Source organism: Crotalus tigris, unplaced genomic scaffold (assembly GCF_016545835.1).
Source record: "Crotalus tigris isolate CLP2741 ecotype Arizona unplaced genomic scaffold, ASM1654583v1 scf7180000019004.2909048, whole genome shotgun sequence".
Taxonomy (NCBI): Eukaryota; Metazoa; Chordata; class Lepidosauria; order Squamata; family Viperidae; genus Crotalus; species Crotalus tigris.
The window spans coordinates 2,469,279-2,608,837 of NW_024097319.1; the positions used below are offsets into that span (position 1 = coordinate 2,469,279).

The 139,559-nt window shown below is 43.3% G+C and overlaps 2 protein-coding genes across 3 annotated transcripts; both read right to left on the reverse strand.

Annotated features, from left to right (window-relative positions):
- Positions 1-57,610: 57,610 nt before the first annotated feature.
- On the reverse strand, positions 57,611-100,682 carry SLC17A9 (solute carrier family 17 member 9). The gene is made up of 14 exons (XM_039358118.1): positions 100,320-100,682; positions 99,104-99,265; positions 84,330-84,527; positions 81,965-82,104; positions 80,837-80,936; positions 78,716-78,846; positions 74,682-74,781; positions 73,617-73,713; positions 69,731-69,818; positions 68,978-69,012; positions 67,926-68,041; positions 65,684-65,739; positions 61,974-62,003; positions 57,611-60,092 (listed from the first exon to the last, which is right to left on the reverse strand). The coding sequence occupies exons 2-14, from the start codon at positions 99,256-99,258 to the stop codon at positions 59,929-59,931; spliced, it is 1,410 nt and encodes a 469-aa protein (XP_039214052.1). The 5' UTR covers positions 99,259-99,265; positions 100,320-100,682; the 3' UTR covers positions 57,611-59,928.
- Positions 100,683-106,980: 6,298 nt separating this feature from the next.
- Positions 106,981-121,479, reverse strand: GID8 (GID complex subunit 8 homolog). 2 transcript variants are annotated; one of them, XM_039358120.1, is made up of 5 exons: positions 121,343-121,479; positions 114,106-114,235; positions 112,130-112,326; positions 111,148-111,345; positions 106,981-109,957 (listed from the first exon to the last, which is right to left on the reverse strand). In XM_039358120.1, the coding sequence occupies exons 2-5, from the start codon at positions 114,221-114,223 to the stop codon at positions 109,784-109,786; spliced, it is 687 nt and encodes a 228-aa protein (XP_039214054.1). In that variant the 5' UTR covers positions 114,224-114,235; positions 121,343-121,479; the 3' UTR covers positions 106,981-109,783. The 2 variants fall into 2 exon arrangements, with proteins under 2 accessions (XP_039214054.1, XP_039214053.1); XM_039358119.1 differs by lacking the exon at positions 121,343-121,479 and adding an exon at positions 121,218-121,321.
- Positions 121,480-139,559: the final 18,080 nt, after the last annotated feature.

Here is a 139,559-nt window from a genome sequence, read left to right on the forward strand (position 1 = left end):
GGCTCTGTCCTAAATCTCTCACAATGTCGGTTTGCTATATGTATCAATTCTGTAAACAGGGATCCTTTTTAGAGGAGTGATGGTACTAAACTGAGTATATTCTGAATAATAACAGATATATTATGGCTAATCCAGCAAATTGAAATACTTTAAAATCCTATTGACTTCAGCAGGCTAATATTAAAAAAACCCTACAATTGGGTTGTGGTTTTTTTTAGCTAAAAGCAATGAAAGTTTATCAAGCTATGGAATCTTCTTTCTAATTAATCCAACCCCTTAGAATGAGATGTGTAAGGGTTTAATTTGGTCCTAGAATGAGATATTAAAGGGTATAATTGCACCCACATAAAATTAGTAATAGGTTGTGCAGATTTTGGGGATGTTTTATTGGGAGAAAATGTGGTTTGGCTTACAGAAAGAATTCAGAGTCTGCAGTTGATATTTTAATGTCTAGTGGTACTATAAAAAGAGTTTTAATTTCACTAGGATTCAGCATTGCAGCCTTATTCAATTCCATGGAGATTATGTATGTTTAACCCTGGGAGGTCTAAATCAGTTTATGTATATACTATATTATTGCCTTCAAGCTGAAATCCCTTATATATAGAAAGAGACGCTATAGATAATGTACATTTTAGATATCTACAAAGTAATTAGATATAGGATATTAGCTAAAGTGTTTTGTGGCTATGCAGGGGAATATTTAAATAAAGGATAATTGCATTGTTTCAGGTGGGGTGATCTGGAATAGATGTGTATATAATATCTACATTTTACCTATCTATCTATTACCTTTATTATTTTTTCAAATAACTCAAAGTGGCAGATATATCCAACATAACTTCCTCCTCTTATTTTCCTACTTTCTCCTATTTTTCTTGTGTTGTTTTTTTAAAACATAATGTAAAAGAAGTGAGATGTGGGGTTGTTTTTTTTCTTTTTTTAGCTCAGTAAGTTGATCAGGTTCGGCTCCTTCCTTAGAAATCAAAATTCACATGGAAACATGGATTTTAAATTCGCAAAAGGTGCAGGTTATAAGATATTGGAGAAGATGATCCGTAAATCTTGCACAAGTTGAAAGCTTTTCGCTAAAAGGTGTGTCCCTTAAGGTATTCAGAAAAGATTTGTACTTGTGAACCTGCATTTTTTATTTTTGTTTAAAAGTCTGTTGTTATTTGTGCTGCCTCCGCATCTATCATTTTGTAGTTTAGGATGCTTGTCTGCCAGGTAAAATGGTCACCCAGAGCCCAGTCCTGGGCACCTGCTGAGTTTGGTGGCTTTTAATTGTAGATAAAAGCCATCCAACTCTTATCTGTTAGCTTATCCTGTTCACCAAATGGGGCCAGCTCATGAAATTGTAGCTGGAAGCTGAAATCCAGCTGGTGTCCCTCTGCTTGAAATCATTGGTCCTAAGGATGTTTGGGAACCCTGTTTATTGATTTAAATGGGGTGTATCAGGGAGGCCTGAAATTCTGATAATTCTACAAAATAAACCAGGATTTGGCTGACTTGATTGGTGCAATGGATGCCTAGACATGGGGGGAAAAAACCCTCCTTTTAATTCATTCTGGTTAAATTCCAGTATTTTTCCTCTTGGTAAGTTTTTTTTTTTTCAAATGAATGTATGGCTTGTTGTTCTTCAGGTAGCAGTTGGATGGGGTGAGGAGGTGCTGGTGCTTCCAATGAAGAGATAATCAAGATAGACTTGTATCAAAGTAGAAGCTTGCCATTCATCGTTAGAGTAAAACGCAAATTAGTCCAGTGAATGCCTGCAGGCTTGATCTGTCCAAGCTATTTATTTTACAGATGAGAGGGAGTATAACTGTTTAAGGTTATTAAACTGATTTGCAGGACTGTCGCCAGGATTAAGACTAATGTGAGAAGGATTCAGACCTGCTTGTCTTTAGTGTTTTATTTTAATTTGTGTCCTTTCCCCCTTTTTTTCTCTTGTATGTTTGCAAACAGAAATATGTAATTAACTTTTATCAAGAAAAAGACATATCAAGTTAGCTGCTTCTCATTTTTCATTCAAATCTCTTAATTTTAATTTTTAAAAGCTGCATTACATTTACATTTTATACAGACAGGTGTTTATTTAAAGATACTTTTTATACAGACAGGTCTTTCCTCCCTCCAAAAATCCCACTGAAACAAAATAAACACCTGTTTGTATTTTTTTTTTGAAAGGAGAACCTAACAAAATAAAAAGCTAACAGTATTTGTCAGTATGCAGACTGATAGGGTGCAGGCAAAACATTTAGAGTATATTTTAACAATGGCATCACTTAGAAATCTATCATGAGATTCTGATAAACTTCTTTTTCTGCCTTAAAGTCTTCGCATTTAGCCGGAATTATTTCAAAGTGGAATCTTTTTAATTATTCAGCACCCACTAGTGAAAAAGCTGCTGAGTTAATTTCTTCTTAAGAGAAACAAGCTTTTTTTTTAATTGCAGACTTCTACTAATAACTGTTGAATTTATAACTACTCTCTCCTTAGATCAGAAGGACTGCATTGTTCTACAATTGACAGTTTATGAAAAATCTCCTGTAGTATTAAAGGAAGTCAGAGTCTCTGCCTATACTGAGGTAAAGTGAAGGAGTTTACCGCTACCTTGTTGAATTTATAAATGTTGATTAAATCGAATTGGGGAGGTGAGGCTTTCGGGTGAGCTAAATGCAGCCAGATTCTGAGCTAAATTTATTTATTTATGAGTCAAATGGTGGAATCCAGTGAAGGTTTGCTTGAAAGCATATCTTACTAGCTTAAATGGAGTGCGTTTGCAATACATATACAGGTAGGTTTGTAGCATATCTCTGCTTAGAGTTATGTGTAGAGCAGTGCACAGTACTTTCTGAAGCTGGAGCAAAGAGTCTAACTTTAATTTGTTACCAATAAAGGAGAATATTTGTAGCGCAGGGTTGAAATGAAGAGTACTTGATATTCTCTGAGGTAACATCGCTAGGCCTGATGATGTTACCTAGTTTAGATAACCAAACGTCTGCCAGAAAACAACTAAGGTCAGAGAGCACCAAGGACCTTTCATTGGACTTGTTAAAAAATACAAATATAGTTCAACCAAATATGGAGACTATGAAAGAGTTGTGTTAGAAGAAAGAGTGAGAGAGAGAGAGACAGTAATTACTACTGCCCATTCTCGCTGATCTGTTTTCCTCAGCCTTCATCCAAGCTACAGAAACAAAAGAACATTCAGCTGCAAGAAAGCAATGGATGCTTGCAAATGAAAATTTTCAGATTAGGGAAAGAGAATTAAGCTGTATCTCCTTTTTCTGCTGAAAAAACAAGCGCCCAGACTGAGGAACGTATGTTTGCTGAGATGGTATATTTTTCTACCCTGAGACTAAAACCTCACCTTATTTGTTGAGCGAATTTTTGAATGGAATTTTTGGATGGCTAAGTTTTCAGGATGCCTGTCTGTTTTGCCCAAGTGAAGATTCGAAGTGGCTTTGGAATTAAACTTGTTGCGTGTAAAGGGAATATGTCGCATGCCTTTTAATTAAAATATTAATAGGAGTAATTGATAAAATGTGATCCCAAATCTGTTTGAAGATTAACATTTACCTGTAAATAAATAAACTCCAAATCTGTTTGAAGATTAACATTTACCTGTAAATGAATAAACTCCAAATATTATTTGGGCATGCCCTAAAAGTATACATACATTTATTTAATTCTTGGGCAGTCATCAGAAAACTCTGGTAATTAGCTTTTGTGTGGACGCAAGGTCTTTTTTTATTGGCACCAGGCTAGAAAGCAAGAGATCGTGCGTTCAAGTCCCATCTTAGCCATGAAAGCCGGCTAAGTCACTTTAAGCCAGTCACTCTTTCAGCCCGACCCACCTAATAGGGTTGTTGTTGAGGGGAAATTAGTAGGAAGAAAATGTGTTGGATATGGACAGCCATTTATCCGAAATGGTATAGTTTTCTGCCTGAGCAGGTGGTTGGACTAGGTGACCTCCAAGATCCCTTCCAACTTTAATACTATTATTATTATTATTATTATGTTTGCCACCTTGAGCTATTTGTACTAATAATAAAAATGGAATTGGAACGTTAAGAGTGAGGTCAAGTGGCTGTATTCGCTTTCTTTTTAGTTTTCATTTAAACAAGAATTGTGAACAAAAATGGATTAAATAAGCAGATGGGTTGTTGTTGTTTTTTAAAAAAAGAAGGATAATATGGAATGGAATGGACTTCATTTCCACTTGAACATCTAATAGCATAAGCAGGCATATGTGTGTCTGTGTGTGAGTGTCGGCATGGCTAAATAGGTTTAAGGTTTTACTAATGTATTTTTGAAAGAAACTGAGGATCCAGAAAGCAAAATCCAGCTGCTCTCCAAGACACAGAATGAATGTTGTTGTTGTTTTCATCTTGGTTGCTGTAAGTTTTTGATATTATTCTTAGGAGAAAATATGGTTTTAGAAAATGAGTCTGAATTCACAATTATTCACTGCACTTGACAGAGAGAAGGCAAAAATTACTTTCTCGGACTGAGCACACAATTCCCGAATATCCTGTTTACATATAAACAGACATTACAAATATATCAATTGTGTTGTTATAGGTATTCCTAATTATACTCTCTAGTCATTCTCCTGTGTGAAGTGAAGAGGGTTTTTTTTTTCTTCAATTATAGAGGATTTCTAAGCTGATTTCAACATTTGAAAGAAAAAGGACAGCAGAGCAGTTTGAAATATGAATGATCGATCGCTTTATGCATAAATTCTGTGCCCTTGTATGATAATCTAGCCAGATATATTTCTGTAATGCAATACCTATGTTTGACAGAATATATGTCTGGGTGTGGGTTAAATTTAGTCATTAATCGGGAGCACAGAGTAATGTGCTTCCAATCTGCAGAAAAATTTCACCTAGTTTCTATCATTATTCGTGATATTCTTTCACATCAAGAATATTGCCACGTTTTGCAATGCTGTACTAATTCGGATCACTGTTTCATTATTCATGTTTATTTCCATGTGCACTTAAACCTTGGTATTGGGAGAAGAGAGAGTGAAATGTGACTGCAGGATCCCCATTCTGAAGTGAATGCTTTTGACCTACAACCTGATTCATATTCATTTCAGCGGAACACATTTCCCATTAAGCATATTTAACAGAGCAGATTTTGGTATTTAGAAATGAAATGCAGGAAATGTAATTGAAAGACAGTAACAGGTGGTCTTTTTGAAATTGCAATAGGAACGTTTAGGTACTGTTTTATTAATTTGGTGTTCTTAATTTTTTTTTAAAAAAAAGCAAGAATGATGGATACTATTATTCAGGGGAAAAAAATCCATCCAGTTGTAATTTTCCTATCTCTGTCCTGACAGCCAGCAGCTTAAAGGCAAATGAAGGAAATGCCTGCAATTACCTGCAATTAGCAACTCCATGAGTGGTTTTTAAAAATAAATAAGCAAGTGGCAGAGATGGCGTTGAGGGAGAGAGATTTGCCTTTTTCTTTCTGCTAAGATATTCAGGGAGGGAGAACTGAGAAGAGATACATTCACACCCTGGGCTTCAAAAGAGCAAATTTGGATATAATCCATGGGAAGATAGATCAGATCCAGTGAAATGAAATGCTGAAGGAGAAAATGACCCAGGAAGGATGGGGAATACTATAAAATAGCAGAGTTGGAAGGAACCTTCAAGGTCTTCTAGTCCAGCCCCCTGTTTAAGCAGGAAACCCTATACCATTTCAGATAAATCATTGCCCAGTCTCTTCTTTAAAATGTCCAATGTTGAAGCACCCACAACTTCTGGAGGCAAGCTGTTCCACAGATCAATTGTTTTTACTGTCAGGAAATTTCTCCTTAGTTCTAGGTTGCTTCTCTCCTAGATTAGTTTCCATCCGTTGCTGCTTCTCCTGTCTTCGGGTGCTTTGGAGAATGGCTTGACCCCCTCTTCTTTGTGGCAACCCCTGAGATATTGGAAGACTGCTGTCATATCACCCCTCGTCCTTCTCTTCATTATTTTATTTATTTATTTATTTATGAGACTTATATACCGCTTTAAGTGCAAGCACTCTCTAAGCAGTGTACACCAGTAAGCAATGTATATATACATTTACATTGCCCCCAACAATCTGGGTCCTCATTTTATCTACCCCGGAAGGATGGAAGGCTGAGTCAACCTTGAGCCGGTGAGATTTGAACCGCTGACCTGCTGAACACAGTCAGCTAAAGTGGCCTGCAGTACTGCACTCTAACTGCTGCGCCACCTCGGCTCTTAAACTAAATTAAACTAAATTAATTAAAACTAGACATACCCAATTCCTGCAACCGTTCTTCATATGTTTTAGCCTCCAGTCCTCTGATCATCTTTGTTGCTCTTCTCTGCGTTCTTTGTGCATGAAAAACGAGGGAGTGAAGGTGCAATCACAAACAGTTCCTACAAGAAGATATATTGCACTGATCTATGGGGCAGCTGGGCTACAGTCAGAGCTCCCTGAAGAGAGAAACAGCTTCATAGGAAATGGAAAACAAAAAGAGACATTCAATATACAGGTAGTCTCTAGAACAGTGTTTTTCAACTTTGACAACTTTAAGATATTGGACTTCCAGCTCCCAGAATTCCCCAGGTTTTTAAGAAAAGCCTGGACAGTCACTTTCCAGAAATGGTATAGGTTCTCCTGCTTGAGCAGGAGGCTGGACTAGAAGACCTCCAAGGTCCCTTCTAGCTCTATTCTATTCTATTTTATTCTCTATTATTCTACTCTACTCTACTCTACTCTACTCTACTCTACTCTACTCTACTCTACTCTACTCTACTCTACTCTATTCTATTCTATTCTATTCTATTTCATTCCATTCTAGAGAAACACTGTTCCAAAAAGTGTAGCCACAGTCAGAAAGTCTCCTCAGATGGAGTGGAGGCTTGTCAGAGATAAATAACAAAAACAATCCCTCAAAGGTTTTTTGGCGGCTTACGTTAGGAACAACAACAACAAAATGCCAAAGAGGTCCATTGTGAGGAGAGAGTGGTAGAAGTGGTCATTGTTGAGGGTGAGAAGGCAGAATCTCTTAATTCTTTGGCACGCATCTTCTCTCAGAAGGGTAGTGGGACCCTAGCTCATCACTGTAACCCCACTAAGGAATACCCATGTAGTGAAAGCAGAGCCTCCTTTTGCTATTAGATTATTGTTACCTAATATTTTGTTGTTGTTTGGTCACTAAGTCATGTCTGATTCTTCACAACCCCATGGATTATAGCACGCCAACCCCCCCCATCGTACATGGTCTCCCACAATTTACCAAATTCATGTTCTTTGCACTTTCTCCTCCTCTGCCCCCCCCCTTCTCCTTTTGCCTTCCATCTTCCCCAACATCAGGGTCTTCTCCAAGGAGTCCTCTCTTTTCATTTGGTGGCCAAAGTATTTGAGCTTCAGCTTCAGTCTCTGTCCTTCCAAAGAACAATCAGGGCTGTTTTCTTTTAGGTTTGACTGATTCGATCTTCTTGTGGTCCAAGGGACACTCAAGCGTCTTCTCCAGCAGGCACAGTTCGAAAACATCCGTTCTTTGGTATTCAGCCTTCCTTATGGTCCAATTCTCGCAGCCATGCATTACTACTGGTGTTAGACACAAAAATAGTCACAAATTGACATCCACTCTGAGTTACAAATAGAAAAGAAGTTTATTAGACTTCACAACAAAGTCTAAAAAAAATAACGGTTTGCAAAGCGTGGTGGATTCAGGAAGGCAGTGCAATGTAGCCAAGCACTGAACCACACCCCAAATTCCAAAATCACATATTATTATACATCCTATCGCGACGCCCCATTCCCTCCCCCATGGCCCCATTGGCTTAGGCTTTGGAGGTTACAATCTATCAGAAGCGCCTAAACAGAATACATTATACTAATAAGATCCCTCCCCTACTATCCTATATCAATTCTAGAGGAGAGATGTCTCCCATCTTCTACACCTGTTAGATCCAGTAGGGGTACCAGGTACCAAAAGGTACTTAAAAACAATTCCTAGATGGTGACTCACACTGGGCCCCATGGTAACTCCTGTTCTCCCCCCTTCCTCCACCTGAGGCTTGTATGTTCCCTATATACTCAAAGCATCTACTCAGGCAATTGATTATACAATGAGAATTATAAAATATGATTACATGATAATATTAAAAGCATATATATTTATTTATTTTTAAATTTCCCCCACACTGAGAAAACCATAGCTCTGACTCTACGGATCTTTGTAAGCAAAGTTATGTCGCTGTTTTTTAATATCCTGTCTAGATTTGTTATAGCTTTCCTCCCAAGGAGCAAGCGTCTTTTAATTTCATGGCTGCAGTAGCTGAATGCAGTGATTTTGAAACCCAGGAAAATAAAATCTGTCACGGCTTCCATTTCTTCTCCTTCTATTTGCCAGGAAATGATGGAACTGGGTGCCACAATCTTAGTTCTTTTAATGTTGAGTCTGTCATAGCACCTGCCTATAAAATAGTCTCCTTATTCCCACAGCATTTAGTTCGTCTGAACCTTGCTGATCTTTAAGACGGCTTTGAAGATCTGACAACTTCAAGACCTGTGGGCTTCAACTCCCAGAATTCCCCAGTCAGCCATGCTGAGGAATTCTGGGAATTGAAGTCCACAGGTATTAAAGATGCCAAGATAGGACACCCCTGTTTCAAAACATCACTGAGAAAGAGCAGATGAAGTTTCAGCTTGAGATTTCTCTGGGGAAAGTGCAGTTCATCCTTCAATTTTGCGATCTGGGAAAACAAGCTTCAACCCTTTCTCTATATTAATAAATCCATTCATAAATTGAGGTGGGAATTTTATTCAGCCAGTTTCCAAGATTCTCTACCGTAACTCCTTACTTGTTCTCATTTAATGCAATTAACCTTTGTGTGACTCTTGCGTCTTGATCAGGCTTAGCTGTTAAGAGGTTTGAGGGTAGCTTGATTCTGAAAGTCAGGAATGTATTTTATATTGGGTGAACATAGTCTATAGGAATTGGCTGTCTACCCAAAATGACATTCTCTTCCAAATATCCTTGGCCAAAAAATTAATTTGGAAAGGTTTCTGAGCAATTGTTTTATGTTTTGTGGTCTATTGCAACATTTGGGGAAGTATGAAATAAATAAACATGCATACACACAAGCCCCAATCTGCACATGATTGATTGATTGATCGATTGGTTGATCGATTCCACCCCTCAAATTGAGGTTGATTCTTCGCTTTGAAGGTACTTTGTAGAAGGTGTCCATCTTTTCCCCCAAAGCACCTGAAGGCAGGATCAGATGCAATGGATGGAAACTAATCAAGGAGCGATCCAGCTTAGAAATAAGGAGAAATTTCCTGACAGTGAGAACAATTAATTAGTGGAACAGCTAGCCTCCAGAAGTTGTGGGTAAGATTGGACAGACATTTGTCTGAAATGGTATACTTTCCTGCCTGAGCAGAGGGTTGGACTAAAAGACTCTGTTATTCTGTATTCTGACTCTTTGCGACCACATGGCTAGATTTTCTAACCTGTCTTTCAGGTCTTCCAATGGTGCTCCCATCACCGTTGTAACTGCTGGCCATGGTCTTGGTCCTTCCTTCCACCCTTTCTAGCATCAGAGAGCTGGGTTTTTGTATAATGTGTCCAGATTAAGTTGAGGCTAAGTTGAGCCTGATCATTTATGCCTCGAGTGAGAACTTTGGATTAATTTGTTGGATGATCCACTTCCTTGTCTTTTTGGCTATCTACAGTATCTTTAGAAGTCTTCTCTGACACCAAAATTCAAAAGTATCACTACTCTTCCTACTCTGTAAAATATTTGTATGAAATATTGGCAACCTATTGCATTTTCACCAGTGGGTGGCAGGTTCAACCTTTTTATATTTTGAAACTAAGAAAGCAGGTTTTTTTTAATCATGGAGGAATGGTTCGTGGAACATGGCAGAGCTTGCAGAAATGGCTAAATTGACTTGTTTGATTAAGGAGGGAATAACAATTACTTTTATAAAAGACAGAATAACAGAGTTGGGAGGGACCTTGGAGATCTTCTAGTCCAGCCCCCTACTCAAGCAGAAGACCCTATACAATTTGAGACAAATGCCTGTCCAATCTCTTCTTAAAGCCCTCCAATGTTGGAGCACCCACAACTTATGAAAGCAAGCTGTTCCACTGATTAATTGTTCTCACTGTCAGGAAATTTCTCCTTAGTTCTAGATTGTTTCTCTCCTTGATTAGTTTCCATCTCTTGCTTCTTGTCCTGCCTTCAGGTGCTTTGGAGAATAGCTTGACTCTCTCTTCTTTGGAAACTCTTTATGGACTTTTTGCTGAAAATGGATAAAAATGACTTGGCGACTAACTAAAAAGTCATGTATATGAGAAGGGAATTAGGTTATGTAATCTAAGAGGGTGAAAATAGGGTTTAATTATATTTATAACTGGTAATTGGAAATCACTTTAAGTATTTCTTCTTTTTTTCTTCTTGTTCCTTGTTCACCTTTTCTTCTCTTTTTCTATGTTTTCTATTTTTCTTCTCGCATTCTTTCGCCTTTACTGTTTCTTTTTTATTTTTCTGTGGCTTCCATCTTTGTAAAACCTCATTCTCCCAATAAAAATTACACACAAACACATATATAAACACACAAAGAACAGTACATTTTTAAAAAGAGAAGACAAATACTGGAAATCGTATCATTTATGTTAGTGGCAGCCCCAGCGGGAGGAGGGTTCCCCCCCCCAAGCATATTACAGAGCAGAAAAGTTCCTAAATCCAGGTTAATGCCAAGAAGACTCTACTAGAGTAATTTTGATCATACAAATTTTATTTATGATACATCTTTCATTTTTTAATCTCCTTTGTTGAGGGGGCAGGATGGAAAATGAAGGATTTATTCTGCTTTCAATTCTGCGGCTGGTTATTACTTTCTCCTCCTTTTTTTTAAGGATCATAGCATAAAAATATCTCAGGAATATATAAATCAAATATGAATTCGGCCAATATAATCTCATAGACGCAGTCTTGGCTCAGTGTTGGCACATGCAAGCAGAACAATCGTGTTTAACCATTACCCGTTATTATTTTTTAATGTAAATGTGAGAGAAGGGCCGTTCATGGGAAGGTGGTCAAAAAAGTCAAGATGGCAGCTACGACTACAGAACGTTTACATGCAGGGGTAGAGCTTCAGTTGCATGGTTATGGCTGCCATCTTCTCTTTTTCTCTCTTTTTTTCAAAATATTTTATTTTTTGTTAACTTATAATATAAAATACAAAAATACAAAAGCAAGCAGTGGGCAACAAGGGGGAGCGGAAGGGAAAGAGAAGTGTGGAAGGGGGGGAAGAAAAAAGGCATTGACTTCCAACTCTGTTGCAGTAGAATAAGGCATTAACATCGAACCTCAATTTTTTACTTTTCTATAATATTATAAACTCACCAGTTCTATAATAGCAAATCAATCTAATAAGTAAAACCCAAAATCAAAGGGGTTTTTTTTCCACCTCAAGCACAAAGCCCAGAAGCAGTTTCCAAGTAGAAACAAAAGTACTTAACATACGTCCAGAACAGCTATTTTCATTTCCATCCACAATGGGTAAAATTCTTAGAAAGAATGATTGTGAATTAAGTTCTGGGGTTGTTGTTTTTTTCTCTTAGGTACAGATAGACCTTGACTTACACCAGTTTATTTAGTGACCAAAGTTACAACGGTCCGAAAAAAAAATGACTGGTGACCGTTTTTCATACTTGCAGCATCCCCATTTTGGAAATTCAGATGCTTGGCAACTGACTCATACAGAATGACAGTGTTGGAAGGGACCTTGGTGGTCTTCTAGTCCAACCCCCTATACCAGGGGTAGGCAACTTTGGCTCTTTTATGACTCGTGGACTTCAACTCCCAGAATTCCTGAGCCAGCCATGCTGAGGGGAAAAGGAGAGGTTTCCAAGCTGAGCCATGCTTGCTCAGGAATTCTGGGTGTTGAAGTCCACGAGTCATAAAAGAGCCAAGGTTGCCTACCCCTGACCTATACCATTTCAGACAAATGGTTGTCCAATTGTTTCTTAAAAACGTCCAGTGCCGGGTCATGTGGTCCCTTTTTCTGACCTTCTGACAAGCAAAGTGAATGGGGAAGCCAGATTCACTTAGCAATCAAATGACTAATTTAACAACTGCAGTGATTCACTTAACAACTGGCAAGAAAGGTCATAAAATGGGGCAAAACTCAAATAACAAGTTAGCAACAGAAACTTTGGGCTCAGCTGTGGTCGTAAGTTGAGAACTATCTGTATTCATACACATTCAGTGGTAAGTTTTAGTAAGTTTAAGATCTTACCCATTCACTTTCTATCTTTCAGCTACTTAAAGGTGGTTTGCTAATGTTTTATAAAGACGTAACCAAAAAAACCACATCACCTGCATATATCACGGTTCTCCCACATGCAAGTAAAATCAGTTATTAAGTGCCAAGAATTCTCTAACATTCTTATTATTCTATTCGTAAATCTCTGTAGAGCAGTGGTTCTCAACGTTTGTGTGACGGCGACCCCCGTCACACAAACGTTCTGCGCATGCGCGGCGCCGCGCGCATGGGGGCAGGGCCACGCATGCGCGGCGGCGCCCCCTGAGGGGGGAAAATGGCGGATCGCCGCCTTTGGCGACCCCCGAAAAATGGTCAATCGACCCCAAATGGGGTCGCGACCCATAGGTTGAGAACCGCTGCTGTAGAGGTTTTTCCTCTGTTTACATGATATTTTCAATACTCTTCTGCATTTGACTTTAGTGATTCTATCCACCCAAACAAATTGACTCCTGAGAACAAATTAAATTTTTTTTAAAAAAACCCAAAAGCATGCAAGCCACTGGGAAATTCTATAGTTGTTGAGTTGTTCCAAAAGTGATTATTTGGAAAATAAATAAGAGCGGTTCTGTGGTTTTTTTTTGTTTTTGTTTTTGTTTTTTGTTTTTTGATGCTGGCAATCCTTTTTGCCCGAAGTACATGAAAGAAAATGTGGCTGAAAAAAAAAAATGCATCATCCTTTAGTGTGGAGGGTTTTTTTTTTTTTTATCCTCCAAGCCCACTTTTGTCTAAAATAATGAGGCCATAGTCAATTGCTTCCCCCAGAGTGTCATGATTTAGTGTGACGTACAGTCAGGCACGGCAGCTTTGTTCCTCCTGCCCACATTATTTTAATGAGGTACTGGTAAATCAGGTTTTCCTTAGCTGCAAACTGTTAACATGCAAAGCAGAATGAGAAATGTTAGCTGATGGCCACAAGGCAGATGACAGGTTAGATTTTGATCGCCACCATTATCTGGCATAACCACATTTGCCACATCCGGAGATGCTCCTTTCCCTTCCCTACAAGTGACAACAAAATTGTAAAAATCCGAGAAAGCATATTTTAAACTTCCGGGCTGGGTGGGTGAGGAGGTGGGGAGTGCAATTTCCATGGTTAATGTATTCACAAAGGAAGGAAGGGAGAATAATACTTAACCAGGATCCAGGCACAGTCACCGAAAAAGGGCATACTTGGGCAATATTACTGGGGGCAAATGACCTGGCCTCCTTTTGACATCGTATCAAAAATGACAGTGGGGCAGACATATCCCCAAAGAGAAGGTAATCATGATAATGGGGTTCTGGAAATCTCGAGACGTGAACTTTTGCAAAGCTTACAGAACAGTGTCCCACTTGTTAAGAATAACCAGCTAAGGAAAAAGAGGTTTGTGCATTTTCCTTCCAACAATTGACTACCAATCATTCCACGGTGAGCATAAAGATGTAAATGATTGTGGGAAGTTTTATATCAATATATATTGTATTCGTTATGTTGTCCCCCCTTAAACATTAACAGAATCCACAGTTGACTGAGAATCGGCATCTCCGCTAGATAATTGACAATCAAGCTGAAACTAAGTTAATCAGGTAAAAATAGCAAATGGGGGGAAATCTTTTACTCAAACTTCTTAAACCCGCTGAGGAAAGTCAGCTCCCCAGAGAAGGAAATATTAAAAGGGCAGAAAAATATATTTTCTCAAAAGGATTTTAAAAGCAGAAACCAACCCTGCCCTTAAGTCTCTCTGTCCTGAGTAGAAGCCAGCCCTGTACAAATGCAGATATAAACCATCAGAAAGACCCCAGCTAGGAGATCAAGAAGACAAAGACATCTAAAATCTGCATACCCCACCCAAACTCTAGGTCATTAGCCCCATCACCAGGGAAGCAGGATATAACCCTTGGGACATAATAGGACTAACCCATCACCATCAAGAATACCAGAAAGGCACACGCAGACTCAAGTCAGAATATGTGACACAGGAAATACAAAGCCTAAAACAGGAACAGGAAACTACTCCAAACAAAAGGCTTCAGTGGATATAAAAACCTACTTCCCACATGTGCTCAGCCCTTGATTTCTCTCCTTCCTGCCAGAACCATCTTTCGGTCTGGCTCTTCAATAAACTGCAACCTTCTTTCTAAAGCAGTTGCCATGTTGTTTATTTATCCCCAGCTTGGATGAACCAGGATGAAGACTTTTCTTTCAACACCGCAAATAAGTGTCCAGACTTAATCCACATAGCAAAGGAGAACGTCTGTAAACACAAATAGAGTTAATTAAAACTCTCTCAGCGGAATTGCATGCTCACCAGAATAAGCATTGTAGATACACTCCCCCACATCCCTCAAGTGTCACCTAGAGCCAGCAAGTACACACACACACACACACACACACACACACACACACACCTCAAGACCCACCCCAAGGACAAGTTCCCCTATAAAACAGCCCTTTTGTACCTCATATTCTCTGTAGCTACCCCCACAGGCAAAACTTCTTGGCTTTTGGGAATAAATAAATCTCCTTTCCTCATAGCTGTCTGGATTTCATTTTGATGTGTTACTGCGCAACCCCAGCTTGAGTTGGAACCCCAAATTATTTTTCTGACATGATGTTTGGAAGTTGGTCCCTGGATGAAAATCAAATTAACCAAAGCACTTTCTGTTCAGATCAATAAAGTGCTGTGGTTTATCTTATAGTTTATTTCAGAACCCTGATTATAACCAAGAATGCTTCAATCCAGTGCTGGATGGCAGTCTTTCCTGCTTTCAAATTAGCAGGATTAATTTGATATCCACATGATTTTTTTCCTCCGAATTGGGGTTCCAACATGGGAAATAATTGTGGCATCCTTGGTGCTCTGATCTTGGTTACTTTCTCGCAGAGGAGGAAGGTGTGTTGGATATATTTACTACATTGAGTCGTTCATAAAAATAATAAAGGCAGGCTGCAAAAAAATAAATAACTAAAGAAATAAGTGATGTTTTTGAGTGAGGAGGCAGTAATATGGCTTCTGATGGAAAAACGCCCTAAAGGCACCCAAACAAGCCGAGATCAATAAATCCAGATGTTCTGCCTCTTCTGCAAGGGTAGGGAGCATTTTTTAAAGCCTATCCCATTTAGGATCCAATTTGGGTCGATCACTGGGGTTTAGGTTAAGTCTTCTGAGCTTTCGGACCTGTGCTGGAGCACATCCTCAGGGAACTTCTCTCTACCAGAATGTAGATCTCATTTACTTTGTCCTCTGTCTAGTTCAGGGATAGGCAACCTCGGCTCTTTTATGACTCATGGACTCAGGAATTCTGGGAGTTGAAGTCCATGAGTCATAAAAAAGCCAAGGTTGCCTACCCATGGTCTAGTTGGACATTCAAAGACTAGTGCTTTGGTGGTGTTAGTTTCCCCATGAAGTTTTCAAGCTCCCTTTAAAATCCAGTGGATTGAAAGTTATAATGAAAGTGATGCAAACCCAAAGGAGCTTTTCAAAAGGCAACTGGAGGGGGCGGGGCTTTGAGTGGGTGTTTCTTTTCAAAAGCACCTTTGGGACAACCATGACCTGGATGATTGGGAATCTCCACAGAAGTGATGCAGTGAAGATTTCAGGAAGGAAAAGGTCTTATCTCCATAGAAAGCCAGTCCCGTTTCCTGACCTTCAAAATTGTCAGAGCGTGCACAGTCTTGTGGTGCGAGGCGGCACTTAGAGCCCTCTCTGTGGGCACACCTGCCACCGCTGCTGCCAGCTCGCGCAGGTCCATTAAGCCACTGCTAGCACCCAGAGTGGCAGCCCCACCCAGCACAAAGGAGGCGAAGCAGCTGGCTAGCAAGCTCGATTAGAGGTGGTAGAGCACGCCCCCATGTGCTCGCTGGCCTCTGTGTGCGGAGTCTGATGGTGTCAGGCAGCAGCCGTCCCTGCCTTGCCTTGCCCCACAGCAATGGCACCCCCGCCCTACCCCCTGCCTCACCCCGCAGGACGAGCCCATCGCCCCACCCACCAGAGACTCCCTGGATCTCCCCCAATCCTGTCCAGCTGGCACAAATGTCCCCCCAAGCAACATCAAGGTGGCCATGCCCCCCATCCATGCCCATTCAGTCTGCCGTGACCACCGTAGCCACGCCCATCCAGTGGGCCCCCCCCCCTGAGGGCACCACAGTGCTGATGCGGCCCTGGCACTTTGCAATAAATAAGTGGGTTTTGGGTTGCGGTTTGGGCACTCGGTCACTAAAAGGTTCGCCATCACTGGTATAGAGTCTCCTGCTTGAGCAGGGGGTTGGGCTAGAAGACCTCCAAAGTCCCTTCCAACTCTGTCATTCTGTTAGGTAACATCAGTGGCATTCTCTTTTCACTAATATTTTTTTCTATTGGTGTGTTGGTATAACAATGTCCCCAGCTGGCACATCCCATGCCATCCATGCCCTTAGCTTAGAAAATAGAAAGCTAACACATACATCAGTTGTCCTCAACTTATGACTGTCACAGAGTGTAGGAGATGACCAGGCTGAGCCTAAGGGAGGGGTCAAACATGTCATTAGTCATGAGTTCCTGCGCCACCACTGGAGATCTAAGTCCAGCCCACCTTGAATTCTTTTCTATTCTTAACTCTCGCTAATTTCCCTTGACTGTTAGTAGTTCAGATTTTTGTAGAGAGCTTAAGCTTGCAATAAACCTTTATACTCATCTGAACTGCCTGGATCTTCTGATTTCCCTTGTGTTTGATACAGAGCCTGCCCATCATGATCGTAAGTCATGTCAATTTTTAAATGGGTTGATTGACTGACCCAATGTTACCACTTTTTTGGTGGTGGTTGTTAAACATAAAGCAGCCACCAAGGTTGTTAAACAAAGGCTGCAGCCATTAAGTGAACCAGTGTTCATTAACATTGAAGAAGGGTGTGCTAGAAAGAGGGGGGGGGAGGAAAGTTATTAGGAGGAGAAGGTGCAAAAACCTTGCAGATATTTTTAGCTTGAAACTCTACAGCTCATGTCTTGCATTTCCAGAGTCTAAAATGTCTGGAGAAAATAATCTAAACATTATTTTTAGAAATTCTGTTACAATTCTTGCCATCTCCGCCTCAATCCCTTTCTCAAAGATTGGAAAGAGGTAAACTATGGGAGGGTATGTTTTTGTACCAGAAGCTCTGTTACTCTGAAAATGCTCTTTCGTGATCCAGTGTGGCAGTACGACAAATAATACAGTGCCGAAAGAATAGTTTGAGCCAGCCAGGAGAGCAGAAATCTGCAACACTGAACATCAAGTGGGAGGCCAAAGAGATACAACATTGCTCGCAGCGTTAACTGGTGCATTATGTTAACATTTTTGCTGCTTCCTTTCCTTTCCCCAAGGAGCATCTTGGCTGAAAATAGACTTCTACCTCGCATGGCCCAAAAGATAATAAAAATGAGATTCGGGGCAAATCATGCTTGTTCTGTAAATGGAAAGATAGTCAAGAAGGGCCAGTTTTGTACTAGTGTAGTTGTCTTTTCATGGTGTTGTCTTACACCTCAGTGTAGTAACTGTGAGAGGGATCTTGGAGTCCTAGTGGACAATCATTTAAATATGAGCCAGCCGTGTGCTGCAGCTGCCAAAAAAGCCAGCACAGTGCTGGGCTGAATTAACAGAGGGATAGAATCAAGATCACGTGAAGTGTTAATACCACTTTACAATGCCTTGGTAAGGCCACACTTGGAATACGGCATCCAGTTTTGGTCACCGCGATGTAAAAAAGATGTTGAGACTCTAGAAAGAGTACAGAGAAGAGCAAGAAAGATGATTAGGGGACTGGAGGCTAAAACATATGCAGAGAAGGACGATGGGGGACATGATAGCAGTATTCCAATATCTCGGGCTGCCACAAAGAAGAGGGAGTCAGAGGCGGCACGCAGAGCCCTCTCTGTGGGCACGCACGCCGTCGCCCCAGTCCTAAGCCTTCAGCTGGGTTTTATAAAACATTTTCATTTTAGGCCTCTGCCGCCGTATGCAAACCCCCCCCCCCCCCAGGTTCAATCAATCTGTCAATTTCAACTTCTCACGGGGGGGAAAAAAAAGATCTTGTAAAGTTGGAATTGACTGATTGAACTTTGTAGTCCCACCCAGTCTGCAGTTACCACCGCAGCCACGCCCACCCAATGGACCACACCCCCCCCAAATTGGCCACACCCACCCGGCACCCGACGATGCATAACTGGGTTTTGGGTTGCAGTTTGGGCACTCGGTCTCTAAAAGGTTCACCATCACTGCCCTATACCATTCTGGATGAATGATTGTCCATTATCTTCTTAAAAACCTCCAGTATTGGAACATCAATAACTTCTGGAGGTTAGTTGTTCCACTGATTAATTGTTTTCACTGTCCTGGAATTTCTCCTTAGTTCTAGGTTGGCTTTCTCCTTGATTAGTTACCATCCATTGCTGCTTGTTCTGCTTTCAGGTGCTTTGAGGAATAGGTTGACCCCCCACTTCTTTGTGGCAGCACCTCATATATTGGAATACTGCTATCATATCACTACTAGTTCTTCTTTCCATTAGACTGGACATACCCAATTCCTGCAACTGTTTTTCATATGCTTTAGCTTCCAGTCCCCTAACAATCTTTGTTGCTCTTCTCTGCACTCTTTCTAGAGCCTCTACATCTTTTTTATATCATGTCAACCAAAACTGGATGCAATATTCTAAGTGTGTTATGTTGAAAGATGTAATAGAATAGCCCAAATGTGCATGTCGGATCAGTGTTTAGCAAAACTAGAACATGTGAGGCTGTGTATGGGACTGCCCCAAAAAAGAGACAATGGTACTTAGGGAAGAAAAGGAACAAAAAAAAAAGAGAGAGAGAGATAAGATGAATGGCATTTATCATGTCACCCAGACTCGCAGTTTGCTAATTAAAGATGTTAGAACACGGAAGCGGCTAAGGATCACTAGCTTTTAATGAGGGTGGTGTAGATGATTTAGCTCTAATTTTCTGCTTAATAAGGCTGGTTTAAAAAGTAATTTTGTTGGGCTGTGATTCTCCTAAACCTGTTCATTACCAACGTTGGGGTTTCACTTCGGCACTTCAGGAAATGTTGTGTTTAATTAATATTGTGTCGGCGAGTGGACCCGCTGACAGATGAGGGGCAAAACTGATGAAGAATTTTCAAGGACATCGGCTTCATTAAGCGGCTTCATTACAGCCCTGAATAAGTAGCTAAATATGTCTTTGGGAGGGATAATGTGTCCCTTTTCAAGTCAAAGAGGGTTGTATTGTTGTTGATAAAGAAAACTGAGAGCCAGTTGGGTCTAGTGCTTAAGGCTCCAAGCTAGAAAGTAGGAGGCAGTGAGTTCAAGTCCCACCTAAATCATGAAAGTTGGCTGGGTGACTTTGGGCCAATCAGTTGGAGACAGTGAGTTCTAGTCCCACCTTAGGCATAAAAGCTGGATGGGTGACTTTGGCCCAATCACCAAGAGACAGTGAGTTCTAGTCCCACCTTAGCCATGAAGGGCTGGGTGACTTTGGGCCAATCATCAGGAGATAGTGAGTTCTAGTCCCGCCTTAGCCATGAAAGCCAGCTGGGTGACTTTGAGCCAATCACTAGGAGACAAAGAGATCTAGTTTCGCCTTAGGCATGGGTAGGCAACCATGGCCCTTTTATGACTCGTGGACTTCAACACCCAGAAATCCTGAGCCAGCATGGGGGAACTATGGCCCCCCTCATGGTTGTGGACTTCAACTCCCAGAATTCCTGAGCCAGCATAGCTCAGCTTGGAAACCTATCCCTTTTCCCTCAGCATCGCTGGCTCAGGAATTCTGGGAGTTGAAGTCCACGAATCCTAAAAAAGCCAAGGTTGCCTACCCCTGGCCTTAGGCATTAGAGCCAGCTGGGTGACCTCTCAGCCTAACCCACTTCACAAAGTTGTTGTGGGGAAAATAGGAGGAAGAAAATGTGTTGGACACATTCACCACACTGAGATATTTATAAAAATAAAAAAGGCAGCATAGAAATAAATAAATAAAATAATTTACTAAACTAATAATTAATGCAAGTAAAACATATATATATATATGAGCCCTTCAGGTGTCTCTCTCCCCATCCCTTCTCTTGAGCAGGCCATTTTGCAGGATCGCATAGCCCGTGTTGACGGTTGTCCCGCTCAACTTTGGAGGACTTGGGCAAAGGCCAGAAATGATGCAAAGGGAGTGGCACCATTAACCGGGTCAAGAATGGGCGGTGTGTGCCTGTTTGTGCACGTACATACTTACTTCTTGGATTTTGGAAAGAACCTGAACATCTCTTCTCAATCAAACAAAAACATTTTTAATTAGGGTTGTTGCATTTATTTCCTGAATTTTAGACCTTTGTTTTTTAAAAAAGCTACTTTTGTTATGTTTCCTGAATTTGGGGGAAGTTTAGAGTCTTCTGTGGCTTAAACTAGTTTTATTTTTAATTTCCTGAATTTTGGAGATAACTAGGACCTCCTTTTTTTCAAACTAGCTTAAATCTATATTAAGAACTTTATTAGGCGTTTTATCTATCTATCTATCTATCTATCTATCTATCTATCTATCTATCTATCTATCTATCTATCTATCTATCTATCTATCTATCCACCCATCCATCTATCCATCCATCTACTGTATCTATCTATCTATCTATCTATCTATCTATCTATCTATCTATCTATCTATCTATCTATCTATCTATCTATCTATCTATCCACCCATCCATCCATCTATCCATCCATCTACTGTATCTATCTATCTATCTATCTATCTATCTATCTATCTATCTATCTATCTATCTATCTATCTATCTATCTATCTATCTATCTACTGTATCTATCTATCTATCTATCTATCTATCTATCTATCTATCTATCTATCTATCTATCTATCTATCTATCTATCTATCTCTGCCTATCTGCCTATTACATATTAAAATGCTTCTAACCAGAATGTCAATGCAGGTGATCAAATATCAGAATAAATCTAAAAGACTTTAAACTAAATTATTTAGCACATAGAATAATTAGGGTTGAAAAGGACCTTGGAGGTCTTCTAGTCAAGCAGGAGACCCTATATCATTCTGGACAAATGGTTGTCCAATCTATTCTTAACACTTCCAGAGATGGAACACCCACAACCTCTGACGGCAAGCTATTTCAGTGATTGTTATTCTTACTATCAGGAAATTTCTCCTAAGTTCTAGGTTGGATTTCTCTTTAATGATCTTCCACCTGCTTGTCCTGCCCTCAGATTCTTTGGAGAATAAGTCAATTCCGTCTTCTCTGTCACAGCCACTCAAGTACTGGAAGACTCTTATCATGTCACTCCTAACAGCAATAGCATTTAGACTTATATTAAGGTGACCAACTTTTTTACAATAAAAGGAGGACACAAATAAATAGAAGAAAAAAATATTGTAAAAGCTGGCTTGGCCCATGGAAGGTCAACCACCCGCCGCACCCCTGCCTGCAGCTGCCCCGCCAGCCCCGATGCCCTGCCGTGTTGAGCGGGCCCCATGGCTCCCAAAGCATCAGCCACGATGGCTCCGGCCCCGGGGGCAGCCCACTGTCAACACACCCCGCCTGCAGCCGCCCCGCCAGCACCACTGCCCACCCTGCACAGCCCCGTGTAGAGAGGGCCCCACGGCTCCCACAGCAAGGGGGGCAGCCGGTCGCTGCCGCCCCTCACACCCCCACTCACAGCACCCCCGCTGCCCCTGCCTCTTGCACCCGCAGCCATTATTGTCCTAGCAGAGCCGAAAATCAAGAGAAACTTACCGCTCCAGTCTCCTCCAGGTATCTTCGGAACTAACTAGGAGATGGTATAGTTGGGTAGCAGGGAGGGGTGCTAAGTTCCTGCCAATTTGCCTTCGCTGCAGACAACTTACATGTGCAAAGTTTGCCGGCCGGGTGTTTTGGTGTGCTCAGCAGCAATTCCTATTGGCTTTCGAAAGCCAATAGCGGGAGTAGCACAGCTCATGCAAAAGTTGAAAAAAAACCATCAAAAAAAGGTGCCAGAACGCCGTTCTGAGCGTTCTATGAGGAAAAAAAAAAAGCCCTGCAGATTAGTCTTGAAATATCAGAAAGGAGGACATGTAGGAGGACACTTTTCGAGGGAGGACAGAACTCACAAAAGGAGGACTGTCCTCCTTAAAGGAGGACGGTTGGTCACCTTACTTATATACCGCTGCACAGTGCTTTATAGCCCCCTCTAATTGATTTACAGAGTCAGCCTATTGCCCCCAACAATCTGGGTCCTCATTTTACTGACCTTGGAAGGATGGAAGGCTGAGTCAACCTAATCCTTCTCTTTCACTACTTGGCTGCTAACAATGCACAGTATTATAATATAGGAGGGGGCTAAACATTCCCCTATGCTCTTTTGCTTCTGATGGGGGATTTTAGAGATCACTCCTCTTTTAAAGCACCTTTTCACCATCGCTGTCCTTTCCCATTCCTCCCACAAGGCAGGGATAGAATTCTCACCAGAGGTGTCAACTGTCTGCAGACACATTTAAAATTAAGCCAACGGAAGGATGAGAAGGCAGTTGTGAATTGGCCACATATTATGACTATGCCATATTTCATAATTAAATCTTCTTATCTGGAGCCTTTGAATGTGTCTTCCTAACTTCTTATGAACTTGGCAATGCCTCATCTTACTTTGTAAAAGAAAGGAAGGAAGGAAGGGAGGGAGGGAGGGAGGGAGGGAGGGAGGAGGGAAGAGAGAGAGAAAGAGAGAGAGAGAGAGAGATAGAGAGAGAGAGAGAGAGAAAAGAAAGAAAGAAAGAAAAGAAAGAAAGAAAGAAAAAAAGAAAGAAAGAGAAAGAAAGAGGGAGGAGGAAAGGAAAGGGAAGGAAGGAAGGGAAGAAGGAAGGAAGGAAGGAAGGAAGGAAGGAAGGAAGGAAGGGAGGGAGAGGAGAGAAAGAGAGAGAGAAAGAAAGAAAGAAAGAAAGAAAGAAAGAAAGAAAGAAAGAAAGAAAGAAAGAAAGAGAGGGAGGGAGGGAGGAAGGGAAGGAAGGAAGGAAGGAAGGAAGGAAGGAAGGAAGGAGGGAGGGAAGGAAGGAAGGAAGGAAGGAAGGAAAGGAAGGAAGGAAGGGCTGCCATCTAATCATTTCTCGTTTAGAAAATGCATTCCACAGTATTATTTTGATGGTTCTCAATATCAAGAACATTCCTTTGGAAGAAACTCAAGTCAAAACATCAATCAAGGGTCTAAACCTTATTCATATTCTCAGAATTCTTAGAATAACAGAGTTGGAAGGGATCTTGTAGGTCATCTAGTCCAACCTCCTGCCCAAGCAGGAATCTCTACACCAGTGTTTCTCAACCTTGACAATTTTAAGGCATGTGGACTTCAACTCCCAGAATTCCACAGCCAGCATTGCTGGCTGTGGAATTCTGGGAGTTGAAGTCCACATGCCTTAAAATTGTCAAGGTTGAGAAACACTGCTCTACACCATTTCTGACAGGTGGCAGTCCAGTCTCTTCTTGAAAGCATCCAGTAATGAAGCTTCAACAATATCTGAAGCAGTGTGTTCCATTGGTTGATTGCTCTCGCTGTCAGATTCCCCGATCTGTTATCCTATAAATGTCCACATTTAGCTGGAAAAATCTTTGAGCTGTTTACCCATACATCTAGAATGCCCCAGGTTGAGTTCCTTCATTTTATTTATTTATATAATCAAATTCCTATACCACCCATCACACTTGCGTGACTCTGAGCGGTTTAACAAAGAAAATCTAAAAGCGAATAGCTGAATGAGATTATTTAGAGTGAAGAGAAAAATCCATTATTTTCTTTAGTGGTGGATCCTATTTTTTTCTGATTTTGGGGGTGTCCCCGAGCAGACAAATATTACACATGCATTTGCATCCCATGAAAATCAAGGAAAAAGCTACTGGAGATTTACCCCCCTCCCCTTGAAAAAGTTCCAGTATGGAGTTTCTCAGGAGCAAATATTGTATATTATTAAAAATCATATTTTATGTTACCCACTGGACATAAATATAATCAGAAAGCTATATCCATAAACAGAGGGTTATTCATAATCCCTTACATGGCATTTCAATTATCAGTTGATGATGATGCGACATTATGGATGGGGTTGTGATTAAATTTTCTTATGTAATGACCCTAAGTAAATCTTTGCTATTATCATTTTGTAGAGATTTAATATAGATCACTGGCCTGTTGTTTGCAGTGAAGGGGGCCCTGTTTAATCCAAAACCACTCATTAAATTAGGCCCAGCAAAAAAAAGAAAAGAAAAAACCAACCTCTGATTGCACAGCCTGGCCTTGAGCGATGAACTTAACATATTAAATCTGTACTCCAGATGGATGTAAACATCTGTTTTCATTATGGTTATTGGTGTTAATCTCAAAACCTGACCTGCTTCTATTAAACATTATGTATATTAAATTTGGTACCAAAAGAGAGGGCTAAGGTGAGGGGGAAACGAAAAATAACATCAGGAGATGAGGATTTTAGAACAGAGGTCCCAAACCTTTGGGGCACCAGGGACCGGTTTATTTTATTTATTTATTTATTTTATTAATAAAATTTATATGCCACCCAATCCCTAGGGACTCAGGGCAGCGTACAAAATTAAAACAATAAATATAACGATAAAACAATAAAATAAGTGCATTCATACAGCGTGTCCAGTCATATCCCGCCCTCCCCCCCGGGGACATCAACCCCAGGCCTGCCGGAACAGGAGAGTTTTAATGGCTTTCTTAAAGTCCGGCAAGGTGGGAGTAGTTCGAATCTCGGGGGGAAGTTGATTCCACCAGGTCGGAGCCACCACAGAAAAGGCCCTTCCCCGAGGGCCCGCCAGCCGACATTGTCTGGCCGACGGGACCTGAAGGAGGCCCAATCTGTGGGACCTCACCGGTCTCTGGGAACTATGCGGCAGTATGCGGTCCTGTAAGTAACCTGGTCCCTATGCCATGAAGGGCTTTAAAGGTGATAACCAACACCTTGAATTGCGTCCGGAGACCCACAGGAAGCCAGTGCAGCTCACGGAGGATAGGTGACACGTGGGTGTACCTTGGTGCACCCACAATCGCTCTCGCGGCTGCATTCTGAACCAACTGCAGCCTCCGAACGCTCTTCAAGGGTAGCCCCATGTAGAGCGCATTACAGTAATCCAGTCTTGAGGTGACAAGGGCATGAGTGACCGTGAGTAGAGCCTCCCGGTCCAAATAAGGCCGCAACTGGTGCACCGGGCGAACCTGGGAGAGGCTTTTCCACGGACCATAGGGTGTGTGGTTTTGTGTGCTGCTTGCATCCCATGGATGGGCTTCGCTTGGCTTTAGTAAAGGTATATCTTTCACTAAAAATGGAGTTGAGGGTCCTTCTTTCCTAAAGAACCAAGTCGGGGCAGGTGTGACACAGTCTGTTGCTGGGATAATGCCCATTTTACAGACAGGAATGTCCAATTGACCAACAGCGCTTGTGCCCAGATGTACCTCCCTATTACATGGAACTTACACAGGCTTTTAAGAGAAGTGGGAGAGAAATACTCGGGTGAGTAATTAAGATGGCAGTCCCTGCAAGAGAGGCAGTTCCATGCATTATAGAGTGGAGCTAATTAACATCTGAGTGCCATCAGGCTGTTTAAAAACTTTTCAGTGCCCACATCAGCACAACAGGCCACCGCACAGCTGGAGCTGTATGTGCTTTGGTGGGAACAGTGTGACAGCACATTCTTATTTGCAGCAGGCAACTGCAGCCATCAAAAAAATCAGCATCTACCGTTTCTGATGCACAAACAAGTTGAGAGAGTTGGGAAAACAAAGGCGAAGATATGTGACAGCCTCTACATAAGAGCTGGTCCCATCGTTTCAGTGGATTGACGTTCCCTGTAGTAGTCTATTTGGAAAGCAAATAAATTTTTAACAACGCATAAATCACTCTGATTGCAATTACATTTGATCCCCTGGAAAGGAGCAAAGAATTGTGCAGGGAGTCCTCGACTTACGAACACAGTTGAGCCCAAAATCTTCATTGCTAAACAAGATCATTCTTAAGTGACTTTGCATCCTCCCTTGCCACAGTCGTACGATCTTTCTTGCCACAGTTGTTAAGTGAATCACTGCTGTAAGAGGGCTGTTAAGGGCATCCGGCTTCCCTGTTGGCTTTGCTTGTCGGAAGGCCGCAAAAGGGATCACGTGACATCCGGGACACTGCAACAGTCATAAGTACATGCCTGTCGCCAAGCGTCTGACTGTTGGTCACGTGACTGTGGGGATGCTGCAATGGTCGTAGGTGTCAAAAACCATCATATGTCACTTTTTTCAGTGCTATTATAACTGTGAACGGTCACTAAATATGACTATAAGTCAAAGACTTCCTATAAAGCTATGTGTCCAGCCTTGAATCAGCAAGGGATTTACAGAGTGAGAAAAACATAAATTATGCTATGCTTTGGGGCCTATCCAGGAGAGAAGGTCATCTAGCAGGACCCAGGAGGAGAAACCTTTCTGTCATGGTGCCCACCCTGTTGAATATTATCCTTTCGAGATTAGATTGGGTCAATCGTTGCTGGTCTTCCACAATGCTTTAATGATGTGATGAACCACCAGGCAAGGGATCTGGGGGTGTACGGGTAACCCTCAACATACAACCCTTGTTTATAACAGGGCTGATGTTGAACACATTTGTGCAACTACTAAACCAAATAGGTGTAAGTACACATGGGAAAATGTTTACTAACAAAACACAATTATTCATATCAACTTCAATTACACAAGTAAGAAGAAATCAATAGACATTACATTCTTCATTAGGTGCTTAACCTTTCAAATAAGAACTAAAGGACCCATCCACATTTTCCCACTCTTAGCTTAGCAAGCTGCCTGCATAGCCTGGAAGTTAGCCTTGCAAAGGGTAGAGTTTGCCTGAGCATGCCAAGCCAGTCTTTGGATGGTCCTCCCTGGTCTGCCAGGACAAGCCATCTGAACAGAAGGAGCTAGATCAGTGATGGCGAACCTTTTAGAGACCGGGTGCCCAAAAACTGGCCCCGCCCCCGCTCCATCCCCCTGCCCCGCCCCACCTGCCCACAGGGCCACTCACCGCCTCCAGGGCCCGCCGCAGATTGCCCAGGCAGCCCAGCAGTGCCATGGCGGCCACGCCCTCTCCCCGTGCCCTGCAGCATCAGCTGTGCACGATGGGGTGTGAGAGCAGAGTCTTGTCTACACTGCCTGGCTGCCATGTCCTTGGCTGTGCTGCTCCGTGTGGGCCACGCTCAGGGGCAACTCTCCTTCAGGGGGGCTGCTGGAGAGGAGGGGGTCGCAAGGGGAGGCAAGGCTGGGGCAACAGCATGTGTGCCCACAGAGAGGGCTCCGAGTGCCACCTCTGGCACCCATGCCATAGGTTTGCCACCACTGAGCTAGATAATGTTTCTCCACAGTTCTTTAACTCCAGGAGTGGATGTCCAACCTGGGCAGACTCTTAATCCACCTTCATAAATAAATACCTCCCCAAAGTTAACAGTTCTCATGGACAGCTGGATACTAGGAGCCTTACAAAGGTTTTTCTCAGCTCCACCAATATTCAGATTCCTGCATGAGTCTACATAGAGCTCTTAGCACATTCAAAGCACATAGAACCTCCAACACTGGAAGTTTTTAAGAAGAGACTGGACAGCCATTTATCCGAAATGGTGTAGGGTTTCCTGCCCGAGCAGGGGGTTGGACTAGATGACCTCCAAGGTCCCTTCCAACTTTACTATTATTATTATTATTATTATTATTATTATTATTATTATTATTATTATTATGAGAAAGAGCCAGTTTCATCTAGTGGCTAAGGTACCAGCCTAGAAAGTGGGAGACTGAGTTCTAGTTCTATCTTAGCCAAGCAAGATGGCTAGGTGACCTTGGATCAATCACCAGGAGACTATGAGTTCTAGTCCCTCCTTAGGCATGAAAGCCGCTGGATGACTTTGGGCCAACCAAGAGGAGACAATGAGTTCTAGTCCCCACCTTAGGCATGAACGCTGGCTGGGTGACTTTGAATCAGTCCCTCTCTCTCAGCCCAACCCACCTCACAAGGTTGTTGTTATGAGGAAAATAGGAGGAGGAAGGAGCATTAGTTATTTACACCCCTTTGAGTTACTTATAAAGGCGGGATTTTAAAAAATAAGGAAGTATGTCTCATCTTCAACATGGAGCAGTTCTACGCAGTGGTTAGAATGCAGTGTTGCAAGCTAACTCTGACCTCAGCCAGGAGTTCATCCTGACCGGCTCAAGATTGACTCAGCCTTCCATCTCACTAAGGTTGGTAAAATGAGAACCCAGATTGTTGGGGGCAATACGCAAATAATGCTTCTACATTGTAAAACTACCCAGAGACTGTTGTAAAGCACTATGGAGTAGTATGTAAGTCTAAGTGCTATTGCTGTTGCTATTTGGATTCAGATAATCTCCTTCGTGTTTTTGACAAGCCAAACTCTAAGCACTGTCTTCTTAAAGTCAATATATTAGCCAGGAACAAATGCTTATCAAATTGCTGGCTGTTCCTCAGTACTGATAGCCCAAGAGATTCTTGCACAAGAATGTTTTGACCGACAGGAAGCCATGTTTGTTGTGCCTGAAAAGGCAGGGACTGAATTGATCTTTGCCTGGAAAAGCGACAAAGAGGAAGCTGTCAATTATAAGTGTCCATCCAAAGATGCTGTCATTACTGTCCTGGCGGCAAAATGGATTGGAAAAGGTTTTAATTGGATGTTAAACACTTATGTGGCTCCAGAGTTTACAAACTTGAAGCTGTCAGGTGTAAATCAAATTCATCTGGCTGATGTATCTCCCTTGGCTGTGACATTTGGAGAGTTAGCATCCCCAGCCAGTGGATGAGATGGTACCGTCAAGCCGATGGCCCGTCCGTCCTTCCAACGAAGCAGCTTGGCTTTCCACTAATGTCTTTCATTATTGTGATGGATAGGGTCTCCCGTATCGTGCTTTGCAGTGGCTGATGCTCTTGGAAACTGCTGTAAATTACCCTGCCTTCCAGATGTTGTCTACAATCACATTTGCAACACAGCTGAGAACCCTCAGCTGGGGGGGGGGGGAATATCAACCTAGACATGCCGCGGACCGGTACTGGTCCACAGATTGGGGGTTGGGTACGCCTGTTTTATTGGGTTGTCCTATATATAAAATGAGAACAAATCCGATGTGCTAGTAGCACTGATGATGTTATCTAGATTAGTAATGAAATATCTGCAAAAAAACCATCAAATTCAGAAAGCACCAAGGACCCCACAGTTCAACCCTGAGCTACAAATACAGGTAGTCCTCAACTTACGACTGCAATTGAGCCCAAAGTTTCTGTTGTTAAGTGAGACATTTGTTCATTTTGCCCCATTTTACGACCTTTCTTGCCTCAGTTGTTAAGTGAATCTCTTCAGTTGATAAGTTAGTAACCCAGTGGTTAAGTCAATCTGGCTTCCCCGTTGACTTTATTTGTCAAAAGGTCACAAAAGGGGAATCACATGACCTTGGGACACTGCAACGGTCATAAATATGAACCACTTTGCCAAGCATCTGAATTCTGATCCCATGATCCCGGGGGTGCTGGAAAGGTTGTAACTACAAAAGACAATCGTACGTTTTTAGTGCCGTTGTAACTTTGAACGGTCACTAAACGAACTGTTATAAATCGAGGACTACCTGTATTCTCTTCCTAACGATAACCCTGCTATTCAAACCTTGCTCCTTGCTTCGTACCTCCCACAAGAAAGAGTATTTGAGATCATATGGTTTTGGCCGCCATCTTTTTTTTTAATCAAAGTTTTGTTAAGTTTTATAGGTTTGGGGAAGGGATGGGAGTTGAGGTTTGGGGTGGGACTCAGGATTGGGAGAGGGATGGGAACAGCAGTGCGGTTGCCCCCCATTAACATCTTCAAGCTTTAGCAAACAGACTGTTGTCTGGGTACAAAATGAAATTCAATGGTGAAAAAAGTAAGATTTTACATTTAGGCAAGAAAAACCAAATGTACGGGTATAGTATAGGGGGTACCTTGCTCAATAGTAGTAACTGTGAGAGGGATCTCGGAGTCCTAGTGGACAGTCGCTTAAATATGAGCCAGCCGTGTGCTGCAGCTGCCAAAAAAGCCAACACAGTGCTGGGCTGCATTAACAGAGGGATAGAATCAAGATCACGTGAAGTGTTAATACCACTCTTCAATGCCTTGGTAAGGCCACACTTGGAATACTGCATCCAGTTTTGGTCACCACTATGTAAAAAAGATGTTGAGACTCTAGAAAGAGTACAGAGAAGAGCAACAAAGATGATTAGGGGACTGGAGGCTAAAACATATAAGGAACGGCTGCTGGAATTGGGTATGTCTAGTTTAATGAAGAGAAGGATGAGGGGGGACATGATAGCAGTGTTCCAATATCTCAGGAGCTGCCACAAAGAAGAGGGAGTCAAGCTATTTTCCAAAGCGCCTGAAGGCAGGACAAGAAGCAACGGGTGGAAACTAACCAAAGAGAGAAGCAACCTAGAACTAAGGAGAAACTTCCTGACAGTTAGAACAATTAACCAGTGGAACAACCTACCTCCAGAAGCGGTGAATGCTCCAACACTTTTTAAGTTTTTAAGAAGACTGGACAGCCATTTGTCCGAAATGTATAGGGTTTCCTGCCTGAGCATGGGGTTGGACTAGATGACCTCCAAGGTCCCTTCCAACTTTATCGTTATTGTTATTGTTATTACATACGTTCAGTAGCACTAATTAATATAATAGTAGATAACTACAATGAATATAAGAAACGATAATCATAAACAATATCAGTTAGTCAATATTTATCATTCATCTTACTAGTGTATGTGCACGATAACATATTACATTCATTTCTCACTAGTTCATTTTTCTAACCATTGGTAAAAATTATCCCATGTTTTGAAATAAACTGAATATTCTTTCTCTTTAATCTCTAAAGTTAATCCATTTCTGCACATTCTAAAATTTTCTTAATTAGGATCTCTTCAGTTGGTAAATTTTCATTTTTCCAGTGCTGGGCAAATGCTATTCTGGCTGCTGTCATTATATGCAATATTAAATACTCAATCTCCTTCTAATACTTAGCTCCTAGTATTCCTAACAAACAAAGTTCTGGTTTAAATTCTATCTGTATTTTAGTTTTGGCCGCCATCTTGACCTCTTTGACTTGTGCAGAAATCCCTGATTCTGGCTGTGGACAAGATGCTTTTCAGCCTCCTAAATGACTGTTCTCTTTTTTTTCCAGAGGCTTGTAAGAATGTGTCTAGCTATACAGATATACTGATTCTATAAATCCCCCGTTATTGTCTTTTACTGGCGATAATAAATGTCCGTATTAATTAACTTAACGGTTTTAACCGCAGTAATGACTTCGTATTAAACAACTGCACGTTCCGGGTTCCCTGTAAAACCTCTAACAATAAAAATTGGGCTGCGGTATTCTTTCTTTCTTTCTTTCTTTTTAACTTCCATCCCCACAGAAGCAAAGCAAAGTGTCGGCTGGAAATTTCCAACAGGCTTTGATCAAACAATTAATTGGACTTCAACAAGAATGCGTGTCATTTCAAAAAGTGAAAAAGCAAGAGTTCTGTTTCCAGAAATTTCCATCCATTTTGCCGAAGAGCTGTGCAAATTTCTCTTGCTGTTCCGAGTTGTTTAAGCCAAAAATATTTCAACCTCAGGCTGAAGCTTTTTGTTTTTTGTTTTTGCAAAACAAAATGAAGAGCAATGACGGGACAAATGTTTATTTATTTTATTTTATTTTATTTATGAGACTTATATACCGCTTTAAGTGCAAGCACTCTCTAAGCGGTGTACACCAGTAAGCAATGTATATATATATTTACATTGCCCCCAACAATCTGGGTCCTATACAAAACTATTGTTTTTATGGTAGATAACTACTAAATTGTGCTATAACGTAACAGTTGGTTTGGGTTTTTGTCTAAAATTTGGGGTGTGATAGGAGCATTCACAAGGGATGTCAAAAAGGCAAGATGGTGGCCATGACCGCACAACAAAAGCCCCACCCCTTTTTGCATGTGGCCATGTGTAAAAAAGAGGCGGGGTATTGATTTCCTGGTGGCGGCTGCCATTTTGATGTTTTTGACCCTCTCTCTCCCCTGCAGATATTTCTAGTTCATGGATTTTCTCACCTACTATGTGATTGGAATCTTCTTTTGAGAACTTGCCCAAATCTGTTTTGATTTCTTCTCAGAGATGGATGTTCTGTTGAGTGATAACTGGAAAATGTGGAATTCTCTCATTATCTAGCATGGTTGGGGGGGAAAGGTGTGATTAATAATGCTTATATCCTTTTTTATCAGAACAGAATTTAGTTAGGGGACCTGTTAGACCTCCATGAAGCAATGCAACCCACCAAATTTGATAGAAAGGGATGCCAACGTTTCTAAATGACAGACTTTTGACCGTAGCAGAGTATGATGGTTTTCATATTAGAGTAGCTCCATTTTCTCCTAACAATGGAAGCTCCCAAGTTGAGGTTGGGCCAATCATGCTCTCAAGGGGTTGGGAGGATAAGATGAACCAATAATCTTTGAAACCCAGATGGCTGTTGGAGAAATGGTAGAATAGAGCCTGGGTGATTCTGGGCCAATCACCAGGAGACTGTGAATTCTAGTTCCGGCTCAGGCATGAAAGATGGCTGGGTGTTTTGGGGCCCATCACCAGGAGATTGTGAGTTCTAGTTCCATTTTAAGCATGAAAGCTTGCTGGGTGACCTTGAGCCAATCACCAGGAGAATGTGAGTTCTAGTGTTGCCATAGCTATGAAAGATGGCTGGGTGACTTTGGGCCAATCTCCATGAGAATGTGAGTTCCAGTTCCACCTTAAACATGAAAACTGGCTGGGTGACTTTAGACCAATCACCAGGAGACTGTGAGTTTTACTCCCGCCTTAGGCACAAAAGTCATTCTCTCTCAGTTCAACCCACCTCACAGGATGGTTGCTGTGGGGGAAATAGAAACAGTGAGGAGTATTAGGTATATTTGCTACCTTGAGTTATTTATAAAAATAATAAAGATGGGAAATAAGTAGTTACTTCAGATCAGATCACATGTATATTCCCAGTAACACTTTGATCCTGTAATTTGCTTTTTTAACCCCATCTTTCCTGTGCTAATCTATCTCATGCTCTGCTACACTAAGAGACATAGTAATCTGTAATCTGATCTGATGGATCAGATGCTGTCAAACAGAAAGGATCCGGTGATGTTGTACCAAACAAAGGATTTGGAAAGAAAGACTATAAGGAACATTACTGCATGAAGATAATTTTGTTTTATACCTAAAGTCCAGAAAGGACACAGGAGAGATTCTCTGCTCTAAATCAAGACCCCCACCCCACCCCAAACTGAGATGTGGAACAAGAACCTGATCAATTTATTCATCTGCTTTAGAAACAGAACGGAAAAACAAGTTAATTTTGCTAAGTATTCTGACTCCTTCCAAGGATGCTTTATTTTCAAATAACTGCAAGCCAGGTACTTTATGTAAATTTTTTTTTTAAAGGCGCATCTGCCTGAGTTATCACTAGGCACTTTTGGGATTGATAATTGTTTAATCTGGGGGTAACGCTCAGCTTGTGTAAATCAAGGAGCTGCAACTCAGCAAGCTTAGAAGTCTGGAGGTAAACCAACACTTTGGCAGAGGAGACAAGAGACCTGGCCCCTTCCAGGGTTTTTTTTTCATTGTCCTTTTCTAGATCTCTTCTAGATAGATGATCTCTCCTGACACCCTGCAAACACTGCAGAATTTTCTTCCCTGAAAATCTTCATTAGGTTTTCTAAACCCTCAGAATTACTAAACCCTCAGATCTTCCAGGCCTTCCAAAAAAATCTTCCCTAGATTTTCTAGACCCCTGGTGCCCTGCAAACACCCCAGAACTGTCATCTTTGATCATCCTTGCTAGATTTCCTAGACACCCAGAATTTCTAGACCCTCAGATTTCCTACATTAACCCCAGAAAAACTTCCCTGGATTTTCTAGACCCCTGGTGCCCTGTAGACAATTTTCTTCCCTGGAAAAAAAATCTTCTTTAGATTTTCTAGACCCCCAGAATTTATAAACCTTCAACTGTTCTAGATACCCCCCCCCCAGGGAATCATCTAGGATTTCTAGAACCCTGGTGCCCTGGAGACAGTCCAGAACGTTCTTCTCTGAAAATCTTGCCTAGATTTTCTAAAAAAAAACCCCCCCCCATGATTTCTAGATCTTCATTCTCTAGATACCCCTGGAAAAATTCTCTAGATTTTCTGGACAACCCCGAATTTCTAGCTCTCCAGTTTTTCTAGACCCCCTCCAGTAAAGCCTTCCCTAGATTTTTCTAGATCGGCGGTGCCTTGCAAACATCATACCATTTCTTCCCTTTAAAAAATCCTTTTTCTAGATCCCCAGAATTTCTAAACTGTGGGCAGCAGGAGTCTAGAAAAATGAGAGAAGGCTTTCTAGACACCACCACCCCTATCCAGAAAGCCTTCCCTAGATTTTTCTAAATTCCTGCTACTCAGTAGACACCCCAGAATTTTCTTCCCTTGATTGCCCCCCCCCAGCCCACACCCCCCACACCGCTCACTTGCCAGACAGCTGGTTGCTAAGCCCTGTTTCCTAGGACCGGCTTGTCCTTCCCGAATTTTCGCCTGCCCTCATCCAACCTCATCAATATTTATCAGCCCTTCCCGAGCAAGATCAGAGTCTTCTTTTCAAGGCTCAAAGTGCAGTTTTCCCAACTGAAAGGATTATATCTTTCGAAGCTCCTGCCCACTGGAAACGGGGTCCACGGCAGGCAGTATTGATCAACGCTGGCTGGAACCGAAGAATGCTCAGTGACAGATGGGCATCGCCTTGAAAACTTCGGGCGTATGCAAATCTCCATACAAAAGAGCCCGGGATGTTTTTAATTTTGCACTCTTGCCTCGGGATATGTTTTGAAAAACCCCGTTTACCCAAAGTCCTTGGCTTTTTATCAGTCAAACGCCTTAAGCGCTCTGCCAGCATGGACATCTGGCCTCATACAGAGGTGGGAGGGAAGGAAATCCTTATTTGCTAAAATATTTAGTGATGTGACATAGGTTTTTGCTGGGGGAACGATATTGCCAATGGCATATGTTGCAGCCTCAGCAACGGCGAGACCGGCTTTCAAATACTGGCCATAGTTTAGGACCAGAATTACAGGTAGTCCTCGACTTACAACAGTTCATTTAGTGACCATTTCAAGTTACAACGATACTGAATAAAGGGACTTAAATGATCGCCTTTTTTTACACGTACAATCGTTGCAGCGTCCCCATGATCATGTGATCAAAATTCAGACGCTTGACAACTGACTCACATTTGTGACAGTTGCAGTGTCCTGGGGATCTTGTGATCCCTTTTTTGCGACCTTCTGATAAACAAAGTCAACAGGGAACTTAACAACCGTATTACTAACTTAACAGCCACCAGTGATTCACTTAACAATTGGCGCAAGAAAGGTCATAAAATGGGGCAAAGTTCACTTAACTGCCATCTCGCTTAGCAGCGGAAATGTTGGGCTCAACTGTGGTCGTAAGTCAAGGACTACCTGTATCATAAGCTCACTAATGATGATCTATCTATCTTCATTTTCTTTTAAAACAGGTCTTTAAACTTTTCGTTTTTAAAAAACAAAAAAGGATGTGTGGATTGATTGGACTAAAGCAGGGGTCTTCAACCTTGGCCCTTTTATGACTTGTGGACTTCAACTCCCAGAATTCCTCAGCCAGGCACGCTGGCTGAGGAATTCTGGGAGTTGAAGTCCACAAGTCATAAAAGGGCCAAGGTTGAAGACCTCTGGACTAAAGCCGTAACAAAATTTGCTTCCTTGTTATGATGTGGAGACCCAACGGTGGTGGTTAACAAACCATGGTTTGTCTTAGTGTAGTGTGCAGCTGAGATTTCTTCAATTAATTGTGCTTGAGGATAAAATAATTGTCCTAGCCTGCTTCTTCCAAGTTCAACTTTTGCTTCCATAGGGTGTCACAGAGAAGACTGTGGGTTTGCACAGTTCTGATCTTTGCAGAAGAGACTGGTCTAGAAGATCTCCAAGGTCCCTTTCAGCTATTCTGATTCAGGCTCAGACACATCAGAGCTAGTCTAAGGCACCGATTTGCTGGTTGATCCTTAGAAGATGAAGCGATCCATATAAGCACAAACAAACTTTAATTTACTTTTCTGTATATAGCCCTTTCCCTTTCAAGGTAGTCCTTGACTTACAACTGGTCACCTAGCAAACTTCAAAATTACGACAGATTCTCCCAAAATACAGCTAGTCCTTAACTTACAACCATTCATTTAATAACCATTCCAAGTCAGAATGGCACTGAACAATGGATGGAAACTAATCAAGGAGAGATCCAGTCTAGAAATAAGGAGAAATTTCCTGACAGTGAGAACAATTAACAAGTGGAACGGCTTCCCACCATCACTGAAGGTTTTTAAGAAGAGATAACCATTCATCCGAAATGATATAAGACCTCCTGCTTGAGTATGGGTTGGACTAGACGACCTCCAAGGTCCCTTCCAACTCTGTTTTTTTTTCCATTATTCTGAAAAAAGTGACTTAAACTAACAACAACAGCAAAACATTTACGACCCCACCCACATGATCAAAATTTGAACCCTTGGTATTTGGATCATTTTTATGATGGTTGCAGAAAATTATTTGCTTGAATTATTGAGTCATCATATTTCTTTTATTAAAAAAAGAATGATTTATTTATTTATTTATTTATTTATGAGACTTATATACCGCTTTAAGTGCAAGCACTCTCTAAGCGGTGTACACCAGTAAGCAATGTATATATATATATTTACATTGCCCCCAACAATCTGGGTCCTCATTTTACCTACCCCGGAAGGATGGAAGGCTGAGTCAACCTTTATCTATCTGTATTCTGCCTTTATTATTTTTACAAGCAACTTAAGGCAGCAAATACACCTAACACACTTCCTTCCTCCTATTTTCCCCACCACAATACCCTGTGAGGTGGGATGGGCTGAGAGAGAGAGGGTTTGGCTCAAAATAGAATAGAGCTGGAAGGGATCTTGGAGGTCTTCTAGTCTAGCCCCCTGCTCAAGCAGGAGAACCTATACCAGGGGTGGCGAACCTATGGCACAGGTGCCCGAGGTGGCACTCGGAGCCCTCTCTGTGGGCACACGTGCCGTTGCCCCAGTCTTGCCTCCCCCTGTGACCCCCTCCTCTCCAGCAGCCCCCCTGAAGGAGAGTCGCCCTCGAAAGTGGCCCACATGGAGCAGCGCAGCCAAGGACCTGGTACCCAGGCAGCGTAGACAAGATTCTGCCCTCACACCCCATCATGCAGTTGATGCTGCAGGGCGCAGGCAGAAGGTGTGGCCGCCATGGCGCTGCTGGGCTGTCTGGGCGATCTGCGGTGGGCCCTGGAGGCGGTGGGTGGTCCTGTGGGCAGGGGGCATGGGGGATGGGGGCAGAGCGGGGCCGGGGCAGGGGTGGAGCGGGGGTGGGGGCGGTTTTGGGGCACTCGGTCTCTAAAAGGTTCACCATCATGGACCTATACCGTCTCAGACAAGTGACTGTCTAGCCTCTTCTTACAAACCTCCAGTGATGGAGCGGCCACGATTTCTGGAGGCAAGCTGTTCCACTGCTTGATTGTTCTCACTGTCAGGGAGTTTCTCCTTAATTCCAGGTTGCTTCTCTCTTTGGTCAGTTTCCAATCATTGTTTCTCATCCTGCCCTCTGGTGCTTTGGTGAATAACAGGACCCCCTCTTCTTTGTGGCAGCCCCTCAGATACTGGAACACTGCTATCATGTCTCCCCTATTTCTTCTTTTCTTTAGACTAGCCAAACCGAAGTTCTGCAGCCGTTCTTCATATATTTTGGTCTCCAGGCCTTGGATCATCTTATTTGCTCTTCTCTGAATTTTTTCCAAACTCTCAATAGCTTTTTTGTGATATGATGACCAGAATTGGCTGCAGTATTCCAGGTGTGGACTTACTAGGGTTTAATAAAGCAGTACTAATACTTCGCGTGATCTTGATTCTATGCCTCTGTTTATACAACCCAGGATTGTATTGGCTTTTTTGGCTGCTGCGGCACACGGCTGGCTCATAGTCAAGTGATTGTCCACTACGATTCCAAGGTCCCTCTCACAGTTGCTGTTTTTGAGCCAGGTGTCGAGCAGTCTGTACTTGCACCCAGCCAGCTTTCATGCCTAAGGCAGAACTAGAACTCACTTTTTCCTGGTGGTATCGGGTCTCCTGCTTGAACGGGCTTGGATAGAAGACCCTTCAGACTCTGTTATTCTATGTTCTATGAATTGTTATTGTTGTGTAGTTGCGAAGTTGTGTCTGACCCATCGCGACCCCATGGATAATGTTCCTCCAGGCCTTCCTGTTCTCTACCATCTTCTGGAGTCCATTGAAGCTCACGCCTTCCTGCTTCAGTGACTTCATCCAGCCACCTCATTTTCTGTCGTCCCCTTCTTCTATTGCCCTCCATCTTTCCCAGCATCAGGCTCTTCTCCAGTGAGTCCTTCCTTCTCATTAGGTGGCCAATATCCTTGAGTTTCAACTTCAGGATCTGGCCTTCTAAAGAGCAGTCAGGGCTGATCTCCTCTAGGACTGACCGGTTTGATCGCCTTGCAGTCCAGGGGACTCTATGAATACCTTATTATTATTTATTAAATTTATAGGCCGCTCATCTTGCAGTTCCCGAGTATTCCACAGACGGCAACAATTTTGGTGAGTTCTAATCTATTTACCTGTTTGAATGATTAATATGTTAGTATTTGTTATGTTTTGTTCATAACAACAGATCCTACTGGCGTCTGACCTTGCTCATTCTGTCTGTTATGAAATTCGAGGTAGGGATGGGCTGTTCTCCACTTGGCAGTTTGTTACGGGCTAGAATGTGCCATCAAACGTTTTCCCTTTATGCTTCCAAAAGTTTGAAAAAAAAATGTGGTAGGTCGCTTTGTTTTGAAGCTCAACATTAAAAGTTGTTTGAAGACAAATGTTTTCCTAAGTTTTCGCTGACATTCAATTTTAATGGCTTTTTGAAAACAAAGTAAGTGTTAACTGTGCGTTGTTTTATAGTTTCCTGATGTCTGACAGGTGTTTTTGCCCATGTGGGAAACAGATGCTAATAACATTTCCCCTAATAGCTCATAAATAATAATTATTTAGCATTTTCCTTTTATATTGCTCTGTCAATAGCCAATTTACTTTTCAGAAGCTGCTACATTTTGCTGTCAATCATTTCATGCCGGAGGCTCTTTTTGGTGATTATAAGCCCCTTGGAGAGGGAAAACTCCAAATTAGTTTTAAATAAAAAATAAGCGTATTCACGCTGTTGAACATCTAAAGGTAAAAGTTTTTTAAAAAAAACTCAATCTGGATACATAAATATCACTAGTAGCATATTAATACTTTATAAAAATATAGTGACCAGCTGTCTTCTGGAAAAACAAAACAGACAAACAAAAATGACATGAAATTGATGGGGGAAGGTTAAAAAAAATCAACAAATTTAGAAAAAGGGAAAGGAAGGGAAGGAAAGGAAAGAAAAGGAAAAGGAAAAGGAAAAGGAAAGAGAAGGAAAGGGAAGGAAAGAAGAAAGGAAAGCGAAGGGAAGGGAAGGAAAATTATGATTATATTGGGTGATTTAATCTCAGCTGCTTAATTCCCCTTGAAATACATAGATCAAAACAGTTCCACATGTAAGGGAACTGAGGACAGTATCTTTGTGGGCCATGCTTCAAAGACTCATATCCATCTGCCTACCAGTTCATCTTTCCAAGGCAGTGACCACTCAGTCTGACTGCACACCCACCCGACCACCTAGGTATCTGTCACTTGGCCACCCTGTCTGTCAGGAGCAAGCAATCAGAGCCACTTGTGAATAGCAAAAGTCAGTAACTTTATTGTCTACCACCAATATTATGAGAATCTCACCAGATGCTTGCCTTCTCCTGGGAAAGATCAAATAAGGCTTCGTGGATCTTGGAGGAAATCAAGAGTATGCCGCTTGCGGCTGCACAAGGACTCTAAGCTAGACCCTCACTTGACTCCTCCTTCCAGCCTGGCTGACAATTTCCAAATACAGTCAGACAGTTTTTTAGCTTTTGCACTACAGAGACAAATAAGCTCTATAAGGATCTGCAGAACATCTCATATACTGGATCTGCACAACTGGCAACAATGCTCAAACTGATCGCGGGAAGAATAGGGTCCACAACAGTAGCAGTTTTACACTACAGATAGTCCTTGACTTTCAGCGCCATTGTAACTTTGAATGTTGAAGTGTGACTCAGCCTTGCATCCGTCCGAGGTCAGTAAAATGAGGACCCAGATTGTTGGGGGCAATAGGCTGACTCTGTAACCTGCTTAGAGAGGGCTGTAAAGCATTATGAAGCAGTATATAAGTCTATCAATTCACCCATGATATCCTTTTGCCCCCTGTGGTTGGCACTCAGGTACAGAATTCATATTGAATGGGTTAGCCCGGAATTAAGAAGGGGCCATCTTGGAGAAAGTGGAGAGAACCCAGGAAACAATAATACAGAGACGTGCATGTGTGCTACTTGCCCGGTGGAGCAGAAAGAGATTAATAAATAAATGTTGATGGGATTGTGCAATTGTGTACCTGGCCAAGTAGCGGCGCCTCAGGTGGTCTGTCCACTTAATGTCCCATATAAGGCAAAGAGATACAATGAGAATTTTTAACCATGCTATTTCCTTGTTTTCTTGCTTTGAACTGTATAAAAGTAATTAAATATCACCGCTTGAGGTCTCGTCTCCTTTGAGGCTGGGACCCTTTTGCTAGAGTACTTCCATAAAAGAAGCTAAAAGCCATTTCTTGTGTCAGGTGGACTTATTGGCTTCGACAACAAGCTAAGACCCATTTTGGGGGGGGAACAACAATACCAGCACAGGAAAGTCCTATCCTCCCCCCCCCAAGCCAAATTCAAACTTGTGCTACTCCAGCTTTTTTCTTTTCTTTTCTTTTTTCCTTTTGCAATAAATATTACTCCATGCATCCAAACGACTCTTTTATAGGAGGAAACACCTACCGCTGCCCAGTTAAAAATGCCAAGGAAATATAATGTAAAATACTGCCTGTCGGCTTAAATGACTTAATATTATTAGCATGAATTGCGGGGCTCTGATTCATTTGCCTCCCTCCCACAGCTTCTTCAGGCAAATTTGAACTTTAAATGAAATGCTTTTTCCCCTTTCGTTTCCCTAGAAAAGGAAAGTGCAGGCGGATACTTTTTTTTTTTTTTTTGTCAAACCAGGCTCAAACGTGCATGGTGAAAAGAATGCCATGGGCCACACTGCCAAAGGTTAGTAGAAAAGAGATCTGATTTAACATGTATGCTTCATTTACAGTATAATAATAATAATAAGAAGGAGGAGGAGGAGGAGGAGGAGGAGGAGGAGGAGGAGGAGGAGGAGGAGGAGGAGAAGAAGAAGAAGAAGAAGAAGAAGAAGAAGAAGAAGAAGAAGAAGAAGAAGAAGAAGAAGAAGAAGAAGAAGAAGAAGAAGAAGAAGAAGAAGAAGAAGAAGAAGAAGAAGAAGAAGAAGAAGAAGAAGAAGAAGAAGAAGAAGAAGAAGAAGAAGAAGAACCAATAGTCATAGGCTCTAGGCTCCTTGGGTGCAATCCCAAAACAACTGGAGCACCACTTGAACACCATTGGCATTGACAAATTCGCTATTAGTCAATTGCAAAAGGCAGCCTTACTAGGAACTGCTTCCATCCTGCGACGATATCTGTAATACCATCAAACATCCACATCTGCCTATCCCAGGTCCTGGGTAAGGACTCGATGGGTGAACGGAATGCCAAATCCAGTCTGAACATCTGGCTGACTGTGCGATGATCCATAATAATAATAGTTGGAAGGGACCTTGGAGGTCATCTAGTCCAACCCCCTGCTCAGGCAGGAAACCCTATACCATTTCAGACAAAAGGCTATCCAGTCTCTTCTTAAAAACTTCCAGGGTTGGGGCATTCACCGCTTCTGGAGGCAGGTTGTTCCCCTGGTTAATTGTTCTCACTGTCAGGAAGTTTCTCCTTAGTTCTAGGTTGCTTCTCTCCTTGATTAGTTTCCATTCGTTGCTTCTTGTCCTGCCTTCCGGCGCTTTGGAGAATAGCTTGACTCCCTCTTCTTCGGGGCAGTCATGCTATCATGTCCCCCTTCGTCCTTCTCTTTCATTAAAGTAGACATACTCAATTCCAGGCGCAGGTGTTTCATCACGGTTTGTTAAAACCCTTCCCTCGTCTGCCATTGAGGCCGGCCACAAAGCTGTCTCCCCCTCTCTTATAGTGGAGGGAGAGAAGCATTTGGAGATTAAGGAAGTTCTCGTGGTACTGCAGAGGGAGGTTACAATATTTGGTGTTATGGAAGGGAGGGGATGGGTAGGTTTGGTACCCTAACCCAGGGGTTCCCCAACCCCCGTCCTTGGACCAGTATCAGGCCACAGCATGCCACCAACCGGTCCGCACAAACAAGGAAAATCCCATCCACAGGATGCAGACAGCACACAAAACCATGCCCCTTTTGGTCCTTGGAAAAACTTATCTCCATGTAACCGGTCCCTGGTGCCCAAAAGGTTGGGGACCTCTGCCCTAACCTAGAGTGGGTGATCCAGTGGAGAAAAGGGCATTTTAATCCATGCTCTTTCTTTCTGCGAAAACTTTAGAACTGGCCTTGCTTTTTCTGTGCCTGTGAAGAATTATCAGTAAAGTAATGTAATAGTAGTAAGGTTGGAAGGCACCTTGGAGGTCATCTAGTCCAACCCGCTGCTCAGGCAGGAAACCCTACACCATTTCAGACAAATGGCTGCCCAGTCTCTTCTTAAAAACTTCCAGTGTTGGAGCATTCACCGCTTCTGGAGGCAGGTTGTTCCACTGGTTAATTGTTCTCACTGTCAGGAAGTTTCTCCTTAGTTCTCCGTTGCTTCTCTCCTTGATTAGTTTCCACCCGTTGCTTCTTGTCCTGCCTTCAGGGGCTTTGGAAAATAGCTTGACTCCCTCTTCTTTGGGGCAGCCCCTGAGATATTGGAATACTGCTATCCTGTCCCCCCTTGTCCTTCTCTTCATTAAACTCTTGGTAAAAATAATGTCCCAGGAGTTTCTGTTGCTGCAAATGCTAATGGGGCGGTTGACAGGTTAGTAGGAACAGGATCTGATTTAACATGAGGTATGCTTCATTTACAGGATACAGACTAACAGAGCTGGAAGGGACCTTGGAGGTCTTCTAGTCCAATCCCCTGCTCAAGCAGGAGAATGTCAACTCTACAACGAACCTGGCTGAAGCCATCTTGCTCGTTCTAGGTTGCCACAAGAAAGTGAGGGGGTGCAGAGTACTTTTGCTAGTCTAAACAATTCTGGCTCACGTGGGAACCAAGGTCAATCGATCAGTTAGCTTAGAGCAGGCGTGTCAAACTCGCAACGTCACATGACGTCGCACGACGTATCGCAACTTTTTCCCCATTGCCGGCAACGGGGTGGGCACAGTTTTGACATGATGCATCCAGCCAACGGGCCAGCAGTTTGACATGCCTGGCTTAGAGGGTTGGGCCTTTTGTTAGAAAGCCTGCCAAATTATTCTATTGGGGAATGGAGCCAATTGCATAGCATTGGGATAGGAAGTTTGACTTTGTCATAGTATAACTCTTGGGTGTGAATTTCAGACTTGGTTTCACTTTTGACCATGCCGACATTTTGTAACCAATAAACATGTTCTTTGAGGAAATCGCTAGCCTCGGAGTTCTGATTTTGTTGGTCTTATCATCGGAACCATGATAGAGAACTTATACCATTTCAGAGAAGTGGCTGTGCAGTTCTCTTCTTAAAACCTCCAGTGATGGAGCACCCACAACTTCTGGAGGCAGGCCCTTCCACTGGTTAATTGTCCTCACTGTCAGGAAATGTCTCCCTTTTTCCAGGTTGGATGGCTTTCTAATAACCTTCCCTCTGTTACTTCTAGTCCTGCCTTCAGCTGCTGGTCAGAAGCTCATAAACCGTGATCACAAGAGCGTGGGACACTGCAACCGTCATAAAGGTTAGTTAGTTGCCAAGCGTTTCAATTTTCCTTACATGCCGATGGGGATGCTATAATGGTCATAAGTGTGAAAAACGATCATAAGTCACTTTTTCAGTGCCGTTGAAACTTGGAACAAGTGGTCTTGATGCAAGGACTACCAAGAACCTTTTAGAGACCAAGTGCCCCAAAACTGGCCCCGCTCCCACTCCACCCTCTGCTCTGCCCCCACACTATCCCCCACCCCACCTGCCTGCAGGGCCACTCACCACCACCAGGGCCCACCACAGATCGCCCAGGCAGCCCAGCAGTGCCATGGCGGCCACGCCTCTGCCCACGCCCCGCAGCATCAACTGTGCATGATGGGGCGTGAGGGCAGAGTCTTGTCTACACTGCCTGGCTGCCATGTCCTTGGCTGCGCTGCTCTGCGTGGGCCACTCTCAGGGGCGAGTCCTCCAGGGGAGGAGGGTCGTGGGGGGAGGCGAGGCTGGGGCAACAGCATGTGTGCCCACAGAGAGGACTCTGAGTGCCGCCTCTGGCACGCGTGCCATAGGTTCGCCACCACTGACCTTTACAATAATTGCCTTGTGAAACTGCATGTTGATACCTAAGAGGGGAGCTTGTGTTGTGATATCACGATACATATCTCACCATTCTCATGACATTGTGGTTTGCTGTGCATGCCTGGGTCTTCAGTCTGGCTTTCAGTGAGTTTTGCCATAGCCTTTCTCAACCTTGGCAACTTTCAAATGTGGGCATGTCAACTTCCTGAATTCCCCAGCCAATCTTGAGAGTTGAAATCCACACATCTTCATTTTGCTAAGGTTATATCACCAGTATGGCCAGGAATGCTGGAAACTGCAGTTCAGTAAGAGCTAGTTTAGTCTACTGGTTAAGGCATCAGGCTAGAAACCAGGAGACTGTGAGTTCTAATCACCACGATGTAAAAAAGATGTTGAGACTCTAGAAAGAGTACAGAGAAGAGCAACAAAGATGATTAGGGGACTGGAGGCTAAAACATATAAGGAAAGGTTGCTGGAATTGGGTATGTCTAGTTTAACGAAGAGAAGGTCAAGGGGGGACATGATAGCAGTATTCCAGTATCTCAGGGGCTGCCCCAAAGAACAGGGAGTCAAGCTATTTTCCAAAACACCTGAAGCCAGGACAAGAAGCAACGGGTGGAAACTAATCAAGGAGAGAAGCAACCTGGGAACTAAGGAGAAACTTCCTGACAGTGAGAACAATTAATCAGTGGAACAACCTGCCCCCAGAAGCGGTGAATGATCCAACAGTGGAAGTTTTTAAGAAGAGACTGGACAGCCATTTGCCTGAAATGGTATAGGGTTTTCTGCCTGAGCAGGGGGTTGGACTAGATGACCTCCAAGGTCCCTTCCAACTTTACTACTATTACTATTACTAATCTCACCTTAGACTTGTAGGCCAGCTGTGTGATTTTGAGCCAATCACTAGGAGACTGTGAGTTCTAGTTCCAACTTAGACATGAAAATCATCTAGGTGAGTTTGGGCCACTCACTTTCTCACAGCCCAACCCACCTCACAGGGTTGTTGTTGTGAGGAAAATAGGAGAAGGAAGGAATATTGGTGGTTCACTGCACTGAGTTACTTATAAAGTAATAAAGGCAGGATAAATCTCTCATCACAAATAAACAAGAAAAGGCAGGGCAGAATACATGAACCTTGATATATTTGGTTCCTTTGACTTTAGGCTAAGCCTGATGTGTGGACCTGCTCATTATGGTTTGTAAACCATATCTCAAAGGTACTTTTTTCAAGAAGCTTTGAAGAAGCTTCTTGGATGAGAAGTGAAACATCTTCAAGAAAAAATAAAGTCCAGTTGCCTTTTGAAAAATCTCCTTTGGGACAACCGTGACCTGGATGACTGAGAATCTCCAGAGACATTTGTAAACCATAATTTATGGCTTGGCATTACACCTAAACCCCAGCCACTATGGCTCAGCCAACAAACTCCAATTAAAATAAACCCCACCCTAGTACAAAACTGAACAAGCATCTTTTGCAACCTCCTGTCTCCAGGTTTGCATGATCATAGCTGGTGGCTTTGTTCTTCTTTTATGGACCACCACCTTTCCTCCACCCTTCCTCTTATTTTGGCTTTTGTTCCCGAAAGTTAGATCCCTCTTTTGTAGTCTAAAAGGCCAAAGGGCCAAAGTTTGCCTTTTAATTAAAATGCATATTCTGTAATTAAAGGCCCCATAACACATGAAGGGCATTCATTGAAATACGATGGGTGACATAGTCATTACCCCACTGTTAATTACTAATTAATGAAGCTATTTCAATTAATAGCCTCCCCACTGTCACTCTTGCTTTGACAGGGCTGCGCGCTGCGAACTACGGCAAAATCAGAGACCCTCATAATTCTGGCACCTCACCAAAAGGCCTCCACTAAATATTCATGTCAGAGGACTTTAACACTTTTCAATTAAACATAATCAAGGAAAAAAATCTCTGTCAAAAGTGTATATCAAACGTGTGTCAGCGGCTTTCTTCTCCCTCTCTCACCAACCCCGTCCACCTTCCCCTCTTCTACTTTTTCCAGACTTTTCAAAAATTACTAGATTTGGGCGGGGGTAAGTAAAAGAAATTTGATGCATCTCTCTTCTCCATTTTGGGCACTGCCGGTAACATCAAATACATGGTTTGGTCACGTTATGCCAGAGTTGGGGGGAAAGAGAGATAAAACTATGTAGAGCGGAATTCATATGCTTATCTTCTTTGACCTATTATGTTGGACCACATCTTCCATCCTCCACAGCTGCAGCAGACTTGGAAGCCAGACTGGAGAAGAGCTGGTTCTAGTCTGCCCGTACCACTTATTTATTTATTTATTTATTTATTTATTTATTTATTTATTTATTTATTAAAATTTATAGACCACCCCACTCCCGCAGGACTCCGGGCGGCTAACAATAAAAACACAATGTAACTTAACAAGACAAACAATACAGTAACATTCATCCAGGGGTCAGATTTTATAAACCCCAGGCCTGCCGGAAAAGCCAAGTCTTAAGCAGCTTGCGGAAAACCAACAGGGTGGGAGTGGTCCTAATCTCCGGGGGGAGCTGGTTCCAAGATGTGGGCGCCATCACAGAGAAAGCCCTCCCCCGTGGCCCTGCCAAATGGCACTGCTTGGCCGACGGGACCTAAAGGAGGCCCAGCCTCTGGGATCTAACCGGACGAAGGGAACTATAAGGTAGTAGGCGGTCTCGCAAATAGCCTGGCCCTGAGCCATATAGAGCTTTAAAGGTAATAACCAACACCTTGAATTGGATCCGGAGACCAATAGGCAACCAATGCAGCTCGCGGAGGATAGGTGTAACGTGGGTATACCGAGGAACACCCGCTATCACTCGCGCGGCTGCATTCTGGACCAACTGTAGTCTCGAACACTTTTCAAGGGTAGCCCCATGTAGAGCGCGTTGCAGTAGTCCAAGCGTGAGGTGACAAGGGCATGAGTGACTGTAAGGAGAGCAAAATAGATCGTTAACAGCCCTGCTTCCTTTCTCATCTATCTGATTTCACATCGCAGACCCACAAACCCCCACACACAAACTTTTCTGTGACACATGCAGTATATCGTTCTCCTTCCTAATCCCTTCCCTTCCCTTTTCCCAAGCCAATCAATCTGGAATGGATTTCTTTTCAAGACACACACACTTTCCCCAAAGGTTGATCCTCTGATTGAATGACTAGAAAAAAGATTCCAGCAGAAATGTTGAGGTTGACAAATGCGATCAACAGCATTGTTAAAATAGCACCGTTACAAAGACATACGCCTTCTGAAGTTTGAGAGCAGGTTGACATACTTTTAGATGGAAGCTGCTAGTGTGTTTGACTCATTCTCTGTTTTTCAGTTTCACCAGATCTGTTTCACTACTTAGGCAGATAACGAGCGATAAAGAGAAAGGAATAGATATTTTTATTTAGGCATGTGTTCCTTCAAGGGATCAGATGACACACATAGGGCTTCCTAGTTCTTAGAGATGCTTCCAGGGCATCCACAGGGGATGGTCAAAAAAATCAAGATGGCAGCCCTTTGAAGCTCTAAACACTCTACCTGTGCAGCCGCTTTAGTTTTTATTTTGAGCATCTCCCCCAACATACAGATCTTATATGACATGATGAAAACCTCCTAACTGCACAATATATGCACAAAGAATCATGGCGGCATAGTGGTTAGAATGTAGCATTGCAGGCAAACTCTGCTGACTGCCAGGAGTTCGATTCTGACCAGATGACTCAGCTCTCCATCCTTCTGAGGACCCAGATTGTTGGGGGGGGGGCACAACGCTGACTTTGTAAACCTCTCAGGAGGGATATAAAACAATATGAAGTGGTATATAAGCCTAAATGCTATTGCTATATATGGACAGACTTGGCCAACTGTGAGCAACTTAGACCAAGCCAAGTCCAAAAATGCTAGAGAATTCCTGGCAGCCTGGCAGTCAGATAAATCAGCCATCAACAGGCACACAGAGATAAACAATATCTACACACCATTCAAAAGAGACAATCCAAAAGCTAAAAATGAAATAAAAAGAGCAAACCATCTCTTGACCGGCAATCAGGCAGAGCAAAGATTAACACCAAGACTAATACCTGTAGGCAGAGCCAGAGGGAGGAGTACAAAGAGGAATCAGCCTAGAATTGTTACATAGCCACAAACAAATTAAGTCCAACCCGCCTTGATTGCCATTATCCTTATCTAACTATAACCAGGTACTGAGCATTAGCTGAGAAGATTCCTGTGCATAGACTTTTAGCAATAAATTAGTTAAATTGAACCTTCATGTGTGGGCCTGGTCCTTCACACCTGACATTACAAAATCCATAATCTTACAAACACAATATAGCTTGTAATCTTACAAACACAACAGTGTCGTGAAATCCTTGATGCTCACTGAGCTTGGTGGTTTTCTTGTAGACATTTCATCACCAAACTAGGTAACATCATCAAGGCTAGAAGGGAGTGGGGTTTTCTCGTATATGTATATACTAGTAGCTTCCCCTTAGTAGTTTTCCTGATTAGGCTATTGTTTACAGTTTGATTGTTTGCACTGGTAATTCCTTGATTGTGATATTGTTTGCTTCTTGATTGCTGATCTAGAATTAATCTCGGTATTAATCTCTTCTCATATGGGTGTTGATTGCTACTGAGAAAATTTTCTGGTCTCTTTGTTTCCTTTGGGCTTTTTGATTGTCTCTTTTGAATGGTATGTAGATTTATCTCTATGTGCCTGTTGATGGCCAGCCTTTTAGGAATTCTCTAGTGTTTTTTGGACTTGGTTTGAATTAGGATGGTCACAGTTCACAGATTAGGGCTAAGCTATGAATAATGTTTATAATTAAGAGTGGGAGTACTTGTGCCTATAATGAGAAGTCCCCATTTGTTCCCACTCTTTAAATCTGGGGTGCACAAAAGGGCACCTCTCAAATTTTTAAATATATCCCCGTGAGATAATCACAAGGTAATGCCAAGTTATAGCTTTAATATGAGCAACAGGGGGACCTTTGAAAAATATAGAAAGCAACCATAGTACAGTAAGTGTATCTGATTCATTCAATTGAGTGCTCATTCACTTGATTTAAATTAAATTAATTCACATTACAAGGCTATGTAACCCTGGGATTTTTATTCTTCATCTTGTTTTTAGCAGCAGTGCTCACAGTTGTGCTTGCCTATCTCTTTTTCATTCACACAGAACTTAAAGAACTTACGTAACTTATACGAAGTTCCACAATAGGAAGCCATAACCATTAAACTCACCTTGTCCTGTCTTCATTATTCTAAAATTACACCTTGCTTGGAATGAGGTCTGGGTTGAACTAAGCTCTCAGTTCCTATTGAGTACATGGTGTTGTTTTCTTGGTGAAAACACAAAGATGATTTGGGGGAACAACTGGTTGGGTTCCAGATGGAGGAACCAACAAGGAAGGTCAATGTCCACGGACTGATGAGTTTTGAGTCAGTCAATATCCATCCACTGGTCTGCACAGATCATAACTAGAGTTGTCTACTTGTCCAGTTTAATGAAGAGAAGGACAAGAGGTGACAATGGTAGCAGTGTTCCAATATCTCAGGGGTTGCCAAAAAAAAGAGGAAGTCAAGCTATTCTCCAGAGCACCTGAAGGCAGGACAAGAAATAATGGATGGAAACTAATCAAGGAGAGAAGCAACTTAGAACTAAGGAGAAAATTCCTGACAGTGAGAACAATTAACCAGTGGAACGACTTGCCTCTAGAAGTTGTGAATGCTCCAACACTGGACGTTTTTAAGGAGAGATTGGACAAGCATTTGTCAGGTGCCTGGTAGCTTTATAATTCTCTATAGAGAAAGTCATAACATGGTTAATTGTTACACGTGTATTTTTGCCACCTTCTCTGGTGATTTTTTTAAATCTTCCTCTCCACCAGCTTTCTATCACACCTCAGAGCTGTGACTGACAAAAGGTGAGCAACATCTTAAATTGACAGTGCAAATGCTGTTTAAAACATTTTTATTTGTGTGTGTGTGTTTATACGTATCCTGCCTTTATTATTTTTACAAATAACTCAAGGCGGAAAACATATCCAGCACACTTTTTTCCTCCCATTTCTCCCCACCACCCTGTGAAGTGGGTGGGGCTAAGCCAGAGAATGACTGGCTCAAAGCCACCCAATTGGCTTTCATGCCTAAGGCGGGACTAGAACTCACAGTCTCCTAGTGTTTGACCCAAAATCACCCAACCAGTCTTCTTGCCTAAGGTAGGATTAGAACTCATGGTCTCCTGGTGATAGACCGAAGTCATTCAGTCAGTTTTCATGCCTAAGGCAGGACTAGAACTCACAGTCTCCTAGTGATTGGCCCAAAATCACCCAACCAGTCTTCTTGGCTAAGGTAGGACTAGAACTCACAGTCTCCTGGTGACTGAGCCAAGTGATCCAGCTGGCTTTTATCCCTAAGGGTGGAACTAGAATTCACGGTCTCCCACTTTCTAGCCTGGTGCTTTGACCATTAGACCAAACTGGCTTTCAATTATTACATATTAATATGTATTAATGTGAGTACTAAAGAATGTCTCTCTGTCTTCTTGGTGTCTTAACACCGGGAGTGGGCGGGGGGGGGGGAAGGGGTGTGTGTTCAAATTTTCCAGACCACAAAACCTTTCAATTAAAAGAAATTCTTGGTACCTCTGACCGTCAGGCAAAGCTCTAGCGATAGGAAATTGGTCGCGTTCAAGTGAAACATCCTTCTTAATGGTCTTGGACAGGTATCCCTGAAGGAGACCCTCGTTAACTCATCTGAGCATCCTTAAAATAGCACAAGATGTGTCTGCGTAGAAATGCATTTACTGGTGGGTACTTAGGATAAGAAACCGAACACAATTTGTCCTTGGAATAACTGAAGTAAGGAACCACACCGCAGACGTTCTCTGTTGTGAAACGATCCAATTAAGTTATGCATGTTTAGAGCACCTATGAATTGAAATATTATTGCTTTTATTGTACTGGCAATGCTAAGGATAAATAAATAAATGACAATATCACTTTTCCTTCCTTCCTTCCTTCCTTCCTTCCTTCCTTCCTTCCTTCCTTCCTTCATTATTTTTATTATCCTTCCTTCTTCCCTTTCTCCCTTTCTTTCTTTCTTTCTTTCTTTCTTTCTTTCTTTCTTTCTTTCTTTCTTTCTTTCTTTTTCTTTCTCCTTTTGCATATCTCTTGATTTCTCCAAATTGGGGCAGGAAGAAGAGGAGGAGGAGGAGGATTTGATAGTGTTTATAATCTAGCGCAATTCAAAACAAACCTGGGAAGCAAACAGTGAAACATAATATTAAAAAACAGAATCATGTAAGACGAAATAAGTCAATTAGCAAAAAGGGGCAATGCTTATGGAAAGCGTGGATTTCCATAATCAACTGGGCCAGTACGGGAAGTTTCACTGCTAACAACATGGACTATTGGTGGGTGGTATATATCTCATCTGCAGGTAGTCCTTGATTTAAGACCATAATTGAGCCTGGAATTAAGGTCATAAAGCGTGCTAGTTGTTAAGTGGGTCACCATGTGTCCGCAGGCAATTTATGACTTCATTTGCAATGGTTGATAAGCGGATGCTGTGGTTGCTAAGCAAATACAGGGTCATTAAACAAAAGCAGCAGTCACTAAGTGACTAAGTCTATTTTAGCCAATCAATGGTTTTACCAGAAACTGAGAGTAAATGCCAGTATCTGGCAGAAAAAAAGTTGTAAATTGTGGTCATGTAACCACATGACATGGCAAACGGTGTAAATGATGGCTGCTTGCCAAGTGCCCAAAATGCAATCACATGACCACAAGGGGGGGGTAAGGGCTTTGGAACTTCAAACCCAGTAGGACAGTGGTTCTCAACCTGTGGGTTGGGACCCCATTTGGGGTCGAACGACCATCTCACGGGGGTCGCCAAACAAGGCTGTCCGCCATTTTTTTCTCCTTTTCTTTGGCCACGTCCCTGGCACTCGGTGATATATAAGTGGTTGGGGGTCACCACAACATGGGGAACTGTATTATGGGGTTGCGGCATTAGAAAGGTTGAGAACCACTGCAGTAGGAGAAGAATTGGCAGAACCTGGGGGTGAAGTTAAAAGAAGGACCAATCTAGAATCCCTATGGACTTTTGCTTGTGGCTATGTAGGGATTCTAGGCTGATCCCTCCTTTAACTCCACCCCCTGGTTCTGGCATTCCTTCTTACGTTGTAAGTACTTTAGGGGGGGGTCTGCGTAACTTTGAACGGTCACTAGGCAACTGGTTGTAGCTTGATGATGTTATCCATTGAGTCGTGTCTGACTCTTGGCGATTCTATAGCCAGGGCTCTCCACCTCTTCTGATCTTGCACTACTTCTTTGATTCTTTCTATGCTCTGGCTGGTGTCAGCTTTGACGGTGTCCAGCCATCTTGTTCTTTGACCGCCTGGTTTCCTTTTACCATGAACTCTTCCCAACATAATTGCTTTCTCCAGTGAATTCCCCTGCGTGACATGGCCAAAGTAAATGAGAGACAGTTTCATGATTTTGCTTTCCAGTGACAAGTCTGGTGTTATGAGCTCCACTACTTGCTTGTTAGTCACTTTTGTTGACCAGGGAATATGTCTTCTTCTTCTTCTTCTTTTTTGGGGGGGGCATTCCTTGTAAGTTTGTAAATTAAGAAGCAACGGATGGAAACTCATCAAGGAGAGAACCAACCTAGAACTAAGGAGAAATTTCCTGACAGTTAGAACAATTATCCAGTGGAACAGCTTGCCTCTAGAAGTTGTGGGTGCAAGTTTTAAAGAAGAGATTGGACAACCATTTGTCTGAAAGGGCAGACATGTCAAACACAAGGCCCGGGGGCCGGATGCGGCCCGCAAAGTGGTTTCATGTGGCCTGCGAAGCCATCCTGGAAACAGTGAGGGAATGGCCCCCTCTGCCTTGGCCCTGGCCCAGGCCAGCTGGGAGCCAATGTACAATTTTGTGGTGGCCATCTATGCTGAAATGCATTCAATTTTAGCTCCATAATACCCCCCACGTGGCCTGAGAGGAACAGTGAAGCTCCTCCAGTGGACCATGCCTTGGCACTTGCCCTCATCCCACCCCCTTCTACCAGAGACCCTCAGATCTGTCCCACTCCTGCCCAGGCCCCCACAGGCACCCTTGACGCGAACAATGTAGAGCTGGCCACACCCACCCAGTAGGCCACACCCACTCCATCCACACCCACCCAGTAAGCCGCAGCCACCCTGGCCACACTCACCTGGCCCCCTGAGGGCAACCGCAATGTTGATGCGGCCCTCAATGAAATTGAGTTTGACACCCCTGGTATAGGGTCTCTTACTTGAGCAGCGGGTTGGACTAGAACAGTGGGCATCACTTTTTGGACATCAGAGAGCGTTTCCGTGGTTTTTCCAAGGACTGGAGGAGGCGTGGTTTCATGTGTTGCCTGCATCCCACAGATGGGGCTTTGCTTGTTTGCATGGACTGGTTTCTGGCGTGCCACAGACCGGTGCCGATCCACAGACTAGGCGTTGGGGACCCCTGGATTACAAGACCACCCATGTCCCTTCCAACTCTGTTATTCTGTTAACATATAAGGTTGAAGGCTCCCTGCATTCAGATGGCTCTGGGTCTCTCACTCTTCTTGAAAGACATGGAAATGACATCTATGGCATATTTCCCTGATTAAGTTTGATGTCTAGGCAGAGATAAAGTGAGACCAGCTATCTGTGCTTCAGGATTTGACTTCCCTTGCTCCTCCCACTCTGACATTCTCTAGCATCATTCTGGACACTGAGGTCCTGACTCACCTATCATAGTTGGGTCTGCCTCAAGAGACTGCTCTTTGTCCAAAATATAACCACATGCTCCCAAAAATGAAGAAGCGAATGACAATCATCACTGCCCCTAGCCAAAACAGATGGGTAAAAGATGTGATCCTCGATTCATTCATTACCGTGATCCCAGATCATAACAAGAATGGAAAAGAGTAAGAAAAAAAGAGAAAGAAAAAAATAACCAAAGAAAGGCACACGAAGGAGTTCAGATGGAATCGATACTCAAAATAAGAGCTTAAATGTTTTTTTTTTTCCTAAGTTTAAAAGAAAACAGGGCCATAATACCTGGACTCAGATCTGCAAAAAGGTAGTTCAACTGATCCGTAGAAGGCTGTGAATTTTTACGTTATACCTGGGAATTGATGGATGTTTGCAATTTGTTGCTTTTAACAAAATGAGCATCAACCCAATCTATCCGAGAGAATTAAAAAACATCAAGAAGCTCCACTCACAGCAGTGTTAATAGAGCCCACATAAAATATTATAAAGGAAGAAACTTTGCAATTCGGAGTAGGATTTAAAATTGAAGAAGGGGAAAACAACCCTGAATTCTGCCAGGAGCTGCTTTTAAACAGCCTTTCCAGCATTCAAGACAAACATCCTCAGTCAATTCAGATCTTACAGCTCCCTCTGCCGGTATTTGCAAACGCTTAGATTTGTTTTTGGGACACCCAGATATAATTCTGATTGACATCGGCAAATGGATTGTTGTTTTGCATTCAAGGCAAAATGAATTTATTATAATGGAGGATTTATTTTAGTAAGTGTGAAACCACAATTTATCGGATCCTTCCTTAGCAGACCTCCGAAGCAATGAACCAAGCACCTATCTTGACATTACCCAAAAGTAACAGACAAAACCGTTGCATTCAAAGTAATAGTGAGTTTCCTGCCTGAGCAGGGGTTTGGACTAGAACAGGGCTTTTCAACCTTTTCACCCATTGTACCACTTTTAGGATATGGCAACATCCGAGTTGTGTTGGTTGATGGTAGCTATAAATCAAAAGGCTCTCGGAAGCACTTTCTCGAATTAACAAATTGTATTAAAAGAGGCTAAGTGAAAAAGTGCTAGGTGATGCCTCTTTATTTCAACCCTAATACGGTCTGCTGCGTTGCAAAGAAAATTCATGTGGGATGGACTTTGTTTAACATATAGCACAAATCCTCTCCTCCCCCCCCCCCAATAGTTTCTTTTTGATTACAAACTGCTTTTCAGTGTTATATTCCAGGCCTGGCCATTATCTTGCCAGCTCTCTGTTATATCTCTTAAATTATGTTTGACTTTCTACGTTAAGAGCTTAAGTTCATTTGGCTTATTTTCCACGCTCTGAGCATCAGTGTGTAGGCAAAAAGGCCATGAACTTCGGAATGCCTTCTGACTTTAATTTCACTTTAATTTAAAATACTCCATTGGTATAATCTCTGTGGATTTTTTTTTTTGCAAGGTGCAAATATATGCAGGGTCCTGGATGCTCTCTGAGCTTGGTTGTTTTTTTGCAAATATTTCATTTCCAAACTAGGTAACAACATCAGGGCTAGAAAGGAGTGGGACTTGCTCTCTTTTTATATGCCCTATCAACCTTTTCACCCATTGTATCACTTTTAGGATATGGCAAGGTGTCAAAAACTTGATGACCAAAAAAAAAAAAAAGGAAAAAAGTGATAAAGTACAGGTAGTCCTCGACTTACAACAGTTCGCTTAGTGACTGTTCGAAGTTACAATGGCACTGAAAAAGTGCCCCCCAAGCCACAGCCAAGCAAGACACCTGCCTGCCCACTCAGTGGCGCTCTTCCTCCTGTCCGAGGTTTTCATTGTTGTGAGCATTTCTGTTGAGGATTGGCAGTGGGAGTGGGGTGGGGGGTGTTTGGTTTTTATTCCCCCTGTCTGCTGGGTGGTTGCAGCAGGTTTTGGTCACTTCACATGATCCTGGGACACTTTGACCGTCATTAATATGAATCAGTTGCCAAGCATCTGAATGTAAATCACAAGACCCTGGAGATGCTGCAACATTCCAGCTGATCCTGGCACTTCTTCTCGGCTTAGCGGAAGTGCCAGGATCAGCGCCGAGCTCCAGCTGGAGCCTGGCGCTGATCCTGGAGCTTCCATTGAGCTCGGACAGTCCCGAAGAAGCGCCAATCAGCTGGAAAGCGGCACTGATCCTGATGCTTCCACTGAGCCCTGATAGCCCTGCAGCTCCAGCCATCTCTCGCTCAGGCTTGTGCAGTGCTGCCACCGGTTCAACTCATTCCCCTCCCCCGCTACCATTTTTCTAGGATGCTCGCGTACCACCTGCCAGGTGCCAATGTACCACAGGTGGTACCTGTACCATTGGTTGAAAAGCCCTGGACTAGAAGACCTCCCAAGGTCCCTTCCAACTGTGTTATTCTGTTAAATGTTGAGGGATCATGTCATCAAGTTAGTGATTACATAGATTTTCTCCAGAACACTCTGTCCCCAACCTGTTTCTTCAGATCTTCCCATGGGACACCTAAACATAAGTCAATCAATCAATCAATCAATAGGAAGCTGTCCTCCTGAACCATATTTTCAACCCAGATTCTTCCATTCTTTGAGCAAAATGGGACCCAACAAGATTGGTCGTGTTTAGCCATTTAGCAGGTTATTAATAAAAGACTTTTAAGGATTAATGTATTATGTATTAATAATTTATTAACAAATTAATAAATTAGTACCAATGTATTAATTAATAACTTATTAATAAACGAATGACTTATTAATTATAATAGTTCAATATAATCTTATTAATAAGAGAGATTGGACAACCGGGGCAGGGGTTGGACTAGAAGACTTCCACGGTCCCTCCCAACTCTTATTATTCTATATTCTGTGAAAAGACTCCAGTAACATAAACAGTCATTACAATCCACAATATTTCATGTCTGATGGGAAACATCTCAACTCTTTATTTAAATATCAACTTGGCTTTGCTTGGATGTGTTTCCATTCTTCTGCCCGATGAAATTCAGCAAGAACTTTAAAATGATGTCCCGTGTCCTGGCATTCAAATCTACCATTCTCATAAGGCACAACCCTGGTGGAAACCCATGTGTCCACGGGGGACATTAAAAAGGGGCTTAAATGAGGTAATTTTTCAATAGCTGCAAACGGCATAACTGAGGCAGGAGTGAGAAACTTGTGCAGCTTTAGCTCACATGGTGAAGGATGCTGGGAAGCGTAGTTTGGTGATATCTAGGGGAGCATCAGTTTGCCCACCCCTGCTGGAATGAACCACGCAAACAGTTCAATTGTGAAAAGACGCCAATGGTGTTGAAACCAGGAACTACAAATAGAACAAGATGTTTTGGAAGCGAATAGGAAAATGCCATTTTTAGAGCAGGTCTTCAAGTACAGAGAGATCAATATGACCTTCCTATATCTGGAAGACACAAGGTTCTTTTGACCTGAGACCCCGCAGTACAATAGAATTTCTCACTGTTTAGCAATCTGAGAAGCTCACCCCCCCCCCACTCACTGAACCTAGCTTCCAAATATCTGTAAGCTTGGTTTCTATTATTCCAACAATTGATGAAACACAAGAGGGTGATTTGTTAATACCCTGCTAATTTTTCATCCCAAACCAATATAAGCACTGGTGTGAAACCGAAATCCTGGTACGAATGAAAATCTTAAGCTAAAGAAGCTTTGTAGATGTCTGCCCGTTCTTCACATCTAATAGAACTGCAGGGCACCACTTGTAGAAAGTTGACCTAGAGAGGCAACTCACAAAATCCAAGGTTCTCATCTCTTGATGTCTTCCAATTTTCTCGTTCGCACAAACTTTCTGGATAAAATTATTCTTCCAGCAATTAGAATGACAATTCTAGTGGGCATGCTCTGGACTTTTGATGCTGTCCTGTTAGACATCCCAGGAAGTCTACTCATGATGTCAGAGGATGATGAGAAAAGGGAGCTTCCTTATTGGATATGATATGGATGACAGTCCTATAACCATAGTTTGGGCTTTGCATAATCTGCTCACTCCCTCTCCATTGGGTGATAATTTTTTCTGAATCAAGGTCTTTTAGGCCTGCTGGTTTATGGCTGCCTTCACTGACAATGGCTTTGGCCACTGAGGTGACACAGTTGTCACTTAAAAATTCTGAAGGACCTCAAGTTGTGAAAAGCTGATGTTGTTGGTAATCTCCACCCCATTGTTGTTGTTTTTTAAGAGAGCTGGTCCAACGTTATTGTACAGGTGTACCTACGTGTTCATAATTGTAATATGGGTATGGTTGTTCACCTGTATATATGTACACTAGGATGATATGCAAATAATCCATGGGTTTGCAAGGTTTTGCAGGAGGCCGCAAGGGAAGGGGGAGACTGCAGATCTCAATGGAAATCTGACAAATTCCTTGCCTTTATTTTGTTCATTGTGGGAGGATTCTGCCTCCAGAACTTTGCCAAACCTTGACCTACGTACATCACCTGAGAAGCCCAGCTAGATAATTGTGAGTTCTACCTAGACATTGAAAAAAAACAAAAATACAAAAACCCATCATCGTGGAGTCTTAAGATTACAGAACAAGCAGCTCACACTAGGTCTGGGATTTTTGTGTCCATAGGACACTCGTGACGATGGCTTCAAAACTCCTCAAAATAGGGTCAACACATATGTTTTGAGTTTCCGCACGCTTTTGCTCTAGCCCAGATGACATCATGAATGTTGGAAAAAAAATAAATTTGCGGGGGAGGGGGGGAGATTATGGGTGGATCCATGCACTTCTTATCACACGGGAAGATAAGCAGGAGCAAGCTGTACCTGGTTGCGTATTTTGGGAGTGTGCCTGCAATGTAGCACCATTTTGCTGCAAAAGGCACTGAAGCCAGAGTCAGTATATTTAAACTGTTCCTAAGGTCATCTTAGACAATTGACCCAGGTCTTTCCAGATACACTGGATTCCTATAATTCCCAACCTGAACAGCCGACATAGGTCTAATGTTGGCTAGATCACCAATATATGGGGGTAGGGGGAATCCTCTTTGGGATGATGGAGGAATAGTACCTAATCAAAGAGGTGAAACACGCACCAACCGTGTGGGAAGAAAAGGATGAGTAGATGGCTAGTAAATCTGGAGGTAACCAGTTAATGCATGGACTTTTATCATTCCATAGCTGGGACGTTTTTCCTGGAATTCTGTTTTCCATTCCGGAATCTTGACACCTCCCTCTAAGTCCGTGGTTGTGTTTATAAGTCTGTGTAGGCTGGATCCAGATCCATCCTTTGAGCTTTTCCAAAGAGGAGGAATGTGCAAAGTCCAAGGGCATTCACAGCAGCCACAAGATTGAAAACAGACACCCAGGAGCCTGTGTTTTCGATGAGGTGTCCAGCTAGGTATACACAAACAACACCTGTGTGCAGAGAGAAAAGCAAAAGTGAATGTGCTGGCTTTTTTTTTTAAAAAAAAAAAACACAGTCTTGTTTCAACCCAGAAATTCTTATTTTGGGCTATTCTCTTGACAACCAATAAGTTCAGATTACTACAACACGCTCCACCTGGGGCTGCCCTTGGAGACTACCCAGAAACTGCAACCAATGCAGAATACATCCCTTACCAACGAATTGATTGGATCGGATTATTATCCTACCTTTTGTACAAGTATTCAAGCAGCATATATAATGCTTCTATTTCTCCTAGTATGCACCACCGCAACAGCAATCCCTAGAGGTAGGTTGGGTTGCAAAAGAATATTTGACCCACAGTCATCCAGTGACTAGATCAGTGATGGCGAACCTTTTAGAGACCGAGTGCCCAAACTGCAACCCAAAACCCACTTATGCATCGTCGGATGCCGGGTGGGTGTGGCCCATTGGGTGGGTGTGGCTGCGGTGGTAACGGCAGACTGGGTGGGACTAAAAAGTTCAATCAATCAATTCCAACTTTGCAAGATCTTTTTTTCCCCGTGAGAAGTTGAAATTGACTGATTGAACCCTTTTTTTTTTTGCACACGGCGGCGGAGGCCTAAAGCGAAAAGGTTTTATAAAACCCAGCTGAAGGCCTAGGACTGGGGCAACGGTGCATGTGCCCACAGAGAGGGCTCTGAATGCCACCTCTGGCACCCGTGCCATAGGTTCGCCACCACTGGACTAGATCTTGCAATACAGGTAGTCCTCGTTTCATGAACAGTCACTTAGCAACTGTTCAAAGTCATAATGGACCTTCCCAGAGCTACTTACAACCTGTTTTTGAAATTGCAGCCTACCATGGCAGTTCCTTTCTGCACACTGGAGGGGAGTTGAACTCAGCAAGCAACTCTTTTGCTCCACCCGGTTAGTAACCTGGGAGACTGCTTAATGACTGCAATCAGAAATGGTGGGATTGTGGTCATTGAGCAAGGCAATTTCTTGGGCATCCTTGCTTAACTACTGCTTTATTCCACGACCATACGTCAAGGAGTATACCTGTATATCTAATTTTCTAAAAACCGAAGCTTAAGGAGCTATTACAAGAGAAGGCCTTTGAAACCATATAAGGAATGGTTGCTGGAATTAGGTATGTCTAGTTTAATGAAGAGAAGATGAGGGGGGACATAATAGCAGTCTTCCAGTATCTCAGGGGCTGCCCCAAAGAAGAGGGAATCAAGCTATTCTCCAAAGTGCCTGAAGGCAGGACAAGAAGCAATGGGTGGAAACTAATCAAGGAGAGAAGCAACCTAGAACTAAGGAGAAACTTCCTGACAGTTAGAACAATTAACCAGTGGAACAACCTGCCTCCAGAAGCTGTGGGTGCTCCAACACTGGAAGTTTTTAAAAAGAGACTGGACAGCCATTTGTCTGAAATGGCCTGAGCAGGGGGTTGGACTAGATGACCTCCAACTTTATTATTATTCTCATCATCATCCAGCTGGATTATCCTTATATAGTTTATTTATAATTATTTATTTATTGGGCTGTGTAGTTAGAGACACAAAGAATTTATCTCCAGTACAGAAGCACTCTAGTGTACTTGCAAAAAAACAGAAAATACTTATACTAATAGTAAGGTGTAGAGCCAATAAAAGGGGGAAGTAAAAAAATAATAAAGGGGATTAATAATCATATTGCAGCCACACCCTATGAGTTAATATACATGTACATTAGGCAAAAAAAAATCCCCTTACTTAGTCCCTTTGTTATTTCCTAGCTGTGGACTGAAAGCTAATTCCACAGTCCATCCAGTTGATCCTCTGGATACAAGTATAGCTGAGAAACAATTAGGGAAATGGTGAATTGTTTGGTACTCCATAACATACCTAGTAAAGCTCCACCTGTATTTGCCACACCTAAGGAAAGATTAAAAAAAAAGGTGAGGTATAAATTCAAAAAGGACTTGGTGTTCTGATATATTCTTTTATCATTTTTGCCTCCAGCAAGCATGCCACCATCTTTTGGGGACTTTGAATAGTTTCTTCCTCTGAATTTATCACTCTGCTTTTCCTTCAGGGAATTCTCTTCCCCCTCCTTTATCGGCATGTTTCCTTGAATGATTCTAATGCCTCTCATTTTGGCCCTACAAGTAGTCCTGAATCCTTCTGCCACCCTCAAGCCATCACTAATAATCTATATCAGTGTTTCTCAACCTTGACAATTTTAAGGCCTGTGGACTTCAACTCCCAGAATTCCACAGCCAGCAATGCTGGCTGTGGAATTCTGGGAGTTGAAGTCCACATGCCTTAAAATTAAGGCATCAAGGTTGAGAAACACTGCTCTATATACTGCCAAAACTCTCTTGTTTCTTTGCCTGTTTGTAATCTTCAATTGGGAAGTAAGGTGTATCACAGGGCAACAATTTTTGAATCCATTGTCCCAGATGTGCTTTTTTAGGAGGCAACTGGATTTTCTTGTTTTTCTTTGAAGATGTTTCGCTTCTCATCCAAGAAGCTTCTTCAGCTCTGACTGGATGGTGGGGAACGGAAGGATTTATACTCCTTACAGACAGCTGGTCATTTGCATTCTTTTAAAGAGTCATTGAGGCCACTTGGAGATTTACCTGTGTCCTCAGGGTCATTTGAGTAGTGCAGATGTGTGTGGAGCCTTCTTGGCTGCACGATGTTTTCTGCCCTGGGTCCCTTCACTGTTGAAGACAGGCACAGGCTTAATAGTCACTGCAGAAAATGTCGTATAAATCAGGTGGGCAATACGATTGACCCATTTTACAATCATCGTGGCATACAACTGTAATGGGCAGGTTGCACTATGTTTATAGGTCAAGGAGTACCTGTAATAATGCTATTTTGAACAATTAGGTTCACCTCTGTGGAGCCTTTTAAATTCTGTGGATTAGGTTCACCTCTGTGGAGCCATTTAAATTCACCTCTGTGTGAATTTAAATGGGCTCCAGAAGATGGTAGAGGACAGGAAGACCTGGAGGAACGTTGTCCATGGGGTCGCGATGGGTCGGACACGACTTCGCAATTAACAACTGTGGAGCCCTTGGTGTTCTCTGAGCTTGGTGGTATTCTTGCAGACATTTCATTACCCAAGTAGGTAACATCATCAGGGATAGTAGGGAGTGGGGTTTGTGGAATGGAGGCCCTTAATGCTCTCTGAGCTTAATGGTTTTCTTGCAGATGTCCCAAAGGTGCTTTTTCAAGAGGCAACTTTCAAAACTTTGGGGTCATAGAGGCCATCTATCTCAAAATGGAACAGCCCTCTCTCAATGGGGGGTGGGGATACGACATCATCTATCTCCAATCTACAACACAGTCCTTTCAGTGGTTCCAAGAAGGCTCCACTCCCATTTGCACCACTCAGGTGACCCTGATGACAGACAAACCTCCAATTGGCCTCAACGACTCTCTAAAAGGATGCAAATGACCAGCTGTCTGCAAGGAGTATAAATCCTTCCATTCCCCAACATCCAGTCAGAACTGAAGAAGCTTCTGGGATGAGAAGCGAAACATCTTCAAAGAAAAACAAGGTCCATTTGCTTCCTGAAAAAAGCCCCTTTGGGACAACCATGACCTGGATCTCCACAGACATTTTGAATCCATTTTTTGGCCAACACAAAGAGAATTGGGACTTGTCCTTTTCCGCAGCTCTTTTCACTCAAATCTCTCTGATCAAATCATCTTTTCTCCAAGATTTCATTCTTTCCGTTCATTCGTTCGTTCGTTCAGTGACGTTCATTCACACCCTGCAGGAAAATGTGTGTCATCCAGTTCTTAAGGCTTCGTACACTGTAAAGAAAGCAGATGCATATGGCTTCCGTGGCTGAACAAAGATTAGTTCACTTATTCATGCTCTCTAATTCTTCTTGACTCATGATAATTGCCGGCCAGGATGGCTAAAGGTTGTTTTCATGGTTCAAATCATCTGAGTTAATCCAGATGTCGATGGAGATTCTCAGTCATCCAGGTCGTGGTTGTCCCAAAGGTGCTTTTTTCACGAGACAGCTCGCCCTTCTTGTTTTTTCTTTGAAGACCTTTCACTTCTCATCCCAGAAGCTGGATGAGAGCTGAAGAAGCTTCTGGAGTGAGAAGCGAAACGTCTTCAAAGAAAAACAAAGAAAGCCCAGCTGCCTCATAAAAAAGCATCTTTGGGTTTGTTAATCCAGATTTTCACAGAAAATCAGACCCTTTGAAATTACAAAAAAAAATGAATACAAGGGCTACCTGCTGACCACTTTTTGGCAACTTTGCCTTCAAATGATATTTTGTGGTAATATAATTAGGGTGGTTTTTTTTTTTTCCTGACTGAGTACAAACCAAGGTGTCAACGGTGCAAATACTGTATATTCTTGCTTTGACAATATGCAGAAATGTCTGGTATTTTTAGAGTTAATGCAGAGCATAAGAGAGAGGAAGGAAACCTCTGACCTTCACACTAATTGGATAATGTGATATATGACAGCTAATTTAGGGAGGGAACATGCTGATAATTTAACTGCTCAGAGGAAGAGAACTTAGATCTTAGCATAGACTTCGTTATGCCTGTGCGGACATTTTGAAGCAATAAAAGACTTTTAAGGAGATCAATGCCTGGAAGTTCTTTGAAGTGTTTCATTAGCCGGAACCATAACACAAGGATCTTAGAAGTAGCTAACTCACGGGTCGGCAACCCGCGGCTCCGGAGGCCGCATGTGGCTCTTTGACCTTCTCCTGTGGCTCCCAGCCTCCTCCGCCATTTGCAGAGAGAGAGACAGAGACAGAGAGAGGTACTTGCGCTTTCCTTCTCTCTCTCTCTCTCTCTCTCTCTCTCACACACACACACACACACACACACACACACACACACTGAGTGGGGGAAGAGGACTGGCAGACCAAGGGCAGGAGATAAGAATGTGTGTCAGCTTGTCGGAGAACAGTATGAAGCCAACTTGCCAGGTGAGCAGAAGATCGGAGAGAGGCAGAGAGAGAGGGAGGGAGAGAGAGAGAGAGAGGGAGGGAGACAGGGGGAGAGAGAGAGAGAGAGAGAGGGAGGGAGGGAGAGAGAGAGGGAGGGAGACAAAGAGAGGGGGAGAGAGAGAGAGGGAGGGAGGGAGAGAGAGAGGGAGAGAGAGACAAAGAGAGGGAGAGAGAGAGAGGAAGGGAGGGAGGGAGGGAGAGAGAGAGAGAGAGAACTCATGCACAGCAGGCCCTATTTCTTTTTAATTAAATCAAGCTCCCCCCCCCCCCCGTGTGCGCGCAAGTTTTACTCCTCCCAGTGTTTTCTTTTCTCTGGGAAACGGGTCCAAGTGGCTCTTTGAGTGTTTAAGGTTGCCGACCCCTGAGCTAACTGAATATGACAATATCAAAATATAAGAAGGATTAAGCCAGATTAGCATTTGGATGGGAGCCTAATCCCAGGAATCCCAGGGCATAGTAGTCTTCATTGGGAAATCGGAAAAACCTCCCAGAAATGGAAAGCCAATTCCATATTGTTGCCAGGAAAACTATATGGGCACAGCCATGAAGCCATCAGGAATCCCTCCCACTTGACTTGATATAAATCTTATAACAGAAAAAAGCAATTTTTTCCTCACCAAACAATAAACCAGCACATGAAGGAGCCAGATCCTGAATATTGACTGAGATGCCACTGCACAAAAAAAATAAAATAAAATAAAGATGTCTTAGAACCAAATCTCAATTAACAGTTTAAATTGGGGGAATTTGAAATGAGTTAAAACTTGACTGCTGTGTTTGTAGGCCTAGGGCAGGGGTAGGCCACCTTGGCTCTTTTACGACTCGTGGACTTCAACTCCCAGAATTCCTGAGCCAGCATGGCTCAGCTTGGAAACTTCTCCCTTTCCCCTCTGCATGGCTGACTCAGGAATTCTGGGAGTTGAAGTCCACGAGTCATAAAAGAGCCAAAGTTGCCTACCCCTGGCCTAGGGGTTGAATATCTTTGTAGTAGGAAATAGCTTTCCTTAACTCAGAGGAAGATTAATCTCAGGCTATAAGGCTACCAATGGCCCTGAGACCTTTTGCTATCCCCAGGCCATCACTGATAATCTATATACTACTAAAACTCCACGTGTCTGTTTGTAACCTTCAATTGGGTGAAATGGTGCATGATATAGTAACCATTTTTGAATCCAAGTATCTCAAATGGGCTAGGTTAAAGGATTGAAAATCTAGGATCCATTGCTCCCTTGGGATTTTCAAGGTTCTTCAGACCAGTTGTATTGACAAAATTGAGGCCAATGCAGCAAAGCTGTAATCAGTTGCGATCATGTGGTCGTGATTTCCGACACTCCCTGCTGGCTTTCCACAAAGAAACACAATGGGGAAGTCGGCAGGAAGTCAGAATTCACTCCTGCTGCCAGTGCTTCTTTGCCCGCTCAAGATCAGAATGATCTTCGGTTTTAGTCAGGATATATCTCTGAAATGATGATGGGTGTGCTATAATTTAGAGGCCTAGTTGCCTGCCACTTGGTAGGACAAACTATAAAAACTAAGAGCCATAAATAAGACTTGGAAGATAAAAAAGATCCTCAAATGGAACCCTTGGGGACACGATGTAGCTTTTCTTAAAAAAAAACAAAAACATCTCAACCACATAAAATATTTGAAAATGAGCACATCAGTTATGTATTTGACACAAGTGTAAAGCCACACTTGGAATACTGCATCCAGTTTTGGTCACCACGATGTAAAAAAATGTTGAGACTCTAGAAAGAATGCAGAGAAGAGCAACAAAGATGATTAGGGAACTAGAGGCTAAAACATAAGGAATGGTTGCTGGAATTGGGTATCTCTACTTTAATGAAGAGAAGGACGAGGGGGGACATGATAGCATTGTTCCAGTATCTCAGGGGCTGCCCCAAAGAAGAAGAAGTCAAGCTATTCTCCAAAGCACCTGAGGGCAGGACAAGAAGCAGCAGATGGAAACTAATCAAGGAGAGAAGCAACCTAGAACTAAGGAGAAACTTCCTGACAGTTAGAACAATTAATCAGTGGAACAACCTGCCTCCAGAAGCTGTGAATGCTCCAATACTGGAAGTGTTTAAGAAGAGACTGGACAGCCATTTGTCTGAAATGGTATAGGGTTTCCTGCCTGAGCAGGGGGTTGGACTAGATGACCTTCAAGGTCCCTTCCAACCTCATACTCACTGGTTCCCCAACTTCACCCCCAAAAATATGAGTCATCACAACTCAGGCAACTGCAGCTTGTGTTCCTCCTTCAAGGAACATAGTATCAGGTTTCCCTATAGCTACCTACTACAGGTAGTCCTCAACTTATGGCCACAATCGTGCCCAAAATTTCTGTTGCTAAGTGAGATATTTGTTCAATGAGTTTTGCCCCCATTTTATTACCTTTCTTGCCACAGTTGTTAACTGAATCACGGCAGTTAAGTAAATCCGGCCTCTCCATTGATTTTGCTCGTCAGAAAGTGGCAAAAGGGGAGTCACATGACCCCTGCCACCGTCATAAATATGAGTCAGTTGCCAGGCATCCGAATTTTGATCAGGCGACCATGGGGAGGCCGTGATGGTCGTGTGAAAATAGCCATAAGACACTTTGAACAGTCACTAAATGAACTGTTGTAAGTCGAGGACTAGCTTTATCTGCGAGGTAGAGTGGACAAAATGATAGCAACTTGCTTGTGTCTGACCAAGCAGAGATATCAATTTTATGAAATTTTATGTCTCTCCAGCCTTGGCACCAACACCAGGGGCTTTATATACCAATGTTTTTTAATACTTGGAAACTTTAACATGCGTGGACGTCAACTCCCAGAATTCCCCACCCATCTTTTACGTAAGAAGTTCTGGTGTTACCTGTGGTTGAAAGTCTGAAGTCCAATGCTGGCTGAGGCAAAGGCCACTGCTTGGCAAAAGTTGGTGGAGTAACCTATCCCTAAGGCAAAAAGACTGGATACCCCGGAGCCAATGACCTCAGAGGAAATCAAAAGACAGAATTTTGGTAAATGTGCTGGTTATTATTTACAGTATGTATTTCCCTAAGCTTATATGCCAGTGATGGTGAACCTTTTAGAGACCGAGTGCCCAAACTGCAACCCAAAACCCACATGCATCGTCGGGTGCCGGGTGGGTATGGCCCATTGGGTGGGTGTGGCCCATTGGGTGGGCGTGGCTGCGGTGGTAACAGCAAACTGGGTGGGACTAAAAAGTTCAATCAATCAATTCCAACTTTGCAAGATCTTTTTTTCCACGAGAAGTTGAAATTGACTGATTGATTGAACCTTTTTTTTTTTTTTTTTTTGCACACGGCAGTGGAGGCCTAAAGCGAAAAGGTTTCATAAAACCCAGCTGAAGGCCTAGGACTGGGGCGATGGCATGCATGCTCACAGAGAGGGCTCTGAGTACCGCCTCTGGCACCCGTGCCATAGGTTCGCCACCACTGTTATATGCCATTTCACTCATGTCTGATTCTAAGCCAGGCGTCTTCAAACTTGGCCTTTCTTCACAGCCGTATGATTCTCATCACTGGTGTTTGCCAGCTGCACTAAGTCACCATATGTCATTTTAATTTGGTGGTATATACCGGGGCTCTCCAAACTTGGCAGCTTTAAGACTTGTGGACTTCATTTCCCAGAATTCCTCAGCCAGCTTCCTGAGGTATTCTGAGAGTTGAAGCCCACAAGTCTTAAAGTTGTCAAGTTTGGAGAGCCCTGGTATATAAGCATGTAAGTAAGTAAGTCAGTCAGGCAGTCAATCAATCAATCAATCAATCCATAAATCACCAAAGGCCCCAGGTTGTCCTATGAGTCATACACCTAAGGATTCCAAAATCTCACATTGGAAATCATGGAGATATAGCTTTTGGTTCTTTCTCTGTAACAATATTTGAATTTTTTTTTTCCTCTTACCTGCATAAACTTACGAGCGGTGATTGGTTTGCACCCTGAAAGAAAAAAAAGGGAAACAATCAGCTGATTAGGGCAGATCCCATTTTCATTGCTGGGGGGGGCTGCTCTTTTGCCCGCTATTTTGGTTAAAACCCTACTGCACAATATCGCAACAGGTATATTTAAAAAAAGTAATAATAATAAAGCACATACTTTTAAAATTGGGTTAAAAACTTTTAACAAGGAGTATTTCTTTTCTGCTTTTGAAAAAAAACAATTGATTGATCATGTGCCATTAAACCAGTGTTGATTCCTAGCTATCACACAGATAGATTTTCTAAAGGTTGATTTAAAAACCAAGAGGAATATAGTTCTGGCAGGTGCAAAAGCTAGGGCTGTGTATCCCTTTCATAGATGTGGTTGCTTTAAAGAGCTCTTGAGGTGTGCCAGATTTACACCACTTTCGTATTCTGATGTACCAATGTGGAACTGCATCGACAGTGTTGCAAAACCTCAAAGAAAACCATGTTTAATTCTCCCTTGCCTTTGCTATTTGTCATATCCTATCCTTAATCCACCCGTCCTCACCCCCAGTTAGAAGCAATACTTTTCACATTGTGAAGTGTCCGAAAAATAAAAATTAAGGAGCAAAACCTTAAATCGCTGGTAAAAAAAACCCATACTGTTTTCCAATCCTGAAGAGTAAAAGCGTGTCACCATTCAATTGTGTTCTGAACCGACAACTCAGAATTAAAGGAACAAAGAGCAAAATACCTTGACTGATACATTGATCAGACAGGAAACCAGCAAACAAACTGGTTGGAATTGCCACCAGCCAAGGAATGACATTAAAAATCCAGCCCTGAAAGGAAGATAGAAACAGGGATTTGTAGAGCTTCCTTGTTGAAGAAAAATTTCCAAGAAAAGAATCACCTAGGGCAGGGGTAGGCAACCTTGGCTCTTTTATGACTCGTGGACTTCAACTCCCAGAATTCCTGAGCCAGCCATGCTGAGGGGAAAGGGAGAGGTTTCCATGCTGAGCCATGCTGGCTCAGGAATTCTGGGAGTTGAAGTCCACAAATCATAAAAGAGCCAAGGTTGCCTATCCCTGACCTAGGGCCAGCTAAAAGTTTAAACCAAGGGTGTCCAACCTTTGTAACTTTAAAGATTCATGGATTTCAATTCTCAGAATTCCCCAGCCAGCATTCTGGGGGTTGAAATCCACAAATCTTAAAGGTGCCAAGGTTGGACACCTCTGCTTTAAAGCCCAAAGGTGCATTTTTTCAAGAGGCAACTGGACTTTCTTATTTTTCTTTGAAGAAGTTTCGCTTCTCATCTAAGAAGCTTCTTCAGCTCTGACTGCATGGTGGAGGATGGAAGGATTTATATTTCTTGCAGAGAGCTGGTCATCTGCATTCTTTTAGAGCAGTGGTTTTCAACCTGTGGGTCGGGACCCCATTTGGGGTCGAATGACCATTTCATGGGGGTCGCCAAACAACGCAGTCTGCCATTTTTTTCCCATTTTCCTTAGCTATGCTACTCCCTTTTATTCTATTGGCTTTTGAAAGCCAATAGAATAGACTCTCTTGAATAGAGTCTAATTCTATTTGCTTTCAAAAGCCAATAGGAATTGTCCAAGCTGTCTCTGTCCTGCTGACCCCGCCAAAAGTCCCATTCTGCAAACGGTGCTGCACCAGTTGAGTAGTCCTCGACTGACGACCGGTTGAGTAGTCCTTGACTTACGACCGGTTGGGGGTCGCGGCATTAAAAAGGTTGCGAACCACTGTTTTAGATCGTCCTTGAGACCATTTGAGACCTGTATCCTCAGGGTCACCTGAGTAGTGCAAATGGGTATGGAGCCTTCTTAGCTGCAGGATTTTTCTGCCCTCGGTCCCTTCACCGCTGAAGACAGTTGCAGGCTGTTGGGGATGAGTCAGTGTTGTCTGCATCTCAAGCTGAAGCACAAACGGTTCGTGTAGCCTGCAATGTTTTCTGGACATCCGTTCATACTCCCTCACCATTCGAAGGGCGTTCATCCCAAAGTGCATAGCTAAATACCAGCTGCCTGCAAGGAGTATAAATCCTTCCATTCCCCACCCTCCAGTCAGAGCTGAAGAAGCTTCGTGGATGAGAAGCGAAACATCTTCAGAGTAAAACAAGGAAGTCCAATTAACTCCTGAAAAGGCACCTTTGGGACAACCATGACCTGGATGACTGAGAATCTCCATCGACATTCTCCTTTAAACCATTACCTAGGTTGACTAAGTACCATCAAATAATTTTCAACTCCTATATTTCCTCCATGACCATCTCTCCCTAACCTGGTTAAGGTCTTCTAATGGTGCACTCATCTCCCCTTTAATGGAGTCCATTCACTTTGCTGGTGGTTCTCCTCTTCTCTTTCCTTCCACCTTTCTCAGCATCAAAACCTTCTCCAGAGAGTTGGGTCTTCACATAATGTGTCCATAAAGTAGGACAATTTGAGCCTGGTCATTTGTGCCTCGAAGATGACCTCTGGGTTGATTTACTCAATGATCCATTTGTTTGCGGTGGATCTGGCTTTCCTCCTCGACTTTGCTTGTCAGAAGATCACAAAAGGGGATCACATGACCTTGGGACACAGCAACCGTCATGAATTGAATCAGTTTCCAAGGGTTCCGAATTTTGATCACATGACATGGGGTGAGGCAGCAATGGTCATAAGTATGAAAAATGGTCATAAGTCACTTTTTTCAGTGCCGTTGTAACTTTGAACAATTACTAAATGAACTGTTGTAAGTCAAAGACTACCTCAGAATCAGAATAGAGCTGGAAGAGATCTTCAAGGTCTTCTAATCCAGTGTTTCCCAAACTTGACAATTTTAAGGCATGTGGACTTCAACTCCCAGAATTCCACAGCCAGCGTTGCTGGCTGTGGAATTCTGGGAGTTGAAGTCCTCATGCCTTAAAATTGTCAAATTTGGGAAACACTGTTCTAATCCAACCCCCTGCTCAAGCAGGAGACCTTATACCATTTCAAACAAGTGACCCTCCAGTCTCTTCTCAAAAGCCTCCAGTGATGAAGCACCCACAATGTTTGGAGGCAGGCTATTCCACTGATTAATTGTTCTCACTGTTAGGAAGTTTCTCCTTAATTCCAGGTTGCGTCTCTCCTTGATTAGTTTCCATCCATTGTTTCTTGTCCTGCCTTCAGGCGCTTTGGAGAATAGCTTGACCCCCTCTTCTTTGTGGCAGCCTCTCAAATGCTGGAATACTGCTATCATGACCCACTAGTCCTTTTCTCTAGACCAGCGGTTCTCAACCTATGGGTCGCGACCCCATTTGGGGTCGATCGACCATTTTACGGGGGTCGCCAAACAATGCGATCCGCCATTTTCCCCCCTCAGGGGGCGGCGCCGCGCATGCGCAGCACGTTCGTGTGACGGGGGTCGCCATCACACGAACGTTGAGAAACGCTGCTCTAGACTAGCCAAAAAGTAAATGAAATAATTAAAATACATACACAGCTCAGTGGCAGAGGGGGGAAATCTGATAGCTTTTTGACCAGTAGCACTAAAAATCATTAGTCTAGAACAGGGGTAGGCAACCTTGGCTCTTTTATGACTTATAGACTTCAACTCCCAGAATTCCTAAGCCAACATGGCTCAGCTTGAAAACCTCTCCCTTTCCCCTCAGCATGGCTGGCTCAGGAATTCTGGGAGTTGAAGTCCACGAGTCATAAAAGAGCCAAGGTTGCCTACCTCTGTTCTAGAAGAATTTGAGTTGCTGAAAAGTAATACATGCACATTCGTGCTATATGGCAAAAAAAGGAATATTTTATTATTTGCAGGTCTGATCAATAGGTGGTACTATTCTGCCACAACAAGGCTTGCTATCCAGGTTTTAATGTACAGCCGTCGTCTTCATGCTTTGCTAGTTGATGCAAAATAGAGACTAACTCCTGACAATCATTTGTTCTACTCTTCACCACTGTCATTTATGCTTATTTGACTTCCTAGCAGCACCCAGAGTGCCATAAAAAGGAAGGCAGCTGTGAACACAAGATGTTTTTCCAAAAGGCAGAGAGACTTTCTTGATTTTTTTTTCCATTGAAAACATTTCACTTCTCGGTCAAGAAGCTTCTTCATTTCTGACTGAACGGTGGGATTTATATTTGTATGGGTTTATATTCTTTGCAGTCATCTGGTTGTTAGTGTGAAAAGTGGTCATAAGTCCATTTTTTTTCAGTGCTGTTCTAACTTCAAACGGCCACTAACTGAATGGTTGTAAATCTAGGACTACCAGTATTCAAATCCCATCAAACAATTATGAGAAGTAGTAACAGAATAACAGACTTATTCATGCTGGCTCAGGAATTCTGGGAGTTGAAGTCCACAAGCCATAAAAGAGCCAAGGTTCCCCACCCCTGATCTAACCCATCCTCTTCCCTTTCCCCCGGCCTCCATTTTTCATCATAATCCTATCTTCCACCTCAGAAGAGGTACAAACAAAATGAGAACTCATCCAATTGCACACGTGGCAAGCAAACTACACCATAAGACACAGTCACCCTCTTGGAGAAGTCAAAGGTGCGAGTTTACTCCAGGGCCGAGCAAAACTACTTGCCCCCTCCCCTTTCCCCTCCCCTTTCCCCCTTCTCGTGAAGGATACGTGCGCTCACCTTTGAATCGGGAAATGTTTCGCTGAAGAATGTCGGCAGCCAGGATAGCAGGGTGAAGAATGTGCTAGCTGCACACAACTGAGCCACAATCACCGCCCTGGGGAAGTTCATTGCCGAGTTCAGATGAGCAAGGTTTTTCTCAAGAACTTTGAAAGGGCCATGGCTCCCAGGAAGAGCGCACGGGTGGTCCTCGCATTTACGACCACAGACCAGAATATCGGTTGCTAATAAGGAGGTTAAGGGATTGGTGCCGAATTTTATGGTCTTTCCTGCCATGATTGTTAAGCCAATCACTGCATCGAATGAGAGAACCATGCAGTCATTATGCAGTCCGTGGGGATGCTGCAATGCTTGTAAGTGTGCAGATTGGTTGTGAGTCGCTTTTATAGTGTTGTGGTAACTTCAAACCATTGTAAGCCAAGGACTACCTGTATATGGTTTTCCCTCCCTCCCTTCCTTCTTCCTCTCTTTCTTCCTTCCTTTTTCCTATCCCCTTCCTTCCCCCTTCTCTTCCTTCTTCCTCGCTTCTTCCTTGCTTCCTTCCGCCGTCCTTTCTTTTTCCTATCCCCTCCCTCCCTTCCTTCCATCTTCCTTTTTTCCTATTTCATTCCTCCCTCCTTCCTTGCTTCCTTCCATCTTCCTTCCTTTTTCCTGTCCCCTTCCTCCTCCCCTTCCTTCCTTTTTCTTATCCCCTCCTTCCCTCCCTTCCTTCCTCCCTCTCTCCCTCCTTCCTTGTTTCTTTCCGTTATCCTTCCTTTTTCCTATCCCTCCCTCCCTTCCTTCCTTCCTTCCCTCCCTCCCTCCTTCCTTCCTTCCTTCCTTCCTTCCTTCCTTCCTTCCTTCCTTCCTTCCTTTCTTCCTTTCTTCCCTTCTCCAGAAGGGATGAATAAGCAGGGGAATACAGCAATCAAGACCTCATTCAGGTATCCCCATAGCCAACACAAAGACAGGACTCCATTTTTTCATCAGGAATTTCTTAAGCAGTTTAAGCAATCAGATTAGGAAAAACCCCTAAAATGTAATAATTGAACAAAATTCTAAATGCTAACAAGGACAGAAACTTACCAAATGGGAGGCTTCCTAAATAATTTTCTCCAAGGCACTTTGGTCGATTTGGATGATAAGGAAAGACCCTTTGCCAAGTCTTGCAGTGAGACTATTATTTCTGCAAAATATAAACGGGCACGTGGTTATAAATAGGAAACTCGGCGGTTTGGGAGGAGAGATTTTTGCATATCCTGTGTTCATAGTATTTAGTAGAATCCTGCCCTCCCCTGAACTGCAATCATAAAGGACCCTTCAGAGACAGATTTACCAACTCTAGAGACAGCTACACCTCAAAAATCAAGATCATGGTCGTCAGCAAACAACCCGTTAATTTACCACCAATAAATTCAGAAGGAATACCACTAGACAAAGTTGAAAGGATTACGCACCTCAGTTCTAATTTACATGAAAGCTGGGGCATGACTGTTGAAGTAAAGACAAGGATAGAGAAAGCTCAAACAGCATTCTTCAAAATGAAAAAGGTCTTCTGCAGTCATGACATAAGCCTAAGACTGAAAATCAGGATTGTCAGATGCTATATTTTTCCTATCTCCTGCTCTATGGAGTAGAGAGTTGGTCTCTGACAGAAGGCCACCTGAAGAGACTAGAAGCATTTGAAAGGTGGATTTACATATGGCTGTTATGTATAAGATGGGTTGACAAGATCAGAAATGAGGAGGTGATAAGCCACCTGGGAAAGCCAAGGGAAATCATCAAAACAATTAAAAAACGAAAATTAGAATATTTTGGACCTTTGATGCAACACCCAGAAAAATACGGCATACTCCATTTAATCCTCCAGGGAAAGATTGAAGGCAAACGAGGTCCAGGCAGAAGAAGAACATCGTGGCTTCAAAATCTAAGGGACTGGTTTGGACAAAACTCAGCAGCACTTTTTCGTGCAGCTGCCAATAAAAACAAGATCGCCAACATGATCGCCAACGTCCGATAACGGATATGGCACAAGAAGAAGAAGAAGAGACAGCTAGTTTTCCATAAAGGATACATTAAACAAGACCAACACAATTGGTTCTAATCAATTGCAAAGCAAGAAATCTCCAAAGTAAATTGTACAGGAGTCCAAAAGGCACAACAGGGATCCAGACAAAATCCTATAGGTTTTATATATTGGCTTTATTGGATTCTTGCTCTCAGCAAGGGTTTGGATGGCTGACATGACTCCTTCCAGTTCTAATTCTATGCCTAGATTTGGATTTCATCTAATAGATTGTATCCAGTTCAGTATTGCAAGCTCTATTTTCTTCTACCAGCACCAGCATCCTCCAAACTGGCTCTGAAACCGAAGCCAAATGTAAATTTGTTTTATTTATATGTATCCTGTCTTTGTTGTTTTTACAAGCAACCCGTGGCAACAAATATATCCAAGGCATCTTCCTCCTCCACAACAACAATCTTGTGAGGGGGGGCTGGGCTGAGAGGGAGGGACTGGCCCAAAGTCACCCAGCTGGCTTTCATGGCTAAGGCTGAACTAGAACTCACCGTCTCCTGGTGACTGGCCCAAAGTCACCCAGCTGGCTTTCATGCTTAAGGCAAAACTGTTGTGAGTTAGGACTACCTGTACAGCCATTGGTGGATATTGTTGTGATTCCTTGCCAGCCAGTCGACCCGACAGCTGAGTCTGAGGAATCAGAGGAGGAGGAGGAGGAGGGGCCTGGAGTGATATCAGAGTCAGGGGAAGGCTTTGAGGAGCTCCAAGACTTACAGTCTGACGAGGAGCCTGGCCTCTCACGCTCAGGCTGAGACACAGCTGTGCTGGGAGCCTGAGTTGGACAGTGATGAAGAACAGCTGGGACAAATCCAGGATGCACGAAAGCGCAGGCAAGAGAAGCGAGTAGGACAGAGGAATGCAATGGGGCGGCTCCAAAGGCAAAGGAGAAGGCATTAGGAAGCCACACCTGGGCTGAATAATAACAGGGAAGGTGTGGGAGGTGCTGGTTGCCAAAGGCAATCTATTCATGTTGAGGATCGAGTTTCTAGGAACTGTGTTTGTTTGCCTTGGATATTGACTCAGGTCTATGAATAATAAAAGGGGATTGTTTTTTTCCTGCAGTTCCAGTCTGCTTGTTGGAAGAGGCTGGGACAAAATAGATATATCACTAGATCAGGGGTCTTCAAACTTGGCCCTTTTACGACTTGTGGACTTCCACGCTGGCTGAGGAATTCTGGGAGTTGAAGTCCACAAGTCATAAAAGGGCCAAGTTTGAAGTCCCCTGCACTAGATGATCTGAAAGGTCAGTTGGAAGACAGATTATATTGGAGAAGGTCTACCTATGTGGCTATTAAAAGTCAACTTTAACTTGATAGCACATAATCAACTATTTCCACGGGGTTTAAATGTCTTATGATCTTTTAAGGATGGTAACACGGCAAAAGTACCGGTAATCCAATAAGTACAGGTAATCCTTAATATACAACCACATTTGGAACCAGAATTTCCATTCCTAAGCAAGGCAATTGCTAAGACAGATGCACCTGATTCTACAACTGGTTTCCCATGGTTGCTAAGCAAATCGCCGCAGTTGTTAAGCAAATTACATGGTCATGAAGCAAACCTGGTTTCCCACATTGACTTTGCCGGTTGGAAACTGGCTGGGAGAATCACAAATAGTGATCACGTGACTGTGGGGTGCAACCCTCATCAATACTTGCCTGTTGCCAGGCACCCAAATTTTGATCTTGTGACCATGGGGATGCTGCAATGGTGATTAAGTATGAAGAGCAGTCTAAATTCACATTTTTCAGTGCAGTTGTAACTTCAAATGGTTGCTAAACGAATGGTTGGAAGCTGAGGATGTGTGTGGTAAAGAGAGTGTGTACTAAAGAGAAACTAATGGAAACTGATCAAGGAGGGAAGCAAGCTGGAGTTAAGGAGAAACTTCCTAACAGTGAGGACAATTAACCAGTGGGAACAGCTTGCCTCCAGAAGTTGTAGGTGTTTCATCATTGGAGGTTTTTAAGACTGGACAGCCACTTGTTTGAAATGGTATAGGACCGTGGTAATGAACCTATGGCATGCGTGCCAGAGGGGGGCACTCGGAGCCCTCTCTGTGGGCACGTGCGCCTTGCTCTTTGGCTACGTTTTCGTAGGAAAAAGCCGTTTCTCAAGCCCTTCCTAGCCAAAACAAGCCTCCGCAGCAAGCGCGCTGTTTTCAGCTTTGAATTATATCAAATATGACACCAGAAACAGACTAACACATGACCTGAGTGCTGCATGTGTTGCTCTCAAACTTACAAAATATGAGCCAAGGTTAGACAAATTATCAGCATGCATACAACAGAAAAAATCACATTAATTGTTCAAAAGCATGCCAAATGCAAACTTTTACCTTTCAATAAAAAGTTGTTTGTATCGTTGAAAGCTTTGTTATTGTGTTTTTATTGTAATACAAAGGATGTTAATGTATGAGTTGTTTTCTTTTCTAAACTAAAACTATTCAGATTAAATTGCCATGTTGGCACTTTGCAATAAATAAATGGATTTTGGGTTGCAGTTTGGGGACTCAGTCTCTAAAAGGTTCATCATCACTGGCATAGGATAGTGATGGCGAAACTTTTAGAGACCGAGTGCCCCAAAACTGCCTCGCCCCTGCCCCGCTCCCACCTCTTCTGCCTGCAGGGCCACCCACCACCTCTATGGCCCGCCACAGCAGATCGCCCAGGTGGCCCAACCGCGTCATGGCAGCCACGCCCTCTGTCTGCACTCCGTAGCATCATCTGTACATGATGGGGCACAAAGGCAGAGTCTTGTCCCCACTGCCCGGCTGCCATGTCCTTGGCTGCGCTGCTCTGCGCAGGCTGCGTCCGAGGCAACTCTCCTCCAGGGGGACTGCTGGTGAGGAGGGTGCCACGGGGGGGCAGGGGAGATGGCATGCGTGCCCACAGAGAGGGCTCTGAGTGCCACCTCTGGCACCCGTGCCATAGGTTAGCCACCACTGGTATAGGATCTCCTGCTTGAGCAGGAGGTTGGACTAGACGACCTCCAAGGCCCCTTCTGAGACCTGTCCTATAGATAGGAAAAAAATGTTACCTACCTTTTTCCGGCAAGAGGAATTTACACATGCAGTACACCCAGAGCAAGGTGAGTAGGCCCGAAAGATAGAAGACACTTTCCCATCCATACCAGTCAAGAAGCAGGGAGCCAGCTGCCCCCATCACCAATGTCCTAAAAAGGGGAGAGAGAATTAGGATGGCACACATAATTGGCGGACCAGAATCTATGTAGGAGGTGACTAGGCTGAGCCCAGGGGAGGGTGGGGTGGGGGGTCAAATGCATCATCAGTCTCGAATTCCTTCGTGCCCACAAAAGATCTAAGTCCAGCTGACCTTGAATTTCATTGACTCTTATCTACTGCCAGTTTGTTTTGACAATGAGTACAGGTGAAGAGGAACTAAAGAGCCTCTTGATGCGGGTGAGAAAGAGAGTGCAAAAGTTGGCTTGAAACTCAACATTAAGAAAACCAAGATCATGGCATCCGGCCCTCTCAATTCCTGGTAAATAGATGGGGAAGAAATGGAGGGAGTGACAGATTTTATTTTCCTGGGCTCCAAGATCACCCCAGATGGGGACTGCAGCCAAGAAATTAAAAGACGCTTGCTCCTGGGGAGGAAAGCTATGGCAAATCTAGACAGCATACTAAAAAGCAGAGACATCACCCTGCCAACAAAAGCGCGTATAGTCAAGGCCATGGTTTTCCCAGTTGCAATGTATTCTTTTTCAATCTTAGTTTTAGTCTTGGTGGACAATCAATTAAATATGAGCCAACAGTGTACGGCGGCAGCCAAGAAAGCCAATGCAACCCTCAACTGCAGTAACAGAGGGATTCAATCAAGATCACATGAGGTACTAATACCACTCTATAAAGCCTTAGTAAGACCACACTTAGAATACTGCATTCAGTTTGGGTCTCCACACTATAAAAAAGATGTTAAGACTCTAGAAAGAGTGCAGAGAAGGGCAACAAAGATGATTAGGGGACTGGAGGCTAAAACATATGGAGAACGGTTACAGGAAGTGGGCATGGCTAGTCTAGTGAGGACAAGGACCAGAGGTGATATGATAGCAGTGCTCCAATATTTGAGGGGCTGCCAAAAGGAAGGGGGGGTCAATCTGTTTTCCAAAGCACCTGAAGGCCAGACAAGAAATAACAGATGGAAATTGATCAAGGAGAGATTCAACCTAGAAATAAGGAGACATGTTCTGACAGCGAGAACAATCAACCAATGGAATAGACTGCCTTGTGGAAGCTTCATCACTGGAGGCTTTCAAGAAGAGACTGGACTGGCATCTATCAGAAGTGGTGTAGTGTCTCATGCTTGGGTGGGGAATTGGACTAGATGACCCACAAAGTCCCTTCCAACTTTGTTATTCTGTTCTGTTCTGTTCTGTTCCGTTCCATATATTCTATTCTGTTCTGTTCTGTTCTCTTCTCATCACCATCCTCATATGTTCTGTTCTGTTCTGTTCTATTCTATTCTATTCTCATCACCATCCTCATATGTTCTATTCTATTCTATTCTATTCTATTCTATTCTATTCTATTCTCATCACCATCCTCATATGTGCTATTCTATTCTATTCTATTCTATTCTCATCACCATCCTCATATGTGCTATTCTATTCTATTCTATTCTATTCTATTCTATTCTATTCTATTCTATTCTCATCACCATCCTCATATGTGCTATTCTATTCTATTCTATTCTATTCTATTCTCATCACCATCCTCATATGTTCTATTCTATTCTATTCTATTCTATTCTCATCACCATCCTCATATGTTCTATTCTATTCTATTCTATTCTCATCACCATCCTCATATGTTCTATTCTATTCTATTCTATTCTATTCTATTCTCATCACCATCCTCATATGTTCTATTCTATTCTATTCTATTCTATTCTAGTCTAGTCTAGTCTAGTCTAGTTTAGTCTCATCACCATCCTCATATGTTCTATTCTATTCTATTCTATTCTATTCTATTCTATTCTATTCTATTCTATTCTATTCTATTCTATTCTATTCTAGACAAAACAAGACAAGACAACTTGGTTTCCTGCTTGGGCAGTGGGTTGGACTAGATGACCTGCAAGGTTATCCTATTTTATTCAATCTCTTTTCCTTATTGTCCTGTTCTCCGCTTGAAGAAACTCACCCAAACTGAGATCCAGTTCCGACAGTGCTGTAGATCAGTGCTCGTTGGCTCTCCTGTACCTTCTGGGAAAGCAGACTAGCCAAGGCAGGAAAATAAACCCCTAACAAAGTGGAGAGGAATAGAAAAAAGAAAGAAAGAAAGAAAGAAAGAAAGAAAGAAAGAAAGAAAGAAAGAAAGAAAGAAAGAAAGAAAGAAACCCCATTATAGGCATTCCTCAACTTACAGCCATTCATTTAGTGACCATTCAAAGTTACAACGGCAGCAAGAAAAGTGACTTAAGACTGCTTTTCACACTTACAATCACTGCACAACACTTACATCCCCCATGAACATGTAATCAAAATTCGGATGCTTGGCACCTGGCTGATATTTGGGATCCCACGATCATCGTGGTGGCGCAGTGGTTAGAATGCAGTATTACAGGCTAACTCTGCCCACTGCTGGGAGTTCGACCCTGACTGGCTCAAGGTTGCCTCAGCCTTCCATCCTTCCGAGATCGGTAAACTGAGGATCCAGATTGTTGGGGGCAATATGGTGGCATTGTAAACCGCTTAGAACAGAGGACCCCAACCTTTTGGGCACCAGGGACCACTGCCATGGAGAAAGGTTTTTCCGCGGACCAGAAGGGGTGTGATTTTGAATACTGCCTGCATCCTGAGGACGGAGCTTTGCTTGTTTGTGCGGCCCGCTGGCTGGCATGCTGCGGACCGGTGCTGGTCCGTGGACCGAGGGTTGGGGACCCGTGTCTTAGAAAGGGCTGTAAAGCACTATGAAGCGGTATATAAGTGCTACTGCTGTCACCTTTGGCGATCTTCTGAGAAGCAAAGTCAACGGGGAAGTCTGATCCTCTTAATAAGAACTGGAGGGATTCCCTTAACAACTTTGGCAAGAAAGGCCATAAAATGGGACAAAACTCACTTAACAATGGTCTCGCTCAGCAATGGAAATTTGGGGCTCAACTGTGGTTGTAAGTCGAGGACTACCTGTGACAACAGGTTTCTACTGTGTCCACTCTCGCCAACGCAGCCAATTAAAAATATGGTGTTTCCCTGAAGAGTGTGAACTAATGAAATCCCCATTATTCCAGTTTCTCAGATGAGTCAAGTGTTAGGAAACAGGTTGTCTCACCCTGCAAGAGCCCCATAAGGAAGCGAGTGAAGGTCATGAGAATCAGGTGGGAGGAGCTTGAGGAAATGAGCAGGGGCGTGATGGCGGTGATGGATCCCCAGGCCGATGCAGAGAGGAGAAGGACTTTCTCCCCTCCTATCCTGGAAGACAATTAGGACATTGACAGTTAGGACACTGACATTTTGGTGTGCATTTTCTGCACACCAAAACAGCTTGTTTAGCGCAGGGGTCTCCAAACATGGCAACTTTTAAGACTTGTGGTCTTTGGCGCCCAGAATTCCGTGACTGGCTGGGGAATTCTGGGAGCTGAAGTCCAGAAGTCTCAAAGTTGCCAAGTTTGGAAACCCCTGGTTTAGTGCAAGCAGCAGCAGTTGGAAACAGGAAGCGAGCATGACGCAAGGTGCACGCACCAACATCCGTGCAGAAGGAAGGAATGTTTCCTATGCCTGCCCTGCGTTTAAGCACAGGATCAATCCTTCCAGAATCCAGAAAGAAAATTTGCTTGCATTATATTAGGTACCATTCCACCTGCAGGGTTATTTTTAAGTAACCAGGTTTCTCTCTTCAGGAGACTGTCATCATGCACAGATATTGTACGGAATAGAGCCAAGGTGGCGCAGCAGTTAGAGTGCAGTACTGCAGGCCACTTTAGCTGACTGTGTTCAGCAGGTCAGCGGTTCAAATCTCACCGGCTCAAGGTTGACCCATCCTTCCGGGGTAGGTAAAATGAGGACCCAGATTGTTGGGGGCAATGTAAATATATATATATACATTGCTTACTGGTGTACACCGCTTAGAGAGTGCTTGCACTTAAAGTGGTATATAAGTCTCATAAAAAAAATATTTAGTAGTTGAGATGCAGTGGAATTGTGCATAGGAAAGCATTCAAGAGTTGACTTCAATGAGCCAAAGGTGGTTTTTTGTCCCCAAAGGCAATTGGAATTTCTTGGGTTTTTTTTTTTTTTTCTCTTTGAAAACATTTTGTTTCTTATCTAAGAAGCTGCTTCCCTTCCAAGGAAAAAACTAAGAAGTAAAATTGCCTTTTGGAAAAAGCACTTTGGGACCTGGCTGATTGTGAATCTCCATAGACCAGTGGTGGCGAACCTATGGCACGCGTGCCAGAGGCGGCACTCGGAGGCCTCTCTGTGGGCACATGCACTTCGCTCTTTGGCTGAGTTTTCGCAAGAAAAAGACATTTCTCAAGCCTTTCCTAGCCAAAACAAGCCTCCGGAGTGAGCGCACTGTTTTCAGCTTTGAATTATATCAAATCTGACACCAGAAACAGACTAACACAGTGATGGCGAACCTTTTAGAGACCGAGTGCCCAGACTGCAACCCAAAACCCACTTATGCATTGTCGGGTGCCGGGTGGGTGTGGCCCATTGGGTGGTGTGGCCTATTGGGTGGGCGTGGCTGCAGTGGTAACAGCAGACTGGATGGGACTAAAAAGTTCAATCAATCAATTCCAACTTTGCAAGATCTTTTTTTTCCCGCGAGAAGTTGAAATTGACTGATTGATTGAACTTTTGTTTTTGTACACGGCGGCGGAGGCCTAAAGCGAAAAGGTTTTATAAAACCCAGCTGAAGGCCTAGGACTGGGGTGACAGCGTGCGTGCCCACAGAGAGGGCTCTGAGTGCCGCCTCTGGCACCCGTGCCATAGGTTCGCCACCACTGGACTAATACATGACCTGAGTGCTGCATGTGTTGCTCCCAAACTTATAAAGTATGAGCCAAGTTAAGACAAATTATCAGCATGCACACAACAGTAAAAATCACATTAATTGTTCAAAAGCATGCCAAATGCAAACTTTTACCTTTCAATAAAAAGTTGTTTGTATTGTTGAAAGCTTTGTTGTTGTGTTTTTATTGTAATACAAAGGATGTTAATGTATGAGTTGTTTCTTTTTTAAACTAAAACCTCAGTATTCAGGTTATATTGCCGTGTTGGCACTTTGCGATAAATAAGAGGGTTTTGGGTTGCAGTTTGGGGACTCAGTCTCTAAGAAGGTTCGCCATCACTGCCACAGACATTTGAGTTCAATGAGATAAATATGCAATTGTGATAGTCTATGAGGTTTTGCAATAGGCTGCTTTGAATGCTCAACAGATAGAAAGGATAAAACCAATGAATAAAATGATGGCCACGAAGATGATAAAGAAACAATGAAAGAGAATTTGAATTCTTATCGCAAATGCAAATTTTTCCATGTTTCATCAAAAGGCGAGTGACACATCCTTATTCCTTTTGTTAATTAATGACTGGATATTATTTTTACTGCATGTTGAATAATGATAAAAAAAAATATTTAAAAAGTCCTTCAGTGCTAAAGCAGCGCTAAGACCACAAAGTAGTATTGTTCATACCGGTCACTCAAGTGGCCCCCAACAACTTGAGTTAGACAGTAGCCCCAAAAGAAGCTGCTTAACACAATTCCAGACTGTTTCTTGTCCCAATCGAAGAGACTGCTCATGGTGACCACACAGATGGGCATTAGGACCCTGGTACAGTAAAGCAGGCAGGTTCCAAGCAGGAGCATTGTGGTCCATAATCGGGATTCAGGCCTGTTAATATCAGAAGACAGAGAATATTAGTAGGAAGTCAGCACCCCCCCCCCCCAGAGAAGGAAATATTTTAGGGAATATTAAAAAAGGCAGAATATTATATTTCCCCAAAGGAATAATAGAAAAAATCTTAGACAAAACCAGCCCCCAGAAACCAGCCCCCAAGCAGATACTCAGCAGGCCAACTCTGTAGAAATGCAGATTTGATAATCCTATTCAGAAAGACTGGGCCACCTATTAATAAGCAAAATGCCTTCAGCTACAGCCTCAGAGAAGCAGGACATGACCTTTAGGACACAAGAGGATTAACCCAACACCATTAAAATACCAAAAGGGCACACTGCACCTCATGTCAAAGTTCATTGCACAGGAACAGGAACAACCTCAAACAGGAACAACTCCAAACACAAAACCCCAAACAGGTATAAAGCCCATCACTGCCAGTCCATTTTGTCAGCTTTCCCAGAACCACATGCAGTTGGTTCTGTTCTTCAACAAACAGAACCTTCTTTCCCAACAGCCTCCATTTTATTATTTCCCAGCTTGGACTGGACCCTGATGAAGATTTTTCTTTCAACATTAGCATGTTATGTATTTAGGTACCTCAGTAAAATAATCCAATCTCAAAAAAACTTCATCCTGTAGAAGGATAGGCAAGGGGCAGAATTTGGGGTGGAGTCAAGAGAGGAATCAGCCTAGAGTCCCACAAGTGGTGTAAGTCCAACTCCTCTTGAAGTCCTTTAACTCTTATCTAATAATAATAATAATAATAATAATAATAATAATAGTAAAGTTGGAAGGGGCCTTGGAGGTCATCTAGTTCAACCCCCTGCTCAAGCAGGAAACCCTATACCATTTCAGACAAATGGCTGTCCAATCTCTTAAAAACTTCCAGAGTTGGAGCATTCACCACTTCTGGAGGCAGGTTGTTCCACTGGTTAATTGTTCTAACTGTCAGGAAGTTTCTCCTTAGTTCTAGGTTGCTTCTCTCCTTGATTAGTTGCCATCCATTGCTTCTTGTCCTGCCTTTGGGTGCTTTGGAGAATAGCTTGACTCCCTCTTCTTTGGGGCAGCCCCTGAGATATTGGAAGGCTGCTATCATGTCCCCCCTCGTCCTTCTCTTCATTAAACTAGGCATACCCAATTCCTGCAGCATCCCAAAGGTGCTTTTTCAAGAGGCAACTAGACTTTCTGGTTTTTCTTTGAAGACATTTCGCTTCTCATTCAAGAAGCTTCTTCCGCTCTGACTGGATGGTGGGGAATGGAAAGATTTATGTTCCTTGCAGACAGCTGGTCATTTGCATTCTTTTAGTCAACTCACGGTCAGCACGGTCACTGTGTTGTAGGCCTGAGACAGATGATGTCTGTACTTTCAGCAGTTCCAAAAAGACTACACACCCATTTGCACCACTCAGGTGACCTTGCGGATACAGATAAACCTCCAGTTGGCTTCAACGACTCTCTAAAAGAAGGCAAATGACCAGCTGACTGCAAGGAATATAAATCCTTCCATTCCCCACCATCCAGTCAGAGCTGAAGAAGCTTCTGGGATGAGAAGCGAAACGTCTTCAAAGAAAAACAAGAAAGTCCAGTTGCCTCCTGAAAAAAGCACCTTTGGGACAACCATGACCTGGATGACAGAGAATCTCCCTGGCCTCTCATCTAGCATCAATTTAGTGCTGACCATGAGTTGACTAGTTTCTTATCTATAGACATGAACAATAAATTATCTTAACTCAGGGGTCTTCTAACATGGCCACTTTAAGACTTGTGGACTTCAACTCCCAGAATTCCTCAGCCAGCCCTGAGGTGGTGGTGGTGGTGGTGGTAGTGGTGGTATTATTATTATTATTGTTATTGTTATTATTATTATTATTATTATTTGCTTTCACAAACCATGGTTGAAAATGAAACATGATTTAACCTACCAATAAGAAACTTTTTTAAGGACCCCCAAACACCCTCTGAACATTGCTTCCAAAAGTCACTGTCATGGCTATCTTCCATTTTAAAGAGAAAATTAGAAAATTCTGCTACAAGAGGTAAAATAGACTTATCAAACTTAAAAAAAAATCTTTCTCTGTGTGAGAGAGAGAGGAGGGAGAAATCCTTCTTTTTCCAAAAGCAACCAGAATAAAGAAATGATGAATATGGAAAGACTGCCGTCCCTAGATTAGAGGAATGCATGACTCCGCCAGTTAAATCACATTTAGTAAGAAAATAACAAGTTCAGATAGTTATAAGCTGTCTGCAAAGTGACTAATTTTATGACCCAAATTCTCTCTTTAAGCACACCTAAACTCCAATTTATTTCTAAGGGTCACTTAGTAAATTGCACTTAATTCTCAACCTATAATTAAGTTAGTGTTGCCATCGGAAACCACGAGGCCTGATCTGCAAAGCTGATGGGCCGAGCAACAGTATAAATTTGTAATACTTTGGCTTCAGGATTCATCTTTTTGTTTTATTCTTTTATTAAATTAAAGCATCTGAAGGCAGGACAAGAAGCAACGGATGGAACTAATCAAAGAGAGAAGCAACCTAGAAGGGTGGAGAAATTTTCTGACAGTGAGAACAATTAATTAGTGGAACAACCTGCCTCCAGAAGCAGTGAATGCTCCAACACTGGAAGTTTTTAAGAAGAGACTGGACAACCATTTGTCTGAAATGGTATAGAGCAGGGGTAGGCAACCTTGACTCTTTTAGGATTCATGGACTTCAACTCCCAGAATTCCTGAGTCAGCTACGCTGAGGGAAAAGGGAGGTTTCCAAGCTGAGCCATGCTAGCTCAGGAATTCTGGGAGTTGAAGTCCACGAGTCATAAAAGAGCCAAGGTTGCCTACCCCTGGTATAGGGTTTCCTGCCTGAGCAGGGGGTTGGACTAGAAGACCTCCAAGGTCCCTTCCAACTTTATTATTATTATTACTTATTTTCAACACAATTACACAACCAGTTCAGAACTTGTCCCAAGATACCAGAAGGGTACTCCACTGTCTCATAACACAGGAAAGATTTTTCTTCAGCTCTATTCTAAATTCCAATATTTAAATAATAAAGGCACTGCCCCACCTTTTATTTCTTTCAGTTGTGAACTATGGCACGGAAACTCAGGAAATACCTTTTATAGGGTTAACTCTGCCAGCAATTCAAATATTTGCTTTCTCCTTGTACTGTTGAAAGAACGAATACATAACCCACCACAATGCCTCAGCCCTGCTTAGACAACCTAAGGCAGTTCAGATGTCGTTGGGTAGTCCTCGATTTACAATGGTCCTTTTAGTGGTCATTCGAAGTTACAATAGCACAATGAAAAAAGTAACCTATGACTACTTTTCACACTTACGACCGTGGCAGCATCCCCACGGTCACGTGTTCAAAATTCAAATGCTTGTCAACTGATTCATATTTTTTTTAAAAGTTTTATTGAATAACAAAAAAGAAAAGAAAGAGGAAAAAAAATTAAAAACATTGAACGTGGTAAATCAGCATTTGACAAAGATCTCAGTTCATATTGACATTAATTACAAATAAAACTCTTTACAAGAACATCCTTCTAATTTCAATCTTGACTTATCTCATTACAATAACTTCCCTATTTTTGTTTTTTTTCCCCACCATCTATAGAATTTATTCCATATTTGGTAAAAAACTGTTTCATCCTGATTTTTTAGTCTTTTAGTTAACCTGTCTAATTCTGCGCAATACATAATTTTCTGAATTAAAATTTCCCACTAGCTACAACCGTAGCTTTCCAGTTTTGAGCGAATAAAATCCTTGCCGCCGTAACCACATGAATAAATAAATACGTATCCTCTTTACTAACACTTTTTTCAAGGAATCCTAACAACAATGTCTCAGGTTTGTACTGGATGTTTTGCATAATCATTTCTGTCACCCGTTCCCAAACCATGTGCCAGTACACCTGTGCTTCCTTGCATGTCCACCAAATATGAAAAAAGATGCCCCTTTCTTTTTTACATTTCCAACATAAAGATGAGTATCCTTCATACATTTTGGCTAATCTAGCTGGAGGGAGATGCCAAACTGATTCATATTTATGACGGTTGCAGTTCCCGGGGTCATGTGATCCCCTTTTGCGACCTTCCGATAGGCAAAATCGATGGGGAAGCCAGAATTCACTTAACAACCGTGTTACTAATTAACAACTGCGGTGATTCAGTAAACAACTGTGGCCAGAAAGGTGATAAAACTCATGTAATAGTTGTCTCACTTAACAACAGAAAATTTGGGCTCAATTGTGGTCGTAGGTTGAGGACTACCTGTACAGGAAAGATTTTGATTCAGCTCCACTGTAAATTCCAACTCTTAAATAATAGTGCAAAACTTCTGTCCCACATTTTTTTCCTTGAGTTTTGAACAACGGCACTGAAACTTGGCAAATAGGTTTTATAGGGTTAAATCTGCTTGCAGTTCAAATATTAGCTTCCTGCTTGCACTGTTGACAGAATGCATAATCCATCACGATACAGTAGTATTTCTCAACTTTGGCGGCTTTAAGCTGTGTGGACCAACTCCCAGAATTCCTCAGCCTCACATATAGTTGTATTTTAAAAGCCTCCCGGCAAAGCTGGCTAAGGAATGCTGGGAGTTGAAGTCCACGCAGCTTCAAATGGCCAAAATTGAGAAACATCGCATCACAGTGTACCACCTAAGCCCTGCTTACGCAACCTAAGGCAGTCCAAATGTCGCTATACCACAATTCTCATCATCCTTCACCACTGGTCCTAGCTAAGGAAGATGGGATCTGGAGTTCAGAGGCTCCCATTCTGCCCTTTCTTAGCCTGAAAAAAAAAAGGACTGCAGATTTCCCCAAGCTGATGCCTTCCAGCCATTTTGTGCATTACAAGCCAATATGGCTATCACCGTGCAAACGAGGAATTCTGGGAGTGGTAGAACAAAACAGCTGGGAAGCACAGCTGGGAAGGCCTAGATAGTCATAAAAAGACCAAACCTGCCTGCAATTGCCTCTCACAACCTTACAAAGTTGACATCATGTCCACTTATTCTCTTCCCACAACTCCTTTTGCTTAGAAATATCCATGATTCAAAAGACAGTTCACCATTCGGTGTTGTTTTAATACACATCTCAAGCCCTATAAGTTGCATTCATTCTTCCACAACTTGGACAAATGGGTAGTCTTAACTCCCAGAGTCCCCCAGCCTTTCTGGCTGCCGCTAGGTATTCTGGGACTTGAGGTCCACACCCCAACCTGGCCAGGAAAGGCTGGCTGATCTACTTAGATTAGGCCTTTCCTCCCAAAAGCTTAAAAGCAAATGTGACATTTGTCTGCTATGATAGCAGCCATGTTGGCACAACCCACGTAGCCCGCCTCTGGATTAAATAGAATTAAACCTCTAACCAGGAAAAGAGACACCGGGCAACACGGCAAGTCATGGCTGGCTGTAGTTTCCCAGGTCCTATTTTTGGGGGAGGGGGGAGATATCCCAGCATCCTTTGGGGCAGCTGGCTCTTCCTGCTTCTTGCCTGGAGGACTGTTGGCTGCAGATAGGCAAAAATGGGATTCAAAAGGCTTGGAATGACCCAGTTAGGATCAAGCTCAGGAACTGCACCTGAGAAAGAAGGACAGATCTGGAAGGAAGGGAGGGAGGGAGGGAGGAACAGAAGGAAAGGAAAGGAAAGGAAAGGAAAGGAAAGGAAGGGAAGGGAAGGGAAGGGAAAGGAAAGGAAAGGAAAGGAAAGGAAAGGAAAGGAAAGGAAAAAAAAATAGGAGGGAAAGGAAAGGGGAGGATGAGAAAGAAGAAGGAAGGAAGGAAGGAAGGAAGGAAGGAAGGAAGGAAGGAAGGAAGGAAGGAAGGAAGGAAGGAAGGAAGGAAGGAAGATATACCATCCCAGGAGAATAGTTTAGCATGGTGGCCACTCCTGTCCCCTGTGTCACTTTCCTGAAGGACTAATCAATGTATTATGTTACTGATTACATTTCCAACCAGTACTCCCCTAGTTTAACTCCTCTGCCCCAACAACAACTTTGTGAGGTGGGTCGGGCTGAAAGAGAGAGAGAATGGCCTAAATTCACCCAAGGGCATCCAAGTAGGGATTCATATCTGGCTTTTTGAGATGCTAACTAACAAAGAAGTCACTGTAGCACACTGGCCTCCCCCCCTCACCCGTTCCCCCCCCCAAAAAAAACCCAGCCATTTCTATGGAGATTCTCAGTCATCCAGGTCATGGTTGTCTGAAAGGTGCTTTTTCAAATACCAACTGGACTTTTGTGTTTTCCTTTTGGAAAAGCACTTTGGGGTAGCCATTAAGCTGGACTGGGATGGTATGTTCTACAGCTGCCAGTGCTGAAACAGGAACAGACATTGGGTTCATCTGAGCCATGTTCTGGGTTTGGACAACACAACGTGACTTAACCTACCCCAAAATAGTGGTCAGCAGGACTGCTAAAAACTACACAGTTTCTTTTGTGGCTGTAGGTGTGGTTCTGTGGTTATTTTTTTTTTAATGGATCAATGCACATAGACAAGTTCATTTTTTAAAAAATGAGGGAGGTGTTAACAAAACTACTGCATCTTCCTCCCTCTTCTAGAACAAAAACATCTTTTCTTGTTTGTCCTGCCGCCTTCAAAGCAAACACGCTATAATCTTTAACTAAGCAGTAGAAAAATCTCATCCGGGGAAATGATTAACCAACTCACACCCCACAGACTCAGGTTAAATTCTGATTTTATCCCTGCTGGCTTAGAGTCAGGGTCATGGAGAAGCCAGGGAAAGACACTGAACTCTTATGAAACTCTGTGATTTTGTATATATGGGGTGTGTGTGTGTGTGTGTGTGTGTGTGTGTGTGTGTGTGTGTGAGAGAGAGAGAGAGAGAGAGAGAGAGAATTTCCTTCTGTCTTTGATGTTGACCTTCCCTTCTCATCTCAGCCTTGTTCATCATTGCAAAATCCAGCTCAGATACTCTGCATGTCAGTGAACTGCTTTTATTTAACGTCCCCAAAACAGTTGGGAAACAGATGTTGACCTACAAATATCCACTTTTTCCAGCTGCTCAAGCAAGAGTTCACAGCGAGGCGAAGAAACAACTGCCAAATTGGTTTCTACATAGTAAGGTAGGAAATAAACTTGAAGGTAATCAGTTGTCACTCAATCAATGCAGGCTAATTAAGACAGTTATGGTTGCATTAACACTATGGATTTTCAGTTCGTCACTGATTTATTATTTTCTTATAGAAGATTGTTAGGGCATGTTTGGCGCACAATTAGGTGCAAAGGTGGAAGTCTCTAAGCTAAAACGTCTTATAGTCTTTTCCACTGTGTTCTCATGATGTTGCCTGATTCCCTAGTCAGCATCCAGAAGAGATCCTTAGCTGTACTGGGTTCAAGAAGTCTTCCCTCCTTTATTCCAACGCAAATTTTCCCATGGATACAATCTGATGCAGTTCTTTGACTAAGTCCAGTATTTCTCAAGCCAGGGAACTTCAAGTTGTGTGGACTTCAATTCCCAGAATTCCTCAGCCAACATTGTTTCAGGTTCAATGGACATTTGCACTCTGTTGATTTATAGCAAGGGTCTTTAAACTTGGCCCTTTTATGACTTGTGGACTTCAGCTCCCAGAATCCCTCAGCCAGGCACACGTCCCTGGTTGAGGAATTCTGGGAGTCGAAGTCCACAAGTCATAAAAGGGCCAAGTTTGAAGACCCCTGATTTATAGGGTATCAGCTCTCAAAGTGTGATCCTTTTCAGGGGGTCTGCGAAGTTAAATAAATACATGTTTTTAAATTTCCTAGTTTTAATTTCTGATACAACAAAGATGGATAGATATAACTCACGTCAGACAAAGCTCTTTGGAGCCCTCAATCATTTTTAAGGATGTAAAGAGGGCCTGAGATCAAAATATTTGAGAACCACTCTCTTAGAGCAGGGGTGTCAAACTGCCGGCCCGCAGGCTTGGAATTTCTATCATGACGGTCGTAAGTTGAGGCATCCATGTGACTGACCTGATTTTATGACTTTCCTTGCAGCGCCGTTAAGCAAATGCAGTGGTCATCAATCAAACGCAGCAGTCATAAAGCGAATGCTGCAGTCATAAAACAAACCCATTGTTTGCAATATGCGTGTTTTGCCAGAAATTAGAAGTAAACACCGGTTTTGAGCAAAAAAAAAAAAAAAAAACCCATTGCAAATCATAGTCACATGACTGCAGGATGTTGCAAACATTTGTAAATGCAGGCCAGTTACCAAGAGCGTAGAATGTAATCACATGAGCCTGGGGAGAGGAGGGCAGATGTCTTAACACTGAATCCAGGCCCTAAGTCCCTTTTTTAAAGGTCCATCATAACTTTGAACAGTCGTTAAACATAAGGTGACCAACTTTTTTACAATGAAAAAGAGGACACAAATAAATTGAAGAAAAAAAATATCGTAAATAAAAGAAACATTTTATTCATTGCAACAATAATACAGACAACTTGCATGTGCAAAGTTTGCCGGCCGCACTCAGCAGCAATTTGGCGCGCTTAGCAACAATTCCTATTGGCTTTCGAAAGCCAATAGGGGGAGTAGCACAGCTCATGCAAAAGTTGGAAAAAAAAAAACCATCAAAAAAGGTGCCAGAACGCCGTTCTGAGCGTTCTATGAAAAAAAAAAAGCCCTGCAGATTAGTCTTCAAATATCGAAAAGGAGGACCTGAAGGAGGACACTTTTTGAGGGAGGACAGAACTCACAAAAGGGGGACTGTCCTCCTTAAAGGAGGACAATTGGTCACCTTATTAAACAATTGGTCATTAAGCAAGGACTAATTCTGTACACAATGCGGTCTGACTATGCTAGTGACAGCTGGATGGCAGCTGGCCAATTTTGGTTGCTTTGAAAAGCTAAGGAAGTTCAGACCTATTTGGAGGAGATCTCACCAGGAAATCCCCAGGCCATATATTAAATTAGGAAGTTAAAAAGTTAAAAAGAATATTACTGGGTAACTGCGAATCCTTTCCATATTATTACTAACCAAACTGCATGGAAACTCCACTGAAATCAAGAAGCTAAGCTCTGAAGCAGGAATGTGTACTGGTCACATGCAGCCCTGATCAGCTAGTAATGTAAAGACCACAAACTTTTAACATTATTATGTGATTGATATACATTAACCATATTAACAATTTTATATGTGCCCCAAGACAAATCCCTCTTCATTCAATGCAGCCCAGGCAAGCCAAAAGGTTGGACACCCAGGATCTAAAGAAAGTTTATAATTCTATCCAAGTATCAGTTTTTGCTTGGGTGTACAGGTAGTCCTTAACTTACAACCACAACTGGGATTGGAATTTCCATTATAAGTTGGGGCAGTTGTAAAGCGAGTTACCACATGTTGTTGTTGTGAAGTTGTGTCTGACCCATCACGACCCAATGGACAATGTTCCTCCAGGCCTTCCTATCCTCTACCATCTTCTGGAGTCCATTTACGCTCACTCCTACTGTTTCAGTGACTCCATTCAGCCACCTCATTCTCTGTCGTCCCCTTCTTCTATTGCCCTCAATCTTTCCCAGCATTATGCTGTTCTCCAGTGACTCCTTCCTTCTCATCAGGTGGCCAAAGTACTTGAGTTTCAACTTCAAGATCTGGCCTTCTAAAGAGCAGCCAGGGTTGATCTCCTCCAGGACTGACTGGTTGGATTGCCTTGCAGTCCAGGGGACTCACATGAGTCTTCTCCAGCACCATAGTTCAAAGGCCTCAATTCTTTGGCGCTCAGCCTTACTTATAGTCCAACTTTCACAGCCATACATTGCAACTGGGAAAACCATGGCCTTGACTATACACACTTTTGTTTGTAGGGTCGATGTCTCTGCTTTTTAGTATGCGGTCTAGATTTGCCATAGCTTTCCTCCCCAGGAGCAAGCGTCTTTTAATTTCTTGGCTGCAGTCCCCATCTGCGGTGATCTTGAAGCCCAGGAAAATAAAATCTGTCACTACCTCATTTGACCAGATCTTATTTTACAACTATTTTTTACTGGGATCGTTAAGCCAATCACCAGAGTCACATGGTTGTTTAGCAAATCCAGCTTCCCCAATTGAATTTTTTTTCTTGGAAAAATGGAAATCGGTTGGGAAGCTCCTAAATTACGATGCCATGATTGCAGGACACTGCAACCAGTTATAAATGGAAACAATTTGCAAACTGCCCAAAATTGTGATATTATGATTGTGGTTGTGGCGTGAAGGCCATAAATGTAAGGATGTATCGTAAATCACTTTTTACTGAGGTAATCATTAAACAGTTACAAGTGAAAGACAACTTCTATAAGTCTTGGCTTCCCCATTCATTCATTCATTCATTCATTCATTCATTCATTCTTCATTCATTCAATTTCTATAGCCATCCATGTCAAACAAGCAATTCTGGACAGCTATAGAAATTGCGTAAAGAATAAGTAAATATTTGCATTTTTTATTGTACCATTATAAGTGGGCATTATTATTTATTATTCTTACTTTGGTAAGCTCATCAGATTCCCAATCAATCTTGCAGTGGCCTGTCACATGTAGGTGGTCTTAAATTCCTTGCTTTCATCTCTTCTGCTTTGGATTCTTGTTATAGATCCAAGGTCTTCAAACTTGGCCCATTTATGACTTGTGGACTTCAGCTCCTGGAATTCCTCAGCCAGCCACACTGGCTGAGGAATTCTGGGAGTTGAAGTCCACGAGTCATAAAAGGGCCAAGTTTGAAGACCCCTGGTATAGATTGACCATAAGGTCCTTCTTTGTCTAAACTAGGATACCGGTAATCCTTTACTTGTGACCATTCAAAGTTATGGCAGATCCCAAAAGAGGAACTTACAACTTGGATTCAATGTTCCGACAGCCGCCCAGCAAAGCTGGCTGGGGAATTCTGGGAGTTGAAGTCCACGCATCTTAAAGCTGCCAAGATTGAGAAACACTGTGTAGCATCAAGTCTTACACTTGTCAGGCTCCAAAGGGGAGATCACCCCATTTGGATCCAGTCTAAAAAATGACATTTATTTACACTTTTGATTTCTTTCCACGCAGGATTTGATCAAGTTCGCCTATTTTTTTCATAGATTTACAGAAGAGACAGTACCCAGCAGTGATTTCCAAACGTATGAATGAAGTTAGTGTTTTGCTAGGACTCAGGGGTAGGCAACCTTGGCTCTTTTATGACTCGTGGACTTCAACTCCCAGAATTCCTGAGCCAGCCATGCTGAGGGGACAGGGAGAGGTTTCCAAGCTGAGCAATGCTGGCTCAGGAATTCTGGGAATTGAAGTCCACGGGTCATAAAAGAGCCAAGGTTGCCTACCCCTGCCCAAATGCCTGAATTTTGATCACATGACTATGAGGAAAAAATATTTAAATATTTAAACCAGGGGTCTTCAAACTTGGCTCTTTTATGACTCCTGGACTTCAACTCCCAGAATTCCTGAGCCAGCCATGCTGAGGGGACAGGGAGAGGTTTCCAAGCTGAGCCATGCTGGCTCAGGAATTCTGGGAATTAAAGTCCACGGGTCATAAAAGAGCCAAGGTTGCCTACCCCTGTGCTAGGCTGTAAGGGGAATTTCTGAGGTGTTCAGAGATACGCTTAAATTGCTTTTCTTGGTGATACAATAGGTCAGGGGTCCCCAACCTGTGAACCACGGCCCAGTTGTGGGCCATGGCCTTCTGGCAACCGGGCCGTGGGACAGGCTGGCCAGTGTGCACACGTGCGCACCGACACCCCCTCACTTGTGCTAGCACCACAGCTGCAGGGTGCAAAAACAGGACCCACGCCACAGGGCACAAAAACGGCGCCGCCGCACCGCAGGGCACAGAAACAGAAAGCGCTGTGCCATACAAGAATGGGGCAGGGCTAGTAAGTATTGCGCGGGTGCTAGCCCCGCCCCGTTTGCAGCAGGCGCGTGCTCACGGCCCCGTGCGAATGCGTACGCCTGCGTGTAAAATTCTCCCCCCTTCCTTTTACTCTGGTCCGCCCACTGACAAAGGTTGGTGACCTCTGCTATAGTTGTCGTTCTCGACTTACAACCACAACTGAGCCGAAATTTCCATTGCTAAGCAAGGCAGTGGTTAAGTTGTGCCCCCGTTTTACGAATCACCACAGCTGTTAAGTAAACCATGGGCTCAGTCAACAAATGTGGCTTCCCTTGTGGATTTTGCTTGTCAGAAGCTTCCCAGGAACGGTGCCAATGGCAATCCCACGAACCCGGGACACTGCAACCATTGTAAAGGCATGAAGGTTGCCAAGCACTCAATGTTTGACCAAGGTGTCTGTGGAGATTCTCAGTCATCCAAGGCGTGACTGTCCCAAAGGTGCTTTTATCAAAAGGCAACAGGACTTCCTTTGTTTTTCCTTGATGACGTTTCGCTTCTTATCCAAGCAGCTTCGTCAGCTCTGAAGAAGCTGTACTGAAGACGAACTGAAGAAGCTTCTTGAATATGATAGCAGCCTTCCAATATCTCAGGGGCTGCCCCAAAGATGAAGGAGTCAAGCTATTCTCCAAAGCGCCTGAAGGCAGGACAAGAAGCAACGGGTGGAAACTAACCAAAGAGAGAAGCAACCTAGAACTAAGGAGAAATTTCCTGTCAGTTAGAACAATTAACCAGTGGAACAACCTGCCTCCAGAAGCGGTGAATGCTCCAATACTGGAAGTTGTTAAGAAGAGACTGGACAGCCATTTGTCCGAAATGGTATAGGGTTTCCTGCCTGAGCAGGGGGTTGGACTAGAAGACCTCCAAGGTCCCTTCCAACTCTATTATTATTATTATTATTATTATTATAAGCAGAGAGCAAACCCTCCTCCCTTCTAACACTGATGATGTTATAAATAGGGTAATGAAACGTCTGCAAGAAAACAACTAAGCTCAGAGAGCAACAACCCTGAGCTGCAAATAATAATAATCTCTTCTAAATAGCAAATCCTTGGGCAGCATTAATTCTGGGGAGAGAAGAACTTTTGGTTACTTCACTTAAGAATACAGAGTACAGAGAAGAGCAACAAAGATGATTAGGGGACTGGAGGCTAAAGCATATAAGGAAAGGCTGCTGGAATTGGGTATGTCTAGTTTAACGAAGAGAAGGACGAGGGGGAACATGATAGCAATGTTCCAATATCTCAGGGGCTGCCATAAAGAAGAGGGAATTAAGCTATTCTCCAAAGCACCTGAAGGCAGGACAAGAAGCAACGGATGGAAACTAATCAAGGAAAGAAGCAACCTAGAACGAAGGAGAAACTTCCTGACAGTTAGAACAATTAACCAGTGGAACAGCTTGCCTCCAGAAGTGGTGAAAGCTCCAACACTGGAAGTTGTTAAGAAGAGACTGGACAGCCATTTGTCTGAAATGGTACAGGGGTTGGACTAGTTGACCTCTAAAGTCCCTTCCAACATCATCATCATCATTATCATCATCATCATCATCATCATCATCATTATTATTATTATACGCAAAACCTCTTCAAGAAAAAACAAAGTCCAGTTGGCCTTTTGAAAAAAAAGCATCTTTGGGTTATGTGACTGTGGAAAATGCTTCAATGAGAACTGGTCATAAATCACTTTTTTCAGTGCCATTGTCATTTTGAATGGTTATAAAATGAAGGTTGTAAGACGAGGACTAACTGCCTGTAAATTATTTGCTATTGTCTTTTCCTGAATATTATTTAGATTCTCACAGGTGTCCCTGGGATGTCCACCACAATGCTACAGGTAGTCCTTGACTTATGACTAAAGCTGAGCCCAACGTTTCTGTTGTTAAGTGAGAGATGTATTGAGTTTTGCCCCATTTTATGACCTTTCTTGCCACAGTTGCTAAATGAATCACTGCCGTTAATAACCCAGTTGGTTAAGTGAAATTGGCTTCCCTGTTGACTTTGCTTGTCGGAAGTTTGCAAAAGCAGATCACATGACCTTGGGACACACAGCAACAGTCATAAACATGAACCAGTTGCCAAGCATCTGAATTTTGACCACATGCTCCTAGGGATGCTGCAAAGGTCGCAACAGTGAAAAACAATTATAAGTCACATTTTTCAGTGCTGTTGTAACTTTGAACAATCACAATTAACCAGTGGAACAACCTGCCTCCAGAAGCAATGAATGCTCCAACACTGGAAGTTTTTAAGAAGAAACTGGACAGCCATTTGTCCGAAATGTTATAGGGTTACCTGCCTGAGCAGGGGTTGGACTAGATGACCTCCAAGGTCCCTTCCAACTTTATTATTATTATGGATCATCGCACAGTCAGCCAGATGTTCAGACTGGATTTGGCATTTTGTCTACCTATCGAGTCCTTACCAAGGACCTGGGATAGGCTATTATTATTATTATTATTATTATTATTATTATTATTATCGAACTGTTGTAAGTCAAGGACTACCTGTAACCAATATCAGCCGTGCTGACATTTTCTAGATCAGGTCAGCTGGGATGAACACTCTCAACCAGGGAGTCCTTGGCTTACAACCATTCATGACGTTTCAGACCTAGCCAAGGTTCTCCACTGTGGGAATCGACAGGCAGACAGCCACCAGCGGGGGGGGGGGGACTTGGAAAAGGTCCCCAAATCTAAGAAGGCCACCGATTCTCACCTGGACCAAAAGACATTCCCGATTCCTCCATCTTTTTTCGTGTCTTCCTGTTGGGGGCATCTTATCGGTGGCGCTTGATGCTGCTTGTGATTTTGGAATGCGAGCAGGTTGGCCCCCGAATCCTGCGCTCCATCGTTGCCGACGCTCAAGGCCATTCAACGGCTTAATCCACCAATGCGAAAACCACCAGGCAAAAAAATAAATAATAAAAATAAACATAAAAAGAAGAGAGAGAGTTAGAAGCTCCCCTCTACCTACCGGGAGGAGAAAACTGAGAGGACAGACTCTTCCGAAGCATCCACAAGAGACAGCCAGGAAGGAGGAGGAGGAGGAGGAGGAGGAGGAGGAGGAGGAGGAGGAGGAGAAGAAGAAGAAGAAGAAGAAGAAGAAGAAGAAGAAGAAGAAGAAGAAGAAGAAGAAGAAGAGAAGAAGAAGAAGAAGAAGAGAAGAAGAAGAAGAAGAAGAGGCAATGTAAATATATATATACATTGCTTACTGGTGTACACCGCTTAGAGAGTGCTTGCACTTAAAGCGGTATATAAGTCTCATAAATAAATAAATAAAGAAGGAGAAGGAGGAGAAGGAGAAAAAGGAGAAGGAGGAGGAGAAGGAGAAGGAGGAGGAGGAGAAGGAGGAGAAGAAGAAGGAGGAGGAGAAGGAGGAGGAGGAGAAGGAGAAGAAGAAGAAGAAGAAGAAGAAGAAGAAGAAGAAGAAGAAGAAGAAGAAGAAGAAGAAGAAGAAGAAGAAGAAGAAGAAGAAGAGGCAATGTAAATATATATATACATTGCTTACTGGTGTACACCGCTTAGAGCAGTGGTTCTCAACCTTTCTAATGCCGTGACCCCATAATACAGTTCCCCATGTTGTGGTGACCCCCAAGTGGGTGTGGCCACCAATAAGAGGGAGTAGGACAGCTAGGGAAAAGGGGAAAAAATGGCGGACAGTGTGGTTTGGCAACCCCCGTGAAATGGTCATTTGACCCCAAATGGGGTCCCAACCCACAGGTTGAGAACCACTGGCTTAGAGAGTGCTTGCATTTAAAGCAGTATATAAGTCTCAGAAATAAATAAATAAAGAGGAAGAAGAAGGAGAAGGAGAAGAAGGAGGAGGAGAAGGAGAAGAAGAAGAGGAAGTAGTAGTAGTAGTAGTAGTAGTAGTAGTAGTAGTAGTAGTAGTAGTAGTAGTAGTAGTAGTAGTAGTTTTCTAACTTGCTCACCGCCACCACTGCAGCAGTCTTCGCCAGCTACTCCTCTTCCCAGAGAAGACACCGGGCTTAAAAGTCGGATTTGGAAGAGGAAAGGGGATGAAAAGCAGCAACCCGGGGGAAGCCGTTTGATTTGGGGAAAGGAGGGGAGGGGGGAAATCCGCCCTGAAGATAGTCCTCCCCACGACTAATTCCAGGTTGGCACCGGAGACAAAATTCAGTCAAGCATCACCGCCGTCCGTCCGTCCGTCCGTCCTTGGCAAGGGAAACAAGAAGAAGAGAGCGAGCGAGCGAGAGAGAGAGAGAGGAAAAAAAAGAGTCCACGTGTCAATTTTGTCTCTTCCTGCTCGGGTCCCCTTCCAGGAAGTCTCGTAACCCGGGCTGCGGGTGCAAAGGAAACTTCAAACCTTCGTGGGGGGGGGGGGAGAGACTTTCGGAAGACTAAAGCGGGGGAATTCCCAGCCCTCCCGGATCAGCCTGCAGGCGGGCGCAAGAAAAAAAAAAAAAAAGAGCCCGGCCGCGTCTGGCTTGTGACAGCCGCCAAAGGGGCCAAACGGGGCCACCTCGGGCTGGAGGCGTCATCGCCGTCCCGGAGCGGCTTCCTCGTCGTCGGCGCGGGTGGGGTGGGGTGGAGGCGATGCTGGCGGTGGGGGGGACGGGACGGGGCGGGGGGGGCTCCCCTTCGCCGTTAGGGGCGAGTCGTTGGAGAGCAGCGGGCGCCCGTTCATTCAGCGGCGGCCGGCTGCGCGCTCTCCGTTCCTGCGCTCCGGAGAGCCGGCCGCTCCGTTGAGAGAAAGAGAGAGAGAGAGAGAGCCGGCTGGAGGCGCGCGGGGGAATCTCTCCGACGCTCGCAGGCTGGACGCGGCGCGGGGGATTTTTTTTGAATCTGTCCTCCCCCTCTGCGCGATTTCGCGTGGATTCTCCGCCACTCAGAGGACGATCTTGCCTCTCTGGAGACTCTCAGCCATCCAGGGTCGCGAGGTTTCCCCACCCCCTCCCCCGGTTCTTCTTTCCAAGAGGCAAAACTGGACTGTCCTGCCCACGCGGGATTGGATGGCTGACTTTCCACGTGGAGCAATGGTCCAGCACGTGGACTTTTCTTGGTTTTTAAGCAAGGAAGGAGAATACGTGTAGCTCGGGGTCGACCTGAGGGGGGGGGGGGTCCCGGGTGCTCTCTTGAGCTGGCTTGTTTCCTTGCAGGCGCTTTATTGCCCCCTAACTATGATGACGTTACCTAGTTTAGGGTAATGAAACGTCTGCAAGAAAACAAGCTAGCTCAGAGGGCCCCGGGGGGGGGACCCCCCCTCGTTTCTTGGTTTTGGCTTGGAAGGCGTCTCGCTCCTCACCCCCTGAAGCTTCCTCGGTTCGCTGAAGAACTCTGGAGAACGGAAGAAGCTTCTTGGATTATGAGGAGCGAAACGTCTTTATAATAATAAAGTTGGAAGGGACCTTGGAGGTCATCTAGTCCAACCCCCTGCTCAGGCAGGAAACCCTGTACCATTTCAGACAAATGGCTGTCCAGTCTCTTCTTAAAAACTTCCAGTGTTGGAGCATTCACAGCTTCTGGAGGCAGGTTGTTCCACTGGTTAATTGTTCTCACTGTCAGGAAGTTTCTCCTTCGTTCCAGGTTGCTTCTCTCCTTGATTAGTTGCCATCCATTGTTTCTTGTCCTGCTTTCAGGTGCTTTGGAGAATAGCTTGACTCCCTCTTCTTTAGGGCAGCCCCTGAGATATCGGTACACTGTTATCCTGTCACCCCTCCTCCTTCAATGCAAAAAAACAAGGAAGTCCAGTTGCCTTTTGAAAAAGCACCTTTGGGACAAACCGCGAACCTGGGTGGGGCTGAGAATCTCCAGAGAGGTTAGAGCCGGAGATCATCCTCTGGGTGGTGGAGGATCCACACGAAATCCTGCCTGAGGGAGATTTAAAAATCTCCCCCCCCCCCGTGCCAGATCCGGCACTCCTTTTCCTGCAGCTCTGAAGATCCCCCCCACGCACCTCCAGATTGTTGGGGGTAATAAGCTGACTCTGTAAACCTCTTAGAGAGGGTTGTAAAGTACTGTGAAGTGATATATAAGTCTCTTAAGTGCTAGTGCTATTCCATTCTGGTCTATTCTATTGCCATGGTGGCGCAGTGGTTAGATTGCAGTATTGCAAGCTAACTATGCCCACAGCTAGCAGTTCAAGTCTCACCTGCTCAAGGTTGACACAGCCTTCCATCCTGGCAAAATAGGAGTCCCGATTGTTGGGGGGGGGCACCATGCTGACTCTGTAAACCGCTTACAGAGGGTTGTAAAGTATTGTGAAGTGATATATAAGTCTCTAAGTGGTAGTGCTATTCTATTCTGATCTATTCTATTGCCATGGTGGCGCAGCCTTCCATCCTGGCAAAATAGGCACAGCTTTCCATCCTGGCAAAATAGGAGCCCCGATTGTTGGGGGCACCATGCTGACTCTGTAAACAGCTTAGAGAGGGGCTGTAAAGCACCGTGAAGCGGTATGTAAGTCTAAGAGCTAGTGCTATTACATTGTTGCAGACGTCGCTGGATGAAAATAACATGAGAGGCGTGTCTGTAAGGACTCGCTGGGTGAGATATAGAATAGAGCTGGAAGGGACCTTGGAGGTCCAGCCCCCCCCCCCCCGCTTAAGCAGGAGAACCTACACCATCTCAGACAGGTGATTGTCTAGTCTTTTCTTAAAGATCTTCAGTGATGGGGCGCCCACAATTTCTGGAGGCAAGCTGTTCCACTGGTTGATTGTCCTCACTGTCAAGAAGTTTCTCCTTAAATCCAGGTTGCTTCTCTCTTTGATCAGTTTCCAATCATTGTTTCTTGTCCTTCCCTCTGGTGCTGACCCCTTCTGCCTTGTGGCAGCCCCTCAGATATTGAAACACTGCTATCATGTCCCCCCTATTTCTTCTTACTGCACTGTGCCATGAAGCCATGAAGACCTTGGAAAAGATAAAAGTCATGATCTTTCAAATAAATACAAAGATCAGAATCTCGAAGGCCTGGTATTCCCCATGACGCCCCATGGAAACCCAAGTCGGACTTTATGGAAGCAGGATAGGAAGAATACACTCCTCAACTCATGACCACAATTGAGCCCACAATTTCCACTGCTAAGCAAGACAGTTACAGGAGTTGCGCCTCAGTTTACAACCTTTTTTTGCCCCATTTGTTAAGCAAGTCACTGCAGTTGTTAAGTGAACCGTATGGTCGTTAAAGGGATTCTGACTTCCCCTATTAACTTTGCTTGTGGGAAGCCAGGCTGGGAAGGTCACAAAGGGTGACCACATGACCCAGCTCAGTGCCATGTCACAAATACAATGCCAGTTGCTAAGTGCCCCAACTGTGATCCTGGGGATGCTGCAACGGTCGTGGGAAAACTGGTCACAACTCAGGGTTTTTGGTACCATTGTAACTTTGAATGGTCACTAAACAAACGGTTGGTAAGTCAAGGGCTACCTGTATTGACGCTTTTCAGCTTCGGAGTTTGGAGAAGACTCCTGGGAATACCGTTGGACAGCCAGGAAAGCAAACAAATGGATTGTCAAACAAATCTTCATTCGAGGCACAAGTGACCAGGCTCAAGCTGTCCTATTTCGGACACATTCTGTGAAGGATAAGGAACGGTTGCTGGAATTGGGTATCTCTAGTTTAATGAAGAGAAGGACGAGGGGGGGGGGACATAATAGCAGTGTTCCAGTATCTCAGGGGCTGCCCCAAAGAAGAGGGAGTCAAGCTATTCTCCAAAGGGCCTGAAGGCAGGACAAGAAGCAACGGGTGGAAACTAACCAAAGTGAGAAGCAACCTAGAACTAAGGAGAAACTTCCTGACAGTTAGAACAATTAACCAGTGGAACAACCTGCCTCCAGAAGTGGTGAATGCTCCAACACTGGAAGTTTTCAAACAGAGACTGGACAGCCATTTGTCCGAAATGGTATAGGGCCATGATGGCGAACCTATGGCACGCATATCACAGGTGGCACGCAGAGCCCTCTTTATGGGTACACGCACCATCGCTCCAGTCCTAGGCCTTCAGCTGGGTTTTATAAAACCTTTTCGCTTTAGGCCTCTGCCACCGTGTGCAAAAAAAAAAAAAAAAAGTTCAATCAATCAATTTCAACTTCTTGCAGGAAAAAAAGATCTTGCAAAGTTGGAATTGATTGAACTTTTTAATCCCACGCAGTGTGCTATTATCTTCGCAGCCACACCCACCCAATGGGCCAGCACAGCCAATTGGCCACACCCACCCAATGGGCCACGCCCACCCAGCACCCAATGATGCATAAGTGGGTTTTGGTTTGCAGTTTGGGCACTTGGTCTGTAAAAGGTTCGCCATCACTGGTATAGGGTTTCCTGCCTGAGCAGGGGGTTGGACTTGATGACCTCCAAAATCCCTTCCAACTTTATTATTATTACTATTACTATTATTATTAAGACCCAGGAGAAGTCTCTGTTAGGAAAAGGGGAGCGAAACAGAAAAGCATAATCAGGTAGATGGGCTCAGATCCAGTGGTGATGGATGCACCATTGGAAGACCGTATTGGAGCATAGCTGACTCAGGAATTCTGGGAGTTGAAGTCCACGAGTCAGAAAAGAGCCAAGGTTGCCTGCCCCTGGTCTAGCCTTTTCTTAAAAATTGTGGATTGTGGATTTTTCTTAAAAATTGAGGATTGTGGGGAAGAAAAACTCCATGTAATTCCTAGGAACTGACAATCATTTGACAGCACAATCCAAGTGAGGGAATCAGTAAAAGGTTGGACACAAATTATTACTCGCAATTTTCAGATTGGGATAAACCTAGGATGCAAGCATGACGGGTGAATAAACGTACCGTATTTCTGGCGTATAAGACGACAGACTTCAGTGAGGATTTCCATGCCTAGAAAGTCGTCTTATCCGCCGGAAACTACCGTAATTTCCGGCATATAAGACAACTCGGCGTATAAGACCCCCGACTTCGGCGCCAATTTCCGCACTTTAGAAAGTCATCTTATACGCTGGAAAATAGGGTATTCCTTTGTCCCGATGCCATCTAAATGTCCTTTAGATGGCTTTAGTACAGAAAACATAATACAGCCAAGTTACAATGGCTGAAATGGAGCCAAGACACTGATACAATGACAAAATAATCAACTAGTGACTTTCTAATTGTGGCCACGGTGTTGTTTTTTTCAAACCCAAAACCTGATTGCTTACATTCCATGGCAAAACTGAAGAATGTTTTTTTTTTTTTCCAAACGCTAACACTGACGGTCACACAAAATCCCTGTCATTACAAAACAGGAATAATTTAGATACAAGTTACGTTTATTTTCCTATGGGGGGGGGAAAATAAAACTTTATTGAACTGCTTAAAATCATTGCATTAATCTAGGACAGGGGTCTTCAAACTTGGCCCTTTTATGACTTGTGGCCTTCAACTCCCAGAATTCCTCAGCCAGGCACATGTGCCTGGCTGAGGAATTCTGGGAGCTGAAGGCCACAAGTCATAAAAGGGCCAAGTTTGAAGACCCCCGATCTAGGAATATAGCAGGTGGCTGAGCTCAGTTTTAAAGTCAGTTCCTCAGGCCCAACCGGCTAGATAACAGGGCAAGATTCCTCCATGGGCATCTCCAGCAGACGTGTCACAAGGCTGGGATCCAACTGAAAACGAATCTGAATGGCTTTGTCCAACACGCAGAGCTAATTCCTTCACAGGCTCCCCTTATCGGACCAGGGGTAGGCCACCTTGGCTCTTTTATGACTTGTGTACTTCAACTCCCAGAATTCCTGAACCAGCCACGCTGAGGGAAAAGGGAGAGGTTTCCGAGCTGAGCCATGCTGGCTCAGGAATTCTGGGAGTTGAAGTCCATGAGTCATAAAAGAGTCAAGGTTGCCTATCCTTGCCTTACCTTTAAGATGTGCTTAGTCTCCTTTTCATTCATTCCAACAATGTGCCTACTAAACATAGCTCCTTCTCCAAAACCTGCACGAACCAGCATTATTTTTATGTTATAGGTAGCCCTCGATTTACAACAGTTCGTTTAGTGACCATTCAAAGTTACAGCAGCAGCGAAGAGTGACTCATGATCGTTTTTCACACTTACGACCATCGCAGCATCCCCGTGGTCACAGGATGAAAATTCAGATGCTTGTGGCCACTGACCCGTATTTATGACGACTGCAGTGTCCAAGAGTCATGTGATCCCCTTTTGCAACCTTCAGACATGCAAAGTCAACGGGGAAGCCAGATTCAGTTAATAACCGTGCTACTAGTTTACCAACTGCAGCGATCCACTTAACAACTCTGGCAAGAAATTTCGTAAAATGGGGCAAAACTCCCTTAACAAATGTTTCCCTTAGCAACAGAAATTCAGGGCTCAGTTGTGGTCATAAGTTGAGGACTACCTATATTTATATATGTTGTTGCTGTGACAGTTGAGCCTACCTTCCAACTTTGGATCCCTTGTGGAGTAGCTAGAACAACCCATTTTGAATTCAAAATGCTTTGCACACCCCCTCAAACATACATACCGTGTGCTGTACGTATAACAGTCTTCGCTGCGTGGATTGCAAAATTTAGTCAGACCGAGAGGAGCGATTAGCACACTTGTATTCTCTGAAATATTGTTTCTATAAAGAGGTTCACAAAAATAAAGTAGAAGAAAAACCAGAGGGGAAACGCATTGATCAAAGTTGTATTTAATGCTAAGCAGTGAAGAGTGGTGATCTAACATTATGGAGATAAATTGCAACCATTTTTCACAGCCACTAGGCAAGACAGTTCTCATGTGTATGACAAAAATTCATTTATGTAGTGAGGGCTGTGGGGTTTAATTTTTGTGAATAATATTTTCATCAGTTATATTTTACACCCTCCCCATCTGAGAATAATTCAAATTGATTATATTATAATTTGTATATGCAAACTATTTTATATACATGTGAATATAAAGATCCCTAAAAGTACCACGGGGACTACACCTTTGCACACTCTGTAAAATGCATAGCTTTCTTTCATACCATTTTAAATATTTTTCTCTAAAGTTACCCCCAAGAAACCTTTACAGATTAAAGCTGCTTCAGTGTGAGATGTTTTTAACAAAAACCAATTAAGTAAACTGTCATAGTTATATCGCATATTTGGCTCTTAAAACACTCTTAAATTCCAGTTATTATGCAACCATGGCTTCAACAGAATGCTTGAACATAAAGGAGACCTCTTAAACATGGCTGCAACACAGGACATCAGCTTTTGGTCAGAACTACGTTGAAAGCTGAGGCTTTAAACCAGGGGTCTCCAAACCTAGCAACTTTAAGACTTGTAGACTTCGACTCCCAGAATTCCTCTGGCTGAGGAATTCTGGGAGTTGAAGTCTGCAAGTCTTAAAGTTGCCCAAGTTTGGAGACTCTGGCTTTATCTCCAGAAGAGGAAAGATAAATTGGTCCTATCTGAAGAACTCCTAGACCAGGGGTAGGCCACCTTGGCTCTTTTATGACTCATGGACTTCAACTCCCAGAATTCCTGAGCCAGCCATGCTGGCTCAGGAATTCTGGGCGTTGAAGTCCATGAGTCATAAAAGAGTCAAGGTTGCCTACCCCTGGCCTAGACGTTTTGACTTTCAGCGTAGCTGTGCTTAGTCAATCCAAAGAATTTCCCAGGCCAAGTCGAGTTGTTAGGAAACATTCCTCAAGAATATAAAATAACCCAGGACACTGAACTCTCCGTGACCATCAGTCCCAGGTTGAGTGATCTCCCAAAATGTTAAGTCATGTTCTGTCAGAGCTTTCTCTCCGATAGGCTGTACAAGCTTCAGTGCAAAATACAAGTGCCATCTTATCTTCGAACTACTGTTAACACTAGTCTAGCCGTGGGCCTCATCCAGAATGCACCTGCATACAAATACATATCCCTCATCAGGAACCTCCACTGTGTCACTCTCAATTGTTTTTAGGAGCAATATAGAGAAGCTTCCGGTAGTCTATTATACCAAGCAACGACTGTAGCAACAACCCTGCTGAAAGCCAAATGTTTGTGTGCTATATAGCTTGCTCATTTACTCACCAAGAGCACTAGGAGTAGTAAGTAGTACTAGGCTACAGCTAAATGACATACTGTTTTTTCCCCCTCCTTTTGGCAGAAAGGTGTAAAATAAGCACAGAGAGGCAGATTGCTCCTAGTTGGCAATAACATTAATAAGAGCTTGGCAACTGGAAATATCTAGGCTTCAGCAATCTTGGGAGATAACTGAGTTAGTTGCAGGATGGTAATCTTGAAACTAGCCAGATTAAGCATTTATTACTACCAGCCAGATAGGGGAACCATGTTTTTAAATCAGCCTTGCATGGCCATTAACCATCCATAAAGGAGACTGCAATGCAGCAACTGAGTAAGAAATAACTCATGGAATTACAGGGGCTTTAACTAGAAATAAATCCGAACCATGATAACCACACTCCCATCATAAAGATGGGGGCTCCAGGGAGGAGAGTTGTAAAAAATCAGTACCAATTACCCAAGATAAGAAACTGTTAAAAAAATAATTCCATCATTTAAAAATTATGGCCCCCAAACATTTATACTGTTCCACTGGGTTTACATTAAGCTATTTCTTCTTACTGGGAATGGCTAACATTATTTCCATTTTCATATTGTCCGTAAATATATTACAGGCTTTAAGGCTGTAATTGTCACCCCAAGCAGTGTAATGACTGCAACTGGCATTAAGAAATAGAGCCACAAAAAAACTCTGGGGAAAGAACGCCTACCTATAATGTGATTACGTTTTTCTTCAGAGGCTATTTTGGTCATTCTTGAAAACTACAAAAGAAAATGCTTTTATTTTTCGCAATGCTTCTGAGAGGACGAGGCCCGTCATGAACATAACATTCAGCCCCATATAAATAAGTCACCAAGGTGTGAAAAGCAAGGGCAGCTATCTTCAATTACAGCTTACAAGTTTTCTATACTATAGTCTATGCAGTAAACAACACTGGCAGGAGGTTTACAAAATGATCACTTTAACCAATTGCAAGCTTATAAATAGGGAATGCATATTTGGCTATAAATTAACACAGAAATAAGTCCATGTTCAAGTGAAAAACAGGTGAAGTTTAACTGGAGAGTTGCCAAGAGCTTTAACATCAATTCGCTGGCTACCAAAATATGTCTCAGTGGCCAGACACTGCAAACCTTCAGCACAGTATTTAAAAAAGAACCTTGGTATTTGGCTAAAAAAGTACGACAGTGCATAGCCTAAGTCAGATGGACAAAAAGTGATGTAATGCTTTTTCCAATGCCATTTTGCTGCATTTTAAAAGGGACCCCTTCCCTTTACGTATGCTTGCCAAGAAACAAAACAAAAAAACAAAAAAACACACAACCAAATTGCAAAAGTCCTGAACTGTAGTAAAAATATTTCAGTCACAGACTGATTAAAAATGTATAATCACTGTGCAGGTGTGAGATTTAGTGTCCATCTGCACATTTTACTTGGGTTCCTCAATTGTCCCCTTGCTGAGATCTGTCATTTTGGGATATTTTACTTTCTTCTGGTCCAGCTCATTTTGAGCCCAAAGTAGTAGCTTCAATAATTTAGCCAGTTTGGGGGTTGACTCACGATTTTCATAATCTAACACAGCTTGGTTTACTTCACTCCACACCTAGAGAAAGAGACAAGTAACTTAGATTAGTAACATATTTCTGTGAAGCAAGACACCTAATTGAGTTTTGCCCCGTTTTATGACCTTTCTTGCCACAGTTGTTAAGTGAATCACTGCAGCTGTTAAGTTTAGTAACACAGTTGTTAAGAGAATCTGGCTTCCACATTGACTTCGCTTGTCAAGTCCCCAAAACAAGTCTGTACGATGGGTTGGGTTGAGAATGTATGATTGGCCCAAAGTCACCTAGCCGGCATTGGTACATAAGGCAGGACTAGCATTCAGCTTCCTGGTTTCTAGCCTGGTGCCTTAACCACTAGACCACTAATAGAAGTTTATTTTACAATTGTATGCTGTTCCATTTGGGGCAGATACCGTGAAACCTATCATGGTAAGAATCTCTATTATTGATATAGTTGTCTACTAGAAAAGTAAGCAGTCATTTCTTCTTTATATTTCTCATTCTCAGGCCTATTTGCTTCACCAATCCAGTTGAATTCTCACAACTAATTAAAATAGTTGATTAACGAAGCGATTTAGCTGATTGAGATTTTCTTTTAAGTGCTTGCTCAATCTACTATGAAAAAGATATAAAGCAGTGGTTCTCAACCTTTTTAATGCCGTGACCCCCAACCGGTCGTAAGTCAAGGACTACTCAACTGGTGCAGCCCCGTTTGCAGAATGGGACTTTAGGCGGGCTCAACAGGGCAGAGACAGCCTGGACAATTCCTATTGGCTTTTGAAAGCCAATAGAATTAGACTCTATTCAAGAGTCTATTCTATTGGCTTTCAAAAGCCAATAGAATAAAAGGGAGTAGCACAGCTAAGGAAAGGGGGAAAAAAAATGGCGGACTGCGTTGTTTGGCGACCCCCGTGAAATGGTCGTTCGACCCCAAATGGGGTCCCGACCCACAGGCTGAGAACCCCTGATATAAAGCTAGCTATTCTCCACAACCCACTAAGACAGTGGTTCCCAACCTTTTCTATACCCTGCACCCTTTACAAAAGTTTGAAATAATGGCAACAAATTATGCACATTGCACTATAATGTTGAAAACCCAAGTTTTGAAAACCCCCTGGAACACTGTCTCGTACGCCTGGTTGGGAGCCCCTGCACTAAAGAGATAAACGTAAATGAACCAGCAGTTAAGAGTTCTGCAATCTTTAATTTTAGTTCCATAACTAGTAGTTACTTTCTGCCTCTGCATCATGTTGAGCAAATCTCCAAAAGGGGATTCCTCTGGATTATCAAAAGCAAGGAGAGCAAGTGTGCGCTCCATCTCCGTCAGACATTCCCGGCTCTCTTCTCCTTGTTCTGCTAACTGAGTCTGAGCAAACTCCAGAGCAGCTTCAGTTTCCCGCTGCCGAATCAGTTCGATTAAATGTTGCTGCTGCACAGATCAAAGGGGGGGGGGGGGAAACAGAAATAGGAAGTTAAACACATTTTCTCTCCTACACCATAAACATCATCTGAATATCCGGCTTTGATCAAACATCTTTAATTTTTTAAAAAAAAATATCTAACGGTCAGAAGCAAAGCTATGCAAGTTTTCAAGCTTTTATTGTGTCAATAAATGAAGAATGTGGACACTTCATGTCCTAGACCAGGGGTAGGCAACCTGGGCTCTTTCATGAGTCGTGGACTTCAAGTCCCAGAATTCCTGAGCCAGTCATGCTGAGGGGAAAGAGAGAGGTTTCCAAGCTGAGCCCTGCTGGCTCAGGAATTCTGGGAGTTGAAGTCCACAAGTCATAAAAGAGCCAAGGTTGCCTACCCCTGTCCTAAACCTCTCTGATGTGATTCTATCATTCAAAGATTGCCTTTTCAGGCTTAAGATATTTGGAGTTTTAATGCTCATCTAAAGAACTGCACATTTAAATACTTTTAAGGGCAACAAGAACATGGATAGCAAATCCTCCCCAATTCCAATTTGATTCAGGTTAATGTCAAGGCCAATATGAACATAATACAGGACTGGAGCATCTAGCCAGTTCCAATGTTCACATTTAAATATCTGATACAATTATATTCTCACAAGGTCAAAGGGCATTCAAAATGTCTACCCTACATATTAAGATAAATTATGAATTCAATCACTGTAGTTCCTAAATAACCAATAAATTTATTACTTAGATACGTTAACTATAATCCCTGCATCTCTAAATCTGTTAGCTTACCTGCAAATGGAAATAAAGGTACCGGTTTGTGTCTAATAACTCTGGATGAAGGCTATTGATCAGTGCAATGGCTTCCTGAATCTGGCCTTTGAGAATCATCTCCCGAATTTTTATTCTTTCATCCAGCGTCTCTAGATCAACACTAGGTTCAATTCCAGATTCCATTCGAAACTTCTCAGCAGCCTCTTTAAAACCTTCTGAAATGAAATGGAAGAAGAAACTTGTTACGAAGTAAACAAACAAAAAAAAGTCATCTACAAGGCTTTCGGCACTGAATGACTCTTGGTGTTTTTGCTTTGACAATAAAAAAAAGGACCTGAAGTTTCTGATTGCAAAAGAGGACAAGAAAGATTAAAAGATGTAATTCTCTTACTAAAGCTCCTTCTCAGAACTAACTTCCTCAATGGCCAGTTCTTGAAGTTAATAGAAACTTTCTGAAAAAAATTAGTAGCTATTCCTTTTCCTCGGCCTTTCGTAGGTCGGAAGCATTGTTTGTGTCTTTCCAACCCTCTTCCCTGGGTCAGAAGGTCTCCTCTTCGACCATTGGAAAGTGGATTAGGGCATGCATCGCTCGTGCCTATCTCTCTCATTCTCTCCCGGTTCCTTCACATGTCACGGCCCATTCCACACGCAGTGCAGCTACGACTGCGGCCTGGTCTACCCAGGCATCTGTTGAGGAGATCTGTAGGGCACTAACTTGATCTTCTCCGTTGTCATTTATACGACATTACAAGCTGGATAAATGTGCAGCGGTGGATGCCGCATTTGGTAGGAGGGTTTTGCAACAAGTGGTTTCTTCTAGTGCAGTGGTTCTCAACCTTTTTTTTCTGGCGACTCCAGTCATAAGGACGCGCCGCGCATGCGTGCCGTGCATTTGCGGCGGCATCCCCATGCGTGGCGCGCATGTGCGGTGCCTCCCCATGTGTGACGCGCATGCGCGGTGCCTCCCCATGTGCAGCGCGCATGCGCGGTGCCGCCAGCTGACAAAAAATGGCGGATCGCGTTGTTTGGCGACCCCCGTGAAATGGTCGTTCGACCCCCAATGGGGTCGCGACCCACAGGTTGAGAACCGCTGTTCTAGTGGGACACAAGCCCAGACTCTTTCCCCCCCCATAGGGACATGAGCGGCTTTGGTATGTCCCACCGGTGGATTCCACACTCATCATGCTGGATAAGGAGCGTTGTCTTACCTTAACGCCTTTTCTCAGCATGATGGTGTAGAATCCACACCCACCCTTTACGGCCGTCTTGGCTTGTGCGTTAGTTGGAGGAGCCAATGCGTCAGACTTCGTCATGTTTGCTTCACCCTTGTCAAAAACTGGGAAGGTCAGCCCAGAAGGAGGCGTGGCTAAAATTCTGACTTAGTCTTAACTGAGCAGGAAGGCTGAGATAACCTTTTTTCTACTTGTCCTTTTGCCTGTAAGCTTCTAGGAAGAGACTCCATTGTTAAAACTTAAACTTTTTATACAATACAGTCTCTAATTTGTTTCTCTATATACCAACATACAGTTTTATATATCTCTATCTTAACACTAACTTAAAACCCGAACAGTTCTCCTTGATTCACACCAACAATAGAATTTGTCCCAGATTTCAAAGTAATCTGACTCTGTCTTGTCCTTCATTTCCATTGTGAGCCTATCCATATCAGCACACGATATGTATATATAGAGATTAAGAATTATATGTAAGATGAGGAACAAATTGTTAGGAATATATACACTGGAATGTTATGTTATGTCCATTTTTGTTTTAACTGTTTTATAAATAAAAAACTTAAAAAAAAACTTTTTCACAGTTTACATAATAATAGGGCACATAATTACAGATTGTGGAGTGGGTAGCAGCGGTGTTTTCGGTCTTCACAAGACTCTTCTAATATAGTGCCATCAATGAATATAAACATGTGCTGGAAATGCTGTTCTTAAAATACCATTCTTAAATTAAGAGGCAATCGCAAATCTAGTGATTGTTACCTGTAACAAGATAGTTCATAATTAAGCGATTCATGTCAGCTCTTTGGATGTGTAAATTATTGAGTTTTTCCATCCACTCATCTTTTGTAATTTCATCGGGTTTTTCCGCATAACTCATTTTTGTCCTTCACTAGAAAGAGAGGATAAGAGATTTTTATCCACCCGAGACACAATCTTGGTTACATGAAACAAAAACAATTTTAAAATACAGTGAACCCCGACTTTACCAGATCTCTGTACAAGAAACTTTCCATGAAACGATTTTTTTTTGAAGATGTACTTTGCAATATTTGCAGAACTACAGGTACTTCATTACTCAAGTGATGTACATTATTGTGCTGACTTACTTTCTGAATGATGGACACACAACTCCAATGATCAATTAGAATGAGATTTCGTTGTAGCTAATTGTTTAGCATCAGTAAAAAAAATGGTAGAAAGCAAAGTTAAATTTGCAGCCGTAAGATTAAATGCAGCTCTCTAACTCTGATGAAAGACTTGCATTTTCTAGCAGACCTCTCTGCTGTCAAATAGAAATTCAATACACATGCTAGATGACATGAATCTATAATTTTGACTTTGATAACGTCAAATTCCACTCGCAAAATGATTATGTTCTAGCTGCCTATTTTGATTCAAGCTATCATTTTATCCAATCTTACCATTCTTCTATTCCTTGAATAAGCTGAACAGATGATATGGAACAATATGCATCTTTCATTTACTCCCTTTCCTATTCTCGACCTCTTTGTTTCAGTTCTTACAATAGTTTCTTGCTCATAATAAAGAGTCCTCAGAAGAATATGCGAGTGCTCTGGTATACCCATTAACCTAGATTCTGGTACACTTAACACAAAAGCCTTGCTGTAGTCAATAATGCGAAAGAAAACCCCACTTGCTCTCTTTGTATTCCATCTTAGGTTACCTATCTGACCTTGTAAAGCCTGCTGCTTTTCTAAAAGTTGCTTCTCCTTATGGCTCTACTCTATAAGACTTTAAGTAATATTTTGACTTGTGTGAAGAAATTAGCCTATTTTGACAATCTACACATTGCTTTATATATCTTTTGTTTGGTGTAGGCATACGTATTTTCCAACCATACAATCTTGTTTCATATTTGTTGACACAGATCTGTTAGCACTTCCTTTCACCCTCAGCTTTAAATAGGCATTTCATAAGCACCTGGTATTTAATAGCTGCTCCACTGCATTTTGCACTTTGTTTTTTATTGCAGTCACCTGTTGTGTACAGTCTCCCTAAATGTTTTTGTTTTTCTATGAGCCACAAAGAGCTGGCTCTTCCCCCAGACACTGGGTTATGGTGTGAATGAAGCCTAGCAAACATAGAAATGTAACTGTTTGATGGAAGCACAGGTATTGAGGGCATCAGAGAGTGCTATTGTTGTGTATTGCTTTTTAAATCTTATTTTGTTTTACTGATCTTGTTTAGGGGCTACCCTGGATTATTGTATATAAGATCCATGGGCATACAATTTTTTCAGTCAGTAAATCTTATATCTATACTGTATCTTCCCATCTTTGTTTAATATCCTTTGCTTGTATTCCAAGCTTACTCAACTATTCATGCCTTAACTGTAAATTTTCCTGCAATTTCTTTGTTCTTAAAACTATCCCTCACTTTTGCACTATTATACTCCCCTACTTGCTGACAATCTTGACTGAAGTATAGACCCGTGTTCAGACATGATTGCTTGACACTAAAAATGCTACATTTATATAATTCATCCTTACTGTGGGACCAAGCTTCCTTCTTTTTTTGTCTGTTATAATTTCTTCTGAAAGCTACTTGGATCTTTTACTCATACAAATTTGAGGGTTATTTTTCTACTTCAATTTTCACAACATCTCTTATCTCTTACCATTGTTAAAGTTTTATTTCATATAAGGTAAGCATACAGAACGTGTATGAAGTAATATTCTCACTATATATCTTTCAGAATTAATTTTGATATCATATCTACTCTTTAATTTACTAAATTGTTATCAACTATGCAGGTAAAATGCCAGTAACTTATAGTCTGTTTCTAGAAATGTCTGTCTTATTCTATTGCACTTCTTCACCCTGTTTTTGTTACCTAAATGATCAAGCCAATTACAGTCATGGGCACTCAGTTCTATTCATGCACACAATCTGCATTTTTGAAACTTGAAGCAAGTGTCATCAATAAATCTCTTCATAAAATGTATTAACCTATCTCCTGTATTATTGCATTTATTGAGTATTAATCAGGCATGTCAAACTGCAGGCCTGCGGGCTGGATGCGTCATGCCAAAACTGCGCCCACCCCATTGCCGGCAATGGGGAAAAAGTCACAATATGTCACACAACATCACGTGACGTCGTGAGCTTGACATGCCTGGTGTAAATCTTTCAGTACTTTCAGGATCATTTATTTTTTTTCAATACCTGCATTCAATCCAGCCAATAAAAATATTGTACTGTATTGTTAAGTCTGTACAGTGTTTAGCCCTATTTGCCAAAGAATTCCTCACTGTTTCACCTCATATGAACTTGGAAATCATGATATTCACCATAAAACCACAAATTCTACTATAGATGATCTGCTGTTAAGTTATAGCCAACCACATATTCAAGCATTTTTTTGAGTAATATTGGCATCTATTCCTTTGCATAATCTCACATACTCATCTGATTTAAAGTGGCCCATTCCATAAACCTAAGGTCATATCTTCCCAAAATACGCAATTTAGTGTGCAATTCTGATACAACAATTTCAAGTTCTCTCATACCATTCTTCAATCTTATACATACTTGTAAAACAAGAAATTCCTCCTTCAATATTGGTACTATCAATGGCCCGGCTTCCTTATGGCTTAGGTCAGTGATAGTGAACCTTTTAGAGACTGAGTGCCCAAACTGCAACCCCAAACCCACTTATGCATTGTCGGGTGCCGGGTGGGTGTGGCCCATTGGCTGGGCGTGGCTCATTGGCTGGGAGTGGCTGTGGTGGTAATGGCAAACTGGGTGGGACTAAAAAGTTCAATCAATCAATTCCAACTTTGCGAGATCTTTTTTTTTTCTGCGACAAGTTGAAATTGACTCATTGATTGAACCTTTTTTTTTTTTTGCACACGGCGGAGGCCTAAAGCGAAAAGGTTTTATAAAACCCAGCTGAAGGCCTGGGACTGGGGCGATGGCGCGCGTGCCCACAGAGAGGGCTCTGAGTGCCATAGGTTCGCCACCCCTGGCTTAGGTCTCCTCCAGAGTCACTATCATTCTTGACCAAACACTAAGATGTCTTCTGATCTGGGGTTTATCAAATGATATGTAACGCTATCTTCAGATTTCAGACATGTCCAGAAAATATTTTTGGCAATAAATCCCCAAAGAAGTATATAAATGAATATCAGGGTTGAATGGTAGAATTCTTGGTTTTTGACACCCTACACAGAGTGTACTGCAGTAGTTAACTTTAAACCACTAAAATGGGCTTTTAGCTCTAAAACTAGTGCATAAGATTGATCTCTGCAAAAATCCTCCCAGCCATAGGTGTCACTCACTCTTCCATCAGAAGCCATTAGTCCCAAGGGCAGGGGTAGGCAACCTTGGCTCTTTTATGACTCGTGGACTTCAACTGGCTCCATGCTGGCTCAGGAATTCTGGAAGTTGAAGTCCACGAGTCATAAAAGAGTCAAGGTTGCCTACCCTTGCCCAAGAAGATTCCCAAACTAGTTCTGTCTGAAGAAATAGAACTTGATTGAGAACTAAAGATAAGATGTCCAATTCCTGAATCAGTTACTTTATCTTGCTAGGACTGATCCCGTTTCTCCCCAAACAGACACTAGGTCAGCATCTTAGCAGCATCACTTGGATTCCGATGATAACAGAGTCCAAAACATCAGATAACCTGCATTATGCATGCTCATATAGACTGTGCATACTCATGTACATGTTAAAGGCGATGGGGAAAATGCTCAGGCCTGAGGAATTCCAGAAAGCAGGGGCCATGGGTTTGACCTGCCTTTCCCTATCGACACAAACTGCAGAGAAGGAAGAACTACTGCAAAATAGTACTTCCCCTGCTCATATACTAAACTGGTCCAAAGAATGATGATCAATGGTACAGGAAGTCACCAAGAACTGCACCCCCCTTATTCTACCAGAAATCATCCACAAATGTAATCAATGCTGCCTCAGTAGAATATCTGGCCTGAAAGGTGACTCAAAATGGTTCAGATAATCTGTTTCTTCTATATCCCTCTTAAGTTGCAGCCCAACCGTCTTCTACATAGTCTTCCCCCACTCCCAAAGGGAAGTTGGGGACTGGATTGAAATTGTGCAATATTATTGTATCCAGTGAAAGTTTTTTTGAAGATGGGTGTACCACCACCTTTTTCACTATGCCTTTGTTCAAGGATGAATTTGCTACTGCTCAAATTCAACTACAGGTGGTCTTACCAGCCAGAAGGGTTATGGATTTTATACACAGGAGGCAATGCTAACAGCACTAAGAATCTGTCCACAAGTTCCTTAAGATTCACAGGATCTAACAATATAATTGGTTTAATCAGGGAGTCATATTTGCTTTCCAAAACAATACATGCCGTAACTTGCCAATAATGTTGTTCATTCCCCAAAATATACAGACAAACAGAAGTGACAAAATGGGGACCTCATAACTTTTCAGGATAAATTTAAGACAGCAATTTTCTAACATAGGAATGTCGAAGACAGATTAAAAAATGCTGAATGGCCATTCATCCAAATATGTAATTCTATCTGCAATTATTTAAACATGAAAAAGACTTTTTTAAAAAATTCACAAATTATACAAAGCCCCCCCCCCCCCCCGCAAAGGTAGAATCAATGGGATATTTACTTCAGTAATTCTTATACCATACAGCATAATAATAGACATCTATTTTGTTGGAATCTTATTTTTGAGCTGCAGTTGGAAGGTTAGGAAATGCTGACTATCTTAAAGACATGTACTGAGGTGAAATAGCAAAGTATAATTTTGACTTTCTGGTTCACAGCTCACCTTTTAACAATCTATAAGCACACAGTAATCAAGCAAATTGCCATGATGTAAATATGCCCCATGTTTATCTGCATACTCAGAACCTCTTGTTCTCCTCTTTAAAAGAGAGATATCCTACTATAACTAAAAACCACTTTTCAAACTGTTCCAGCTTGAAAAAAAATGACTTGAAGAATGGCAAAGGAAACCTAAGTGGAAAAGGATATTTTATTTTAGAAAGTGAATGTCAAGAGCTTACTAGAATTGCAAACAATGTTAGCTCTACAACTTTAGCTTATCTTTTTCTCAAATAGTATAAATAGCTATAGATTTCGCCAACATAAACATTTCTGTAGTTTTCCTAGCACAGTGGTTCTCAACCTGTGGGTCGGGACCCCATTTGGGGTCGAATGACTATTTCACAGGGTTCACCAAACAAGGCTGTCCGCCATTTTTTCTCCCTTTTCTTTGGCCACACCCCTGGCACCAGGTGATGTATAAGTGGTTGGGGGTCACCACAACATGGGGAACTGTATTATGGGGTCGCGGCATTAGAAAGGTTGAGAACCACTGTCCTAGCAGCAATAAGGACCTGCTTTTTTTTCACATTTTTTTTTTTTTACTTTCACATTTAGTCTACAATGCTTGCCTTTCTTGATGGTCTCCCATCCCTCACTCAGGCCCAACTCTGCTTTTCTTCTTTGCTGAGGCAAGATCAGTCAGGTGCTGCCACCTGCTGAGTCATGATAATCATGATTAGTACTTAAATAGTTCTTTTAAAAAAACATTCAGGAGTTAGTGGAAAGGGTCCTATCAATAACCTGCAAGCCTAACGAAAGTTGAGTGCTTGACATCCAATTGGAACCAAAGAAATGGGAAACCTCAGAAATATATTGTGCCACCCCAGAGACATCTTGTAGGGGAGATGTGTGGGATAAAAAATTAATAAATAAAACAATATCCACCAGCACCATTTTTATAAGATTCTTACCATTATTTACGGCACAAATTTGTTTGCAATTTTAATTATTAGACTGAGAGTTTAGTGTCTCACATAAAACCTCCATAAGTCATTTAGAGTTCCAAAACCTCACAATCAACTCATTATATTCTATGAACGGCCAGGCAACACCCAGCCAACATCTTTTGAAAGGAAAGGCTTCACAAGAAACTCTTAACCCAATTAATTACAGGCAGACCGCACGACCACAACCGAGCCCAAAATGTATGTTGCTAAGTGAGAAATTTGTTAAGTGAGTTTTGCCCTATTTGATGACCTTTCTTGCCACATTTGTTAAGTGAATCTCTTCAGTTGTTAAGATTGGTAACACGGTTGTTAAGTGAATCCGGCTTCCCCCGTTGACTTTGCTTGTCAGAAGGTCGCAAAAGGGGATCGGGTGACCCCGGGGGAACACCGTGACCGTCATAAATACGAGTCAGTTCTCAAGTATCCAAATGTAAATCAGGTGACCCTGGGGATGGTGCGACGGTCGTTAAGTGTGAAAAACGGTCACAAGTCAACTGTTTGCCAGGGCCGTTTTAACTTCGGACGGTCACTAAGCAAACTTGTAAATCGAGGACTACTTGCGCAAGGCCGGAAACGAGCCTCCCCTAAGCTATTTTCTGCGTTGTGTATCCGAGTTACAGAAACAACTACGCCTTTTCCTAAGCTTGGCGGAGTTAACGAAGCAAAGGCAGGCGCTCTCTTCAACCCGGGTCGAAAGAGGGCGGCCCTCTTAATTTGGCAAGCTCGAACTCGGTCCTTAAGGCGCGAGGGGGCCGCTTCCTCGGGGCGCCTTTGAAGCCGAGACCCACTGCGGGAAGGGGAGAGGCAGGCGGCAAAGGCGCCTCGGGAAGCAGCGTGTCTGCGGAGGGCGGTGGGAAAAGGTAGGCCGGCAAGCGGGCAGGGCCGGCGCTGGGCCTCCGAGCGCCTCAGGTTGCGGCTTCCTGTCTCTCCGCGCTCGCGGCAGGCCCAGGAGGGGGCGGGCCCCTCCGCGCGACCAGGCGAGCCTCTCACAGGCGCCGAGCGGCCCCAAGATGGCTCCTTCCCGTCACCCGCCAGGACGAGCCTTCCCCCCTCCCCTCCGCGGCCGCCATTTCTGCCACTCACCCAGGAGCGAGCGAGCGAGCGAGCCAGCCGCCTCCTCCACCTCCGCCGCCACCGGGACCTCGACGCCAGGCCCTTTCTCCCGCTCCGCCCCCCTCCCTTTTTTTCCCTCGCCCGCGCGCTCTCACCTCGTCAGGCCGCGCCTCTCGCGAGAACGCCGCCGCCAATCGCGCCGCGCCGGCCTCGGGGAAAAAAAAAATCGCTGGGGGCATAGAGACGGGAATGAAGGAGAGGACAGGAAGTGCGAGGTTGGAAGCGCCGGAGAGCGAAGAGAGGGATGGTGGTTGCTCGGAAGAAATGCGAGGACGAAGCGAGTGACTTGAAATCTTATAAGGGGGGGCGGGGCGTCTTATGTGGCCTCGGCCCGGAGCAAGAACTCTAAATGCGTACTTTATTCCCTCTGAGCGAGCCTTCACGTGGTCGGTTTCTGGTTCCTGAAGTTGACACAGTCTGAGTCAGAATCACAGTTTGTTTAATGGTGGTTTTACACACTGAATCAGTTTGTTTAACGGTAGTTGACACTGAATCATAGTTTATTTAATGGTTGACACTGAATGACTTTAATGGTGATTGACACTCCAAATTAGCTTGTTTAATGGTTGACACTGAATCATAGTTTATTTAATGGTTGACACTGAATAACTTCAATGGTGGTTGACACTCCAAATCACAGTTTGTTTACCAGTGATTGACACACTGAATCAGGTTGTTTAATGGTGGTTGACATTGAACCACAGTTTAATGGTGGTTGACACACTGAATCACTGTTTAATGGTGGTTCACACTCTGAATCAGTTTGTTCAGTGGTGGTTTCCTGCATGAATTACAATGGGCTGGTTATTTATTTATTAAAAAGATGTATACAGTTTTGAATTTATACACTGAAAACATTGAAACGTGAAAGCCAACTGGGCAACTAGGCCAATCACCAGGAGACAGTGAATTCTAGTCCCACCTTAAGCCAGAAAGATGGTAGGTAACCCTGAGCCAAGCCCGCTCTCTCTGCCCAACCCACCTCACAGGATTGTTGTTGGGAAAATAGGTGTGTTGGATATGTTAGCTGCCTTGAGTTACTTATGAAGTACTAAAGATAGGATAAAAATCTAGTAAGTAAAATAAATACAAATCCACAGCTTAAGCCCTCACTCCTGTTGTTGTATGCTAAACCACAAATAGGCAAACTATTTACTTCTGGGCTTAATCCAGCCTACTGTACTAAAACAGTTTCTCATCTGATTACAGTACTGTTTTTGATTACCTCTCCATTATTCCCAACACCATAGTACAGATGTGGCAATTGTTTTTTCCTCAGGGTGTAAAATATTTTAGAGATTCTGGTATATTTCATTGTTTCTTTACACATCATGTACTAAGCCTTTGCTTAAACATTTACTAATTGTCCAAACCATGCTTTTTAGGCGTCATATAATACACAAAACTTACAACTGTGCTGGCTGAGTTTATCAAATTCAGGAAGCTCCAAGCAAACCAATTCTCTTTGGTGTAGCGAAATGACTGAATCCAACCCAGGATGGTGAGATTTCAGTTGTGGCCACTTGAAATAGTGTTGTATTGTGAATAGATAACCCTTGCTTTAAAGGAAACTTCTTTTTTAACATCTACCTGCTGAGGGAACACACTGTGCTTCTCTTAAGTAAATCGGCTGCCACCTCCAATCTTTACATGACCTAACCCAGTGATCTTCAAACTTGGCAACTTTAAGACTTGTGGACTTCAACTCCCAGCTGGCTGGCTGAGGAATTCTGGGAGTTGAAGTCCACAAGTCTTAAAGTTGCCAAGTTTGAAGACCCCTGATCTAACCTCATCCATTCTGAATCACTTATCATTTAAATCCCAGTAATACATTCAACTTCCAGTAGTTTTTATAAGTAAAAGAATCATTTCCCCTTGGGGTTTGTTGCATATCAGAAACTCCGACCAAAACAGAAAAATATTCTCAAACAAAATCACCCAGAGGGACACTTGAAAATAATACGGCTCTTAGAAGCATGATAGACTATGCTAATGTCTTGGGTGTCAGAAGTTGTAATAGAATTTCAACACATGCAGCATCTTTCAGAGAGAGGAAGGAAGTTGAATGAATGAAAAATCATATTCCATATGTATTAGGTTTGGTTGGTCATTTAGAATGACTGCCCAGCATATTTATCAGTCAGATCCCAGTCAGCTGGAAAACTCCCCTGCTCACCTAATATTTTGCAGAGAATTCTGGTGGCTGCAATGTGTGGGGGTGTTTAATTGGGGGAGGCTGATCTACATTTTTAAAACAGTAATCCTTTTACATATTGCTTTTTGGGTTAGGACAGGGGTGGGGAACCTTGACTCTTTTATGACTTGTGGACTTCAACTACCAGAATTCCTGAGCTGGCTCAGGAATTCTGGGAGTTGAAGTCCACAAGTCATAAAAGAGCCAAGATTCCCCACCCCTGGGTTAGGGCAAGGATGCTCAACCTTTGGAATCTATCAGCCTTAAATCCATCTTAGATACATCTAGAATTTAATTCCAAATTGTAATTTTAATATATTATCGAATAGATAAAGAAATACATTACATCACTAGGGAGTGATCAGTTAGGTATTAAATGCCATTATGTTGGGTGTGACTTTTCCTAACTATGAATCCTTCATCTCAGCCCACCTCTAGTACCAACGCACAGCTTTCCAAAGGGCATTCTAATGATCTCCTTCATATCATCCGTCCCTATTATGTAGTCTTTTTTTCCTAAGCCATTGTTGAAGGAAAAGTCTTCATCATGGTTCAGTCCAAGCCAGGGATAAACAACATGGCGACTGCTTTAGAAAGAAGGTTACAGTTTATTGAAGAGGAGAGCCAGACAGGAAGATGGCTCTGGAAGAAAAGAGAGAGAGAGCACATATAGGGAGTGGGTTTTTATACCCTTTGGAGCCTTTTGTTTGGAGTTGTTTCCTGTTCCTGTTTGAGGCTTTGCATTTCCTGTGTCATGTATTCTGACCTGAGTCTGGGTGTGCCCTTTGGCATCTGTGGGTTAATCCTATTATGTCCTGTCTTAAGCTTTGGGTGGGATATGTAGATTTTAGGTGTCTTCTTAATCATCTAGCTGGGGGCTTCCAACCTTCCTGGACTATTTACATCTGCATTTGTACAGAGCTGGTTTCTGCTTGGGAGAGGGAGACTTGGGGTTATTAAGAAAACTGGGCATGCTTTTCTGCCTCTTTAAGATCCTTTGAGGAAATATATTTTTCTGCCCTTTTAATATTTCCTACTATGGGGGGCTGACTTCCCACACCATCATCACACAACCAAAGTAAATGAATTTCCACTTTTTGATTAATGCCTCCAGAATTTTATTTAATCTAGGAGTAATTGACTTCTTCCTGTAGTCCAATTAGTCACCATCTTCAAATCCATAATACAAAGGCTTCTTTCCCTAGCTCTTGCTCACTGTCCAGCTTGACTTTAATTTTATCACATGTAAATGAAATATAAATTCTGAAATTTAATGGTTGCTTATCCCTCAAGGGCCAGTGGTAGCTTTCACCCAGGGCACTCTCACCTCGGATTAGAACAGTGGTTCTCAACCTTTCTAATGCCGTGACCCCATAAAACAGTTCCCCATGTTGTGGTGACCCCAAGTGGGTGTGGCCACCAATAAGAGGGAGTAGGACAGCTAGGGAAAAGGGAAAAAAATGGCGGACTGCATTGTTTGGCGACCCCCGTGAAATGGTCGTTTGACCCCAAATGGGGTCCCGACCAACAGGTTGAGAACCACTGGATTAGAAGATGGGGCTAGAAAATGTTAAGTAAAATAGAAATTGCTTGGTTTTAGCCCAGCGGTTCTCAACCTGTGGGTCGCGACCCCTTTTGGGGTCGAGCGACCGTTTCACAGGGGTCGCCTAAGACCATCAGAAAACACATATTTCCGATGGTCTTAGGAACCGAGACACCGCTCCGCATCCGTCTCCGCATGGCCTCCTCCGCCATTTGCAGAGAGAGAGAGAGACAGAGAGGCACTTTCGCTTCCCTTCTCTCTCTCTCTCTCTCTCTCTCTCTCTCAGACAGACTTACCTCCTGCAGGGCTCCTGTTTGGTCCTGTGCCCGGGTGCCCCACCCCTTGGGAGAAGCGCGGCCAGGGCCTCGTGGCTTGGAGCCGCCCGGGGAAACCCCGGGATCCCTGCTGGGAACGGCCCGCTGGAGGCTCTGCTGAGCGGGCCAGCCCTCCCAAAAGCCGCGGCCCAAGGGAGACCAGCCCCTGCGATCCCCAGCCATCCCGACCATTGGACCTGCTGGCCGGGAAGGCGTGCCGGAATCCAGGTTGCTGGGAAGGAAGAAGGAGATTCAGCAAAGGTAGGAGAGGAGAGCCTCCTCCTGGGGCCGGCGCTGGCGGCGGCTTCCTTGCCCTCCCCTTCCTCCTCCCCTTCTTCCTCTTGCTGCCCCCAAAGTGGCTCAGGTGGGCGCCAGGGAAAGAGGGGTGCCTGGGGGGAGCAGCCGGGCTGGCAGAGGGGCTGGCAGGGGCTGTGCGGCACCAGCCTCCACTGCGGCTCCATCGATGGGCGGAGGGTGAGGCCAGGCAGCGCAGAGTCCTAGCGGGGGCGGCAGGGACCCTGACGATGCTGCCCTGTCGCTGCCACTGCCGTCGGAGCCGCTGCCTCCCGTCCTGTTCCCCCTCCCCACCCGTTCGGCTGAGGACGCGGCGGCTGGGCTGGGGGCAGCGGCGAGGAACCCCAACAATGCTGCCTGCTGCTGCTGTTGCTGCCGAAGCTGCTGCGTCCCGTCCTGCTCCCTCTCCCTGCCCCTTTGGCTGAGAACGCGGCAGGGCGGTGGTGGGCCGGCAGCGAGGAACCCCGACGATGCTGCCTGCTACCGCCGCCGCCGCCACCTCCCGTCCTGCTCCTCCTCGCCCGTTCAACTGGGGACGCGGCGGGGCAGTGGTGAGGAACCCCGGCGATGCCGCCGCCGCCAGAACCACTGCCTCCCATTCTGCTCCCCCTCCCCGCCGATTCGGCTGAGGACGCGCAGAGGCCAGGGGCGGTGGGGACCCCCGACGATACTGCCGTAAGAGAGAGAAAGAGAGAGAGGAAAAAGAGAAAAACGTAGGAAAAGAAAGAGGAAAGAGAGAGAGAAAGGGAGGAAACAGAAAGAGAAAGAGGAAAGAGAGAGGAAAGAGACTGCCTTCCCAGTCGCCGAGAAAGGGGGGAAAAAAGAGCCGTGAGCGAGTTCCCCTTTCTGCCTCGTTGCTGAAAGCTTTTTTTTAAAAAAACGACCGCTCATTCAGAACTCCTTGGGGCTTGTTTGCACGCGCTTGTGGCAGATCAGTAAGTAAAGGGGTGGGGGAGCCAAACGGTCCAAGGCGTTTGCACCCTGAACGTGTGGACACTGCTTTCATGACTTGCCACCACCACCCCCTCTCTTCCTGCCCTGCTGGGGCAATGCGCTGCTGCTGCTGCTGCTGGCTGAGCTGAGCTGCGGCGCCAAGCCAATCCCCACGCCTCCTGGTTGCCCGGCTGTACTCCGTCCCCGGCCGCCCTCCGTGCCGGGCCGGAGCCTCCCCCGCGCCGCCCGGCCTGCCTCCCTCGCCATCAGAGGGCATCTGTGTGTGTCTCCAGACCTTACTGGACTACCATCCCCAGCAGCCCTAAAAAGCACTGTGGAAGAGTGGGGAATGCTGGGAGTTGCAGTTCATCACCATCTGGAAAAACATGACTCTCCAAAGATCGATCAATCCTTCCTTCCTTCCATCCATCCATCTCCTTCCCTTCCCCTTCAATCTCTCCTTGCTTCCTTCCTTCCTTCCTTTCCCCCTCAATCTCCTTCCTTCTCCATCTCCTTCCTTTCCCCTTCAATCTTCCTTCCTTCCATCTCCATCCCTTCCCCTTCAATCTCTCTCTCCTTCCTTCCTTCCTTCCTTCCTTCCCTTCCTTCCTTCCTTCCTTCCTTCCTTCCTTCCTTCCTTCAATCCTTCCTTCTCCATCTCCTTCCTTTCCCCTTCAATCTTCCTTCCTTCCTTCCATCTCCATCCCTTCCCCTTCAATCTCTCTCTCCTTCCTTCCTTCCTTCCTTCCTTCCCCCTTCAATCTCCTTCCTTCTCCATCTCCTTCCTTTCCCCTTCAATCTTCCTTCCTTCCTCTCCATTTCCCTTTCAATCTCCTTCCTTTCCCCTCCAATCTTCCTTCCTTCCTTCCATCTCCATCCCTTCCCCTTCAATCTCTTTCTCCTTCCTTCCTTCCTTTCCCTTCAATCTCCTTCCTTCTCCATCTCCTTCCTTTCCCCTTCAATCTTCCTTCCTTCCTTCCATCTCCATCTCCCCCTTCAATCTCTCTCCTTCCTTCCTTCCTTCCTTCCTTCCTTCCTTCCTTCCTTCCTTCCCCTTCCTTCCCAACATTTTTGAGCAAGGAAGAGTAAGCTTCTCCAGCAAGCATTGCTATATTGTTTTTGTGATTAATCACTATGCTTTAATTATGTTCAATTCGTAACAATGAAAATACACCCTGCATATCAGATATTTACATTACGATTCATAACAGTAGCAAAATTACAGTTATGAAGTAGCAACGAAAATAATTTTATGGTTGGAGGGTCACCACAACATGAGGAACTGTATTAAAGGGTCGCAGCCTTAGGAAGGTTGAGAACCACTGACCTAGAGTACTGTAATTTGTTGCCTTCTAGTGGTTGTTGGAAACTGCAGGCCATACGTGGTATGGGTGTGTGTGTGTGTGTGTGTGTGAATATGTCTATGTATACACTTTGAGTCAATATTGATTTCTGCTGACTGCCTGGACAAGTCCTTGCAGTTTTCTTGGCAAGATTTAAAAAGTGGTTTGTGATTGCTTACTTCCAAGGGCTGAGAGAATTGATTGACCCAAGGTTACCCAGCTGGTTTTGTGCTTAAGGTGGGACTAGAACTCACAATCTTCTGGTTTCTAGCTTATAGCAAACTGGCTTGCCCAATATTTAAACACTCCTGATCTGATTTGTAGGATCTGAAGAAAAGCTAGACAATGTTTATTTTGCACGTTCTACTTTGTTGCTCTGGTTTGTAGTTTTGTGCAGTAAGTTTTATTTAGTCTGGGTTGCTGAGCTTTCATAATTTGAATTTGGAGGATTTGAAATTTCATTTCAACGGAATTTCTGGGTCCCAATTGAGGACTACCTGTGTTAAATCTAATGAACCCTGTGCAGGAAGCACTCCAAACATTAGAAAGTGTGATACAAATTGCTGACTTTTCATTGGGTTTCAACTGCACTAACTCTCTCTCTCTCTCTCTCTCTCTCTCTCTCTCTCTCTCTCTCTCTCTCTCTCTAGGAGCACAAAGACACGCTGGTGAGCTCAGATGGTGCTTTGGCTCAGTTTCAGAAGCTCTTCCAAGAACAAAGGTCAGTTATTGCAAAATCAAGAGTCAAGCTAAAGAATGTTTAAACCCTGCTGATTGATTCTCCGGCCCTGACATTGATGAAAGTACATTTTGCTGCCAGAGCAACTACCAGGTGTTTTGATAACTTCCCTGGCTTTATTCTCTTAGTTTCACAGGCTTCAGCCTTAAGCATGGCGGTTTTTCCTTCAGAAATGCTGAAAGGCACAGATAATAAGTGTAGTCCTCAACTTACAACAGTTCATTTAGTGACCATTCAAAGTTGCAATGACACTGAAGAAAGTGACTTACGCCTGTTTTTCCCATGGCTATTGCAGCATCCCCATGGACGCATGATCCAAATTTGGTAGTAGGCAACTGATTCATATTTATGATAGTTGTGGTGTCATGTGATCAGCCTTTGCGACCCTCTTGACAAGCAAAGTCAATGGGGAAATCCAGATTCAATCAGAATAGAGCTGGGACCTTGCTCAACACTTAACAACATTCACTTAACAACTATGCTACTAATTTAAGAAAGGCAGTGATTCAATTAACTACTGGGGCAAGATAAGTCGTAAAATGGAGCAAACTCACTTAACCAATATTTCACTTAGTAACATAAATTTTGGGCTCAGCTGTGCTCGTTACTCGAGGACTACCTCTGCAGACTCTATTGCATCAGCACCTTCCACATTCTCTTCCCTTACCAGGCACTTTTATATTCTTCCCAAGACACCAGGAACAGATTGCATGACACACTGACTTGCTTCATAGCATGTAGTTTATGTTTTAGAGCAGGGATTTGATTGGGGATTCAAGCGCATCTATATACGCGCGGCTCTTCCCGCCTTCCATGAGCACTTCCTTCCCCAACCACAAGGGGCGCCTCGTCACTCGGCGGAGCTCGCGCTCCTTTTTATTCCCTCGGCCGCGCCTCCCTTTCTTTTCCCCTAAGGAAAGGAGCTCGTCTCTATGGTTCGCGCCGAGCAGTCCTCCCAAGTGCCAGTGTGTCCGCCCGCGAGAGCGGGAGAGAGCGGCCATTCCTTCGGCGGCGCCTGCGAGCGGTCTCCGCCTCATCGGGCGGCGGCCATTTTGGCGACGGGTTCCTCAGTCGCCTCAGCGCGGGCGGAGCGACAAGTCCCCCGCCCGGCGCTGCCGAGAGCGAGCTCGAGGCGGCGGAGGAGGAGGAAATGGCGGCGGCGGTCGCTGATCTCAGCTGAGGCGGTGAGGCCGAGGAGAGGCAGCGACCTCCGGTTCCCCCCTCAGCATCTCTGCGCGGCCCATTCCCCTCCTCTCCGGTGAGTGAGGCACGCGGGCAATCCCGGCGCGTCAGGCCTGCTAGGAAAACGGAGGAGGCGGCGGGGCAGGAGTGGCTCCCCCGCTCCCTCGTCCCCGCCGACGCGCTGCGGCCTAGCGGGAAGCGCTCCCGGGCGGTGACCCCACAATCGCTTAACGTCAAAGGGGTTTCGTGACGTGGCGGCGCCTTTCTCTGGCCGGCGCCTCCATCGCCCTCCTCAGAGAGGCGGCCCGGGCGAGCGAGGCGGATCGCTCTCGGCCTCGCTTCTCCTGGATGGGACGAGGAGGGCGGCTTTGCAGGCCTTGCGGGGAGGTGAGCGCGAAGGGAGGCCCCGCCTCGCCCGAGCCGACCGTCGTTGGCTCCGACCTTCTTTTCTTCTCCCTTTTTGGGCCGGGGAGGGCGGAAAGGAAGGATCGCGTTTTTCTCCTCACATCGGGCGGGGAGGGGAAGGGCGGAAACGTTTAAATAAATATTTTTAACGCGGGAGGGGGTTTAAAAATAGGCTCTTCAACATGGTCAGTGTTGACCCCCCCTCCAAGGATTGATGGGACTATCCAATGGGGGTCGTCGTCGTCGGTTTTGTTATTATTCGGTTAGTTCAAGTAGCCTCGAATTATTCGGGGCTTCGAAACATAAACTGAAATTTCGCGGAAGGCTTGAGGAGCTGAATGTGGGGAGCCCTGGGTTAAAAGCAAGGGACGTCACCGCCCCTTTTGCTTGTTGAGCCTGGTGGGGTTTTGCACGGGGGAGGGGCGCGGCTCTGTGTATTTTTGGACATGCTTTCGCATCGCAACTGTGTAAATCCGTCTGCTCAGAATCCCTTCAGTCTGGAGGAAACCCTGCAAACGAAGAGCTTCATTTTTTAGGCCTTTTTGAGCTACCCTCCTTGAGCTGCAAACATGCAGACAGCCACCAGATGGCAGCAGAGTGCCCCGTGTTCTGTATCCCAACGCTGCCCTCTAGTGCAGGGGGTCTTCAAACTTGGCCTTTTTATGACTTGTGGACTTCAACCGCCAGAATTCCTCAGCCAGGCACGCTGGCTGAGGAATTCTGGGAGTTGGAAGTCCACAAGTCATAAAAGGGCCAAGTTTGAAAGCCCCTGCGCTAGTGGTTGCCTCAGATTTTTGCATCCCAAATAGGACAGTTCTGTGATGCAGTTCTCCTTCCAGATAAAAGTTCACTCTGTCATCCCCAAGGATAGATGGCATTAAGAAATAGCGTATGGTCCAAATAAGCTTTGTTGATAAATGGAGATTTCAAATTAATTTTATGTTCTCAGTTCAGCAGCTACAGATTTTATGAGATTTACACAATCTGACTGGCAGTGCATGTATAGGATTGCGCTATCAAGAAGCTAGCTGTAAGAGTGACTATATTTTCTTGGATCTTTCATGTAATTCTTGTTAAATCCATGAGAGTTGCTAGACATCAGTAACTCCCTCCCAATAACACCTGCTTTGTTTGGTTTTGCTAGCTGCTGGCTGAAACCTATTTTTTAATATCTAAACTATGTTTTCATCTACTACTTAATTTTTGAGGAGGGAGATTGAAAATGAACAGAGGATAAGTGGTTTCTCTTCAATATTTCTTTTCTATGTATTTAGGGATTGATGAAGTTAAACATCTTAATTGCATACAAATTATAATAATATTAAAAAGAACCTTATAAAGGGTGTGGAAATATATATTCAGTGTGTAGAAAAATGGGAAATGTGTGAATTGCTTCTATAATACTGAAATCCTTTATTGATCTACTGTTTTTATATCTAAGCACAAATAATTTTATTAATGATTAAATATCTTTTTATACCAACAATCTGCATCATATTTTGCAGAATTTTATAAGCCAGAGAAAGACAATTTTGTCCTGTTTCCAGGAATTAATAGTTCTGGTCTCTTAAAATAACAAAACAGATTTGACTGTTCCTAATGCAATTTGGGAATTGAAAAATTCTCTCCCTCAGGAAGTACAAATATTTTTTATACGTGCAACTAATAAATTATTTTTTAAATCTTTAAATAAAAATACATAGGAATATTAGACTTTGGAACCTTTGTATTGAAGGCCACATACTTTGGGGGCAAATTTTGCATACCAAACTTCAGGACTCTTATACTAAGTTCTTTCTTACATTCACACTTTCTTAATAGAATTTATATATTGGCATCTGTAAATGCCTAGAATTATCTTTTTACATATTTATTACCAAATACCATATTAGTAATATTTAGAACAGTTAATTTTTGTTCTAAGCTTCCCAATTGTGTTTATGGATAAATTTCTCAGGATCTCATAGATTAATTAAAGATTGAATTATTTAATCTGTGATTGCTATTATTTTGTAAGGACAATATAGACTTTAGCTGTAATATATGTGGATAATAAAATGTTCACCAGGACTGGATGTAGCTCAGTATTAGACAAGTAAGAAAATGCATGGCATTTATATTCTGTTTATCTAATAAAATCTTGTAATATAGTTTGGAAGTTATAGAAACATTGAACACTAGCATTTTCTTTGTCTCAGTTTGCAAGATCATAAGCAGTGTTATCTCTTAGAAAGATTTGGGAGGGATTGTTGGTCACTTCATGATTTATTTATTTTGCAATAATTGTAAACCACCCCATCAAAAAGATTCTATGAAGGAAGACAGTATACTAGACCAATCCATAATAACATTAATTTTAAAATAATTAACAATATTGTACTCAGTTGGCCACCTATAAGTTTGCTGAAATAAAGCAGTGTTAAGGACCTTCAAGAATGAATGGACGGCTGGAGCCAGGCATGGGTATAAGGATAGTATATATCAGAAGGTCATTTGAGGATATCCCTTGATGTTTGAACTGTATGGAAGAATCATGCTCAGCAAGGCAGCCTCTCCCCTTCTCTCTATCACACACATAGATATAGGTAGGTTGGTAGCATGATATATAGAGCTTTCTAGGTGATTACTAGCACTTTGAATGTGTCTTGGAGCTTGGAAACCAACCAGCTGCTCATGCAGTAACCTTAAAATATAGTTGTCTTGGACAGACTGCAGTACCCAGTTCTGACCTGATTTAGGGAGCTAAGGGGGATTTAGGATGCTTTGGATTCCTCCCTCCCATTCCTAGTGAAAGTTCAGAGGTTGTCCCAACATTGTAGCAGAAAGCATCAGCCACAATATTATGTTGCAGGGGACAGTCAAAAGTGGTCTGAGATATTATGTTGGACTTTGTAATGTCCCACCAGCCAGTCTCCATTGACATTGAAAATTAGGGTCGGCCGTAATTGATAGACCACCAGAGAATACAGGACTGCAGTTTTGATTTCAAATTTGAGACTGAGAATCTCCACAGACATCTTTCCTAAATAATTTATTCACATTTCTAGGTTGCTGGTCATGAAGATGACCCTGAGATAGATTCAGGATGTTATTTGCAGGATTGTGGAATGACAGTAGTCTCTTGGAGCTGGCAAGGATTTGCATTAATTATAATTCAGTCATAGTTGCCTCCCCCACCCCCATTCCTGTTTAGGATTGCTCTGGCAATTTTTCTGTAAAATAGAGAATTGATGATTTCATGTTCACTGAACTTCTTGCCTGTACTTTAAAGCTGTACTTTACATTGAAATAAATATAAATACAGTATGTGAATAAGTGTTTTACATATAGTGTTTTCAAAATTGCACCCTTTTAAATTACGATATTTTAATAACATATTAAACCTATATTATTTTATAGTGTTAAATATCTGATTCGGTTGCTCTAGTATATTCTCAGATAAAGCAGTATAGATAATTGTTTGAGTTACTGCTCTGCTACTATGAGGAACTATTTTTATTAAGACATTAAAGATCAGAATTTACTTGCTTAACTCTTCCTCAAAAGATAATATACTAATATTGGGTTTAGGAAAATGGCACGTTTGTTGGAAGATTTATGAATTTCAAAATGTTATTACTTGCATAAAATCTCATTTGCCTTTGGCTTTTCTTTTTGTAACATACTTGTTTCCATTTGACATTTGTTGTCCTTGGCACCATGATATGGTATGATGGGTCAGTATGAAAATAGAATTTCATAACACAGCAAATTTTCCATATCTTGAAACTTTAGCTTAGAAATTATTCCAAAGTGTTGCAGAAGACATTTAATTGGGTAATTGATGCTCTAATAAATAGTAGTTATATAAAATCTCAACTTTCATGTTTCATACATAGTTTTGAAATTAATCATTCTTAAATAAACTATTTAATATGTACTGATTTCTTTCCTTTCACCAAATTCTGTCATTCATTTAGCTAATACTGTCGCAATAATAGAAATTAGTAATATATGTATTAGCGCTAGCTATATTTATATACTAATATTTTTTGCCTTTTTGTAGTTTAATTGCTAGTTCTCAGATACTTTTGTTGGTAAACACTATAGTTTAACAATCCAGCAGAAGAATGTGATATTCTCAGAAAAATGATGAAAATATGAAGATGGTTGCAGTTTAACAGAAGAGAAACAAATATTGTATGCATAGACTGACTTACTTAACATTGTGATTTATGAGTCAACAAGCATGTATTTGACATAGTTGGAGTATAATTGAAATGAATCCTGCCATTAAAACATTTCTAAATAGGTATAAACTTTTTTCACTCAAATAAATACCAAAGCAATTATTATTCTTTCTGCAGACTAGGTACAAATTTCACATAATCTCTTTCCTTTAATTAATAAAATTAAAAAGTTATAGGTGATCATGCACAATTCTTAAATCTGAACAATTACATTGCATAAAACATAGTCACTCAAGTAACATCATGAAGTTAGACTCCCTTTCCTCTTTGTCTCCAGAATCATATTAAAATGATTGATGATTGAAGGTTTCTTTTAAACAAGATTAGGCATTTTGTTTGGATGATTTATAAACTTATTCATGGCAAGAATTGGATCCAGAGAGCGAATTATTAAACTTTTATAATCTTTTCTTCTAAATATTGTTTTTGTTATTGAAGCTTCAGGATAGTAATTGGGCATGGGTAAGCTACAACAGAATATGAAAATAAAAATCTGTTGAGCTCCTCTATAGAAGTGCTTTTCTATTTATACATTGCTAAATATATACACATAGATTAAGTCCAGTCTCCGGATTTGAAATGAGAAATCATCTCTCGTGGTACATATTATTGTGAATAAAAGAACTGCATGACCTGTACTTTATCTCAAAGAAACAACTATATTAAAGAGTACCAGGACTGACTGAACCTTTAAAAAAAAAACCCTTCAGGCCCTGTTATGTAATTGAATTGAATTCTTGAAGGTAATTGCCAGATATTATATATAGGATACATAGTGTATTGTAAGAATCATAAATCTTCAGTTTGACAAAAAGTCTAGAATAGCCTGTTGCAAAACATTTAACTTCAGAATTATCAAAGTTTTAGCTGATAATTCATTGAGTGGTCCTTGGTACTCTCTAAGCTTAGTTGTTTTCTTGCAGATGTTTCATTACTCAAACTAGGCAACATCAGTGCCAGTTATTAATTATTCATTGAACTACAAATGCGACAATTTAGCAACATTGCAAATAAATGATCTAGCTATATGGACTAGATACTTTAATTGTAGAAAACCTTAGTCTGGAAATTAGTACTGCATATGTCTCATTGATAACTAATGCCAAGCTTTGCAGATTTGTGCCCCTCAAATTTTTCAATGGACATTTCTACATCAGGGTAGCTAAAAAAAATAAAGCCAAACTGGGACCTCCATTCCACAGTTCTCAACTTAGTCTCAGCCTGTTCAGCCTGTTATTTCTGGCTCCAGAAGCAATTCTTTGAATCAGGTCATATTTTTCTTTCATTTTCGTTACTTCGTGTCAAAGGAAGAGAGAGGGAGAAGGACGAATGGCTACTCGCTTTCTTCTCTTAGCCAGGCAATCGCAGCGCTACCGCAAGGCTTTCAGGACAGCCGATCGATTGGACTAAACAAAGAGCCGGGGCACCATTTTAGTTGACCACCCAGCGAACTCCAGGGTGTGGGGAAGGCCTTTGTTTATCCTGAGACTGACCCCCCAGCACTTCGCTTCCTCTCTATAGAGTTCCTTGTCAAAGGAGCAGCAGAGCTTCCTTGGGGTTTTCCTCTTTTTCTTTCAGCATTCGGCGTTTCTCCATAGCCGGCTGATCCGTGGGAGACTGTTAGATCTCCGCGGCTTTTCTGACGGTTTTTGAGCCGTGGAGAGCTGATAGATCTTCCACGGGCATTTCCGAGCCCAGCTGAGCCATGGAGAGTGAGATGCCTCATAGGGCTTTTCCTGGTGATCAGCCGGGCGGCGGAAATTGATACGGCTCACAGGAGGTTCCCCAGAGATCAGCTATGGTGCGGAGAGTGTAGGAATCACCCGGTTACCTTTATCGAAACTCCGCTGGCTGGCGGAATGTTTGAATTCACCGTGCAGCTCCTCTGAGAGCCCAGCCAATAGGTGGGCACAGTCGGGCCCTGCCACCCTTCCGACAATCAGCTGAGCCGTGGAGAGCGATCAGAAGCCTCTCAGTCGCCATTTTATTTTCTCCTTGTGTCTCCTTTTTTCTTGCAGAGGAGGAAAGGAGGACAGTAAGCAGACCGCTCTCCTTTTTTTCTCTCAGGGCAGTTGGCAGCAGCATCCCCTTCTTCCTTCCTAGCCAAGCCCCTCCCTTCAAAAAAAAATCAAAAATTTTCTGTCAATCAATCAAATATCTCTTCGAAGGAGGGACAGTCAGGAACCGATCAAATTCAATCCATTAATTTCCTGAACTAAACCTGCTAAGGCCTCTATTGAGATTTCTCCCAGTTTTTCGAATTGGGATATCTCTTTCTGTCAATGGCAGACATAAAAGCTGCCCAATCAACACAGGAATCCTCCATAAGCCCTCCTGGGCGCAATAGGCCAAGATCATCTAACCAGGAGGCGGAAGGCAGAATCAAGGCCAAAGCAATCTCTGGCAAAAGGTCTTCTAAGGCAGCGGATAAGGAGGCCAAGCGTAGACACCAGGCCCTGGAAAAACAGTTTTCTAGGGCCGAAAAGAGGCAAGCCACAGTAGAGGATGGCCTAGACCCACCTAATTACAAAGGAGGAAATATTTGGCCCAAGGAAGCCTGGTCAGGAACCTCTGGAAACAAGCTGATGCAGTACAGGCAATTGAATCCCCTCTTTGTGAAGGGCCCGAAGAACCGGGGATGATGACAGGTTTCCAAGAAGCATTGTCATCGGAACATTTACAATCTCTGATATTTCAGGCCGTCGCTCAGGCCATGACCTCTTCAAGACACCATTGTTCCAGGACTGGGTCCATGGTTTGAAGAGGCTGTTCCCTCCTCTCGCAAGAGGAAGCCTCTGTGTACCATGAATCAATCTCTCCTTCTCTATCTTCCAGAGGCAGGAAGTCTCCTGCACAGGACTATGAGCAGTCAGATCAGGGACTGTTAGAGGATGATGACATATCCCCAGACCCTCAACCGCTCGTGGGTCTATTTAACCCCACCCCGTTCAAGTCCCTACTTCACAAGGCCAGCAGCACTGCCAAGATTGAAAGACCCTTGATCCCTCAGGAGGGACCTTCAACTAGTCAGGTCACAAACAACAAGGTGTTTTCTCAACTCACCTACCCACAGCAATTTATTCCCTGTCCTCTTTTTTGATTCAATCCAGAATAATATGGGGACACCGGGATCCTTTCCTCCGATGGGGGGAACAGACAAGAAGCTGTTCAGTATAGACCCTGGCCTAGCAGAGGTAATAGAGGTCCCGAAGGTAGACAAGCCTGTAACCGTGCTTTTTTCCCCATCCACGGTAGCTGGAGACGCAGCAGAGGTCCTGAAGTCTGAGGATAGGAAGGCAGATCTCACCTCCCACAGGGCACACCAAGCCTCGGCGTGGGCAATCAAGGCATCTATTTCTAATTCCTTTTTTGCTAGGACTACGTTACTTTGGCTCCGCCAACTCCAGGCGAGAATTTCCCGGGACGAGGAGAGAACCCACCAGGACTTAAGAAGGTTAGTGGTGGCAACAGAATTTCTGGCAGATTCCTCCTTACACGAGGCAAACTATTCTGCAAGGGCAATGGCACAAAACACTGTTGCTCGTAGACTGCTGTGGCTCAAGCAATGGCGAGCCGACATCAAGTCAAAGTGGCGGTTGGCAGCAGCAATCTACAAGGGCGGCAAGCTTTTTGGTGAGGCTCTTAACCCTTATCTGGTAGAAAACAAGGATAAATGCAAGGTGTTGGTCCACCAGTCCAAAAGAATGGAGAGGAGAGTCTCTTTCTTCCTTCGCAGGCCGTCCTTTCGATTTGAAGCAGGCCCAGAGCAGAACTCTTTTTCCTGTCCCTATCAGCCCAGATCAGACCGACAGGGCAATAGACCAGGCTGCAGGGACAGATTTAGGCAACAATTCCAGTCAAAGCGGCCTTTTCGCGAAGGGGGGGCCGCCCCTTTCGCAAATCCAAGTGACGATGGGGAGGACTCCCCCATTGGTGGCAGGCTGGCTCTCTTCGCACATAAATGGCAGGCCACCACCACGGACCTTTGGGTCTTAAACACTGTCAGATTCGACCTCTCACTGGAATTCATCTCCAAACCCCCGAACCGATTCATGCCTTGCCCACTGTCAAGGGATCCAACCAAAAAGTGGCTCCTCAGGGAGGCCATCCTGCACCTTCTGGACATCCGGGCGATAGAGCTGGTGCACAAGGAGCAATGGACGGGGATTCTACTCCATATTATTTTTAGTCCCAAAGAGTTCGGAGGGGGGAGTGGAGGGCAATTCTAGATCTAAAAAATCTGAACACCCACCTGGCATACAGGAGGTTCAAGATGCAGACTCTTCAGTCAATCTTAGCAAGCGTCAGAAAGGGAGATTTCCTGACGTCCATAGATCTGATGGAGGCCTACCTTCACATCCCAATCCTGCTGGAGCACTGAAGGTTTCTCAAGTTCTGCCTCGCAGGGCAACATTATCAATACAGAGCTCTTCCCTTCGGCCTGTCCTCGGCCCCCAGAGTATTCACAAAGGTTCTGGCGACCCTCGCTGCACACCTGTGGACAAATCCAGTGTGCATCCAGTGCTACCTGTACGACATTCTCATTCAGTCCTCATCCGTTCAGGCAGCACAGGCAGACAGCACTGACCCTACAGGTTGTTCAGAACCATGGGTTCTCAATAAACTTTCAGAAGAGTCAAACAGTCCCATCGACCCATCTTTTTCATCTGGAAGCAGTAATAGATGCATTAAGGCGTGATGTCTACCTCTCTTGAGAAGGCAGGAACAGCATTCAAGCCTTGGTCAGGCTAATCCGAAGAAGGCGGACCACCACACTGGCCACGCTCTCCAGCTTACTAGGGAAGATGATATGCACGGCTACACTCCAGAGACTTGCAGTGGTTCCTACTCCCATTCCAGAAAGAGGGAACCGGCACCTCCAACCGAAAGATGAAGGTACCACCAGGAGTCTTAAATTTGCTAAAGTGGTGGTTGTCTCCAGCCATGACAAGGGGACACATGTTCAAGGAGACCATCCGAGTCACCCTGACCAAAGACGCCAGCCTATTCGGTTGGGGAGCACATCTTCAATCCAAGTTGGCACATGGCCAATGGTCCAAGGAGGACCTGAAACACCACATAAACTGGTTGGAGCTCAGAGCCATACATCTGGCTCTTGGTCATTTTCACAGCGCA

Excerpts from the sequence above, each read along its gene's own strand:
- SLC17A9 (XM_039358118.1), bottom strand. The coding sequence starts at position 99,258 with ATGGCCTTGAGCGTCGGCAACGATGGAGCGCAGGATTCGGGGGCCAAC. Across the intron at positions 80,937-81,964 it reads CCTTATGGGGCTCTTGCAGG|GGGTTTATTTTCCTGCCTTG; the intron begins GTGAGACAACCT and ends CCACTTTGTTAG. Across the intron at positions 68,042-68,977 it reads CCGCTCGTAAGTTTATGCAG|GTCATTGGCTCCGGGGTATC; the intron begins GTAAGAGGAAAA and ends ATTTCCTCTGAG.
- GID8 (XM_039358120.1), bottom strand. The coding sequence starts at position 114,223 with ATGAGTTATGCGGAAAAACCCGATGAAATTACAAAAGATGAGTGGATG. Across the intron at positions 111,346-112,129 it reads ACCTTTATTTCCATTTGCAG|CAGCAACATTTAATCGAACT; the intron begins GTAAGCTAACAG and ends TGATCTGTGCAG. Across the intron at positions 109,958-111,147 it reads ACATGATGCAGAGGCAGAAA|GTGTGGAGTGAAGTAAACCA; the intron begins GTAACTACTAGT and ends CTCTTTCTCTAG.